The 141,459-nt window shown below is 37.6% G+C and overlaps 2 protein-coding genes across 23 annotated transcripts; both read right to left on the reverse strand.

The window, feature by feature from the left end:
* Nucleotides 1-3,422: 3,422 nt before the first annotated feature.
* EPB41L2 (erythrocyte membrane protein band 4.1 like 2) lies at nucleotides 3,423-113,946 on the reverse strand. 22 transcript variants are annotated; one of them, XM_083830681.1, is made up of 25 exons: nucleotides 113,828-113,946; nucleotides 110,750-110,831; nucleotides 95,461-95,534; nucleotides 66,379-66,854; nucleotides 65,165-65,359; nucleotides 54,867-54,971; nucleotides 48,009-48,051; nucleotides 41,975-42,050; nucleotides 40,239-40,457; nucleotides 39,689-39,776; nucleotides 37,967-38,119; nucleotides 36,224-36,321; nucleotides 31,841-32,013; nucleotides 27,894-28,075; nucleotides 23,475-23,537; nucleotides 21,145-21,291; nucleotides 19,909-20,013; nucleotides 16,993-17,178; nucleotides 15,802-15,855; nucleotides 15,041-15,598; nucleotides 13,351-13,473; nucleotides 12,750-12,848; nucleotides 10,574-10,654; nucleotides 8,504-8,650; nucleotides 3,423-4,699 (listed from the first exon to the last, which is right to left on the reverse strand). In XM_083830681.1, exons 4-24 carry the CDS (start codon nucleotides 66,838-66,840, stop codon nucleotides 8,543-8,545), a joined length of 3,318 nt encoding a protein of 1,105 aa, XP_083686807.1. In that variant the 5' UTR covers nucleotides 66,841-66,854; nucleotides 95,461-95,534; nucleotides 110,750-110,831; nucleotides 113,828-113,946; the 3' UTR covers nucleotides 3,423-4,699; nucleotides 8,504-8,542. The 22 variants fall into 22 exon arrangements, with proteins under 22 accessions (XP_083686807.1, XP_083686796.1, XP_083686817.1 ...); XM_083830670.1 differs by lacking the exon at nucleotides 95,461-95,534; XM_083830691.1 differs by lacking the exon at nucleotides 16,993-17,178.
* On the reverse strand, nucleotides 23,544-26,419 carry LOC310897263 (uncharacterized protein; the record flags this gene model as incomplete). The annotated part of the gene is made up of 1 exon (XM_083830703.1): nucleotides 23,544-26,419. A coding segment is annotated over one exon (741 nt), but the record flags the coding sequence as incomplete, so codon positions are not given.
* Nucleotides 113,947-141,459: the final 27,513 nt, after the last annotated feature.

A 141,459-nucleotide genomic window follows, 5' to 3' on the forward strand; every position in this document is an offset into this window, starting at 1 on the left:
TCTGATTCTAATGATCTACCTCTACCTACAGTTTGCTCACACCAACAACTTCAAGCAGAGAGCAAGCCCTCCAGCTTTTGGGTATCAGTCCCTGCTGTAACCCTCACTCCATGTCTCTTTTGGCAGAGAATGGTGGTCAGTCAGGTAGAAGCAATTCATAGGCCTGACTGAGCACACAGACCACTTTGGAGATTTCACTCAGACTGTAAATTGTTTGGGTCAGGAACAGTCCTCATTTTGTTCAGCATCTGGATGAATACTGAGTAAGAACCATATTCTGGTTGGTGTCCTTGTTCAATGCCTCTGCCCAAAAGTTTGATTAAGAACTCCTGAAATATTTAGGAGACATTTATCTTTGGCAGAGCAAGATCATGTGTAAGACATAAAGGATATAAGGGACATTTAGAAATACAGATTGCTCACTGTCTTCTGCAGCAGGATACTCTTAGAGATCAAGTTCTTCATCAGTGTATTTCCATTCTAAACAGTACTGACTTTTTACATTTAAGAAACATGCTGCCAGTAGAAAAATCAGTGATTTTGGATATTGGTCATAAGTTACAATAATTGTTCCCCTTTCCACTCCATTCTCACCCCCCTCAATTTCAAACACCCATTCCTCCACAATCTATGGAAAGACAGACTCGCCTGGACCACATGTAAAGATACAGAAGTTTAGCAAGCCTTACTACAACCTAGCATTAACGTTGCTGATTTCACAAAATGTCTGAGAATAGTAAATTCCAGATGTAAAAAGTGTTATTTTTTTAATCACTCCTAAAGACTACTGTAAAATAGTATTACAGCTACTGAGTAGAATACAATGTAGTTATTACATAAGAATTATAACAGAAAAACACTGGGTGCCTTTGCCATAACTGCTTATTGAGCAGTAATTGCTAAAATGCAGGACGATCTGACATTCAGGACTCTGTATCATGTCATGAAAATCCTCAGACCTTGCTGTTTTCAGTTTCATTACTGAATAGTGCCAAGAAACATCTGTTTTCATGCTACTGGCATTAAAAACATATCTTACATTGTTCCTTGGACAAGGAAAAAATATATATTTAAATAACAGTACAGAACAAAAGCTTTTGAAAAAGCAAATAGCAAATGTGTAAGAATAAATCTACCGAGGCAGATGAACATAGAAGACTGATAGACCAATAAATCTTTGAAAATTGCTGAAAGCTGTAAGAATATTTGAGGAAGTGCTACTTTCTAGTACAGTACTTATTCTGTTTTATACACAGCCCCAGGCAACAATCAGTAGCCTAGGTCAGAAGCAGGATTCTGGGAGTGGTAGTCCTTTAGTATGGCCCAGTGTAGCCATTCATATGTACTTACCTCCAAAATCTCATTGGAGTTCCTTCATGCTAAACAGAATAAATTAAATAAATTAACACTATAGTCATTAGTAGTACTGCTAACAATTGTAACTTGTACTAATATTACTAATCCAAGTATGTTTTCAAAGTGCAGCATAAGAAAAAAAAAGCAAAACTAAACAAAACCACAGTAAAGCAGCCTGATAATCAAAACAGTTTCAAACCTCCTAGAGGTGTAGTCAGGTCAACAACGTGGGATACCAGCTGCTCCAAGTAGCCCACTTCCATTGTGAACATGCCTAAAAGCTAAGAAGCTGCCAGTGCTTCCTGGTCAAGGGTACAGTTAATTGCTACTCTGGCCTCCATCAAATCATACAAACTCTGACTTCTGTCATAATATTTCATTTATCTTATTTTATCTAGCTGATTTCTGTGGACAAACTAAAAGTTGCCATTCCGTCTGAGTTGTCCAGCAGAAGAATATTTCAAGAAACACTTTGTACTGCAGTTGCTTATAGATCTGAGCAATACATTTTTTTCTTAAAACCCACCATGTCCAGAGTTGCTTGCTTGTCCTTTATGAAGTCTTAATCAAGGAAACAATCTGAACAATTCTAACATTTAGTATGAACCCTCAGGTGATCATGATAAAAAAGATGTATTAAGTATTTTTATATAGATCCACATGACTCACTGTTCTCAAACAGTATTTGAGCAGAATTACTCAAATACCTTCTCCAGATTTTCATTAAATGGGTTTGTAATTGTGTTTGAAATGAATTGCCTAAGTATTGTAAAGTCAGCTTGTGAAATGTCTTGAGAACAATTTCTTTTGTTGCATTGTGCAGTTTTTGCCATAGGTATATAAAAAAGTAACAATGAAAACTCATCAGAATTGCACAATATTCTAGAGTTTGTGAATAATTTCAACCAGAATCTCTAAAACTTGACTACTTTTAGGTTTAATCACACTTGGGGGCTATGTTTTTCTGCATGACAAAGGCTGTTTAATTAGCACATGTTTAATCCATTAAAGCGATAGCTATGCATAAGCTATGCTGAGCTGAAAGAAGTATAAATTTTCCCTCGATATAAGGTTCTGATTAGTATTTGAAGAAATACATCTCTCAGTGAAAGTTGTATTGTTTTCAAAAATATTATATTTGCAGTTTTAAGGATTAAATACAATTGCAATAAAAACCAGAATCGATCTAGTGCCTAACAAACCAAAGATCCAACTCAATAAGGAATTGACTTTCTTCACACCAAACAAGTTCTGTAACTAATACCACACAACATCAAAAATGCCTCTAAGACTTTGTAAAGCTGTTTCTTACACACTTTTTATGTAAATCCATAAAATCATCCCCTTAAATGAATACATCTCCATTATGACCTTCTCTATGTATCCAACATTTACTACTTTCTTGACCACCTACTTGCTCGTGCACAGAGTTGTAGTAGTATTTTTAGGTTACTAGGTTGGGTGGGGTTCTTTTTTTAAAAAATCTGGTATTTTTCAGGCTAATGTGGGATGTAATTAAGAACACCTGTATGCATATAAATGAACATCTTGGTTACTGTTGTATTACAGTGTCCAAATTATACAAAGCCAAAACTAAAAGGAATTTCTGTTAACCAAGCATGCTGACAGACGGCAGCAATCTAAACTGAGAACAGCACCAAAAATACATCACTGATAAAATGAGTGAGAAAAGAATTGTACTGAAAGGTAGTATGATTTGTTACTTTAAAATCATAGTACCTCTAATTCAATGAACTCAGTAGAATGACTTGTCAACTGGGGCATTTTAACTTGCATAGTCCTGTCCAAATCTTCTTTTTTTGGAGTCTAAGTTTTCTGTGGTTCAGAGAAGAAGAAATCAGGAAGCTTATTGCAAGACACCTAAAAACCACGCTAATATATTAGAAGACAATCGATAATTGTGACACCCTTCAGGTAACCCTGGAGACTATCTGTACTATTCCCTACTCCCTTCTCAGGGTTCTGTGGCTTCTACAATTGCATTTCTCAAAACTGATTTGCTCATTTTAAATATTACCAAATTTATGTCTGAGTGCCAATAGTCATACAGAGAATAAACAACTTTATTTTATAACAGAATTACAGAAAGCAAAAATAACACTTAATACAACTTCAAGCTGCTATAAATCTAATTTGGCATTTTAACTATACACAGAGTCAACAGCAAAACAAAAACAAAACAAACCAAAACAAACCCCCAAACAAACAACCCCCCCAAGAACAACAAAAAAAGTAAAATCCAAAATAATTAACAGGTTTTCTCATTCTCAAACGGCAGTTTCAAATGATGGTACTGTCTCATTACTTTATGAATGGAATCCATCACGCACTTTTTACTCAGTATCCTAGAAACCTGCATTAGCCATTAGACAAAGCATCTGAAACATATACCTTCTCAATAGCAGAAATGTCAGTTCTAACATGTAGGCAGTGAGGTTTAATAGGAAGCAAGCATTCTACAGGCGTGTTCAAATAATGGAAGTGTTGAAGTTTGGACACAGTAACAAAAAAAAGCACTAAGGTTTTAAGCTGCCTAGATCATCTCTTGTTGGAAGAAGAGAAAGATATTTTGTTATTCCTTCTTTCCTTATCTGGAATGTTGCAGACAGCAAAATGTCTACAAAAAGATGAGCATTGGCACCAAAGTGCAAAAAGAACACAGTGCTCAGTCAGAAAAATTTTCTTTGTAACTCCTCCTCCTCTACAGACTACCACACCATCTCTGCCCCACAGAGAGGAGAACCTTAGAACAGAAAGAGTTACAGGAGATATCAGTATAAAATTTATCCAAAGAAAAATATTTTTTTCAAATTTTAGGAAATGTTGTATTTTTATAAAAATCTTTGTTATGTGATACTATATATTTACCTGAATAATCTGAAAAAAATGTAAATTATTCCAGAAAGATTTCGTTTGAAATATTTGGAAAAAAACACTATATCTAAATTAGTTAAGATCCCCTTTTTTGCACAATTACTACCTGCTCCAGTGAACAATGCTTTCCAGACTTCTTTTGTGTTCACTTTCATATAATCAAGAATCAGCTTCAAAAATGCAAATATTTGTGAAAAAGAAGATCACACCCTCTAAAACTTCATTTAAAAAAAGTCTAAGTTTGTTAAGAAGTGGTTATAAAAAAAATAAACAAGAAAGATTGTAAGGGAATATAGACCAAAGATGTTAACATGGAGTTCGGTATTGGCATTTCAGTCTTAAACATCTGGTCATCATTGCTAGGCTTGGTGAATTCGGTTGAGTAGTGATGACTTGGAATGATCACAGTTCTTCATGGTTATGAACATGGTCAGTATCATTTTCATTTCTGGAAGAAAACGGAGGGGGAAGATTACATAAGCATTCATAGCAGATGCTGTGTGAATGTCACATCATCAGATTCAAGAAAACTTTTTTTTTTTAAACGGTATCAGTTATTTTGAGGGAGGGTTATTTCACAAAAAGTGTTGTATGAACTAAAGTCTTCAGTTCTGAGGTAAACAGCAATTCAGTGCTTTTCCTGCTTTAGTATATTTTTCCCTCCCCAAAATTCTCATGGTGTTTTAATAGTCACCTCCTGCACAGTTTACTGAACATTTTAATCCATAGTCTAGTACATAAAAAGAAATGAAGATAATTGCTCAGTTAATAATCCCTGAGAATCAGAGTACAGCATCTTTCCCTTTCATTAGGGAAAGCAAAGATACATAAAAAACATTGCCATAGTTGTGGTCAGGGCAGAGCTTTCATCACCTCAGAAAAAAATAATCCAGATTCATTGTGCGTTTCTATTGCCTAAACACAACTGTCTAGAGACATTTCTACAGGCACACATGGCTTTCGGTTGGTGCTACAGGAGGGCACAGGTCTCCAGATGGTCCATGCTGCAGACAGATATTCAAGACATTTCACGTGGCCTGTATCTGGGCAACTGAATTTGTTCCTGAACATTTAAATAAAAGGCATTGCCCAGTCATCACATCTCAAATACAAGAGTAACATGGTGAAATGTCTTCATATTAGTCCTCTTTCACTTTCTCATAAGCATTTCAGTTGAAGAACTGTAAAGCAATTAGCAAACCCAAACAAAAATGACGCTTTCCAATATATTGCAAACACCATTCTACAATGTATATATTTCTAAAAAAAGCAAAACACCCTCGGATAGAATTATTTTCCTTTTTTTTTAAACCAAGTAATAGAATATTTGATGAAAGAACAGAATCAATTTTGCAGTTAGTCACTAACGTAGGAACATGGTGCAAACCTGCCAAGATTTTCTTCCCCCCATGTCAGAGTCCCTTCAAAAGAGATGTTACAGTTACTTACATGGGACAGATTATGCTGAACACTGATTCAAAACATACTTTTCTGGCCTGAGATAGCATGAAGAAACTGTTATATTCTGCACAAATATAACAAAAGAAGCAACCTCTGCTCCCAAGACCTTTAAATTCATGCTTAATAATAGTAAATAATAGTAAATGAGTGTTTCAATGATAGCATACACTATAATAGCAAATCCTTACAAATCAGAACGATTTGTTCTGCTTTCTAAGTGCGGCTTTCTACCTCAGATCTGTATGTGTAAATCCTGTAAATACAAGAAGGATGGTAGGAGTGTGCATGCTTAGTGTTGCTGTGTACCACTGGGCTAGTGAAGTTACCTAAAACAAGGGCATTCTCCTCTGCTACAAACTAACAGCTGTCTCAAAAGTGGTGTGGATTTTTCCAAGCTCTTCTGGAGCGCAAGTAACATTCCTATCTCACAGTTAGTGCAGGTCCACATCCTCTCCTGTGTTTTCAAAATAAATCTGGAGCATACATGCTATACCTGTTTTCAGTGTCACTAAGCAACAAAGCTACAAGACAAATCCAGTTGAACATCGGAAAAAAGTTAACATAGAGCTTCCTGCACAGTTATTCATTTTTGCTGACTTGTTCCCATCCCTCCTCCCCCACAAGCAAACATCTCCCTGACCGCCAACAAAGCAAACAAAAAACCTCAACAAAACAAACACATGGTCCTATACCCCCACCCCCAAACAAATTCCACTACACACATGCACCAGTTCTGTAGTCCTTCAGCCCACTGCTTTATAAAATAAATCTTTCCTGTCTAAATCACTTTTATGTATACATATGTATACATATGTATACAGCACATGCAAACAAAGGGTTGGAGGTACAGCACTGTGTTTTAAGTTACTGGCAGCTGAAGTTGTCTGAGAGTGCCTGCAACTTTTGAAAATATATTTTTAAAATGTCAGAACTCTGCTACCTCCACCAGAAGACAGCCCTTTGTTATTTCCAGTTTATAACATTAACATCCAGGAGAAGGAGTGTTGACCTAGCACTTCTAAATCTGATCCATATTGGTTTTGGTTTGTATAAGTTACGAGCAAAACTTATTCCTTCCTTTTTCAAACACAACCTGACTAACACTGAAGAACTATTCAGAGGGCAGCTCAAACTCAGCTCCATTCTGACTTAAAGACTCCAGTTCCTCAGCAAGCTCTCAAAGGAGAGCCAACCAAAAGGTAATTTATGAATTATCAAAGTAAACACTCCTCATTCTAGCACAATCTGTGTGAGGCCAGGAAAGGCAACTGGAACCCTCTCATTCAATACTTGGGGTACGCCTGCACACGAAGGACCTGGAGGGACTGCAACCATTCTACACGTTACTGAGGAAATAAGAATCGAGAAAACTAACTGCTGTAAAAAAATACAAGATAGTTTTCTTCTACTTCATGATAAAGATGATTTTCATTTCTTCAGATATTTTCTTTTACTTCAAACCCTACACTGACAGAGTTTGCCCACTTGATAGCAGCCAATAATACCTCTGGTAGCCAAACACTGAGATTCATCAGTAGAAAGAGAGGTCTCCAAAAAGAAGGTTTAAAACATCACTGTTTAAAACTTTACTTATTTTTAAATCTCTCCTATTGTTGTTTAACGTTTCCAATCAATATTTTTTCCTTGAAGCTGAATCTACAGTCAACAAACCAATCACGTTTGAAAATACTGAAGCTTCAGTTTCAGGATGTCAGCTAGTATGACAAGCTGAAGAAACCTGAAGCTTTAAACACCAAAGCTGATGCCGGGCTTCACATTAGCCTATATCCAGTACGACAGCACTTTATTCAGTGTTCTTTGTGATCTTTCTGGTGAATACTTCAAGAACAGCAGTACTTTAAAAATTATTATTCCTAGAAATTTTACTAGTAGCAACAAAAATATTGTTTCCTTCTGAATATCTAAATTCTGAGCTGTTTTGTGGCACTGTGGATTCTGTCAATCAACATAGCAAACTTTTTTTTAATAAAAATATATACTTTTTTTAAAGAATTCTGACCTGGGCCACTACAGTTTATACTGACTGTCACAGATTTTTGGTAATAGTTTGAGGTTACTAGATGGTCAAGGCCTGGATTATACTACTCAAGTAGAAATAAATTTCAGGTAGTACTTCGTATTTAATTTTTGTTTCCTAAAGTAAATTCTTTAATATAATAAAACTCATAAAACATCCAATAAAAGTACAATTATTGGTAATGACAAGTATTACATTCATCAGTAAAGAAACTTTCTATACTGATTTCATTCATGCTTAGACACAGCCCAAACCACCTGTTTTGAGTTTTTTTAATTTTTTTTTTAATGACTCTAAAGATATGTTAAATTATCCTTACCACCGATTTCCTAGCATTGTTTTTTCATGTAAGTCAAACAACAATAAGGAAAAACACATTTTCCCTGTTTAAGCTTAGCTTTTAGTTTTACGCCACTGGATGGCTGCATATGGAACAGACTTGTTTTTCAGTAAGAATGGGATTTTTTTTTGGACCTTTATCAACAAAGGAAGTGTTCAGATAGAAACCCAATTGTTCTAAAACTGAAGAACGTACAATAATTTTCCATCTGAAACAAGAACCTAAAAGTCTTCTATTACCAATTCTGTTACTACTCAACACTAATGATCTTCTATTAGTGCTTATTTCAATTCATTATTTTGTGATAATATATACCAAAGATCCCCCCATATTTTTCTAAGCCTTTTATTACAGAATGTAACAGAAAATATTGATAGAAAAAGTAGCATAAGTTTATCATTACATAAGTTTACCTGAAATATTTGCTTGAGGATGTTTTTGAGTTTTTGATTTTAGTCTTCATCTTCCTCAGCAAGTTCGGTTTCTTTGTGCACCACTACTCTTGTGACAGACATGTCAGGGTGTTGTTCTTTGGCTTCTTTGATTGCCTGTGCCAGGGCCTGCAACCATATTTAAATTATGTAAATCAACAACAGAAAAAGGGCATTAATAAAGGGCCAGGGAATAGGTGTGTAGCATTGGCAATTCTGATAAGAAATATTCAGAAGTCTAAGTTCCTGAGCTTGAGAGGGCTTAGAAAAAAACCACAAGAAACAGAAAACCAAAAACCATGACACTTTAAGAAAGGCTTCAAAAAGGTACCCAAATTTCCAAAGTAGCAAATAACCTTAAAGTCACCCTGTAACTTTTGTAGCTTACCTCAGAAGACAAAAACTACTTTATACTGGAAGAATTAGAATTTCTGCAACAGGTTTGACAAAGACAAAACAAGGATGTCATACTAAGGAAACACGTACAGGGGAACACATCGTATGCATTGGTACAATACTGGTGTTTACTCATGTACTAATTCTAATATTTTTTATTGGTTTGAATTCTATAACGGGCCAAATGTAAGCTATTTAGTGTAAGTGAGGATTTAAAAGAGAGTGGCTATTGAGATTTATTAACCAGTGTTGATCATCAGATGATTAACAATGAAAAAACAGAGGTTTCTAATCTCTAAATTACACATGTTAAAAGCACTCGAATTCTGAAATTCAAAATTAAAATATTTTTCTCCTATTGAAAACTCTTTTAGCGATGTAGGGAGCAAAAAGACAAGAGTGAACACACATCATATCGTTTGTGCTTCTGTAGAGCTCCATATCAAATGAAGAAGTTGTGGTAGAATTTTCTTAAATCTGTTAAGAGCTACTCACTGCTTTGAGTTTCAGTGATTTATTTTTTTAAAATAATAATTTTCTACTTCACTAACCATTTATCTCAAAACAAAGAAGGACTTGGAGAATGGTTTTTACTAAAGCATCGTCTTATACGCTAAAGGTATTATGTGACCTTTTCTGATGTCCCAAGTGCATTGAACATATGTAAAGGCAGACAAGGGCCATGCCTAATGCTGAACAACCTTGTCATTTAATTATAAGTTTCAAGAAGAGATTGAACTTGTCAAGAACCACTTTCTAGCAGTAGATCAAAATCTGAAATTAAATTCCCTGAAAGCTCTCACTATATTACACTAAGAAGCTAAATTAAACCTTGTTGAGTTGTGTAGCTTCCATAAAGTTAGAATCAGATTCACTGCATCTTTATGTGTAAGGTAGGCTTTTCCACTTATATTATGCAGTGACTGTTGATTGACTTTACCACTATAGTTTCTTAGATTAAAAAAAGTGTGATCATCACTACAAAGAATAGGTAATAGCACTTTCTCAATGTTTTTTCTGTGTACTTATTGAATTCACCTTTCTTAATTGGGCAGGTAGAAGTAATTTTAACCTTTGTTGCGAAGGTATCAAAATATAACTGCCTTGGTGCTGATAGAGATTAAATGTATGATTACAGCAGATCAACAATTATTTTTGTTGTATAGAATTCCGTAAATACAAGTCAAAAACTATTTTTCACATTCAATCAGTTTTTGTCTTTACATATTTCAAAGTTTTCAGTCAAGACGAACTCTGCATTTAGATGTTGCTGACACAAAGCAGTAGAGACTCCCATCTGCCTAGATTAACGTATCAGAATTGATTTAGTAATGCTTTTCCTCCCAAATGGCAAAAGTGGCACTAAACTAGGTGAGTCTCTTCCAAAATAAGCAGTCCCTGTAAAAAATAGTAAGAAATCTATTCACATGATTTATAATGCAAAGTTAAAAATGCGTATAACTCTCAGTTTTACTCTAAAGGCTCTCTATTTGCTAAATACCATACTTCAACAGATTTGCTGAAATCAACAGTCTCAGGATCTTTCTACATCCTTCTGTTCTCCACCTTTGTCCTACTTCAGGTTTTTGAAAAATCTTCTATAACTCATTGGACTATTGATAACACATTGTAAGTATTAGCAGCTTACATACTCACCTCATCATGGTCAATGTCTCCATCTCCAGTAATGACAATTCGCTTCTCAATTCTTGTTTCTGATACCCCACCTTTTACCATCTACAGATGGCACAAAAAAACACATGAAAACAACTTTGTGTAATTATTTTATATGGCCGTAAGCTTTCCGGTACGGCACTGAAGAAAGTAAATTTCTCTGTCACTGGACTACAGTTAGTAGTAAGTAATCTTGGTGCCAAGTCATCCTTTTTCAGTTATGCAATTAGTCACACTCTAGCAATTGTTAAAAAAAAAGCTTGATTAAAAAACAAGTAATGGAGAGTTTTTTCTGTTATTGGAGCCCAAGTTTGAACAGATCTTGATATGCAGACCAACAGGAATTCCAGGCTCTTCCACGATATAAATCTGGCAACAAGGAAAATTCTTGTCTTTGATTTCAATCTATCCAGCATGGGCTTCTAATGAATAATACTCACTAAATAATCCCATATGATATAATACAAGCACAATCCTTTTTTTTTCTCCTCAACTCACATACCATAGTGTCAAGTTTTCAACATATTTCACATTGTTGATGGAAATAATTTAATGCTTTCTTTCTTAATTTCTCACTCTAATTTTAGCACACAAAAATTTTCACAGACAAAATTGTATGGTGGCTTTTTTTTTGTTTTATTTTAAATGAACCTGCATAATAGAAAAAAATAAAGTACTTCTCAAGATCCACTGGCCTTTATTAGAAAAGATGCAATATAAGCCTGTCAAGAACACCATCTGAAAATTAGAACTATTTTGACAGGCACCTTTATCAAAAACAAACAGTTTGGGATGTAAAATATGAAGTTCATTTAGAAAGCTCACAGAGCCTGTTGATCGACAATAAGCAGTCTACAAAAATATAAGGATCTACTGTGTTACGGTCATCGCCATCATATTTGAGAAGACAAGAATGAAGCTATTTTCTTTAATGTTTCCCTCCAAAAAGAAGCATCCACATGTGGACTTGACATGGAAATATCTATTTTAAAAAAATTATATCCATGATATCACAATTTTTTGAATAAAGATTTTTCTTAAAACAGTGACGACTTAATGAATGCAAAAGGGATCAAGAGACTGAGAAGGACCTGGTTGCTATTCCATCTAAAGAAATGTAGTCATTGTAAATTCAGAGCTGATTTTATTTTATGCAGCTTTCATCTGATAGATTTCCAACATTATCCATCCAGTGTCATTCCATGAATACAACTTTCAATATTAAGTACATCTGGTTGCTTAATTTATACAGTCAGCAACAGGTTATTGTTCCATTCTCTGATGACGTGAAACATCTTGTCTTGGAAAGAAAAAAATCCCAAACTAACACTTTACATTTCCTTCTTCCCTTTTGCTTCACTGTAAACAGTGCTTTCTGTAACCTTGAAAAAAGTATTTGAACAGTTTAAAGACAAGAGCTGGAAACTTTGTTGTGGGGGCACTCCAAAAATTTGATATTTACATAAACGATGAATAAAAACAACACTTTAGTAGTTCTAACATACTCTGGCATTAAACATCACATGAGACCGAAATAGATGTGATGCCCTGATAAGACTGAGTTTTCCTTTTCTTTTCAAGCATGGAATGCAGAGCACATACTTCAGCACTAAAATATGCTTGGAAAGTAATGTAGTGGTATGATCTGTTTTTAAACACATTCTAAACCTAAGGGCACAAAGGGAGGTCAACACAGTCTGAGAAAACATTGTTTCAGTACATCCTTATAAGAGATGCCATAAGCAGGGCTCCTGTGGACCTCAGGCACATCAGCAATGTTAACAAAGATTCTCTAAGATACCAGCAAGCGATGACAGAACCGAAACAAAAAATATAGGTATGTTCTCCTTGCCAAGCACCAACATGAGAGACGAGAGACATAAGACCAACATGAAAGACGAAAAAAACTAATCACATTTTCTACCTTTTCCCGTCCTGTTCCCAGATATTCCTGTTTATTCATTAAGGGTTTTCTGCTCAAAAACTGTATGCAGAAAAATCAACTTTCACATGTACCTAGAATTAATCCAATTCACTTGAATTCAGCTTTCTTCAATAATTTAGCAGATATATAGGTATCAGAGATTTCATGTAAGACTTGGAATTTTTTGCCTTTTTTTTAATTAAAAAAACTTCAGAGAGAGATTATCCATTTTACCTTGGTGATGTGTGTAGTTGTGGTAGTAGAAATTGACTCTGATGTAATTGTCTGTGCACTCAGCAACACACCAGCACTGCCATCAGCACTGCCATCAAACTGTAAGATGAAAAATAGCATTTTTGTATTTTGGTATTTAAAAGCTGTGTTTTCATAGGAGTCAAAGCAAGTTTTCTTATTACTAAACACATACTTATTACTTAGTTCAAATGGAAAAGTTAGAACTGAAATTTAAGTAGAAGTCATCCAAGTTCACAATGTCACAGACTCAGTAAACCGTTACAGTTCATTCTTGTGGAAAATTTATTATCAAAGTTAAGTGCTTTAATGAGATATTTTAACCAAGTTTCCAAACCTAAATACAACTTATATATTTGCAGTAACTAAGTTATTTTTATCAAAAAAGAATTTCAGAACTTTAGGAGTAATATTGCTTTGTCTATACACATTTCACTTAACTAATTCATAGCCAAAGTATAATCTTAGCTGCTAGGAGAAGTATAGGTTTTTGAAAAGCATTTCTTGGACGTTATACATTTGGGGCTACAAATTATTGGAATAAAGCCCAACTTTAATATAACAAATCACTCTGCCACTGTACCTGTGGAGATTCATATGTGATGGTTTTAGTTTCTGTTTGAACAATCGGAACTTCTTTTGTGGAGATTTCAGTTCTCTGTGTGGCATCTGAAATGGTTACCATCTCCGTTTTCACTACTGGAGGCTATGGTGCAAGAAACAGACAATCAACTCAAAAGACATAAGAGGAAAGTTTGTAAAGTGGAACTAGAAAGTAAAATCAAAGCCACATGAAAAGCATAAGAATAAGGTAAGCATTGGACTGTTTTCTCCAGTTGAAAAGCATGTAATAAGCACCATGAAATGACGACTAATAAACCAGCCCCCTACCCACACACATCCACAATAGGAAAAAAAATGTCTCCTAACAAGCTTTGCTAAAGTTCTGTTTCACCAACAGAAAATATCACAGAAGGTAATCGCTAAAACCAAGTTTCAACATAGGTATTTAAAATGTATAAAAGAGCATCAGTAGGAAGAATCTTAGTTTGTGTAAAGTTCCATCAAATAAGAAACTGATAGATAGTTCAGATAGATATTTCCAAAATTAATGATATTTATAGCAGAATTACTTAGTCAGATTGCAAATAAGTCCAAGAAATTCCAAGAATAATGCAAAACTAACTTTTGAACGTGCACTACTTGTGGAACAGAAAAACAAATTTTACAATTGGATTTTCAGCAGGGGAAATCCTAGTGGAAAAAAAATCCTTTCCCTCCCTCAAATACTCTTGCACACACAGAGGCCCTTTTGCTCTCCCTCCAAACAGGCTATGCTTTAGGAAACGTGGGTGCCTGCTTCTAAAGGTCTTGTAAACTGATTTTTTCATATCATTAATCAGAACACCTGGAACTCTGCAAGCAGAATACAACAAAAGAAAGTTGTTTGGGTTTAATTGAACAAAAAGTCACTACTGTAAGACAAGTAGGAAAAAAAATATCCAGCTGTTCAAAAAATTCAGCAGAAGATCATGTCCACTTTACAAAGACATGCATTCCTGCACTTCATTTTTTCTCTTCTGATTCTTTATGAAGTTTACGCAATAATGAACCATTCAACCTTTGTTGGCTTAAAACAGCTGATTGTGACTGTAACCAACCCATGCTTCCCTAAAAATCTATTGCACTATAAGACTCCACAGTAAGATCGTGAGATATATATGAATACACATATACACATACACAAACGCACGTATATATATATATACACACACTAAGTCTAGTCCATAAATTTGTAACGTTTCTTCAAAAGGAAGCAAAGATAAGAAAAGCAGCAAATAATGAGTTAAAAAAAGAATAAAAACTGCAATGGATGTTTTCTAACTCCAATTGCCGATAATTTTCCAATTACAATTACACGTCATCAAAGTGTCGAAAACAATTGACAAATAGACAAGACAGGACTTAAAACATTAGAAACATAAATAATATGTTATGTATATGTATATAAAATAAGGGGGAGATAAAAAGGAGATGGCAGTCTTCAGAAGGTTTGCTTTACTGGTGATTCTCACCCAGTTATAGCAAAAAGCCAGAAACCATAACTGAACGAGACAGTTTCACTGCTCATCAGTGGTTTCCCCTTCCAAATGATCTGAATCTTGTTGGATGCCAGAAGAGCTGGAAGAATAGGAGAAGAAGAAAGGCAGGTACATTTTCATCCAAAGAAATATCTCTGCTTAATCTAGTCGTCAAACTGTTCTACCATTTACCTCAGAACAACAAATTATTTGTGGTGCAACATCAATGTCAACATGAGACACGTCTCCATTGAGTTTGAGCTGTTCTTCCTCCTTTTCTTCACCTAAGTCTTCCTTAATTTCCTCTGACAAATTCTTTTCTTCTGTAGGTATGATAATTGCGTTTTCCTGGAACGAATCTTCAGCTGTAACTTGTGTGCTCTCAACTGGTACAGTTAGCTTACTGCCTTGTGGTGCGGCTTCCACATGCTGTATTTTTTCTTCAAGTTCTCTCCTTTTCACATCATCTTCTTCTTCCTGTTCTTCCCTGATGACTTCCTCAATTGCCCTATGGTGTGGTTGGTATTCTCCCACCTCTTCATCCTCACTCTCACTACTACTGCTGCTGCTACTATATGATGGCAATGAAGAAGAGTCCTTTTTTGATAGGTGCTCCACCTTACATGTTTCCTCAGCATCAGCTGCAACTTGCATTTTCCCTTTGTCGGTTTCGTCTACGACTACTGTTTCTTCTATCCCAACCTCTGCCTGCTTCTTCTCCTCCACTATGTCCAGAGTCTCATGTGAACTCTGCACAAAAAACATGGATGAGGAAAAACAAAAGTAGAACATATGAATAAATGAAAATGACGGAAACAAAATAAGCTGATGGCTGGTTCATGTCATATAGAAGACAAAAGATGGTTGTGATGGTTAGCTGAAAAAGGAAGCAAAGAATGAAGATGGATTTTAAGAGTTAGAGCTAAATTTAACTATGGAAAAATCAGTAGAACCTTATCAGCATCGCTGACTCCAGTGCAAGGCCCTTCTGTTCTGGAAGCATGTCTCTGTGAAACAAAAAGCAATGAGAGGACAAAAATCAATGCATAACCCCTTTCAATAGCGTAACATTCTCCAAGCAAGCTTTAGGAACATATATATGACACTAGACAGGTACTGTGTACTCACTGTAAGACTCACACAGAACTATGCCCCTTTCCTTCTACTTCATTGAAATATATCGCCCAAAAGTAGGTAAGAATTATGGATGTTATTAATTGGGATAAGAATTTAATTATGAAAGACTGAAAAATAAAAGTATGAATACACAGGTCAGTGATGCTAGTGAGGTAATTACTTATCTCAGTTGAATTTGGAATTAGAATCATAGAACGGCTCAGGTTGGACGGGACCTTAAAGACCACCCAGTTCCAGTTCCAACCCCCTGCCATAGGCAGGGACACCTTCCCCTAGAGCAAGTTGCCAAAACCTGATCCAACCTGGCCTTGAACACCTCCAGGGATGGGGCATCCACAGCTTCTCTGGGCAACCTGTGCCAGGGCCTCCCCACCCTCTGAGTAAAGAATTTCCTCTTAAATTAGAAATAAGTAATATTACAATATTATGGGTAAGTCAAAAAAAAAAAAAGCTGCATTCCACTATCAGTTTATCATCAACACAAAAAAACCTTTACTTAAGATTTTATTAGTTGTTCATCTTTGGGAGGGAGACTGTTGAGGCTTGTAAGTTGTCAAAATAGCAGCATGTGACTACCAAGATGATCCCAATAGGATTCAAATGATGAGATTAAGGCAACTGTATTAGTATTTATTCCACAGCAAAATGATTTATGATGGATATACCTGAAAGCCCACTGTTATGCAGTTTTTTGATCTCATGTATTTTTAGAAATGTAAATTCGAGTTCAGGCAGCGGGAACACCAAATCAACACACCATCTGTGACTTAATCCTAGCTTGTACGGCTGTTCACCGAGCACAGCACCTACGCCGCAGGCCGGCAGGCCTGGCAATGCTGGAACACCAGCCCACCGCTGCTTCGGAAGCGCAGCGAGGGGAGCACGAAGCTCCTCAGCTGGATCTCCTCCGCAAGCCCCGGGGAGCGAGCAGCTTGCCGCCCCGGGTGCGAGGGCAGCGGGGTGCAGCCCCCGGGCATGTTTAAGTTTATTTAGGACGGGGAAGGCACCTGGGGCGTCGGCGGGGCGGGCTGGGCCGGGCCCGGTGCCGAGGCGGCGGTGTCGGAGCCGGTCTCGGTCTCTTCCCCCGCAGCGCCCTCTGCTGGCCCCGCGCGGGCTGCGGCGAAGGGCCGGGCCGGGCCGGAGCGAAAGCCTTCTTGGCTAAATAAAATGGACGTTATCTCTTCTTCTAGGCTCTAGACAGTTAGAGAAGGGAAAGGAAAGAATTAGCCAGCGGCGGACAGAGCGGCAGAACCTACAGAGGACAGGGCGGGCATGCGAGAGGACACGACAGAGACACGGATTTGCGTCGGAGAATCCTGCACAAGCACAGGAGACACCGGAGGTGCTCCAGGTGAGGGCAGAACATGGCAGCACACAGCTATGACCACAAGTCACAGGCACGCTCTCCTACTGTGCGCCCACCACAGATACTTTTGCTCTTTATTTCACACTATAAACATTAAAAACATTTATTTCCACAGATTTCCTAACCGGAACAGTTTACCTGAACAGTCCTGTATTTACCGTTCTCAGCACACACTAATTCCCATTTCTGGAGCTTCAGGTACTCAGGTATATTGGCTTTGAACAACACACACACAATGCTCAGAGGAATTTACACATTAGAGCTTTTAAAGGCTGCTTTCAAAAGCTTAAAAGAAACAAACTGAGCAAATGTGCACTGATTAAACAATGCTTTCAAAAGCCTTTTCCATTCTAGTGGGAAAACTGTTATTCACAAATACATACAAGGGTACATCGCTTTAAAGCATAAATTATGTTTATAGCCAGATCTAGTTTCTGTAGTACTAGGAATCCATATATTAAAACAAGCTTTTAAGATTCATATGGGTACAAGGCTCTGAAAAAGCTAAGTTTTTATTTATTTCAGTTTTCCCTCCACAAGCTCTTACAAGTAGAAAGTTAACATAAAAAGCCAATAATGCAACAAATACCTAACATGGACGCAACATACATTTTGCCAACATTAAATAACATACATTTCTCTCTTAGAAAATGGGAACACAGACAATCAAGGTAGAGAAGCATGTCAGAGAAAAGCCAAAATGCCATGCAGGTAACTGCTATAGGGTAGACTTATGTGCTAGCAATATAGAAACTAAACACTTATATAAGTTACACCATGCTACTCTGCATACAGTACTACACATATGGCACACAGAAGATCAGAAAAGGAAAAGAAAAATAGCTTCAATTTTTATTTCTTTTTCCCTATGGTAAAATTTAAAGCGTATTCCAAAGGTGGCTAAGAAAATTTTATGGGAATGAAGTTGATTAAATCTTCCCTTATGCACCAGGGCAACGTATTACTCCTCATCCCCACTTTCTTTCCCTAGTTCACTGCACCCAGTAATGTTAATCTATTAATAGCTTGCATCAAAAAAACAAACTATGATCATGATGCTCCTTCTACCGTACACTCTGGCACCACGTGTTTTCTAACCACTCAAAGCAGTAAAGAAAAAAATATTTTATTTTGTATGTGGTCAGACTGTATGCATCTCTCCACATATGTATAATAATTAAAGACAGGCACATGCCCTCATCTTGTGTTTTACCACCATCAAATTTTTAGGTCTTCTAATCTTTTAAAAGGAAGACATCAATCGCAATTTGCTTCATAATGTAGCCCCTGTTCCCTGGTGAGACATTTAGTACTAATTACTAAATGTATGGATAGAATTGGCACTCTTGAATCAATTACTGTATTTACAACAATGCATCAGCCTCTGAAGATGCTTAACTTCCTGGCAAAATGTCTTCTAACACACAGGCACATACTCTGACATGAAATACTGTTTATAAGCAGAGGAGGCTGGGCATGGGGATTAAAAAGTGATGATTCTAGATAACCGTAACTTTATACGGTAGCCCATGTTTTGTGACATACATATCAATGCATCGCAATTAAGTCACAGATGCTGTGCATTTGTGGGAGTACGGTGATACAGGAGTACAGTGGTACAAATGAGATATATCCAAAGTAGCATTTCTTATACACAGAAAATGACTTATTTGCAATTATTTTCACTGGAGCAAAAGCAGGAAGAAAAGAAAGAATATTAGCAGTGGTTTTCTTGCTTTATTCTTATCTACTGTCCAGCTATCATTAAAGATAGGCAGGAAAACATACCTTCCAGGAATAGGACTGAGAAACGTCTAATACCACCAGGAAATTTAAAATTGGGGGTAACAAAGAACTCCACCCCAAACTTCTTATCAACAAATAATTTGAGATCAAAATACGCTGTATCCCAAACCTGCTTTTACAGATGTTACTGAAATAGGACTTACAGCCTTACAATCGGTTTTACCTAGGTGGTAGAAAATAGTCCAAAAGAAATGTAAAAAAGCAACATCACAATTGCTACACGTCATCACTATCCTACTGCTAGAAGTCCCACTAATTATATTGTGCTTTTTCACTGCATAGATGTTAAGCAGCTTAGGAGGGAGGAAAAATCCGCCCTTTTCCAGGATAAAAGAAGAGGTACAGAAGCATGGAGGTACTTGGAACCTGGTTGCATTTTACAGCATCATTGATTTGAGTAATGATTACATAGTAAATATGTGAAAGAAAAATTCTTGTATGAAGTGTTAAATAATCACAAACAATTATTTCCATCTCAAATGGAAATACATGTTTTGCTCTCATCCAAATCACATAAAATACAGTAATTTTCCACCCCAAAAGTGTTCTTTTTCAAACAGGAGCCATTCAGAACTTCACAGCCAGTTTAGTGTTTAAGCAGAACATTGCTGGCATTCTTATATACAAATCTTGCTTTACAACTTCTCCTTTCAGTACTGACATCAGGAAGAAAAAAATAGAAAAAGAAAGAAGTGCCCCAGCTAGCCCACAGCAGATGCAGCAAGAAGGCAGTAGATTTCAGGGCAGCCACCTTATCAATTTCCTCTGGTTTTGTTCCAGCAATCCGTGGCATTGCAGTCCATTGCTTCTCCTTCCCAGGCAATGTTTTCACTTGGAAAATGTGGTCTCCTTTTTTCTATTTGGTTTTCATTTTGTAAAACCAGTGTAAATCAACAAGCAATGAGACAGATACACAATACACATCAACATAAAACCAAACCATCTGAAAACAACACAACATACTACATGAGGGGAAAAAATACAAGGATAAAAAATGCTATTTCGAAGGGCCTCAACTTCAACACAAAAAAAATCAATGTAGAAAATGCACACAAAAATTAAGTTACGTTTTTATCTAAATGCCTGTTTTAACTGAAAAGATATTTGTGATTACGAAGTGAGACAATGTATCTCAGACATTTGAAAATTTGTACCTATGCATATATCACTACAGATAGGGATATATAATGTAATACTGAAAGATGAGAGGAATAATTTTGTTGCAGTGGGGAGGGGTAGGTATAAGAGTGAAAAAGGATAATGATAGAAGATAAACTAATTGCTTTTGAGGATTGATTTGCTGTTCTACTCTATAAAAGAAGCATATGAAGTAACAAAATTAAAAGTTTAAGAACAGCCAGAGCAATTTGAGTGTTTTTTTTCCCCCCACAAATATGTAGGATGATATTTTTTGGAAAACAGTTTTCCAAACTGCTGTTTCAAGGTTCAGTCACAAAAGAATTATAGAGAAAAAACAGGTAAATTCATTTTTACAGACTTTTTAGATACTAAGGTGAATAAATTTTAACGAATACACTAAATACATCCTGAGGAAGTCAACACTGTAAATTAAATGATTGCGTAAAGTCCTTCACGAATGACACAGGTCAGATAGCTGTTTGTGTAGAGGCTGCTAAGAAGAGTTAAGGAGAAACAATGAGTGAAATGTTCTACTGTTGCTGAAAAATTAACTCCATACACCTGTGTAAATCAGTGAAATTTAAGCTGTCCTTAAAACAGAGCAAAATATTGCCATTGCTTCCAACTTTTTCTAGTGATTCTATTCCAGCTGTTGTAGAAGAACAAAATCCCACACATTATTTAAAGCCAGGTCCAATGGTAAGTGTTAAGAAGTTAACGTATACCTAGTATAAACAAATATTACATTAGCCAAACAAAGATTTGATGTAAAGGACAACATGCATTTACTCTATTGTCTACAGGGTTGTATGAAAATGCATGCGGACAAGCGTCTGCAGTGACATACCCCTTGTGTCTGTAGGGACAGAGGTGTGATACGCCGCTTTTCCCACTCATTTGGGCGTGGTTCAGGTGTGGATTCCATGAAATTGCGCTTGAGCTCACTAATGCTAGCCTGGTGTTTCAGTAAGTCATCCTGGGTCTTATCCAGGTCCTAGCAACCCGCAACGTAAAACAAAGTAGGACAAAACACGACAACAAAAGCAAACTTAACAGTTTAAAAGAAAAAAAAGAAAGAACCACCAAATCAAGGAAAGTGCCTTGTGTCTGACAGAGAGCTTAGAGAGCTAGCCTTCTTTGGAGCACCTTAAAATCCAAAAGTTTAAGGCCATAAGGTTTTGTTTGTGGCCACTAATACACTAGTACTACCACCACCAAATTTTAACACAAAGGAAAGGTAATGCTGTGTACGGTTATTTAACAGAAATAATTTCATCCAAAATATGAAATTATTGCTGTTTCAAAGGGCTAGTCATTTCCAATGATTGCTTGCTTTATTGCAAAAGTAACATTACTGAAGGCAGCTGTAAGAAAGATAACATAAGGAGCATTATAAAAATGCATCTCTCTTAATACCACAAGCTCCATGAAAAATACTTATTTCTGTGAGGACAATACCACAGGGCCAAATATGCAAGCAACTAACACCTGCTTCACTTCAGAGGGCCTCATTGTGCCTATCACGTAGGCCTAGACATATTGGTAAAATCAGATTTAAAGACTTAAAGACTTTTCCACATTTGACAATCCGATTGCAGATGCAGCTGTCAAGTATGGGTGGGTTTTGTGAATCTCATTACCAAAGAGGTGTTTTCTCTAAATTGTACCTTCCAAGGCAAGCACCAAAGGGGACACCAGAGCATCAATGTCAAGTTATATTTTATTATGACCCATTGAGGCTAAGACAGAGCAATCTGGATCAAAAAAATTGTCAAGTCATGAAAAATCCCAAACCGACACAAACTTACTAATTTCTGATGTCTTTTCATTTGTATATTCAACACCAAGCTGTTATTGGTGCTGCAAATCTATTTCTTAATTCTGTGAATCTTCAGAGATGCACTTAGTACATTAAGAACCTTCCCACCTTCTGGCAATTCACTAAGTTAGTATTTTTACAGGACCAATGTTTCACTTTTAAATTAGGATTAATAAGCAAGGGATACTAAATATGTTCCCCTAAAATATGTTTTTAGGGCAAACTAAAGCATTATACAAAGAATATTCCATTATACAACTGAAGCTAGTGACGATTCTCATATCACAATTTTAAAAACTACTTTGGCTTGACACAAGGCATGTTTCCTGGACTTGATCATAGCAAAGTTATGCAATGTACATGTACAGTGCTTTAGTAAATTATACACAAGCAAAGTTTGAATAGCGATCAAAAGCTGCGAAAAGCCAAAAAAATTAGTTTTGATTACTGTGATCCACATACCTCCTTATTACCAAACAAAAATAATTTTTTTTTTAAAGAAGACAGTTTGTGACAAAAGGAATTATTTATAGCCCCATTTGGATGAATTAAGTTAAAGACATCAGTAGGACTCTGCATTTTCTTCAGTTACTAGCTTGTGTTATTAATAACAAGTTATATGATACTGATTATAACTATAGATTACTCCAGATTTACATGGAAATTCTTAAAATAAAAATCTCTACTTCAGTGACAAATAATAGTACTACACATTAAAATACTGTTCAAAGCTCTTTGCTTTTGCTCATTGTCAATAAGAACCAACTTTTAGGGAGCAAGAAATGCTTCCATTTAAAAAATGAAAAAAAAAGGCAAACATATCAAAAACATTTCTAAGTACTCACTTGAAAAATCTGATCCTTACATACATTTCTCAAAGCTCCTAAAAAATCCCTGAGTGTCAGAGCCACTATTAGTTTTTCCGTACTTCTACCACTGGTTGTGCCTTATGTTCATTCAGGTAACACATTTGATAAAGGTTGATTAAACTGGTGAAAACCAGAAACCCTGCTCAACAGAAGATGCACACTTGAAATAGCAATGTATAAAAAAAATCCTGTTTAGGATGGTGAATGGGCCTAATGTGTTTGATGTATCTAAATAGGGCTATTATTCCCAGTTGCCACATTGAAAACATCTAGCAAAAATACACATTCAATATTCAAGCTGAGGGTTTTGTTTTGTTTTCTAAAACTTTTAAAAACTCAGAAACCAGAATCATAACATGCAACATTTCCAAGCTGGTTTTCCCCATGCATGTCATGCACTGTGTTCATCACAGCCTGCAGGTGACCTCCCATCCCATGCAGCTTGGCAGCCCATGAAAAGGGAAAGTGTTTCTTATATTATATACAAACCTCCAACATTAAATTGCTATGTCTGACATAAATATTTTCCCCGTCTACTCTCAAGGAATTGCTCTGCGAAATTAAGTCACATAAAAAAATAAATTCAAATCAAAATGAACATGAAATGTACCAGCAAGAAAATGTAAAATAAATCAAAAAATCAGACAAATACAGGAAATAAAACAGTACAGTGAAAAGGCACTATTTAGACAAAAACCCATAGAAATGAAACGTAGTTAGGGTGCTAACTAGGCAGCCAGCTACAGCCAGATTTGATTGTAAACTAAAACAAAAAACCCAACATGCACCTTCTACTGTGCTTTCTACTCTTCGGGTTCCTCCAATGTAAGAACATTGTAAATTATCAATAAACATAAGCTTACAGAATAACAGAAGCTTCATCTCTTTGTAAATGCTGCAAAGCGTGCTATATTTACAGACCTTTCCTGTTTCGGCCCCGGAAGTTGAAATTATTAAGCGACTTGGGTCTTCCTTCACCTATGATGTCGCAGAATGGCTGAAGTAATATTTGGCATGTGGCATGAAAAATGGAAGTTTCACACTATGTCCCTCTATTGCTGTATTTTTCAGTGTTATCTCAGATGGATATTTAAGAATGCATAATGGAAAAAGATGATGTGTATAATTTCTATGGTAAAAGCCTTAACCCCTGCAACGAGTTGATGGGAAAATGGAATTTAATGCATGATTTATTTTGGTTAAACAGTCTAGGATTCAACTCACACACCTAAAAAATGTACTTACAAACTGTCTTAATTGTTACTTTTTGATTATTTGAGCCTCTCCACTCCCCTCTTATAGGTTAATATATACTTCCTCGAACTGGAATGAACTCTGTTGGAAATGATAGCTGACCTTCATTGCCTACAAGTATTCTGAACACCTTAAGGAAAGGCATTCTTTAAAAAGCAAACCACCTCCCAGCCTTCCCAAAGGTACAAATACCAACTGCTCATCTTAGGAAGAGTCAACACTGTGCAAGTACATACATCTGAGGAGTGGTTTACTTATTGCATGTACAGTTGCATTTTATATTGTGTGAATGCATAAATACTGTGGTATAATACCATATTTATTCATTTCTCGCTTTTCTGTGATTCTATTTTCTGCAAGTTTATTTTATGAATGGATTGATTTATGTCACAGAAAATTAAAAAAATCTTTAGATTCTTGTTTTTCATTATAAAACTTAGATTAGTGTTTTTAATGATGTCATATTTAGCGTGTTTTTAATATATACATTGTATTGATTTAATCAGTTTAAACAACTTCATTAAGTGTGACATTGGACAAGCCCTCTCCTTTTTTGGTTCTATATTTTTATATTTCCTTTGAAGATCAAAATAAACCACCTTTTTTCTAGCATGGTGTTGTTCTAACATGCACAGCAAATATAGGGAAAGGATGCATTGTCACTCCAGATGATCGGAGCAACGTATTAGTGTGAAAGAGGCTTCCGTACAGCAATTTTGAAAGTGTATTTCGAAGAAAGTTCAGACTTTGGTGATTAAGTCTGACAAAACCTGCAATCCCAGCTAATGAATCAAATCAGTCTCCACCTTAACTACTGCTACAGATTACTGAAAGCACTTTAAAATGTTTTAGAAAGACTCAACTTTAAGCGAACCCTTGTAGAGCAGAAACATCTGAAATCCAGAACAAGAAGGTGATTTTTAAGCACTAACTTTTTTAAACTCAGCTTTAAGGAACTTCACTTTTCAGATCTTAACAGAACTTCTGAGACATGCATTACAAAGTCAATGCACTCAAGAGACATGCATTTTAACACACAAACTGACAGTGCAAATAGCACAAATTTTTACTGTTACTATCTAATAATAATTGCAGATACACTATTTCACAGCAACTCCAGTATTCAGATTTATGTGCTCCGAAACATTTTGAACTACAAGCTACGCTATATTCTAATGATACTGAGCTACGTATAATGAAATTATGCATGCCGTGTGAATTCAGGAAAAGAAACGAACAAGAAAAGCCCAGCTACCTATTGCCTAAAAATCCCGGAATGGCAGTTTTTCACAAATAAGAAAAGTTAGAAAGAGATAGATGTTTGTGTGTGTGCCTACTTACATTTATACAGGTATGTACATACACATATCCCCGTCAGTGTGTAAAACTGAGGAAGCCTCTGGGAGAGCTAGCATAATAGCTATGCACAGTGTCAACAATTAAGCAACAGAATTACACACCTCCTCTTCCTCTGCTTTGTCATTCAGGTCATTGTCATAAGAGGCACTAAATGAAGTCGCCTTAGGCTCCAGGTAGCAGAGGGACAGAGCGAGAGGAAGGGAAAATGTGAGTGAAAGAGGAATAGACTGGAAAGCAGAAAGAAGCAGCACAAAGATAAGGAGAAAAGAGGGGATGAAGGAAGGAGAGGTTATAGGAACATAGTGCTGAAGGCCAGGTGGGAGGAAAGAGATGCAAATATCAGGAAGGCTAGGAAAACTAATATAACCATCCTCATCAAGCAGCGAGCGGAAACTAAAAGAAAAGCATTTGATATAGCTGAGTGAGACACACAACTCAGTGTCTTTGTAGTCATTTTTAAGGATTTTTCCCTCCACAGCAGGGAGGCCTTGACTAGCAGGAATTCTCATAGATTCAAAGTTATTATTTGGTAAACCTATTTTATTTTTATTATGATCTGGTGTTTCTCTCATGGAATTACACTCCAAGATGTCTGGAATGGTAAGAACAGGCTCCCCAAGGGGATCTTCCTCTGAAATATCTGAAAGCATGTCCATCTCAGGGATAGGTGACAGGTTTGTGAGATGGGATGACACAGAATGGATGGGTAGTGATGGTGGGTGTATGTGAGTGAGCCAAAGAAACAAATTCTGTGCACAGTGGAAAATGAAAGTACAACAAAATGCAAGTTTGTAGGCACAAAAAGAAGGAGAAAAAAGAAATTATTCGTTAGTGATTTTTTTTTTTTTTTTTACTTTGGGATACCGCTACTAATGCAATAGAAATGCCAAATAAAAATAGAAATCCCTTTGTGTTTTACAAACAGTCAACTTGTTTATTTTATGGATTATGAAACTGAACCCATTATGAACATCTTGTTCTCCGGCTGTAAAGAACTGTGCACTTTGGAACTGCAATAGTCACTTACAGCAGATGGAAGCAGACAGACATTCAAAGCTTTGGCAGAAAGGTCAGGGCACAGTGCAGTACATGAAAGACAAGCTGGCACTGATTCTCAGGTTTGTAACCATTTCCTTTAAGACTTAAAGAGAGCTTTAGGGGGAAAAGAAAGCTGTACAGAGAGTTGGCATGTGTAACAAAACCTTACTGATCAGCTTCATGGAACAACTTCCCAAAATACTGTGGTTTTTTTCCTCCTTTTTCTTGATTAAAAGATTGAAAGATACTGCCACTTTGGAAACAAGGGAGAAACATCATTTTACCAAGCCCAAAGTCAAAACACGGTAATTTATTTAACCATTTTTCTCCCATCAGAAAGATCTGTGTGTGCCTTTTCCTAGATTAATTCCAAATCATTTCAGCTAGCTAGCAAACAACAACAAAAATGCAACCACTGATATTTGTTCCCTTCCTACACTTCAATGTAGTAGGAACATGTAAGATGTATGGATAAACTCAGCAGTCCAAACTTCACCCTAGGAATCAAAAGGATAGCTAACTTCCAAAAATGTGTGAAAAAATTATTTTAAATATGGAAGAAATTTCTGAAGAACTGCCAGAAAAAACAGAAGTGATATCCCAGAGAGAAGAGCAGCAGATTATATCACATAACTCCAAGGTTTTAGGTGACACTCTGGAAGGAAATTTTTACATGAAATCCTACAAGATCTAAGTTCAATTTTTTGACCTACTTCCACAGTAACTCCAACACACAAGACAAGTAAATGGTTGTTTGCAACAAACAGACCAAAATACTCAACTTTCCATATAAATCTATACCTCAGTTCAACATAGGAGTGTTTAAAGGATGAAATAATTCTGCAGTAACTACTAAAACAAGAAGATTGTCACTTATAATTACTTAAAAGCAGTCATAATATACCCAGATTCATATAGCACATACAACTGTGGATATGCTAACAATCTTTAGGTCTAAACAAACCAAGGAATTGAATAAAGTACCATTTACGCTTTGAAACAGTTTTCCAGAACTCAGTCAAGCTTCCTGAAAATTCAAGTTATATTTATAGCACTAAAAGAAACCCAGAAACTCAGAAGGTTGCCTTCACTTTTCCTTATATATACTCCAGTTAAACCTACACAAAATAATTGACAGTTTTGTTCAAATATTTAATACGGTGTTCTGTGTGATGCTTAGAAGTGATAGGCACTAAATAACCACACATGCACACACACCACATGAACAAATAATCTTGGTGCGAAAGAAAGCCATACCTTTCCATCCTGAGTCAACTCTAACTGTGGAGTTTTGAGCGGGCTCACATCATCTTCTCTGCCACCTTCTTTCAACTTGCCCTGCCCAGCAGCTTCAAGGTCAATGATTTTATCTCCTGCAGACTGCCTTCCTGTAGTAGGGAAGTCTTTTAGCAGACTTTGGTCTGAGATACCCATAGGAGCTATTAGAGAATCAAATAATTTTGGTTAATTGGAAATAAGTTAGAATGTTTTGTTTTCAAGACTTAAAATGATTTTATGGTGATGTCAGCAATGAGGAATACAGACTAGTTACTGAGTGACACAATAATTTTCAGCTTCTTGACTTTACACAAAGTCTATGGTTGTTACTGCACTGATGTGAACAGCAATGCCCCCTTGTCATATAATGTGTGCTTACTATGCAAGGGGAAAAAAAAAATCAAAATCAAGTAGGTATTTAATTATCAAATTTCTGATTACTTACAGATGGCAATTTAAAGATATTGTTCTTGGGACTGTATAACACTATAACAAAACATAGAAATAGGTGACTGTTTCTGTGGAGATTCACCATACTGAAAGGACCATTTTAATGCAATATAGGAATATGTATGCATATAACTGTCACAGTATTTTTTTTGTGGAAGCTTAGCATTTTTCACAGTTTTTGGCATTGCAGAAACAACAGCTTAATGAAAGTAAGACTTTTCCTCCCTACATGCCTGCAAAAAAATGGAAGGGGGAAATTCACGTATATATATTCAATATATTCATGTTATTCATGTAACATAATCAAACAACAAGAGTGAAAGGCCTTCGCTTTTTTCCCCTGTTGTGGTTTAACCCAGCAGGCAGCAAATCACCACACAGCCATTCGCTCACCCTACCCCATACCCCTCTAGGATGGGGAAGGGAATCAGGAGAAAAAAAAAAGCTTGTGGATTGAGATAAAGGCAGTTTAATATGACAGAAAATAAAAATTAATAATATGTAAAAAGCAAGCGATGCACAATGCAACTGCTCATCACCCGCTGACCAATACCCAGCCTGTCCCTGAGCAGCCGGTACCCCCCACCCCAGCCAGCCACCCCATATATTTGCTGAGCACGATGCCATATGGTACAGAAAATCCCTTTGGCCAGTTTGGGCCAGCTGTCCTGGGTTTGTCCCCTCCCTCCCAGCTCCTGCTGCACCCCCAGCTGACCCACTGACAGGACAGTGTGGGAAGCTGAAAAGTCCTTGGCTTAGTGTAAGCACTGCTCTGCAATAATTAGAACATTGGTGTGTTGTCAACATTGTCTTCCTAAATCCAAAACACAGCACCATACCAGCTACTAGGAGGAAAATTAATTCTATCCTAGCCAAAACCACAATATCCCCTCTTATCTGATTCAGCTCATTAGAGCAGGACGGCTTTTTTCTTCTTTTCCAAATAAGGATGGCTGGCTTGGTCAAAATAGTAGGAATGGAGTACAGGAGAGTTCATTAAGTTAAGCAGCCTTAAGAAGTATAACTTTGATATAAACTTAATTCATTTAGTAATCTTCTGTAGAACGTTCATATGCCCCCAAAGTCTTGACTTTACAAAGCCAAAGCACTGAAAGTTCAAAAAGGCTTTTCTTTGAGAATCTCTGAGGGATATAGTTTTTGATAACAGTCTCAGCCAGATCCACATCAGAGGCTCTCACTTAAACTGCTGAGAAGCCAAGGCCTCCTAATGGGAAATGTTCAATTTTGAATGTTAGACTTTCAGGGACTCTCTAATTAGCAAGTCTGCAACTTAAGCTTCCGATCCCTTCTTGGATGGCAAATAGAACACTTCTTGGGTATATGTCTCTCAAGGTCCACAAGGGCAAGAGTAACTTAAATCACAGAATAATTTAGGTTGGAAAAAACATCAGCTAGTTCAGCTAGTCTAATTAGACCAGGTTGCTCAGAGACTTGTGTAGTTGAGTTGTGAGCATTACCAAAGTATTTGAAAATAAATAATTCAATAAATAAATCTTTATTTCTAACTGAAATTTCTTGTCTCAAACTTGCATCTACTCCCCCTTGTCTTATTGCTGGGCACCTCTGAGAAGAGTCTGGTTTCATCTTCTCTATACCTTCCCTGTATGTAGACAGGGATATCCCCCCACACCCTTTTCTTAAAGCTGAAGGACTGTACGTCTCTCAGCTTCTCTACATACACCACGTGCCCCCAGCTCTCTGACCAGCTTGGTGGCCCTTCACTGGGCTCACTGCAGTACGTCAATGCCCATCCTGTACTGGGGAGCCCAATGGTGGACACAGTACTACACATTTGGTCTCAGAAACTACTGAATAGAGATAAGTAATTGTTACTTTTAATGGGCTGGTCATGCTCTTGCTAATAGTCCAACAGAAGCTGGCCTTCTTTGTTATAAGCACACACTGCTGACTCACGTTCAACTTGTGCACTGGGAGCTCCCAGATCCTTTTCTGCAAAGCTGCTTTCAAAGCAGTCGTTCCTGCAGCATGTAGTGGTGTATGGTATTATTCCACCTCAGATGCAGGAGTCTGCATTTATGTTTATTGAATTTCATTAGTTTCTTTCAGCCCATTTCTCCAGCATGCTGAGGCCCCTCAAGCAGGGGTGCAGTGAGGGTATTAAGACTAACTCAGAGAGATGAAGTACTCAACTGCAGATACTTGGGAGGAACAGTGGTACTGGACATGCTGTTGTCCAGAAAGAAGAGGCATGGATTCAGTGTACACTTTCTGGGATTTCTCCAGTTTCAAATGTACACTCACAGAATGACCTACATCTGGACTACTGCCTGAAGGAAGGACAGGATTTGATTTTGCATGATAGTTTAAAAAACTATTACAGCACAAGAGATCCCCTGAAAGACTTGCTGAAGCAATCCCTGAGATTTGGGCTGAACTCAAATTGTTTCTAGCCAAAATAAACTGAATCAGACAGTTTATACTGATGTAGTGACAAGTCTTTTGGTTTCTACAAGGACTCATCAAAAGCTAGCAACTCATCACAAGCTAATAGATCACACGCTTTTGCCTCTTATTTTTGCTTAGGCCTTCAGAAGGTAACAATCTGTAGGTTTCCCAAGTAAGAGTCCCTTGCTTATTTGCCCCAGTACAGAAGAATGAAGATTTGGAAAAGTAAAAATATTCTATGTAAAACATTTCTGGAGAAAATAAGGTAAAATTAACAGCTTAATTGTAGCAACACTCACATCATTGTTACAGTTCACTTTTATTCTAGTAAAGTTGTGTATGCCTGAATCTAAGTCAAACTGTCATTTTTATGAAGATTTTTGTAATGTTGTATCTTTCAGAAGCAATTTAGAGTAAAGCTCATGTGCTTCTATGTCTCTTGCACATACTACTGATATACTTGCCTTTGCAAAGTCCGTCTGTTTCCAGTAAAGGAAAACAGAAGGTATTTCTGTTTAGTCAGAGACCAAATATCAGTATCCACACATTTTAGATATTCGTACAACCTGAACAGAAAGCTTGTGGGCTGAACACAGAAGTAACTAAGAAGCACACCAGAATAGCAATACACTGAACAAAGTTATACAAAACCAAAAGAAACTACTTGCTCTACCTTTTCTACTTTGGCGCAGAGAGACACACCCAGGCCAATAATGCCACTGACCATACAATTCTAATCAACAGCATATAGTGCATGCTTATCTAGTAAAACAGATAGGAGTATTAAAGTACGTCTAATTTAGAATCCTCCATATTTTCACAGCAGTGCCATACAACTTAGACAGTGACTGAACTTACTGCTTAACCTAAAACTGATATATAAGTAACAGAAGTAGCTATTCTTCACTCCACCCATCAGAAACAGAAATTCACAAACCTGTCAATTGATATTTTAGATATCCACAATGTCAACAATTTTAAATGTCACTCAGAGCAGAGTGACAACACAATATAATCATTATACTGAATACATATGTCAAATTGCATACCTCCATCAAGACTTCTGGAAACACGTTTGCTTGAAGTGCGTTCAAAGTATGGAGCTGGTCTGTCTATGAGGTTGCTAGCCTGTCGTGTCTGTGCTTGTGTACGTCCACTGTAGCGAAACTTAGAACCCAAGGTTAGAAACTTTGCTTTTGGAGGCTGTTCTGGTGATAGAAGTCTAAAAAGCAAATATGGGTAAAGTCAATTGTAAAGGCTTTATTTTATCTATGTAATGAGGCACTTTAACAGTACTTATTATATTGCAACTCTAGTTCACTAGGCATGATTTGTGCATTCTAAAAAGTGATTTTATCATAAAATCTGAGAACTTCTAAAACAAAGCGTATTATTTAGCATTTGCATTTAGAGTTGAAGTGCTGATGATAATTACCACGTTTTCCACAGTATAACTAAGCAAAATATTTATCTTTTGATGCTATCTAGATTAAATGTCATTTTTTCTGGATAGCTGAGGCAATTTCAGGTTTATGTGGAATACCTTTCAGATTTTTCTCCTTAGAACATTACTTGTAGGGGAAACCATACACACTACTTCCACCGTCTTTCCTATATTCCGAGGTACCAATATGGCAGCTGCTACTCCTCAAAGTTAGGGAGGGAATGGTGTCCCAAAGCTGCATTGCAGGCTGAATCAAGTGGAAAAAAAAGGCTCACATGGATATAGAACTGTCACCCATCAGTAAGAAGTTTAATAAGCTAGATTCAAACCCTGTTTTATTTACATTGTGGTTTATAGATTTGGATAAGTTGATGCTCTATATAAGGAGAGTGGGGAAAAAGGCATATCATGAGAAGGGTGAAAAAAGATTCAGTTATGAGTAGTATTAATGCTGGATATGTATGTTTGTACCTTTGTACTTAAGCGTTGGAGTCAGTGTCAGAGAAATTCCTAGTAACAGTCCAGCAGAATTTGCTACTAGATATTCTGCAATTTTCTTCCAGTTTTTGACATTACGTGAATTTAAGTGACAGGTCCTCTAAACCTCCCTGCATTTCATTATTAAGACCTCAAGCTCTTACTCTATACCCTCACTGCTTATACTTTCTGCTTTTGAAGTCTGAGCCATCAACTTCAACACAGAGGGTACTGTTTCCTCCAATATCATCCTTGTTGATGGACCAACAGTCATCACTGTAAGAACTCTTCTCAGTCTCAGCTTCTCTAGAAAGGTCTTTGATGTTTCCCCTGAATCAACATAGTGCTGCAAATACACGCTTATCCAGCATGGGAGTCTCCGTGTCCTATTCTCCCTCTGAACATCAGCTTCTTTCAAGCAGAACCAACAACTACCATGCCTATCGTACTTATGATGGCATATATGTGCCAGAGAGACATAGGATGCTGACTTCGTTCTACTCTTTTGAACCATTTGCACAGGGAATATCTGTGACAGTGGAATCAGATCCAGAATACATTTAGACAGTTTCCAATAGTGGTTTCTAAAAACTGACAGTCATTTTAAAGATATTTCAGCAAAACTGGAGGATTTTCAGATTCTTTGCAAAAAAAATGGTGAGAGAGGTAGAAGGCTACCATTTTCTCTAAGAGAGAAAGTTTATATCTTTACAAGGGTGCTAGCCAGAGGGATCCAATCTCGCATGCCTACAATGCATACGCATCCACCTGATTCCTAATGGGTTCCAACATGTTTTAAAAGAAAACAGTTCTCAGGACAGACTAGTCGACCCCTCTGCACTAAGGCCACATATAACAAAGTCACAAGTATCGGAAGCTTCACTTTTCTTGCTTCTATAAAACAGCCTTATGCAATCTTTGTCACAAATATATTTCTCCACATTATTTCCAAAAGAGAGTATATTATGCATTATAAGGAAAAAAGCTAAGAGTGTTTTTCCAAGGTTCCTTCTGTTCTTTATTTCCCAGTCTTGGCAAAGCTACAGCATTAACTGCCATTTTTGTCTTCCACCCTGCTGAGAAAAACTTTTAATATTTGAATGTGGAAAACACAAGATAAACAGTTACTTCCTGATTAAGGGCATTTGATTTTTTTTTTTTTGTATTAGAAGTTTAATTACATAAAAATAACTGAAGACTATGTTTGCATCATTTTAAGCATACTGGGGACACGTTAAAACTATCTTGAAAAGTTCAAATAAAACACCATAAAGTAGAATTATAAGCATGTTTTGCATAAGATCTAGAGTTGCAGACTCAGCTTACCTCAAAAGATTAATGTAGGTATATATTCTGACAGTATTTCTTAAAGCAAGCTATTGCTCTTTGAAAACGTTACTGGAATCCTATAAGGCTGAGCTGATACAAGCAAATCCAGTGCCTTTTAGTTGTCATTTTCAGTATAGTTCATTGCAAATTTCTATAAATGAGTTCACATGCTCAATGAATTTCCCGTACTTTATAAGAAAGTGGATCTTAATGTAATTATTATTTGAGAAAAACTGAAACATTGGAAAGACAAATAATACAAGGAATCTTAAAATGTTATATAGGGCATGCCGGAAGGTCTGGAACCTAAAAATGTACATCTAGATTTAATACAATTTACTGTGGTATACACAAGCAACACATGAAATGAAAAAAACTATAGCTTGCACTGTAGCAATTGCTTCTGCTGTTTATCTTTGGAGACAGCTGGATTTATTTTACTGTTTTTAAATCAGGATGAGAGGTTTTGAGGATTTTCTGTTTGATGACATCAGTGGAGTATATGGATTTTACAGAATGGTTGAAGTACGTGTTACATAATTCTTGTCATCATGTCATGCCTGATTAGGAAAAGCCACTTCTGATTGGACTGAAATCCAATTAATTTTATTACGTCAGAATTTCTGTAGTAAGATTATCTGATGCATATTAATACTCCTGAGAACTTTTATATTTGCAAATGGTAGTTCTCAGTTTGGGATTTTTGACTTCCATGAGATTTTTTTCTCCATTTAGGTCTATTTTATTACTGTAAAAATAGGAAATATAGTTCATCCAGGCCACTGCATGAATTATTTGAAGAGCATTAATGTTCTTGCCATTGCAGAAAAGAACTGTATGCCATTTGTGTTAACAGACATCACCAGCCAAAGCAGACTTCAAATTTTGAAGAAATATAGAATGATGGGCTATTCAGGTTAATAAACTTAGCTAAGGGGTTCTAGTAAGCATGAAAAAAAATAATCATTTCAAATTAAGTTTTTAAATTAAGTACTTTGATTGTCAGTCAACATAAACACTAATATTGCATTCAACTATATGCTACATTCAGTGAAAATCTGAATCCAGAAACTGTCCAATGAGACAGTTCTACTAATGAATTGCCTAAGCATCGTTCCTCAAGTTCTCTGAATATCTTTGCCTAGCATGTATGTACAATTTATACCTAGAGTGTTGCAACAGGATTGGATCCATCTTAAAACACTTTATTTTTTATTATTTTTTATTTAAGAAGTTACTGAAGGAGAAAACGTAACCCTTTACATGCCCTTTTTACAGTGAGAAACCTAGATTCGATGCCTATTCAATGCATAAGAAATTCAACCTAAATCTATTACTCCTGAGCTGCATGGGTACATGCACTCCTTCATGGAGATTGTGCTATTATAAAAAAATGAATGAAGATTTTTCAAATTACTTCTCAATGCTGGAAGTAGAAAGAGAAACAACTCTGTTGTTAAAGTAGTCGTTGACAAATAGACTGTAGTTTCAATAATTGATTCAGAATTGTGCATTTGGCAGTTACTGAGAAAAAATGCAGAGAAAATTCTAAGCACTTCTATTAAAGTGTTTAAGGACAATACTCTCAGACACATGGTCCAATTTTTTGGGTGGTCCTTTGGGGACTCAAGTGTTGGACTCAATGATCCTTGTGGGTCCCTTCTAGCTTGGGATATTCTATGATTCCAAGTTACGGTTTATTACATAAACAAATAGCACTCTGTTCATTCAAGTGATTCTCTGTTCTTTAAAGAATGACTGTGAACTCAGTCCAGTTTATAAACAAGCAAAAATTCAGCTTAAGCATTTAAACAGCAGAACATACTGAAAAAACTGCAGTGAATGAAGATTAACTGTCAAACCCACAGCTTCTTTTGAAGGAGTCTATTGGCTCTCTAGATTGTTGTTCTGAAAAGTAGATTTCTCAGTAAATACTATGTATGATTACTAGTTTAGTTCCATACTAGTAGCATGCTGAAAGTTTAAATGACACTTATTTGTACTTTAGACCTTCAGAACTGGTAATTCCGTGTCAGTGACTCATAGGATGTCTTCTATGAGATGTTAATAGAGGGAGGATGTAGGGGAAAAGAGGGGATAAACCTTCTCAACTTTCCTCATATCCTTTCAAAGAAAGATATGAGCATACCTGGCAAAATGGGGGAAGCAGAGAATTATTTACCTGAAGAAAGTATGGTGCTCCACACAAACCTTCCATAACCTTTTAGCAGCCCGGTGGTTTGGCAGTTTGAACCCAATAGTGCTCTCAAACTGTTCCAGCTGGAAAGAATCCACAAATAAATTAACCCATTTCCTTAAGCTGGCTATTAACTAGAAGGCAGAGTTCAGATAATTCCATTACTATAACAAGCAGTAATTCTCCTGTCATAAGAGTTTGTAAGACTTCAAAAATACCAGTTTCCAGCCTTTTAATATAATTATACTGGTTGGGCTAGTCATGACAGGTAATAAACACATTATCACTTCCTATCTGTACTAATGACTCTTCTGAGAAATCCAATACTACTTTAGTGTTCCTTGCTAATTTTTTGACTAGCAGCCCAATACACTTTTAAACTGCATGAAATAACTGTACTGCAGTTTGTGCTGCACATTTTCCTTGGATTCAATACCAGTCTGAAATCCATATTGCAGTGTCACTCTTACTGATCCGTTTCATTACATATCTTTTTTTTTAGCAAAAATATTATCTGTTTATACATGTGTTCCAGAAGTTACAAAAGTACAATGTAAGTATTGCACTACTGTCATTTAGACTTCAAACTAAATACAGCTCCTGTCACTTCATGTAAAGTCTATTTACACCAAAATACTTCAGTGATTTCAAACTGATAGTGTTCTGTACTTTAATAAATCCTTTTTCAACAAAACAAGGTCTGGGAATTGCTCTGTGAACTTTAAGTGTGTGCAAACATAAAATAAATGCTTTGAGAAATGATAAGTTAGCTTTATTAGATTGTGTAGAGCCTAATATTTTTCGGGGGGGGGGGGGGGGGCACTTAAGAGATCTGGGAACTAAAATTAAGATAGATTTAAAAATATATCTTTAAAACTTGCCTAATTGTTTATAAGCACTACAGCTGATTTTGTATCAGCATAAAGTAGCAATACTGCTTTTATACAAGGCTGTGGGAAAAAAGGTGACTTGCCATTTAAAGTTTTCATGAATTTAAATTTGAGATTAGCAGACAGTACATAACTTGCCCAGAATAATTCAGGAATAAATTCAAACCTTTTCCTCCATTTAGCTCTGCAATGTCATTAACATCTTTTGTTTTATTTATTCACACAGCAAAAGCTATCCTAAACATTTTAGGGTATACTTTAAGGAGTTCATTATTTTGTTTTCTACAAAGAATTTCCAGTTAAAATGTGCTCAAAATGTAAACCTCCCTCCTTCATTGACTCCCATAACCTTATAACGGTAAGTGGAAAAAAAAGTTGAATTCAATATTTCCACAGCTGCTAACAGGAAGTTAGAGCTCCCTACAGGACAACTCAGGTCTTTGGTTACGTCCATAAAACTAGCGGCATTGACATTTAGTGAACAATTATATCCACAGAGGAAGAGAGGCTGACTCTCCCTAGGGGCTGCAATTTTGTAAAAATGTGGCCAACGTAACTAGCTTTACTTGCAGTAAAAATAAGTTACAGGATTGCATTTATTACCTTCCCCCTCCGAAAAAAAAGTGCTGGAGTCATTCATTAATCATCAGAAGCATTTAATCAATCAGAAGTGTTTAATACAAGCAGTAGAATCTGATAAGAAAAATAAAACCCTCTTAAATTCTGCTCGAATCCAACATAAGCCTTCCAGGATGCCTAGTAAAAACTGAGGCTGTTATTCTGTTGCTGGATAGAAATGATTAGACAAAAAAAGGCAATACAGAAAGGTATTACTTACTTCAGCTGGCCTGATTTTGATGTAGAAATTACTTCGCTTATAGGAAATCTTGAGAATTTTTGGCCAAGCGAAGCGGTTGATCCGGAGTCTATCTTTGTAAATGAGCAGTCCGTTAGCGCATACACCCAGCATGATATCCACACCTTCAGAATCCTATCGTGTATGAGACAATTTCATAAAAATCAGTTTATTAACATTCCAAACAAGTAATTATCTCAGGCAAACCTTGAGGGAAGAAGGCAAATGGGACTTGGTCTTCCAGGTTTGAATATGAAATGTGACATTGAGATTGTTAAATAAGAAATGACCAAGCATAACAATTTTATAAGAAAGGATTTGGACTCCAGTAATGACTGGCACTCCTCTATCTGCACTTACCACAGTTCTGGGAAACAGAGATTCTGCCAATAAGGACGAACTCAACTATGAGAAGTACGGTGGGTGTACCAATGATTTGATTTCTAATACTAAAAGAAGTGAAAGTAAGAACAGATCTTTCCAACAATCAATTAAAGTCAGAGCAAGTTGGTGACAGTGATCCTTTACATTCACCTACTATTCCAAAGATGATACAGGAAGCAATGAATAGCTGGCTGAAAATATCAGCATAATAATTTCAATCAAAGCGCTGTTATGCAGGGTTTCTTAACATTCTGTGCCACTGACAGCATTTGATGCCAGTTTAGCAGGCTACAGAACCAAGCACTTACTGATAAGGCTTGGATATGTTGTACCACTGCAGAGTAATATGGCATAATCTTATATCCTCACAAGCAACAAACCAACTGCATCAAATGCTAACACTGTCATTAAATGTTGCTTTACCAGCATAACAATTAACTGCAAGTGGACTCTGGCAAACAGCAGTTCTAATGCTTTCAGATACTTAACTATGACAAAGGAAGGCTCAATAAAACTCTTAAGTATGCAGGTTGCTTAAAGTGCTTCAAACAAGTGAACTGCCATGCTGCACTTGTATTAGAAAATGCATAAATATTCCAGACATATTTAATGTACATGAATAAGAATGTAAGCATATTTCTATCAAGTGTTTCTAAGAGAACACAGGAAGTAGTCTATGGAAAATTGCAAATATAAGTGCACAAAATTTCTGTAGGAGTCCAATGTTTCTCCAGTATTTTAAAGTCTTGGTTTTCTTCTTCTTATATATAGGAGTGATATGCTTACAATGCATTAATTTTCCTCATGATTTGAGACTCTGGATTTGTGGGAGGAACTGAAAGGGGAGCGAGAGTTAGTTGGCTTGTTGGATTTTTACATTAAAAAATCCTAATAGTAATGCAATTTCGATTCGACTCATCCAAAGGGGTGAAAAAGAAAAGCCTCTGAAAAGCACCCTCCCTCAAGACCTCTTCCCACCCATACTCCTCACTTCTAACTCTTGTGGAATTTCAGAAATAATTACATATTCTTTTAGGCTTTATTTTATAGCCCCAACTCTCTTTGGATCAAAGCCCAGGCACTTAAAAGTTACTTAGAATATTCTTTCTAGGATGCATGCATGTCTGTGCATTAAATAAAACTAAGTTTAAAATAAATTTTAAGGATGTCAAAACTGTTAACAGAGTAATTATCATGACCAAGAGACAAAAGGCTTATATGAAAGTATTGAAGATCCAAACACTTTCAAATCAAGTAATCTATATACAGTATGCTCTTTAATACCAAGCACTATTCTAAAAACAAATCAAACCCCAATACCTTGGCATGATGTAAATCCACTCCATACATGGAAAGTCTCTTAGCATTTTCTAGGAACTGGGAATCCGCCTGTGCTGGCGTCAAGCCCCTAAAACCATTGAACAAACCTTGAGTTTATTGTCAAAAGAACAAAATCAAAACTGAAAGGAATTCTGCAATTCAGACACAGAAAAATGTCAGTTTGTAAGGTATCAATAGCATTTTTGATATAACAGCTAAACTGTTCTTTCAGAGCATATTATATTCCTTTAATCTAGGTTTCCACATTCACTCTATCAAAATATTTTTAGGTCTACACCGCCATGAATTAGACAACTACTTCACATGCTTGGATCAAATATTTTCTCCAAATGTTCTCTTCTGATATCTTAATGAAGCTACTATTTTCAAATTGAGATTTTGAAACACATGGAATTAAGAGACTCCAGTTATGTAGCAAGAGACTTCCAGAGCAACGGCAGGCTTCAGTTTAGGAGTTTAAAAGCTCTTAAGAGAAACGGTAACAAATATGACAGCATGATTTAATTTCATCCCACTGTATCTGACAGACCTGTGTGTTTTGTGTAGCTCAGCTACTTTCTCCTCCATTTCTTGAGTTTGATTGGGTGCAAATTGGAATTCACTGATGTAGTCACCGTGGTGCTCCTCTGGGTCATGATCACCCATTTCAGCCTGCAGGGTATATGAACCAAGGAGGGCGTGAGTCACAAAAGAACATGGCAGTCGACCAGAAGCAATATCCTGGCGAAGCTGTAGGCACAAGAAATATCTGCAAGACAAAGAAAAGGAGGGGGGATGGGGTGAAAAACGGGAGCAGATGAATAGTTACCAATTAAAATATATACAAGATATGGCAGAATTTCTCCAGATACATGTGAACATAAGCATTTTTTAAAGTAAGCCAATACAGTAATAATTCGTTACACCTTACTATGTAATGACATACAAAATAAATTGATTTCACTTCCATTTTTAAGAGACAGTATTACTTTTCATAAATAATCTGAAGAGCAAGAAAAATTCTTATTTCAAATATATGAATGAAAAAATATTTAATTTGTAACAAAAGTAGACTTAAGAACTCCTTCATTTTTCATTTTAGACTGCAAGTGTCTATGTAAAAACTATGCATTTCCTTTGAAATTTCCATTTGGCTTGAAAATTCTAACTTTTATATACCTTACAGTCACTAGCTCATCAAGTAATGTAATAGAAGAAATCTGTATTATTACTGAAACCGTAATTGCCTTCCTCGAACCACGTATATATTAGAATTTACTATTTCAAGTACTGCACATAGTCTTCTACCAAATATAGCAAGTTAACAATCAGGAAACATCATGCTCTAGCACAGATATTTAATTAAAAAAAGTTTTAAAAGTGAAGTTCAAATTTTAAGGAATTTAGCTTTAAGCTATAATCATAAAAACGCTTTATCAGTTCAACATGCAATCCAAACGCCACTGAAAACTTTCACAGACACAGTTGAAATACACTGCATACTAAGTGTCTTAGGTTATTTGTAGTAATATATCAACTACAGACTCATGAAGCTATCTTATTTTGTGTAGAGAACTGATTAAATGCAGTATGTAATGACATATCCCACCTCACCAGAATTAACTAACTCCAAGTTAGAACAAAGTGCTTAGGTTTGCCATAACTCCTGAAAAAGTAAGCCTATTGCCTACACTGCTTATGTTAGTCTTACAATGCTATTTTAGGTGCTTAGAAAGTACTTCGTTCTTAGATCTCATTAGATCTTATCCCATTGCCTTCTAAGCAAGGTAATTATTTCCATGTTTTATGGTTTTATTTAAACTACAAATACTACATTTTCAACAACATAAGCTAGATGATAACTAAAATACCTTGGGCCCCTTAAGCTTTGCTCTCCAAAACAACACCCCCATACCATCATTTGCTTTATAATAAAGCAGCAGTCCAAAAATAAACCACTGTCTTCCTTCATACATGATGTCATCTCATCCCCCCCTCCTGCATTCCCCTCAAATCATATCCCAACTTATCATTAAATTCTTCTTTCTGAAGAAACAAAGGCCTCTCATTCTTTTTGAGAAATACCCTGCCAGGTACTCCTGCTTCCTCAAGATGCCTTCCATGCGAAGGGACTCCTTTGGGCCCACACTCCAGAAAGTAGTTGATATGAGAACATCTATAGCATTCTACGGTAACAGAACTTGTTATGGCATCCAGAAAGTGAAGAAGCCTAATTTGATAAAATAGCAGTAACTTTTAAGTTTAAAAATTATGAACCGTACATACCTAGTGATGTCTTCAGTCAATTGTGAAGGATCAGGAGGATAAAATTTCACATTAAAGGTGAACAGCCAAGGTAAACCTAAATATAGGAAACATCTGATTGTTAATCTCAAAATTGTTGAAGCAAACAGACTTTTACAGAAAAAAATAAGGCAGTTGTGCAAACTTTAGATCACTGAAACCTTGAAAATATTTGAAAGTTATTTCTCCTCTTTTGAGAGTATATTAGCAAGAACCATTCATTATATTCATTATCAGACATACATACAGTGAAAGCTAAAACATAACATGTTAAAAATTAAACATGTTAACAATAAGTTATGTAAACAACAGAAGTTTTTAATTTGAAAACTACCATAATATATAACCATAAAACACTTCAGATATTCTGTATTCAAATATAAATAGCTGTTTGCACTAAATCTGCATTTATTTCCAACTCTTCCAAGGCTAATTATCTCCCTGTTTAAACTGATTGTAGTTTGAAAGACTGTACAGTAACTATGAACTTGAGATGTCAATATGAAGTCTGTGTTGCATACAACGGAAAGACAAAACTATTCATTTTCATACTGAATGCATGGAAGACAAATATTAGCCATTTCTCCTTTAAAATAATTTCAATTTTCTTAAACAATACCTTTAACTATAATAGTAATTATGTTTTTTTAATTCACTTATGAAAATTGTAATTGCCTATCTTAAATACAAAAGCACTTAAAACTAGAGTAATAGTTTGACAAAGCATAAAATTCTGCTTTTAATCATAGCTGTAGTTCTAAAACAGCTTTCAAATCTGGAACATTTAAGTCACTCAAATAATGAAAATCCATTCCAAGAATGTTGCTGTTATAATACTATGTGCAAGAGAAGTATGTTCATTGGAAAGTAATAATTTGACAAAATGTAGAAGTTTTCCAAATTCAAACATTTTAAATAAGATTTTAAATATTAAATATTTTAAATTTTAAATATTATCTTATTCTTAAGAAGATTTTAACAAGTTGCCATACTCTGATAAATCATGCTTCAAAAAATGTCTTAAAAAAAGAAATGACCAAAATGCCACTTCCAACATTATGCTACAGGTGCTGACATTTTTGCTTAAGGTTGTTTTCCTAAAAATAAAGAAATAATAAATTCACAGCTGTTAAGTGAAAAGATGCTTTGTGTCAAGATATGTACTTCAACGTTTCAAAAATTACTTCATATTTTCAGACGTGACTATTCACTGTAGCATTTTAACTTCTGCATAAGTCTGCTTAACTGTGAACCTCATCCTCCCTGGCTGCTAAGTCACTATTTCCTTTTGGGAGTGTAGGGATATAATGTATCTTCATGCTCCCAGTTATCAATTATTTGTTAGGACGATGATAGCTTGGCTTACAAAATAAGGTACATCACCTTGAACAAGAAAGCCTAATTTATCTGATATGCACACATAGTACTGATTTGGGTACTATACACTTCATTCCATTATCTATCGCTGTCTAGTGCAAGATAGAATGAAGAAAAAATATCTTAAGTTTCTAACAATAATTTATACATATACTATGAACAAACAGAATTAAATCTGGAATAAATGATGGAAGTGGACTAATGTATTTCCCAGGAGACTAGCATCATCATTTAATGCTAATATTAAGTAAACCGAACTGATGACAAGAAGCAATTGAGCCAAAAATATCTATGCAAACAGTGTTTAGGGAGAGTTGTTATGTTAACAGGTACTGTGGAGGAGGTTGGAGCAGAAAAGATGGAAGTAAGATGTGTCCTTCCACACAGGTAGCAACCAGACAATGTTTTCCTGGAATGGAACAGTTTCCCGATGTGAAGCAATTTTTCCTGGTCTAAGACTACAGTTCAGCTAATCACAGATGAATTTGGCCTTAACCTATTTCTCTTTTTTGTCAGCATTTTTACTGTTAGCTTTCAGAAAGCTCTGTAACTAGGAGACCTAGACACTGCTGGAAAAGAAAAAAAAGCTTCTAAAAGCTAAAAAGAGCACAAATCCTCTGAATCTACAGACTACATAAAAAGAATCATGTCTGCTCATACTAACTCCCACAACTAATCCATAGAAAAAATGTTGTAGTTGATTTTCTACTAAATAATTTCTGGACAGTTGATGACCTGCTATTTTACCTGAAAACACATTTATCCTCAGAACATAGACCATCGAGTGTATTACAATATGCACAGGCTATTTTTATACTTCAATACAACATACTGTTTACAGCCACATAACAGAGGCACACAAACAATTGTCTTCACACAACAACGCATGCTATTACTGGCACTTTGGATTGACAGCAAAAACAAAAATATCTGATATTAAAGTGATATTTAGCATTCTGTTCCTGATAAGGCTCTTTGTCTTAATGTTTAATGGTATGTGCTACAGAAATGTCATATTTTTTTTCTAGACAGCTCGTTACCTCAAAAATGCTTCTGTGGCAGCTTTAGGCACATTCTTCGAGAAAAAGAACGCAATAACTAACCAGCTAACAACATACAATTAACATGATTCATGCCATTCACACTGGAAATCAGTGAGTTTTTATTCCAGAGATGGCATTTATAGCTTTTACTCGTGATCCCTGTCTCTCAGCTAACATTTTTAGGGTACTGTGTGACTGGGACAGATGAACTGCTCACAGACAGATGTCAAATGCCCCATAAAGATAAGAAAATTATGTCTATAATATACCTTAAATTACCTTCCAGGGAGTCAAAGCAATATAGTAGCTGTACAACTAGCCCACATTTTCAAAGTTGCATTAACAAAACCAGAGTGCAGCCAGACCTTTTTGGACCAACACGATTCAGCTCACAAACTCAGACATCTCTAAACTGCAAAACAATTTTTATGACTAGCAGACGTACAGGAACAACTCTTCCCTTAGCACAGTGCTTATTGCTCTTCACTACTACATTCCAGTGTGATGTGCTTAGAAGTTAGGTACAAATTTTACACATGTATAGTTATTTACGTTATTATATCTATTTCTTTAACGTGACCTTGCATACATGTATGTATCATCAATAATTGCAATTAATACTACAGTAAAACCAGCTTTATGTGGCTTATTCATTCAGTTCTTCTACACTGAGAATGACTTCAGAAAAACTCAGAAAACTGAATTGAATGTGCTATATACAAACTGCATGTACCACATCTTGCATAGTTAAAAACCTCGTATTAAATTTTGTATAAAGGTAAAACCCCATACCCTCCATGAAATCTGCGATGTGGCTTTTCCAAAGTCAGTGGCTACTGTTTGTCCCTTCACTATATGCAAGAGCTGAAGTTCTACGTTTCATGAAAGCCTGAATCCACTTTGGATGTATCAATTTCCAAGCTAGTAACAGAAATGTCATACCTGTCCATAACTGAATTAATTAGAGGTTTTATGATATGCCAGTGGATATCCAATTACATGAGTTTAAAAAAGGTCATGAATTAATTTTCCTGAAGAGATCAGGCTGAGTGAAGCCAAACAAGTTTTTTGCCACCTTCATAGCCTTGAGAAATGAGACAGTAATTTGTGGACCAAGTTCATTAGCTACAGCAACATTGGTGTATGGGTAATTGCTGAGGTCCAATATAATTGCCCAGCCAAAGGCCAATGTGAATAAATGACAGATCACAAAACCTGGGGACCCTGAATCTCAGCAACAGACAACCTGATGCAGACCATGACTTGCTGGAAACTACAGGATTCTAATTTCATCTTCCCCAGGGTGGTACACAAGTGCCCCATATGTGGAGTATTGATATTGCTCACATGTAAGAGAGACGGATTATTATAAATATTAAGCTGAAAACTGACATGCTGAACTCCACTTCCAAATTCAACACCTTTGAGTGTTCAGATCAATATATTTGTCCAGATACGCTCAACTAGCATGTTAGTGCTTCAGTCTATGCTACACGTAAGAAAAAGAAATGAGTTTCCTCATTTCGAATGGGCTAGTAGGTTTTACAGGTATCTTATGTACAAAAAAATATTGTTAAAATATATTTAAGATATCCATTCTTGACTAGAACTAAGCCTGAAACAAAGAAAAACCTCATTACTCAGTACCCACATAGTTGGGAGAGAAAATTTGCTTTCACAGTACATTCCAGTATCTTGAAATTTTAATACAGTGATTACAAAGAACACAACTAACAGTATGTTCATTACTTGCAAATTAGTGTAAGCAAGTTTCATTGTAGAAACCTTTGAAATGGCGTTCTCACTTGGTTGTTTACTTCATGCAGTACGCCTATGAACTCAGAAATACTACAGACCAGAGAAAAAAATTCAATTGTGATGCCTAATTCAAGAAACTGGACTTGATCTCCAATATAGAAACACAGGTCTTCATGTTGTATGAAAAATCAGATTCCCTTAAAACATTTTTGGACTATGTACTACACAGTATTAAAAAAACATTATGTAGTGCATCCAAAAAAAATATCAGGCCAGTTCTTACATTTCAGATTCATGATACCTGTAGATGATGCTCTATAGCATGCAGATCACTACTCAAGACAGTAACATGGAAAGTATCAGTGTCTTTTGTCAAATATTAAAACCTAATGAAACAGCCATTAACCCACATATTTTGACTACTAATATATATATTAACCGAAGACCTCACATTTCTATGGAATAAGAAGTATTGCAACTTTTCCATTATTAAAAGGGCAATTGCAGATGGCTTCTGCAATTGCATAAGCATGCAAGTACATTCACCATTTTAATTGGACTAGTTTGTTTACACAACAGCATATTAGACCAAAAAATAGTCGTCAATGAAACTTCTGTAACTTTAATTTCTTCACTGAAAATGGAAAATACACCTTCCTCAACACAGTAGAGGATTTCACCAATTGGGAAAGGTCTAAAGGAAACAATTAACATCACTACCATTTTTGGAAAATGCGAGCGTTGCCTTACAAAGAAGTTAGAAATAGTAAAGAAACCGCTTGTTAACCATTGTAATTTGCACAATGGTGTTCTTAATTACAAGTACTCCCACTGGATCATATGCCCCAGAAAAGATCAAAGTCAGTTTAAGTAATATTCTTGTTGCGTTGGAAATGTAGACATGCAAGTCTTATTATCATCACCTCTTCAAAAAATTTGCTTTCTCTCCCCACTTACATTTCCTGTCAGCCACTTAGAAATAATGTTTCCGCCAAAAAAAACCAAAAAAACATTAAAAGGAAATCATATTGGCCACAAACATATAAAACAATGAGAAGAGTGTCAATTAAGAGTTGTCTAGCCTTTCATAGTGGCTACTTATTTTGAGACATTTAAACTCAGAAAGAGTATTTCCTGAACATACTCACCATTTGCTCCTGTCTACTACAACAGCTGCATGCCGAGTGAAATACTTGACAGACTTTTATGGAAACAGAGTAAAATAAGTTACTCTGTGTATACTTCATAAGGGAAGCAGAAAGATCTAAACAGATTCAGTCAAACATTCCAGGGAGTAGTCTGAGGTTCCAAGCTCTCTCTCTCTCTAATCCATTTCCATTGTGGAAATGGTGCTGGACTGATCAGGTTTAAAAAATATACACCTTCTGTAAGACATACTGATTCTTATTTTGTAGTTTCATGTTCTTCTGGTGAGTCTTTGAAGTTTGAAAGCCTTACAGCATCAACCATGACCATTTCTGCAAGTTAACTTTTTCCATTTCATAACCCAAATATCAGCACCAAAATTTGAATAACATCTACTGTTTTGGGATGCAAAAGATATCTACTGATTAGTCAAATGCAATACAGAAAAATTTGGGTCAGCAGCCACTATAGTCATTAACTTCTACAGCAGAAGTCTGAGTGATCCTTTCTCTCCTTATTGGACAGTGGACAGAAATAGAAGCTTTGCTTTTTGTTTTAAGGCTGAATGTCATCAGATATAAATTCTTTTAATGCTGTTTCAATTAAATCAACATCCAGACTACTGAGTTTAGAAAGAAATTTTCTGTGAGCAAAAAGAAGGGGACATAACATCCAAATACATAAGTACTTACTTCGAATTTGTCTCTTAATTTCCTTTGAAGAATCTAACCAGTTCTGAAAAAAATAACAAACATTTAAAATAATTTCACAGAGAAAATGAAGTAATTTCATACACTACAAAGTTCGTATTGTTTAGACTTCTGTTCTACTTTAAAATTTCCCAGAAAATTCTAAAATTCAACCTGTGATTTGCTAGCAAGTCTCCCCATCTATGCACATAAGTGATACTGTATGATGCCACTGCCTTCATGGCTTATTTTATTGCTTTAGACTATTTATGCCCTGTAATTTTGGAAATTGGATAGTCTTTGCTAGCACATTACATTTGACATATACAATTGTCTCTCTCCTTTTATTGGCATAAGCAGACTTCATGAACAACTACATAATCTCTACATGTCAGCGCTTACATACTCAGAGAGTCATTTAATATGAGATTTCTCTTAATCTCTAGAGATCTACTATTCCTGTTGTCTTAAATTATATACATTTTAGCTCTGATAACATTCAAAGGTGCTTGGAAAAAAATAATCAAGTTTCATGTTTTTTTTTTCTAAGCTTCCCCACAGCAAAGTTCTCTATTAACTTGTATGATATTAATGCTGATACACAAGGTTCAAAACTATAAGCTTTGCTCTATTTTAGGCAATGCAAATTAAGAAAATTTTCCATATAGCATATAGTATTTTGTACTACCTATTAAGGTGGTTATAACATTTCAATTACTATTGTTACTTATGCAGACCTTTTTTTGTGATTGATCCAAAAACATAACTTTGAAATTTGAGAATGAGAAATCAGTAACATGCATTTATCTGTAATTCAAACAATCCTGTTCACAAATTTTACCCATAGACATTACAAAATAGATCAAGTAAGAGACTAGAAATATAAGCCTTTTAACTGCAGTTACTGAACATTTATTTTACACAGCATTTGAATGTTTATTTCCCATAGACAGACACAAACATACATGAACAAATACATGCACACATATGCACACACAGCCAGTCTGTCAGCCAAACTGAGTATGCTTCATTAGCAGAAGTGTGCAAAGTAGTGAGGAGCTAGCAACTAACTTGCAAGGTCAAGGTCAACATTTGCATTTCAACAGTCCACTGCAGGTAACAGCGGCCTCAAGGTCAGCAGGGACCTCAGTGCCAGCACAAACGTTGCTAAGGATGCATCTCTGTCAATGTTTCTTGCCTAACCTAGCCAAGTACCAGGTATTGAGTACACTGTGACTCACCTTTCAGTCTGTGATGCCAAACTGTAGACACCAATAATTGTTTTCCACAACCATATAAAAATCAGTCTACTGCACACTTTCCAACTCAAAATAAGTCCATTTCAGGAACACAGTGTGCTATACCACACTTTTATAGGTCTATATGCATTAGGAGAATGTGATACACATGATATTCTTACACTGCAGCAAATCCTTACTTACTGTTTATCTCAGCTGGTAAAGGACATGGCTTCTGTGAACATGACCCAAAATACTAAGATTGTTGTTGTAAATAACCTTAATCTAGTTTTGTCATTAATGCAGAACGTCTGCATTAGACAAATACTCTTTAAAAAATAAATGCAAAAACCAAAACACTATCATTTGTTATAGGTGTAATTAATTAAAACACATGGATAATTCCACATTTCTTGCTTTAAAAAGCCTGCAACCTCTACATCTCATAACTGTTATAACGATTCCAGAGATACACAGTCCATAATATTGTTATAAAGGAAGAGACAACATTCCTTCAAAAATATCTGGACAAAATTCATTTTGCTTAAATCAGAAAAAATACTACCTGCTGGAAGAACCTTGACAAGGACAGGCCTCGAAAGACATGAAGTCTTCAAAGATTTTAGCGGAGACCCATTTCAGCTACAGTTATCATCCTGGTTTTCAGTTTTGGTATTAACTCCATTCCCAACGATACAAAGCCATATTCTTCTGATTACCGTATTCTTCTGATTACAAAGGTAACTAAAACTACCTTAAACTCTTAAATTTTAGACTAAGGGTAGTATAAAGTAACAAATAGTTATGTAGTGTGACAATTACAGCAGAAAACTAGGAAGCATGAGTATGTTATTTTCAGTGCTTTATCTTTTACCTCTACTTTTACAAAGTGGAAGAAAACATACAAAACAGAATATGCTGCAAAATGAGAATAAACTTTTTTTAAAAAAGAAATTCATTTCTTTAAATGAAACTATTTTCAATACAGTTCATTTTCTGATTTTCCAAACCTGCAGTAGGCTTATTGGAAGCAGATTTCATCATCAACTTTCATTACTGTTCTATCAAATAAAATCAGATGTTTGTATTCCATGTTATATGTGTAATTACTTTTTTTTTTTTGGGGGGGGGGAGGGGTGTTGTTTTGCATCTGTGCCTTTTGTTACAAGTAAAACAAACACTATTGAAGAATCTACCCTGAAATAGACCTCAGCACAGAATAGGCAGGTCTGTCTTTCAACACAAAAGGCAAAGTGTATGCACACTACGTTGCTCCAGTAGGCAAAAATCTATTTGTTTAATTTATGAATGGTAAGGTTATAGATAAGACAAAGTAATGAATTGTCAAAGAACAACAAAACGTTCTCTACCAGCACAAAAGTATTTTGTACAAATCCAGAAAAGCAGCATTTCCAGCTGGTGCCCAGAACATAAGAGCACAAGCTTTCTAACACTTTTGCAGACCAATTACAGCATGAATGGAGCATTCATGAACTTTTGAGGGTGTAATGCAATAAAATCACTAAACTTTAAGCAAATAAATATAACTAAAGCCACAAAAAAAAAAATCATTAACTTTACCTAAATAGCTTTAAAACGTCTATGAAAGCTAACAAAAATTGGTCTGATATGAAAACATAACATCTCTCCCAGCTGCACAGAACACCCATAGAGAAAACTTAATGGGACTCCTCCTCCAATGGTACCCCAATGGTGCATTAGGGAGCAGCTCTAATTCAAAAGAGTGCCTGGCATTGAGTTTCCACACCCCACAGCTGCTCTCTAGCTCAACAGCTGGCTCCTAAATGAGTGGCTGTGATGACTGCATAAGAATGAGAAAACACAGATCATTCAGCATTTAGTACTGACTGGGATGGAGGTCAGATTTGTTGCATTTTAATCTCAAGGGGCAATAGTTATAACTGGAAAAAAAGTATCAGAAATAACTGGTACCAAGACAAAAAAAGAATTCAGACTTGATCTTTATACAGAGAGGTGAACAAAAGAGAAGGCCAGCCCCTAAAACTAGCAAAAGCTCTAAGTCTCTAGGCGTTCTGTGGCAGATACCACTGAACACAACTGATCAGCATCCTCATCCGTTAATTAAATCAATACGTGAGATGTTATATGTTTTTTTCTTTCTTAGAAAAGAATGAAAGGAAGTTGAGATGTATGTGAAAGTGCTAAGACAGAGGCACAGGATCTATTAAAAAGACATCACAAATGTTTAACATTCTACAAACAATATAAAAGGTCTTCATCCATGTATTAAAAAGGTCCCTTTACTAACAAAAATACATGCATCTATCTTACTGATCCCATTCTGTGTAGCTATACAATTTCATATTTACAAGCATGAAAGAAATGGCAGTTGGTTGTTGGGGGGCATAACTCTCTCATGCTGAAGCCCAGGCTTTCAAAGTCTTTTTTGGAAACCTGGGTATTCCCGCTCATCTGGCAACTACAACTTAGAGCTGCAGCAGAGCCTCACATCCACACCAGTTACACATCAGGAGATGAAATAGGCCACCTAAGCCATACTTTGACTTCTGGGAGTCTCAATTGCCTAAAGGCACTACAACAAATGACATTCCTAAATGTGGTACTTCAGCCTGGGATCTTCAAGAGTGTCTTGCTGAATATATTGCTGTAGATTTTATTATGTAAGAAAGAGTTATAACTATGCAGTCTCTAACAGCGAGATCATCATCTGCCTCTACTTTATACTTTTTCTACCTTTTTTTGGTCAATTTGTGATTTTAGTATTCCTCTAACACTGTAACTCAGTAGAGTTTAATGTACTCACAGTCAGAAACAAAGCAAACTTCCACAGCTTTAGCAAAGCCGTATAAAATATGATTTGATAACCTATTCAATTTTAAATTTATCAGAAAATTTGTACTTACATTCTATTTAATCAGAGGAAAACAAAACTGGTTACAGATGGTACCCATTTAAATACCGAGATTAAAAAACAATGCAAAATTGATCCGTATCTCAAATATGAACTCCAAGAATTGCCTACCTATTAAAGAGTTCCAGAAAACTCAAACTAGGACCACTAGGACTTTTTTCTTTTAATTTTTTTTTTGGCTTTAAGTCATTACACAACCTTGTGTCTTCCTTAGCCTTTTGCACATCACAAATTCCCCTATCTCTAATCTAGTGATCACAAAACGCTAACTGTTGAGGAAAGAAAGCAAAACCAAACAATCAGTACTTTTAGAAGTGTCAGTTAAAACAACAGTAAAGAATACAACAGTCATCATCTTGCACACGTACCTAAGTTTGTAAAATATAGGCCAATTGTACAAGACAAGCACTGCTCTAATAACTTTGAAAATCAAATTAAAATGAAAAGCTTACAAATGAACAGCAACAGGTAAAACAGACAATCCCTGTTGAACAAGCATCAAATGCTGTAGATTCAAAGAACAATTAGAAAACAAACTCAAATTGGGAAATTTAGGTAAAGTACCTCCTTTTGCCGGTCCAAAACTGAATGTTCTTTCCTTTTCCCTCTCAGACTTTGAAAGACATCTGAGTGAGTAATCCAGGGAATACAGTAGTTCGACTCTGCTCAATATCTGTTTGCAAACTAAGTGCCTAAAGATCACCTAGAGTTCTTTCACCAACTGAAGATCTTTCTAAGAAATCCACTGGTTGACCAGAGTTTTTAAGGAAGCCAGAACGAGCTTAAATATTTCAGTAACTGTCCCTACCAAATTTCTGTGGTTCACTGAAAGGTTAGCTAATTTGGACAACTAACTTCACATCATTCTTGGTGTGCCTTAAACTTCATATGGTAGCTACGATATAGGCAGGTATCACTGATAAATGGAAATATATACACAAACCCTCATATATATAGAAAAAATGGCTCTTTTAAAGGTATGACACTGGGTTCCTCCATTCACATGACTGAGGAATACCAAGAAGTCTGTTAGTCAAACTAGAGGTGCATTAGAAAAAAAAATTGACATACTCTGCACCAATCCAAACTTTCCTGCTCTATTTGAAAAAGCCGAAGGCTCCCCAATTCCACGACTTAAGATCTATTCAAATGTGCTGTTTCCTGGTATAATTCAAGGATCCCGCATCTGTTATTAGATATCTCCTTTCTTGTCAGTGAGGAGACTGTCCTGTGTTTTACTGCGTGTGTACACCCATGTATTGCCAAGAATACTAAGTAGCACAAATACAGGGACTGTAAATGACAACAAAAAATAATAGATTATGGTATTACTCAGAGGATCAACTTGGATGCTCTTCCTTGTTACAATGAAGATGGTCCAATTTCTATAAATGCTTTATAAATCACAAACAAAAATACAATATTCAAGTAAAAACACATCAAGCCCTTTTTACGCATGGAAATCTTTAACCCAGAGGAATCAAGTATTTTGCTCTTTGCTTCACAAAAGGTCTCCAGCAAAGCAAAAGTCTAGAAAACAACTGTATTTGAATAGAAGTTGTCAAAAAGTCAAATTTATTCCGATTACTAAATTAGACTTCATTTCAAATGCAAAAGTGGAATAAGAAAACATGAAAAAAAGCAAGAATGTCTCCACTAAGTATAATGCATATATACAGTGAGTATATAGTATATATACTCATGTAATGATGCTTTCTGCCACAAAAAAAGATTGAGATTAAAATCAAAAGAATTACATTTTTTCCATTTCAATTTGCAGTTATTAGTTTGTTCTTTATGATAGAAAAGATCATAAAGGTTTATCTTTAGTTATCAGACAGTGAAAACTAGTCCATAACTAGCCACAAACATTCAGATGCTGGGAGAAGCTAATTGGCTCTTAGTAATTAGTAGAATGAATACCAACAGCTGATTTAAATTTTTTTCCTCAACTCAACAATCTAAATGTGCTCACCACATACAAACAAACGTAAAAGATGACAGAAAATATGCTACCAAAAGGTATTGAAGAGATCTTATTTGAATGTAGTTATACCAAAACACCTCTTCATTACTAAAGCTAGCATCCAATGCTGGCGAGAGGCTAGCCCCAGTCTCATCTTTTCAAATGACTTTTTTTTAAACTTAAAATTAACAGGAAAAGAAACAATTAAGGCCTAATAGTTACAGACTTAGGGACAAGATGTCCTTCTTGCTCCTTGTCAAAGCATTATTAAGCACATGTGAGAAAAGACTGAAATTTTTAGAAAGCCAGATTCAAGATAGATTTGTTTGTATTATTTATTATCAGTTTTGTTTGTCTTTGTATTTTTAAAAGGGTTACAAATTAAACTTTGGGGAGTTTGGCAGGTTGTTAAGGGAATGATATTAAAGTTTCCTATCTTCACTGGCAGGTATGGCATACTATTTTACCATTCCAAAATAAAGCCTAGGAACTATTCAATTTTTTTTTTCCAGAAATGTGTATATTTTAAATATTACACGCTGTGAAGTAATAAATGGAATCTTTGTTAGGTATCTTAACATACACATCAGTATATTGCACATGGTACAAGTTTACAGCAAACTAGAATTGAAGTTTTGTAATGGTTTACTTAAATGTTTGTAAATTTAATAAAATATCCCGCTCTAAACTATTCAAGTCAGTAGCAATGTAGGGGAAAAACAAAAGGTCTAATACAGGCTTACCTTCTGATCTGAATTCTCATAGAACAGCAGCCCGAAGTAGTCCTTTTCCAGTAAATTGAGATGCTCACACACTTTGTCAAACAGTATTTGGCCTTTTGCTCTTTTCTGAAAAAAAGAAAAGTACTATCAGTAAACATTTGATTTTATGAACATATTCCACTGATGAAACAGGCTGCACAACAGGTACTATAATTAGATGGGACTAGTCAGGAAATTTTAAAGTACCAATAAAAAAGATTATAAAGCTGTCAGCTTTCTTATGATACTCTGTTTATCATATTTTCAAGCTATACATATCACAGTTAAAAATAAAGACATTTAAATTATTTTCCAATTCAAAGAAGCTGACTTGCTTGTACAAGAAAAATTCAGTACCATTTTTAACTTAAGTATTGCACACCTTTAATTCCAGCTAAATAGTTCTTAAATTGTTTTTTTATAGGTCTTCAGTTTTACCTAAAGGCCAGGCAGGATGGGGCTTTGAGCAACCTGGTCTACTGGGAAGAGTCCCTGCCTATGGCAGGGGGGTGGGAACTAGCTGGTTTCTAAATGTCCTTTCCAACCCAAACCATTCTATGGCTCTATGAAAACCAAAGCATGTTCTTCAAGAAAAAAAAAAATGAAGCAGACCACTAAAAGCAGGTATCAGGCCAGTAGGAACACCATACAAGCAACAAGCAGAGCACAAATAGGTCTGTCAACATTGCAGAGATTTTGAGGGGCAAGTCAAAGAAACCAAAGTCTTAAATCAAAACCAACTCTTAAAGAAGTTAATTCCTTCAAACAAAAATCTGTTGTAGTCACAAAAAAATTTTTATTTGAGGTTAGTTTTAATATTGTAGTCTACTATTTTATAATAGCAATGAAAGACAAAAGTTTTAGCACACTCCTAAAAAGGCTGCTTTTTGCAGCTCTGAATAATATAGCTTAAGTTGCAATTAGCCCTGAAGTTCTATCTTTTCTTCCCACACCAGTGACTGAGAATGTAAACATGGTTATCCTGTGTCTTCCTATCGCTGGTAATGAAAAACAGGCCTATGTCTTGTTTCTGTGTGCCAGATTTTAGGGAAAAATTGTACTGGAGATGGCTGCTGACAAGAGGCAAAACGTTTTAGAGCAATTGGCTTGCAATACATAACCAGGGGTGGGGAACATCAGAATTTCTTTCCACAGTTAAAATACAGCCTGTTGGTGGAACATTTGAACATGAACAGCATGCAGTCTCGCCTTTTGAACCAAGCCCTACATGACTGTTCTGCTATTTGTGGCATTTACCAGCGAGGCCACAACATGGCATTTTCCGAGGCCTGGCAGCTCAGAGGAATTTCTGCATTTGCTTATCCCACAGATTTCAGTAGATGCCATACACTACTGCAATTCCAAAGAAACGCCATCGACTGCCTCTGAGTAGGCCCTGGCAACACTGCAGTTATTGTGTCCCGCAGACAGAGCTCTCACAAGTGCCTCAAGTGTGCCTCTCACTGCAGCCCCATTGCACTGTACAAAATGTTAAAGCTGGGAGGGGAGGGAAGGGGGAGAAAAGGTATGCACAGAGCAAATAGTGCAGGCATTGTTTTTTTATTCTCCAACAGTCCAAACTTGATCCTTCAAGACTGCATTGTTCAGCAGACGTTACAGTCTTGAGGATCAGAAAACTTTCAAACGACACATTTATAAGATGAGCACAATGAGTTGCCAAAGCATCACAGAGAGTCAATGGAGCTTAGAAGTCCCAGTCACTTGAAAAAGGGAGCTGGGAATCTTAAGTCGGTACTCTCACAGGTTTTACTCTTCAGAAATACAGGTAACTCCTTCCCCTAGCAGTTTGAAGTAACCATTTTTCTCAACAGCCGCCCCTTCAGCTTAGTAGAAGTCAGTGTGGTGGGTTGAGCTCCCAGCAGGCCGGGTGCCCCCAGGCCACTCTCACACTCCCCCTCCTCAGCAAGATGGGAGGATCAGTGCCGAGGCAGCCAGCCCTGAAAGGCCGTACTAATTAATGTCCGACCTCCACACAAGGCTCGTCTCTCCTTTGGCTTTGAGACGACTTCACCTGTAAACATTACTTTTAGTAGCGTCTCTTGAATCTGGACCAAAGTTTTCAAAATGTGTGAAATTTTATGTCACCCCTGTATTTCTTTTTCTAAGTAAAAAAAGTTCATACTTCAAGTGGATCACTTAAGTTTATCCAAACACTAGTCTGCACATCTGAACAGTCAAAAAATAAAGATTTGCAAATAAAAGCCCAACTATAATTAAACATCTGATCCATATCAACTTCAATCATATTTTTCTTAATTCAGGGTTAAAAAATGATCTTAACTGTACATTAAACAAACACAATTTTATTTTGTATAAGCAAACTAAGTAACCATAGGACCCTTCCGTCATCTCCAATATATTTCAGTTGCTCATACGTGCATAAAATGTGGTCAGTGCTGGCATCCTTTAAATGCCTTTTGTTATAAATATTTAATTAGACCACTGACTGAATGCAGTAAACAAACCCAACGTGATCTACATTTGCTTCTAACTAGCAGTTATTATACAGTTAGCATTTTTTTTTTTAAGTGGAAATGTTATCCTCTACTAAAACCAAGATCACATTTACAGAAGAAAATCTGAACAAGCCTTTATCACAGATCCCAAATATAACAGAGAAGTTTCCTTACAACTATCTAAGAAACCACAGAAAAAGAAAAGCTTCAAAAATAGCTTCCTCCTCAAAGCAAGAGGAACACATAGACCACTCTAAGAGAATGGGAACTTGCACCTGCTCTCATAGATGTCAGTTATCAGGAAAGGAGTTCATCAGAATTACGTAATCTGCACTATGCTAAAAATAAAAAAATAATAAAAATAAATAATTTGCATCTTAGAAATTCATTTTGAGCATTTCACTCAAGCTATTAAACTGACGTTACTTCCCACAAATATTACACTATTGAATCATGAACCTGTGATGGTGAATGTTTGTCATTTCAAGTACAATGATTCAGTGATTTAGAACTTTTGACAAAGACAAAAGACATCTTTAGACTAGACATCTTTCATCCCCACATGCTTTCACAAGTCTGTCCCACTTACATGTTGCCATTCCTGTGAGTGAACTTAATTCACTTGAAAGAAAGCCATAAAAAGTAACTGAAAGTTACTAGGAGTTCACAACCTGTGAAAGTTGTTTTAATTCATGTTCCTCCAAAACTACTCAAACAACAGTTTTTCCCTTTCTTCCTCTCTAGTCATTTACAGATTTCTGTGAAGAATCTGAGAACGCATGGAAACCATCCTTAAAAGCTACGATAGTTTTAAGGTTAAAATAAATTGAATAAATTGTTAATGTTCTCTACACATGCACGTACCGTGTAGACAACTCGTTTTTAGTTAAATACTTCCACAGAATATTATTCCCTTATTTATCACATTCCCTTATTTATCTCTAAGAAATTTATGTGATAAGTAGCTTTGGACATTTTTACTTTCAAGTTATGGGACACAGAAAACCAACCTATTTTGTTATCATGGAACCCAACAAGCAATTTCATGTGCTTTAGACTAAAAGTTAAAGGACTTAAATATAACGTTTCAACGGAGGTTATTTTGCTTCCTTATGGAACTTTCCTAGTTCCCCAAAATTAAGCAAGTTTGAAGAGTGGCTGGTATCAATGTTTGTAACACTAGAACACTAGTCCCACTTACAGTTTTTAACTTCTCAGAACAAATACCAGAGACACTGGCATTAGAATTAACTACTGTTCAGTTTTGGCAAAATCAAAGACCACAAAGCACCACAAGAGTAAGAATATCGAGTTTAAAAGAACTGAGGAATAGATTTCACTTGCTACAAAGCTTAGCTTCACTACACCAACTTTTCTGGTGGACAGCAACCTTAAAGGTTGCCAGAACTGGTGTTCAGACAAGAAAATTTCTAGAAGCTATACTAAAGAAACAGGCTATAAACCAGGTATTTCCAATTTGCATCTACAAAAGCAGAATAATAAAAGAATATAGAAAAAAATTGAAGGAAAGTGTCACCAAAGAAGCTGAAATATCTGCTTAAGAAGTTCTTTATAAAAAGAATTATTGACTTAACTAAGTTCAGACTGGCAAGTTGACACCAGTCAGAAGATCTACTAAGGCAAAATAAAGAGTTCTAAGGGCAAAAGAACAAAGATAATTCTCAAAGGTGATAAATTAATTTACAAAGTAAGCCTCAATAAAAGAAATATCTGAGATGTGCTTTATGTTAGAAGCCAAACATCTACCATGTCAGGTATGCCCTGGGCAATGGGAAAGACATGCAAAAACAAGCCAAAAGAGAGAACTCCCTAGTCAAACACTAGGCAGCTGCAAAAAAAAAAAAACAAACTTACAGCAATTATCAATACCCAAAGCATACAAAGTGGCAAAGAAACATGAAGGGTACAAATGTATGTGTATTCCAAGAGCAACATTTTGTGATTAATTCTGAACTATGATATAACAGAATCAAATTATACAGTCATTTGCAAAGATGTCTCTATCATAGTAAAAATGTGCTGATTTGCTGTAAGTGAACAATTCCCTCCATCCCTCTCCATAAGCAATTTCAAATATAAGTTAGCTTTAACACCACTGAGGCAGCTAACATTTTCTAACAGAGCACCTCCTATCAGTTTCTGTTCTGTGGTACTCACCAGCAAATGACAACACGTTTGAAAGATGACATACAGAAATTAGCTTTCGGAAGCATTTAAACGCAGAAAGAGAAGTCATTAGGATTTTGTTTACTCAGAAATCTCTCTCAATGCATTCTGCATGTCACATAAATACACATTATACAGAAATAACATTTCTGCAGCATATAATTAAATCTTCCACGCATAAAACAATTTAAGAAGCATTTGGAGAAAGTGACAGATGTGTCAGTCTCAACCACTCAGTGTTAAATACTTCAATACTGGACATAATCTTTGAAGGAAGATCTCTGCAATTTGCCATTACTTATGGGTTATAATCGAGCAAGTTGAAATAAGTAACACCAGCCACTATAAGAACTGTAAGTTAATAGAGGAAATAAAGGCATCTCATATAGCATGTTATGCAGCTAATCATGACAGATAACTATGCAACAGGCTGAAAACAAAACTTCTTAAGAGTTCCTGGGCTTCTTCCCTATTCTCTCCAAATGATGGCATCACAAAACTCTAAGAAAACTCTTAAGGGATGCAGATTCCAGAGACAGAACTTCCAAGTCTCTAGCACCACAAAAAGAGGATTTGAGTTCTTTTATCCATAACCCAGACCTGGAGTAGATGAATTTATTTCCCACTCATCCCCACATATCACATCTAATACGTGCACTCTTTGGAGTCCCCTTGTTTTCACTTCTGAATTTACCAAGTTCATAGAGAAGGATGGAACCCAAGTACATGTATAGAATAACAGAAGTAAGAAGGCTACATGGAAATCAAAGCCATAGATCTGGCAAAATGCATAGACTTTGAATTGGAAAGCATATTTCTTCAAACAGTGTGAGTAATAGCTATTGTCTATGTGGAAAAAAAAGAGAAGGTCTGGACTTTTTTCTTGCAAAGAGAACAAACTGAAAATTCAACCTTGCTTTTTCTCCCATAGGAGGTCACAGAACAAGCAATAGTATTCATTTAGCTGAGAACACAGCTTTTCCTTAGACAATATTTACACATAAATGATCCCTTTCACTTTTCTCATCCTTCCAGAAGGAATTATCACTTGTATATGTATACAAGTAATCACTTGTATACATATATTTTTTATATGTATATAAAAGCTATGTTGTTTTTCCATTCAAATACACCGGAAAAAAACTATAAAGGGACAAACTATTCAATGGGAGATGACAGAGCTTTTAAAAAGAATTGTTAACTCGACATACTGTGATACAAACCCGTACGGTTCCTGAGTCTTTTCCCACCAAGGGCCCTAATGTTTTTGGCTTTTGCCATAGCACAATTAGAGAACTTGGGCGGAGGAGAAGGACCACCTCTTTTGAGCCAAATTCTTCCTGCTGCAGTCCAGGAACCTGTCAGTGCCCCTTCCCCTTCCCTTGTCCACTAGGACCCCATGGCTCTCTCTCTCTCTGCAGAGCTGCTTTCCAGCCAGTCAGCCCATAGGGTTATTCCTCCCAGGTGTAGGACTCTGCATTTCCTGTACTGAGATCCTTCTTTGCCCAGTCCTAGAGACTGTCCAGGTCCCTCTGAGCAGCAGCACAGCCCCTCTGATACATCAGCCTCTCCTCCCAGTTATATCACCAACTACAAGCTAGCTTAAGCCCGATTGTTAATTGTCATACTATCAATGCACTTATAAAGAGATGTCAATTATAAAAAGACAGGTTTCTGACTGTGAAACAAAAGTAGTGAAAGCAAAGTACTTTTCCAGTTTTATTTCCTTTTTAGCAAGTAAAAATATTTGTAGAAGCATCTCTAACAATAAAATATAATTAAGTTTGTGTACAGTACAGAGCAAGAACTAGAAGAAGCATAAGGAATGTCCTAACCCTGAAAATCACCCTGAAATTTGATTTAATAAAGAAACAATAAACAGAAACTGAGCTTTGCAATTTGTATTTAGAGCAGAGGGTTTTTTAGTTGCTTTTTTAGTCTTGTACGATTATACACTGTTACTTTGTAAAGCAGAAATGAACCATCATCATTCACTCAAACACAAAACATTAAAGGAAGACTAAAGAAAAGATCCGTACCAGAAACTCATCTAATAAGATCTACTGCAGAGAGTGGAAATTGAAGTTTCAGTTATCAGTTGAAACAGTTTTCTGAGAATTTTAATATTTTGTACAGTAGTCAAGTATAAAAGCTACTTGTATTTAAGAAAAATATTTTGTAAAATTGCAGTCAGCAGCCCTCATGTCCTAGAAACATGATTCAAATGAATATATAAACCAGGTTGTTCCGATTCCACTTCATCACTCCCCCCACCCTCCTTGATTTTTACTTTTGTTCTTATAGCAAAGGTTTATTACAATAATTAGGAAACAAGATTAAGATTAATCTGCAGATTAATATTTTTCAGTTGTGAAAGTGAATTAGAAAGTGATTAGAAATCTTGTTTACCATTTAAAATGTATCGTGATGGACGTCATCGCATTATGCATTGTCTCATTTTTGGCTGGTGAAAAAGCCCAGGCCGATGCAATTCATAGTCTTCAATTAATACAGAGATACCATTCAGATTTAAACAGACTTAAACATCCTGGCTTCAGTGGAAGCAAAAGAAGTACTCTGCAGTTATTACACCATCTGTGTCAATTTCCTATATTTACTTTTAGAAATCTGTTGAAAAAATATAATATATATACACACACACTCACACCCCATCTGCCTCTAAATACAAACATATGTATAAACATTTTTCAAGAGCTTTTAGAGACAGAATTCCTTCAACTTCAGAACATTGGTATGCAAAACCCTACACAATTTGTTCTGGAGAACAATTATTCTGTAGAGTATTTTTCATGTTCGTGTTTTGTTTATTGTGATAAAACCTTTTCTTCTGCTGACACAGCTCAAAAAGCATGTAGACAACTAACATCAAGGATGCCTTCACTATTGCTTTTCCACAGCTGGACTTAGCTTATGGTGAAGTGGTGTACATTTGAGACCATCAGGTAGAGATCCCTGGACAGCTGAAATATTGTACTTGAAGAAAATACGCTGAAACTGTTTGGTTTTAACATCAGGAATAGGACTTATTTGACAAATGAAGGCTCCAGTAAGTTTGCACCGCTACCAACTATAAAATACACTCTTTAAAAATCCCAGCAAACTACAGCCAAGTATTCCCAGGGAGTATTTCATATTGTCAAACAATGAATAAGCAATTCTGTGCTACCTGAATATACATTTGAAGAAATAAAGATATACTAAGAAATGAAATAAAACTTAAGTCATCATGACATTTCTGAAAGTCTTAAAAATAGATTTATTCATATTTGATTTCTAACAGGGTTTTAAAAATTGTTTCCTTGTCCTATCAAAATAAAGAACAGGCAATAAGACATGCTTCTCCATGTTCTCAACATTCAGCTTTAGAAATAATATCCAGAAACTTTATGCAGTATCTGCTCAAACTACATTTCTATGCTATTCTGAAAATCAGTTTTGATAACAGTATAATCTCATGAATTTCCATAAACAATCTCACTATTAATTCTTCAGAGATCCCACCGATCCTAGCCTTCTGCACCCTGCAGAGATCTTGCAAATTCAGTATATAAGGTAATGTTTTTAATAGCACATTTATAAAAGTCAGAATAAACTGGGCTTCTCTCAGAAGCCTTAAAATTAGAGGTCAGGTGAAGGAGAAGATTGCAGTACCCTCCTAACATTTACTTTTAATTGATCTTTAAGTACCCCTGGATATCATGTTCATCAGTTTAAAGATTATGACAGGAAACTAGAAAAAAGCTTCAATGGGTAAATGAAAGCTAATTTTACAAGCTACTTAATGTTATGTCCTGGAGTAAATACCTCGTTCTTTTACCTTTACTGAGAAGTTGCACAAAGGCATCCTTCAATTTTTGATGATAAAGCTTCCAACAAAGAAGGAATTTCCCCTGCGTCATCCTAACCAGCAGATTTTTGTTTTCCAATTGCACTCGTATAACACATTCATAATTTGCTTTTTTTGTTGTTGTCTGTGTACATAAGACCTTTCATACATAATACTAAACCACTGCAACAGAGCTTTAGGTTGTATTATTATCAATACAAGTGACACTTTCTCATCTAATTTAAGCTACTGGGAGTTGTTTTGGATAACTCAATAGCATGCTGATTTACCAATGCCAACAGGCAGTGAACACCTAGCAAACAGAAGCTGTGGCGTTCTCTTTCCTGTACGGGAAGCAGCCACAAGTCTGCTGAGCAACTCCTACGTAGCGAGGATAGTGCAACACAGCTCAGGCCCACAGTACTACTATAGCAGTACTGCAAGGGAGACACACACTGACACAAAGCAAAAAGCAAGGTAGAGAAATTAGATATAGGCATCTGGACAGGCTGGAGACACCACAGTAAGCAGAATGCAAATTTAAAAACCTCCTTTGAAAGAAGTACGCTAAGTTGACTAAGCATCATCTTGCCTAATACTAGTCCTACTAGAACAAGGACTTGCTCAGACACACAACAGCAGTCAAACACATTAAATTTACTTAGTTTCTTTATATGTTAATTATGGTGGTTTTAATTCATTGGTCCAGGGATAAGCCTGTGACCTATTCGCACAACGCAGGGGTGCACAATACTTTACACCCCAGAGTCAACAAGAGAAACATTTCAGGAGCTACTCATAGAATTACCTGAATAAACCTGCTGATCAGATCTACTTACTACTTCACACAAAAATTCTCAAAATAAAAAACTCAGACCAAAAGGATTCTAGACAAGTACACTGTATCTAACAGAAGACCATGGGAAACTTGAAAATAAAAACACGACACAAGAAATCCCTATATTGTTCCTACATCTCTAGAATCCTCAGCTTTAGGGTTTCCTGAGCCCAAGTGCCTTTCTGTTTAACACCTCCCTACATTTTTTTCCTACAAAACATTTATCTAATCACTTTTTGAAGCCATGGAAGCTTTTAGTCTCAAAAAAGCATTTTCCAGAATCCACATTAAATTTAAAACAAGAATTTTAGTTTGAATTTGCCACCTAACAAATTAATTCATCAACAGTACCTATAATTCATTCGCTACTCTGTAAGTAAGAAGCTAAGGAACAAGCTGGAAAAGACAGAACTTCGTTCAGACTTAGTCATGAGCATCAGCACACCAAAACTGAATGGTAGATTTGTTGATGAACATTTTTGAGGAATAATATTAATCATATTTTTGTAACTTGGATTTTGCAACTATAACAATTTTGTTTTGAAGCAAACCTTTAAAAGTATGCATCTCCAGATGAGATTATTATTTTTAAATGAAGTTAAATAACTCAAGACAACTTGTATTAATACACGTGACACTACCTTCATCTTTTGTAGGAAAAAACATTTGAGCTGCAAGAGAGAGCACCTTTGAACAGTTTTCTTTATTGCGTTTTATCTTTGTTTACCTCATACTGCATTTTTAAGGTTATATACTTAAAGATGGAATTTTAAAATGAAAAGTTAACTGAGCCTTAATGACAGTAATGGGAATGTAACTTTGTAATGAGCTCATTAGATATACAAAAACATACTTGTTAAGCTCTCAATGCAATGAAAGTTTTTCTTCTTCTCTATAAAAAAGTGTTTTATATAAAGAATTGATGCCTTACCTCTAGATCGCAGTTGTATTCCGTGCCGTCCAAGAGAACCACTTTACACTGCACAGTTTTAATTTTCTTGGGAGATTTCTGGGAAATAATTTCAGCTGTCTGCACTTCTTTTGTCTCCTTTTTTTCTTTTTCTTGTTTTTCTTCCTTTTCCTCTGCAACCTTTTCTACTTCTTCTTTACCATCTTCTTTGGCAGGCTATATAAAATACAGTCAAACAATTCTGTTAAATGACTCAAAGTCCTGAATTTAGATATTTTTACCCTGTTCATTTATTTTATAAGCCACTAAAAAAGACATTAAGCTTTAATGTAATTTATGCATGTAATGGAAGTACAATAACCCCTGTAAGCATTAAGGTCTTCCACTGGGGACCAGATATTGGAGAAAAAAGATGCATGTGCTGAGTTGGAGTTTTTTATTTTTATTTGTCCCCACTGCCTCTTCTCATTTCACTGCATGCCAATGAGAAGAGTCTGGCTCCTTTTTCATTCCCTCCATTCAGGTATTTATGCGCATTGATAAGATTCCCCCAACTCTCCCCTTCTCCAGGCTAGAGTGTGTCAGCATCTCCTCCTATGAGAGGATTCTCCATGCCCTTAATCATCATTGTGGCCCTAGAATATGAGGCTTGAGTTTTAAGACCTGATGTGCAACTTTTCACATCAAAAAAAAGCAAGACTTGAGAACATTGCAGAATGCGGTGTTTGCTTTGGAACTCAGCATCAATCTCCAGAGCAAATCAGTAAGAGCAGTGGCTACAATTATGGTTTCAAAGTAAAGTATAACACAGAAATTAACATCTAAGGACTCTGAGTTAACTACAACAGATAACAAACAGATTAAGTCACTAAGGCGGTATTTGTGGAATACAATGGCTTCAGAGGCAAAGCTGGTTAAGAAGCTTCTCCTCTTATCCCTGCTCATTTCTACCTCAATAGTACAGTTCACTACCCCTGTTGACTACACCAAACGATAAGGTTACACTCAAGTCACAGCTGAAACAACTGCAGTCAAAAAAATAAATAGTGCCACCGAGAAGGAACCATTTAAGTCAGCTACATTACTCATAACTGTATCAATCCAATTGCACAAAATGCCAGATAATAACTGCTATCTTTTCATGATGATACCAATAAGGCCATACATGAATTACATAAATCAATCAAGTCCCCTTGGAATCTTTCCAAAGCGTTCAGTAGCCTTCTCACACATACCTGTGTTTCAGCACTACTAACAGAGTGTTTTTCTTCTTTGTCATCTGCTTTAGCATTATTCTCAGCCACCACTTCTAAAATCCTTTTTGGCTGAGCCATCCCCTCTGGTGGATGGCATTCACTTTCTTCAACTACTTGTTCTTCCCCTGCTGCTCTTTTCTTGGCCTCATCTTTGGGCTCTGCCAGTGTGTAGGATTTTTGCTTCTTAAGCCAGGGAGGAAGGAAGCGAGAAATACCCTTGCTTTCAGATGAATCTTTTTCCTTCTTCTGGCTACTTGGGCTACTATGGCTTGCTGGTGCTGGGACAGAGGAAGAATCTTGAGCTTCTTCAGAGGATGTTTTCCCGGACTTTTCATTTTCTACAGTCTCTGATGCTTCTTCAGACTTGTCCTTGGCTTTGTCTGGTCCCACCTGCTCGGAATCTTTCTTTACTTCAGTTTCTGAGCCAACTTCAGTTGTCATTGTCACAGCTTATACTAAAAAAAAGCAACAAGAAAAATAGTTATGTAGCATCACACTTTTTATTGATTCTTCCATTATTTGCAGTAATTTTTAGTAATACTCAAGAAGAGATCAAATTAAAGACAATTAATGCTATAACTGGATATGAACTAATAATCTTTAGTAGCAACATTGTTATTTGTTGATTGTTAATTCTAGCTGATTTTTCAGAACCCCCCCCAACTACCCTAATGTGTAGCACTAGATGTTGCTGCTTTGTTACTTAGAAAAAGTAATCACATTACACTTCCAAATTTATTGAAGTGGACCAGCAACAATAAGCCCCAAGGGTCCAACAATAAAAGTACTAAAAGTTTAAAGTGGTTGGATTCTATCAGAAGTCACTGATTATTTACAACCTTCTTCAAACAATTCTTTTTAAATTAATGGTACACTTGTTTGGCCTTGAGATCAGCAGATTAGTTACAATCAACTTTGTAACTTGGAATCTCTGCATGAAAATCAACTGCTATCAATCCCTGCCATTACAGTCAGGAGGTGACAGCTTAAACTGCACTTGAAGTCTATTAGAAACCAGTAGAGATCACAAGAAGGTATGAAACACACCACCTCCAAACTTCCAAAGCACATTCATAAGTAGTCAGAAATAACTCCAGTTAATCTAGACCATTCCCAGATACGGGGAAAAAGATACAGAAGCTAATAGATGCCCGAAATAGATGCCCAAACACACAAGATAAGCCCTTCTGGCAAAAGGGGACGGACAACATTCAGCTACAGGAAGCAAACTTGATAATTATCTTAGTCAGAAGACACAGGAGCCTTGATATATCCACAGGCAAATTCATACTAAGCAAGCATCTCAAGACCAGAAGTCTAACTACATGTGGTAGGTGTTTCCTCGTTTGTTACTTTAACAGCCTTCACTATCTAAAGCAAAAGCATTCACTAATATTCACTAATAAGGAAGTTAAAAGGTAGTATATCTACTGCTGCATTAGCAATTTCTGAATATAATTAGAGCTTAAACATTACAGTTATGTAGCCATTTCCTTTGCTTATAAAGTCCGTGTTTTATCTAACATACTTTGCAAATAGCATTAAAGTTTTAACATTTATGTATTATATTATTTCTGAGGTAATAAGCCTCTGAAAGGGAGGCTTCCATTTGACTAGCTGTTGAGATCAAAGAATTTGCTATTTAAAACCACGTATTAGTATGCCAGTTTGGAAATTGCTACTAGTCATGTTACATTTTGCTTATATCCTCAGATCTTACAGAGAAATGAACTGTTGTGCTGTTCTTTCCTAGTGGCAGGTATCAATTTCAATAAAACAATGTACAAGCTTATTTTCCAAATCAAAATGACTAATATAAACAGATTAATTTTCCTGAGAGAAAAATCCAAACATCTGCTGATCAAAGAATAATCACAGAATGATCCACTCTGCTTAGTAAAGTCAGATTGGAGGTTTCATTGTTAGAGATGATTTTTTTCCCCCATGTATCTCTAAGAAAGTAGCTAAAAAGGGTTTCTAAAGGTCTCATCCAGCCCTGCAATTTAACAGCTAATAATGTATCAGGAAAACAAAACAAAAAACAGAAGTAAGCAGATAACATCTCTCAGAAGATATGGACAAAACCAAACCCATTTAGGCTAAAAAATTGACAGGTCTGAAGCTTTAATTGTATCTTTTCTTCCCCTCCTGTCTCCAAGGCGGCATCATAAACTCAAGTTTGCTCCTACTAAACAGCACAATCAAGTATTTTCTCCATTTCTTAATTTAAGCCCTCTAAACATCTACAGCAGGACAAATTTCTCCTCATCTCACCTCCTTCTATTGCAAGATGGCATTAAACTTATACTTCATTTTGAAATGACAAATGTGAATGAGCATAAGAAATCCGCACCGAGAGTAAAAAACAGAAGGAACCCTAGGCAGACACTCAAGTGGCAGAATTACTGAGGTCTGAAAAAAAAAGTCTCAGCAGATTTTGCATTTGTTGGTCATTGTGTTAATCCACGTACATAATCTAAGACTGAAGCAGCTCTTTGGACTTGAAGTGAATTCTTCCTTTTTTTTTTTTTAAACTTCAAACTTTTTAAACTTAAGCAACAGTCAGGTCAGAGTCAAGCAGTTTCCCATGTTATGACAAGACCACCAGAGCTGGAGCCTAAACTGATCTTATGCTGTCAAATCTCTCCTCTGCAAGCTCAGAAGATAAAGTACTGAAGTGCAGAGTAACAAGAACAATCCTCTACTACATGTAGACAAAAAAAACAATTTGATTTCTTTTAAAGCTTCATAGCTGATACAGAAAAGCCTTCTGCGATAGTCCAGGTGACTGGACAACTAAAGCTGTGTTATGATCCACCCTTTGCAACAGTGTCTCCTGATAAAAGTATTTATCCCAAACACAAGCCAGCTAAAAATTGCCCTTTCTTCTTATGATTCTGTGCAAACTGCCTCAATTCCTCACTAGCAGCTGATTTTCAGTGTAGCACCCAGGTGAGCAAACTGTCATTGCCAGTCTTGACATTGGTCAGCAGATGGTGCCATAATAGTTCTAAAAATCCCCAGCACAATTCAAAGACCAAACTGAAAACAGCAAACAGTATTTCAGTGTGAACCATAGTTCAAGTTACGGCAAGTAATTGTATGTTTTCTCACAAGTGTTAACATGATTTTTTTTAAAAAAATATACAGGACTTCAGAACCAGACGCTGAATTACTACTCTGTGATACTAAAAAATTATTATTATCTATCTAAGTACACATGAGCATGTGTCTAATTACATACACATATGCATATAGCCTTCACACATCTTCAAGATCTGAAGAGGCACAAAACAGCACCTTCTCAAAGGTTACTAGGTCTATAAAAGCCATTTTCCAAAGAAGTCTGTCCTGGCACGTGCACGGTGGCTAGCAGCCCCAGAGTTAACGGGAACGATCATCATAAACTTTTGTAGCAAAGTCACTACTCAAAAGACCAGATATTTTTCTTAGCCTTCACAGTCACATCTACGCCACCATACAGCTGAGTATCTGCAAACATACAATGCTTCTAAATATAGTAGCCTATGTGTATTGCCAGGAAAACATTTTTTGTCCCAACATAAACATTAAGCCTGTAGAACTAAGATTTGTAGCATGAGAAAAATATTCCAAGCGTGTTATCATTTCTTGCAACACAGAATACCAAGACATCAGAAAAAATTGATTACTCCTTACAGAAGATGTGAGCTTAAGAAATGCTTCTGTATCTGATATAAATATGGTAAGTATTAGAGTAAGACAAAGACATCAAGGATATAGACAGCAAATGAAATGAGACAGAGAAAGCTATTTCTGCCAAAAACTGAACAATGAGTACCTGCAGTCTAGATAGACTTTCACAATAAAACTTACGTTAACAAATTTCTAGAAAACAACTTAAAGTTACGTCAAATCCTCTTTATAAAGTCAAGATAGAATCAGTGAATATGACTGAGGAAATTCTTCACTCAGGTGGTGAAGCACTGGCACAGGCTGCCCAGAGAAGCTGTGGATGCCCCATCCCTGGAGGTGTTCAAGGCCAGGCTGGATGGGGCTTTGGGCAACCTGATCTGGTGGGAGGTGTCCCTGCCCATGGCAGGGGGGTGGGAACTGGGTGGTCTTTAAGGTCCCTTCCAACCTAAGGTTTCTATAACTTTCTCAGTATCTTTTTCCAATTAAAGCAGCTCATCAGTCCACATCTATCATTTAAGTGCTCCCAGCTTATCATAAAGCACCTTTTGCAGAAGATTGCTTTTTCTAGTGAATAAGTCATTTACTGCAATACACATACAACTTAATACCATTAGTTTTAAAGGACAATTCAGTTTAAGGGGTATAACGCCTCAGAAAGGAAAGATACTACTATGAAACACGCAAATAAATGAAAAGTCTTTAAACACTATTTTGATAAAATTTGTCTACTGATACCGGGTAGTGGTCTAAAAGCATATAATAAAACATATTTAGAAAGTGTTGCTTCCCAAATTGTATAGAAATCACTGAAGACTGCATTATTTGTCACAGCATCCATACAATATGCAAAGCTTGTTATAACAGTAAAGTTTTCAACAAAATCAGAACACAACTACATTCCAAGTGCTACACGAAGCCAAACTCTGAAGCCAACATCAGAACATCTTTGGGATTACATTTAAGCAAATATACAACCTTTCACCTATGCCGATGTTATCCATTCCACATCCAGAGACAACAGGAGTCTATCAATTCTGCATTTACAATCTACAATATCTTTGATATATCAAGGCTAAGAAGTCTCAGAGAGCATCTTAATTCAAATCAAGCAATCTCTCTGCCAGAGTACATACACGCATATATATAATCTATTTATCAAGTTAGCATTGTGCTGTTCCCCTGCACTGAAAAAAAAGTTGCAAGCTGATGAGAATCCAACACTTCTGAAAAGCTTTATTGAACAAGAGTGACCCCACCCAAGCCCTGACACTGCTAGAGAAGGGCATGTTCAGTGGAAAACCGGGATTTAGTTCCAAATCTTTTCATTCCAGCAGCCAGAAAACGCACATGGGTCAAGAGACAGCTCTGTTTTCCTGTTGTCTATCCAACAAACTAAAAGCAACAGTTTGAGAAAAAATCTCTCACTATCTTAGAAATAAAAGCTGTAAGTTTACAGTCGTTTTTGACCGTTCGCATTAACCCCTCATGGGAACCACAATTTTAAAGATTAAAGACTGCAGTAAGCGATCATTTGTTCTGAGCAATGCTTTCTCTCCTGGCTCCATACCCTTCCTTCAACCCCATCCCGTACCACCAAATGGCTTTGTTTCTGTGACAGTGCCACAATTCCACCGAAGCACAGGCAAGCGTTTCACTTTTTCCAATTCTGATTAAAGAAATTTGAAAAAAAATCCATTTAGGTTCTGTGAATTACTCAAGCTTGTTCTGATTTGGAGGTGATTTCTCTCTAGATGCCATGATAAATTTTTAGTTTCCAACTTTTATTCTTTGCATTTGCAATGCATCAGCAAGATTAAAAACTTTTTTTTAATATGTGTAACGTTAAGTCTACTCTTGCACAAAGTATCCTTTCAGGGCACTCACAATAACATAGTTGATCAAAGCACTTGCCAACTCAGGTTGAAAGATGATGTACTAGGACCCAAGACTTTCCCCACCACCGCCCACTAAACTGAGAGGCCCCAATGTAATAAAGCTTCTGGATGCTGGAATCCCAGACATGCACAATTGTTTTGACAAGCATCTATTTCCTCTTTAGTGGAAGTCATATAGAGAATTATTACTATCTCACATGTTTCGGAAACACATAAGAGCATGGAAAACAGGGAAATAGCCACAATACCAGAATTCAAGCTCAGGAAAAAGAAGTGACAAGTGACTAATCTGTGCTTTTGGTAGAATGCTAGTGACAGACCTTACAAGCAGAACATCTGGGCGCAACTTTCATAAGCAGATATAGCCATTGTCTTTATTTCACCAGTATGTCAAGGTTGAGTGTCAAAGATGCGGACATTACTGAGATCACACATGCCTGTTAGCTTTTTATTTTGGGTTATTCAGCTTATAAGCAATGGCAGAAACCAACTGAGAACGCATTAAGGCAGTCTGCTCTGCCACGTACAAGAACCAAGTTCAATGAACAAACAACATTTACAAAGCTTCAGGGTGTAAGCATCACCACAGAAGTGTCTTTCCTGTGGTGGCAGCATCGGTTCTATATTTCAGCTTTAATGTACCCTTCAAAATTTTTTGCTACTGCCAAATATGTGCACTATGGAAATAACAGCTCTCTTTGGCAAGCCAGAAACGTGTAAACATCAATCAGTATTGTTAAACTGAGGGAAATAAGAACTCGGAAAAAGTGACATTAAGATTATAAATTATTTTAAATAGCTGACAGGTGTAAAATTCTCTCCGTTTTTCCCCCTGAATCAGGATGCAAATTGAAATACAAAACTGACACTGCCACCACTTCCTACCAATAGGAAAGAAGTAGCCAGTTTTAAATACTTGTTTTATACTTGGCATCCCTGGCAATTAACCTTAAGCAATCTTAATCCAAACTCCAAACAGGTACAAAACTTCAAACTATACAGTGAAATAATTCTAGATCTCCGCAGGTAAGCTGCAGCTCTCTGCTGGCGATGCTGTTGCCAATATGTGAATTAACTCTTGACAGACCTTCAGAGATATTGACACACATTCAAGGAAATAAACCTAGCCTATTAATAGTATAGCAAATCAAAAATAAAGAAAAAGAGGATAGCTTAAAACATGATTCACAACTGCTGCTGCACTGAGTAAATGCTATTCCCATATCCCCTCCCAGCCATCCTATATTCCTCAAACCTCAAAGTTAAGCCATCCAAGATGTCTTGTGCTAGCTGCAAAATAAAAATTAAAATGTCAGCACAAGCTAGCTGCTCCTGGAACAGAGTTATTCTCTTGAAAGATCAGAGCTAATCTGCTCAGTGTTTTTTCCCTGAATAGCTACAATGCACCTAAAATGATATATTTAAAGCAGGACACTGCAAACTTCCTCTTAGATACTTGTATTGACTGCAGTATATAACAAAGTATTGAAAATACAGATAATACTGCTCTTCAGGAAAGCATGTATCTACTGCTCCTGGGGGAACATAATGTTTCCAACCCCAAGCAACAAAAACCAGTGAAGGAAAGAAAGAGAAATACCTCCTAGCTGAGCAAATAAAATTGGCAGCCAAAACTTCATCGTTCCCATAGGCTCTTCTGAATGCTGGTATTTAATTAGCAGAGTGAAAATATCAGCAGTTTTGTAAAAGGTTCCCACTTCTTGTGGGAACTGCTTCACCATTAACAATATTTTGACTACTGCAATGTCTCTGGGCTACATAAAGTAAAATGATGCTCTAAAATTCAGAAATAACACTAATAACGCTAACAAAAACTGGAAGAGAACTTTATGCTAATAAGGGTGGTTTTGAGCCTGGACTTCAGCACTTAAGACATTCGTTAGTCATCTAAGTGCTTTAGCTGTTTTGTGCTTTTTGGAAGGACATTCCCAGCATGAAAGATTATAATATAAAACAGATAACAGGATATGCAGGAAAGCCTCAAGGGAGCAACTATTTAAACAAAGTGTGTTTTTTTTTTTTTTTTGAAGAGTTAGCAGAAGAAGACAAAGATTTAAAAGAATAATTCATTTGTGAACACCAAGGAAATGGTAGGGAGGAGTATTCAGAACTGTCCTGCAGACAAGGAAAAAAACTGGTGACTTGCAATGACGTTCCCATATAAATACACATCACAAAGTACAGTTTACCAAAGCAGACTCACCCACTGCAGAAAAGCTTTTTAATGAACATGTACAGATACAGATGGCGTGCTATTACAATAAGCTTTCAGATCAAATTAAGTAGAGGCTTTATTCAGCTTTCTTGGGCCACATTTTCAGGCCACATTCTATATAGCAAGAAAACTTTGAAAGCTGGAAAACAATTGTAGGCATACACAAACCTGAGCTGACAGCGACTTATTAGATAATAGTTTTATTACAAAAACACATAGCAAGACATTCTGAGCTACATGCCAAAAAGACATACTTGTTTGAATGAAACTCCCAGTCGGCACAGGTTTCTTTTCCTCCTTTTAGGCTCAACAGTTTAGGTGTTGACAGGACAAGTGTTTGAAAGCACATTTAAGTGTACTGCTATTCTCTATGGGTATGCTTATCCTGCATCCAAGACCATATTTAAGCTTACAGTTGTAGCTATCCTATATCTTATCTAGCCTTTCCTTAACTATGGATTCACCTCTAAAATACCCTGAGAAGTATAAAGTAATGAGAAATGGAAAATTGGTATATATTAACAAAACAGAGAGACTCAGACTCTTGCATAAAATTCTGAGAACATCAGGTTCTCTCAAATCGAGATCACTAGAGCAATAAATCCCAAAGTGGGATGTCTAAAACCAAGAACTGGAGCTCAGGTGCAGATGAGTCTGGGACATACTAGGCTAAGAAGTCTGAGGCGTACGATTGTCAATAAATAAAAGAAACATATCACTTAGAAAGCATGTACATCTATACTTATGTAAAGATAAGAGAAACACATTATTGTTTAAAGCTTTGGAACTACATTATTATAGATCTGACTTTTGGGAAACAGTAGGAATGACACAAACTAACGCTCAACACGCATTCAGCAGCAACTGTGGATACAGAAACACAGCAAAAGGAAGGAGTGATGTTACCAGCTCTCAATTCTTTTATTATAAACAAAAAATAATTGGGAAAAAATAGTAAATGGTAAAAAAAAGCTAAGACAACACTGGAGATAGAGCCAGAAGTAAAACATGGGGTGGGGGAGGGAAAGAAAACAGGAAACAGGCACTGAAGACAAAACAGGAAAAAAGGTCATGATTTGTGTAATAGCCAAAAAACTTCAGTGAGGCCAGAAAGGGGGGCAGGGGAGGAAGACACCAAATAAGGGTGAAGTTACACTGTAGAGACTACTGGCCAGAACACATCTCCAAATGCAGGTCCTGCAACTTCTGGAGTGAACAGCCACAGTGGATATAGCAACTGTGATTTCACCCTCACATATAAAAAATTGCCTAGTAAAAGCTGCGTTAGCACACAAAAAAGTTCAGGCCACTGAACAGCTAGAAGACTAGGAAAAGAAAATTTGTAAGATTTTATGCCCTCATTTCAGTTTCCACAGAACAATCTGTTTTCAGGAGCCTAAAAATCTCTTTCCTATGCAACCAAATGCCTCATAAGAGGCAACACATTCATACAAAAAAAAAATCATGAACTTTCCCCCCCAACCCCAGCATCTTAACTTCATGACAAGTCTCAAGACCTGTTCCACTGGTGTAAAGTTTAAATAGAGTGCTCCTGAAACTGCACCTGTAATGACATTTGTTTTTAAACAGTGAATGCTTGCTTTGGATTGTCTAATGGATTAATTGAAAAGCAGCACTTTCTGGAGGAAAATAGGGCTACTACACCCTCAAACCTTTGAGGTGACAGAATTTTGATTACTTTTTCTTTTCAAGGCATATAGATATGGACGTAAGTGCTTAAATTCCATTCAATAACAAGATTTGATGCGTAACATTTCAACAATTTAACTACATCTTCAGCTCTCCAGTTCCTAAAGAACAACCTTCTTCCTGTTTTTAAAAGATGATATATGGTCGTGAATCATATCCCATTTACTTTTTGTTAAAAAGCTCAAAGATTGAAAACTGATCTAAAATAGGTATCTAAAGACCCCAGCTAAGTATTTTGTGATAATTATAAAATTTGCTGATCTATAAAAAGATTTCAGCAAAAATTAATTTTATAGATAGAGAAACATGGGCACACTGAGGAGAAAGTGATACACGAGAGACATTCGCTAGGCCAGCAGTAGAACCAAAATAAAATGTCTCGAGGTCTCCTCCCTTACATCCTATCAAGTACTGCCAGATGTTCCATGTGAAGTCGCTTCAATCCAAAAATTTAAGGGTGACAGTCTACAGGAGAAGTTTAAGTTTTCCTTGCACAATAGCAATACTTCCCAATTCAGTATAGAAAAGAAAAAGGGGAGAGAAGTATTTTGAATGTTTACATTATTAGATCATCTAGGCATACAGAAATATTGTATTAGATATACAAAATGTCAGTACCAGGTTACATAGAAGTTAGGAAAACTACGAGTAGTTACGAAACAAACCTTTTTGCTAGACAGGGAATACCTCTTGGAACTTAGACAAAGAAAATAAGCAAGGTCTGGCTTTACCGGGAGAACACAGAGCTGCAGTCTGCATTTGTAGGCAGAAAAGAAAACCCAAAGCTCACCTTGAGTTGACAGAGGTGGTGTCAAACAACAAAGAAGGCTTTAAGTACGTTAACAGCCAGAAGAGGTCTAAGGAAAACATTGGACTGATATTTAATGATGGTCACCTAGCAAGTAAGGATGCAGAAAAGGCATTTAATGCCATTTTTACCTTTCTTTTTTAACCATTATGACAGATCTTGGGTTGCCCAGTCCTTTGTGTTGGAGGACCAAAACTGGGGCAGTGGTGACTTTCCATTTGTGGTCACCAAAATTGTAAGCAATCAGCTGAATGTTCATAAATCCATGGGGCCAGATGGGATTCACCCCAAAGTACTGGGGAAGTTAGATGACATTATAGCTGGACCCCTCTCAACAATTTATCAGAGGTCATGGGAATCTGCGGAGGTGCCTGCTGGACTCGAAGCTTAGAAGCTAGCCAACGTTATACTCATCTACAAAACAGGTAGGGAGAAGACCTAGGGAACTACAGACTTGTTAGTCTTAACCTCAGTCTTCTCCATAATTTTTCCAAGGGACTAAGATTACCCTGACGGATATTGAAAGGCATTATTTATTGAAAAATAATGGCTATTATTTGGCATAGTCAACATGGGCTCACAAAGGGAAGTCCTGCCTTGGTAAAAGTCTCCTTCTATGATAAGGTCACCCACCTGTTGGTGGAAGGAAAGGCAGGGGACGTAATCTTTTTGGGTTTTAGTAAGGCCTTTGATACCATCCCTCACTGCCCCTTCTAGATCAGTTGTCCAACCATGATATAAAGCAGAACACATTACACCGGGTGATGAACTGGCTGACAGCAGAGCTCATAGGGTTGTAGTGAATGGGGCTACATCCGGCTGGCAGACAGTCACTAACAGTGTTCCACAGGGCCCAGTTTTAGGGCCAGATCCATTCTACATTTTTGTCGATGATCTGGATGCAGGAGTGGAATGCATCTTTAGGAAGTTTTCTGATGACACTAAACTGGAAGGTGCTGTTGACTCTTTGAAGGGAAAAGAAGCATTGCAGAGGAATCAAAAGGCATTGGAGCATTGGGCAACCAACAGTGGCATGAAACTCAAAGGAAAATGCTGGGTGTTGCACCTGGGACAGAGTAACGACAGACACATATACGGACTGGGAGACGAGTGGCTGGTGAACATCTCAGCAGAAAGGGACCGGAGTGTGCTGGTTGACAGCAGACTCAACATGAGCCAGCAGTGTGCCCTGGCAGCCAAGAGGGCAAACTGTTTTAGGGTGCATTAAGCACAGCACAGACAGGTCAAAAGAGGCAATTCTGTCACTGTATTTAGCAGTTGATGCCACCCCACCTTAAATACTGGTCTCCACAACACAACAACATTAAGATACCACAAAGCTTGTTACAGGGTTGGAAGACATGTCCTTTGAGGAGAGGCTAAGGATATTTGAGTTGTCTAGTTCGGAGAAAAGGAGGCTTAGAGGCAACCTCATTGCTCTCTGGCACATGGATAATGCCTTCAATAACATCCTTTAACTTGTGCTTAGCCCTGAAGTGGTCAGGCAGTTGGACTCCAGGTCCAACTTGTAGGTCCCTTCCAACTGAACTACTCTGTTCTGAAGTTCTAACCTGGAACAGAAGGATTCCCAGCTCAGTTTCCACTGAAATAACTATTATATAACTTAAAAGCTTGTTCTCATGAGGGGCATGACATAACATTTTCCTGTTGAACAAGCCAAGCTAATTCATGCTTGTATGACATCACTAGAAATTGGAGGTCAAATTCACATCTAGAAGACAGGCACCATTATTTAACTATATATTAGAATACAACAGAATTGAAATTCACTTGAGTTATACACAAATGAACCAGATTCTCAGCCACATCAGGTGAAAAAAAGTTTGTGTTGGCAAATTCCTTTCATGAGGTACTTACCATCATCAAGAGATTCCCTGCAATTTCATTGATCATCACGACTACATTTACACAATTCGGTACTTGAAGCAAGATGAATATGCAGTTTTTCTGCATTTCTTAGTCAATTAAAACAATGTTGCATTGTCTTTTCGAACAGAGGATAATGGATTTTAGACTGCATACATCTACAAAATATACTGCAACTCTTGAGCTAACAATTGTGAAGGTTAGTGTAAGTTTATTGGAAAAGAGAAGCAGAGGAAAGAGGTCTTCCTTTTAATATATACTAATATAAAATATAGCATGCTTGGGTCCAACTTCTAAATCAGAGCTGACTTGCTGAAGAGGCAAAATATTTTTTCATTCCCTGTAGGTTACAGGAACCAAAATATAGTACCAAAGTTGACATAAAGTATAAAGTATGCCAATGTATTCAAAAAGATTTCCAACTGTTGGATATTTGAGAATTTATTTATATAACTTATTCTGAATAAGTATTATTACTAGCTTGTGTTACTCTATGCTAAGATGTATAGATGAGCCTCCTAAAAAGATAAATATATATGTATATACCCATATGATAGAGACACTTAGAGGGAAATTAAAATAATTGTGTTGGAGCACAGCATTCCACAGTCAACTAATGGGAAACAGATTCCCTAAAATTCCCAATACACAGCAACAAGGCTGTTTTAAGCTGTGAGGTCTGGGCTTCACCATTTCCAACACAGATCCTTCTTGCTCCATTTTAGTTTTGTGTATAAACACCTCTCATCTTTTCTTCTCCCTCCTCTCTTGTACCTTCACTTAATCTTATTTACTTTTTTTAGAATCTTCCTAATTATCAGTTAAGCATTATGCCTTCTACTCTCAATTCCATGAACATTGCTAAAAAGCCATGGTGCCAAACCATATCAAAAGCCTGGATTACATCCAAACAGTTTAGGTCATCTCACCTGAACAGTAAGTAAATAACTGATTCAATATGCAATCTGCATTTTTCTTTTGGATTATATTCATAAGAAAACAAGGAAAATGTGCTGTTTGTGAAATTATGTGAATGCTTTTATTTGCTAAGTCACAGTGATGAAGAAAATCCATATACAGTACTTGAAAGTTGTACAACTAATCACAACTTGTATCACAGCCAAATATTTAATATGAATCAGAGCTTCAGAAATACAAAAAGCATTTCCACAGCTAATTTTTTAAACAGACTTATCCTACTGTCTAGTATAGGGATTTTGTTTCTGCCCAAAGCAACTGGAAACCAGTATAGCTAATCTATTACAGAGATTTCCAGAGAGGGTGAAGCAAAGGGAATTCAGTTCTTTCTTTTCTGTGCATCATGACATATGTTCCAGTTAGTGTTCTCAATGTGCCCAATAATTGGAAGAAAATGACAGAAATTCTCTTAAAACAGAGAGTCAAATCTGAGAATGGTATAAATCAGCAGATTTTTCTGCTCTGAACTCCCAACCATGTCTCCTGTTCTGAAAAACATGGATTGATTATATTCTTTTCTACAAAGACCTCCACATTCCAGAACTGAAGAGATCACAGGCAAAAACCAGAGCTACTTTCATAGGAAATCTCCTCCAGAACAATCCCTGATGAGCAGAGAAGAAAGTGGAAGGACTTAATGCTTCTGAAAGAATCTGCCTGCCAAAAAAAACAAAGGCAACAACAAAGCTTATCTAGAAGAAAAGGATTCCACGCTCTGCTGACGTTGTCAGTGACCTCCTTTTAACTGTCATAGATGGGATGACCAGCGTAAGTCACCAATCCATTTTACGACTGCTCAATCTGAGCCAGGTTTTAAGCAGCATGCTGTGCTGCACAGGCTATGTTAATCTGTCTACAAGCTAAGACACACGGAGAGCTGCAATCTGCTCATGCCCAGCAGACAAAGAATATCCCTCATCTTCATGCTAATTGAGGACTACCTTTATTTGAGGAAAAACATTTCCAGTTCAAAAGAATGACTTTAGAAGTTTCAGGAAAAATATATATTCTGCATTACTCAACTCAGAGCTGACTTTGTTTGCAGACCTCATGCAGAGGTGGTAGATACGTCACATTCTTTCTCTCTCAGTTTTGACCACGACACTATCTTATGAATTGGCTCTGTCTAATCCTTAGCATATCCTTCAGTAAAAGGAAAATAAGCCCAGCAGGAACAAAAATCAATTATCAAAAGAAAAACTGCAAAAGGAGAGATACCATTTGTCTTTTCACTAATTCCTAGTATCATGGGCCTGTGAAAAAAAGAAAGAATACTGAAGTCTCTTGGAAGCTGTAGTATTTCCACATCTTAGTGTTTAATCCCTCCAGGAAACTCAGCAAGAATAAGAGGAATGCAAACAAATTTTAAGAAGCTGCGCTGGAACAAGTTTTTCTTCCTCTAGTTTTGAGTGCTTTGTTGACAGTGATCCAAGAAAAGCTTCTTAATGTTTAAAAACTAAGTTGATGGGAAAAAAGCTAGTATTTACACGTGCTGTTTAGGAAAAAACTAATTTTGTAAAGAAATAACTATCACTGTTTTTTAAATTCTTTTAGGCTGCTTTAGTGGTAGACCCTCAAAAGATCTGACAGCTAGCTTTAAGTTATAATCTCCAAGCTTATTAATGAAATGACCATAAAATTCCATAAAGCCACTTGCCACTTTCTAAAAATGTTCAAGGTTGTCATTTAAGAAATCTGGGACCCTTCCAAAGTATTCCATCTAATCTTTCATAAATAGTTTTCTCCCTGCCATCCCTCCCATGCCTTGATAAGGATAACCACCCAAACCCAGAGTTCAATGCATAGCAAAGCAACAAGAGCCTCAGGGTTAGATGCCAACTTTATGTTCTAAATAGAACTAGAACTGACTACTTTATTGACTGAAACAGAATTTATTGTGGTGTTTCTTAACTTAAAGAACTACAAGAGGTATTATACATCTTTCTTCTAAGCTGATTGCCCTGCAGCCTGTATTCATTGACCACATTCATCAATAAGGGAGACGAAAGACTTGATATCTTTATGGCCAGTGCATTCTGTGGAAGGGCATTATTCCTCAGGATTGACTAAGCACACAGGCTGGTTTAAAGGTAAGACTATTAAAAATATATAAATATCTGTCTCCTGATTTCAGTCAGTTGACAGTAGAGTTCCATCAAACGTGTATATATGCCTGCATATAAATGTTTCACGAATTTTCTTAAGAGGCATCAATTTCCTTTTGTTCAGTAGATAAAACAGATTAGTTTCAGTATAATGCAACATTAATATTGCATTTGCTATTTCTTTTGTGATAATCAAAAAGTTTTTCACACATACTGAGATTATCGTATACCTTAGTTTTGGATGCTTTATTTCACTTAATGAAAAATGACTTATCATTGAACATTTGTGATTATACATCATGCTATTTAGATTGAAGTTGAAATTTGTTTTTCAAAGCACGACATAGAATACCACATCACTGAGATAAAAATTTTTGAAAGATACCTGTTTTGATTACAGACATGTTGTGGTGAGAATGTATCACTATCCTCAAATCTGATTTCAGAAGTAACAGTCCTCACCAAATTAAAAATTTGGTCGTTGTTTCTTATTTGTGTCAGACCCAGCTTCTTACCAGACTGAGGTAAATGTTCCTTTTCAGGAATTAGGCAGTCCATAGGTCCACAGTATTTTTTTTCCCCTGTTTAGGTATTTTTAATATTAAATCATCTCACCTCAATCTCTTGTTGATAAACTAGTTTTGATAAACTCAACAGGTCAAAATCCTTAAAAACTATTACATAACAGCTTTAAAATTAGTTTTCTCTCTGCTTTTCAGTATGCTTTTAAGCTGTCAACACAATTGACAATGCATTTTAATATACCGTCATTTACAGTGTACAGGGCAGCACGTTCTTTTCCCTCCTACTGCCTAGTCTCTTGCACATCCATCAGACAATTCCATTGGTCCTCTACTGCTTTGGCACTGCCCCAACAGAAGGTCACAGTATTTTGAAGGGTAAGAAGATGTAGCATTATAGATTCTACCAGGATTAGTGAAAGCTTGACACGGGATTTGTTTTACTAGTACAGATGTACCAACAGAACTTTGAGCTATCACTCTTCTGAATTTAAGTTTTGTGCCCATATATCTGATATTTATGTCAGTACTTCACAAGTATTTAGTTCCCAAACCCAACTCTGAACAGCTTAAGGCAGAAGATTCTGTATCATAATTCAGTGCTACTTGGAACACACGTCAACAACTTAACTCATACGTGGATTAGTACCCTAATGAACAGTAGCAATTCTTGACATACTTTGTTGCTCTAAGCACATCTCAAAGTAATGCTATTGCTGAAAATAACTTAAAACCAAGTATTTCTTATCAAAAGATTTAAAATCATGTTTCTTTAAAAAAAGAACTATGTTCTCATAGCTGCCCTTCTCCAACATCTCAAAGCAGCAAATACTCCTCTGTACATATCCAAACTACTTCAGAAGATAACAGATAAGAGGAAAAACTTTAAGAATGATAGCAAAGTTATGTTTTGAAGTGGGTAGCTTAAGTTGCAGTATTTTGGGTATTTCAGCCAATTTACCTAGCTACATCAATAGCAGCTGCAGTTTTGGACTGTGGAAAAGCACATTCAAAAAACATCCCAAAATAGTGTAGACATGGCCACTGGAAAGAAGCTCTGTCAAATATTTTTCCCCTTACACAACTGTGTTCCTTAACCTTGTGAAATTACAAACATGTAATCTGCAAACAGGCAGTAAGACTAACTCTAGGAAGAAAGAAGAATATTTTTACTCAAGATTTAAGTGGAAGATGCCATTAGTGAGCCAACAGATTTGCTTCCAGCACAAACAAGCATAGCCACTATATATATATAACACACCCTCCCCAGCTTTAACCTAGATATCACCAATAGCAAGTTACGTACACCGAAACCCATACAGTAAATTCTGATCCCTATAGTACATGTTATCAGATCTCGTTCTAACACAAGCTTTTAACAGAACAAGGCTCTAGTATATATTACACCATTCATATTACGCTATTCGTATCTTGGATAAATTTAATACATTTAGCAGCAACAGATTTTTTTTTCCTTAAATATAGGGATTTCTTTTCATACTTAAATCATGTACATACTCTTGATGGGAAAAGTATATAAGGAAAAATTATGACCATGCAATTACTAAACCACATTCTCAATTCTGAAACTGTCTCAGTGAGCAAGGCAGAGTTTCAACAACTTTTTTTCGTATTTCCTAGTTCATGCCCTGCACGTAAAAACTCATTGGATTTTGCTATTTCAGGACACTATGCTCTCTAAAGAAACTCTTCATAGGAAGTCTGTAGCTGAATATCACGTAAGTAAAACAGCAATAGTTTTGTCCACGAGCATTTCAAAGAGCGTAAGGTAGTTCCACCTTGCCAGTGGACTTCATTAACAAGCAACTCCCTTTGTATAGGATGAACTCACTTTGAATACTACCAAACAACCCTTTATTATGAGCTGGTGTTTTCTCTACTTGCAATACCCATCAAGATTTCTCTCCCCTGCCCCCCTTTTTTTCCAACTCACTAGTTACAGCGAAAAGAACCAACCTAGCTGTTCTAGTGTTCTGCACAGTGCAGGCCACCACACGTTCCCTATTTACTAGCAATGCACAATACAATATAAATCTTCCCAACAGCTGTATCCAAATGTATTTCAAGACCATCAGATCGGTAACATTAAACACTTTAGACAAAGAGGTATTAGTCAAGGTGAATCTTCCTTTCTCCTTACTACACCCTTCCTGTGTTTATGTTACCTATTTCAGTATCTTGAGATACTGACTCCAGCCCAGCCCTTCACAAGGCTAGCAGACCCTCCACACATAGAGCTCTGCTCCAGCACTTTGCTGGAGAATGGGGTAAAAAAAAAAAAAACACAAAAACACCACTCATACTACTTTTAAGGAACTTGACAAATGGGATGGGCAGGGATGTACACACAGCCCACCTCTTGCTCCTGTTTTGCTACAGGAACTGAAAGGCCGACTCTCACCAGGGGACAGAGGCTGGCACTCAGAAGAAGCCAGCACACGGCATGCTGTGCCAGACCAAGTAGGCTGACCCCAGTAGCAACCAGCAGTGTTGTTTTGTATTGCATACTTTCATGAGCTACTTAATTTAGACAAGTCTGAATTTAGTATAGAGCTATACATTAGAAAAAATAATTTTACAGGAGACATCCCATGTCAGTCTGCACAAGTTACCTCTCTCCATTTCCTAGGTTAAAAAAGCAGACGTGGTAGTAGAAGAAAAAGACATGCAAAAGAAAGACAGACATTTATAATGCTTATTGAGAAGACAACCTAAGCCATATCTGTACCAGCAATGATACTCTACGTGTACCGTATCAACCAACTCAACATCTACTCCCTAGCTCATATGATACTCAGTAATTCAGTAATAACAGTACAATATTTTTCCACTTTGTGCAGAACTCCTTTTGCCATGAAACTTATGAAAACAGGACAAACAAGAATAAAAATCTAGAAATAAAGAATGAAAGGTAACTGTCATACATCTGCTATAGGAAACCACAAAGATGATTACATATTGTAATACTGAATATTATGCCGAGAGATACTTACTAGGTAGACCAGGCTAATCTTTGGCTAGTAGCATTCACAGAAGGAGTCTATGCAGACATTTTGCAAGAGTTTGCATTTTGCTGCTTACATAACAAAATTATGGTGCAGTCAGGTTCTTTAGAACCATTCATTGTTTGACTTCATCAGCCAAGATCTGAAGAGAAGTTTTAGTGACAAGTCCAAGTTAATCACTTTATTTATTGACAAAGCACTAGTTATTAAAGAACAGTATATGTTATTGTAAAAACCTTGGTCATTAAATAAAGAACTGGCATATTCTGTAGTTAAAAAAGACTGTAGTAGCCTATCAGTCAGGAAGAGTTATTTTTCTACTAGCTACCACCACAAAAAGTCAGTATTAACTAGCAGATCATATGTTGTAACCAAACTACAAATTCTATTGCACAAAATAACTGAACACCTTAGCTCAGAGTTCCCATAGCATTGGATGAGTAATCCTCGTTCCCCCAAACCATACAATAACACTGCATAACACCAACAGTGGAAAGAAGTTGTAAACAACTGAGAAATTCTGAAACAAAAACAAATGGGTATAAATTTGTGTGTAATATACTCAGTCCAGAAATAGAATGTTTTTCCATGCAAAAAGTGATTGAGATTTTGGGCCACTTTCCAAGAAGAAAAAGATGAAAAAAACTCACCTTACAATGGCACTTGCAAAGATCTTGAAACAGGTGATGTGCTTACTTAAATACTTGATGACCCAGGAACTTATTCAAACTCCAATAGGTAACAATTTAAACATCCTTACTCTCACCAAAACTGAAACTAGCCCTCTGTCAACTTCCACTGCTGTCACTACTGCTCAGCATCTCCTGCATGCATCGTTTTACTCTTTCAGAATGGGAACACAAAAACACAATGTACTTTCTCTGCTGCTTTGAACAGACAACTTTATTTGTAGCCACTCAAAGAATGTGTTCTGCAATCTTTCATAATTTAATCACTGTCAGTCATAATAGGCTATTGTGAAAAGATAATCCACTCATTTATTTTATCATCAGTGCATTCAGGCATGGTCAATTTACAAGCAACAGTCACATGCATCAGCCACGAGAGATCCATTACAGAGCTGCTGGAAAGTTTGTTCACAAGCAAGTTGCTTTACTCCCATTATCCACAGGCTGAATCTAGAAGTCTCTCACTCTTTCATGTCGTTCTCACAGCAGAATGAAAGGAAGGCCTTTAAGCCACAGTCCTACTCTTTAACACATGCTTACACAGACAGTAGGCTAATTACAACTTCAAATTTTACCATTAAGTTACAGTTACAATTATTGTTACTGTGTCCTTCAAATCATGTGCTCATGGAAGAAAACTTGGTATCGCCATAGTAATTCACGGGACACAGGTTATCCGATACAAGCAGCACAACTATTCATTCTGAGACACCAAAAGCATAGCTGTCATTGGAAATGTAGGAGTTGTTTGGAAAAGCAGAAGCTACAGTAAGGCTTGAAGCTGTAAGGCTACGCAGTTGTCAGAAGGTGACAAAGCGCAAGCCAGACAGATACACATGCATGCATTTAACAAGCCCTACCTGCACAATCACGTTAATGAAATCATGCGAGCAGTATCAATAGTAGCTATGACATAGTACTAAGCGAACCAGACTTCGCTAATCCAAAAATCAACTTCATGTATGAGCAGACTGAAGATTTCTGTAAGATATACAGACAACAGAAACATGCACACACTTTTTAATTAAAAAGTGTTTGCACACACACACACTATAGCGCTGTTTCATCCAGCCCATGGTTACACAGGAAGCACCCTCCTACACAAGATTTCATAAAAATTCCTGTCTATTTTAGCAAAGATTAGACAGGAAATCGTTCAGATTATCATAAATCCTTGAACTCCATAGGAATTTTCATCTGATAATTGTTGAAAGTGAATTGTTGAAGAAAAGTAATATTTCACATACAGTAAATCATTGAATCCTGCCTCTTTTTGTGCTACATGCAAAACACCTGTACAATACCCTACTCCCCTTGCAGTTAAAAAAAGGATTAAAAAAGCTCTAATATCCAGTGTTAACATTTTCAGTCAGGACATGCAGCTAAATCTAGAAGTGGTCTGCCACTAAGTTCAAAAAGAAATCTAAGTGAAGAGCACTCAGGCACCGAGGATCCTTGGCGAGCTACAGAACAAACCACCCATCCATCCTTCTGGCAGCAGTTTGATGCTATGGGGTACAGCACAAGGGAGACACGGCAAATTTCACTGCACATTCTGCCAAAGCCCCACATATTTCTATGGAGAAAAATTGCAGATGTTAACAATTTGGAATGCTCTCTGGTTTGTATTAAACTTTATTCTACAACTTACTGGACAAAAACAGCAATGCAATTCTCACAATGTACAGGATGTGGCCAGAAAATATTCCCAGACAAATCTTGTTTAGTCCAATAAGGTGAGAATATGAGTTAGAGTATACTTAATACTCCAAGAGGAGGCTTAATACAGTTAATAGGCCCAGCATACAGGGCAGCTGCTTAGGTATTTCTTGCCTTGAAGTAGAGTTGTGGCTACTTGAAGAAAACCTGCTTTGAATGTAACAACTTTCACAATGAAAGTTAATTAGTGGCTTCCACAATAAATTCACAGTGTACCTGAGATGTCTAACAAAGCATATATGCATAAACACTGGTATCAATAGCATCATGCCAATTCTCCCATTTTACAATATTTAATTTATCCTCTAGAAGTGTTCCGTATCATGAAATACGACTTTTTCCCATTAACTGAAAGTTATATACTTTCTTTCCAAGTGAAAAAGACTGATAAAGCAAAAAGATGGGTATAGCTACAAATCACCATACTATTCAATCTTCAGGTGTCAAAACTTTAATGCAATAGAGCAGTAACACCACTACATGAAGTCACTTGAATTCAAGCCGATACTTTACAGGAAACCTTTTCAGGCTTCAAAGGTTACTACCGACTCCTTTGGAAAATTTGACAATGAGAAGTAATTTTTCAAGCAGTATTCAATTTTAAAGTCTGCTGAGAACTCAGAAAAGGCTGAGAACAAAAGCTGGAATTTACTATCCAATTAGGTCAGACACACTAGTGCCTCAATAACCAAACACTAGAAAATACACTAAGCCTTTGCCATGGCTAGAGTCTCTAATTCAGAAACATTTGAGACTCATGAACTGAAAAAGCAGTTCTGCCACTTGTAGACTAATAGATGTAAGTTCTGAACAAGACAAAGCAATGCAAAAAAAAAGCCAGGCAAATAAAATCAAGCAGCAATCATCCACAAAACTAAGCTATCAGATTTATCTACAAAAACAGAGCCTCTAATAAAAATAGAAAAATCCTTGGTTTTGCACCCCTGCAAAAGATCCCTGATCTAGAAGTGATTTTATGTTGGAAAGAAATACCGACAGTGAGTCTCTATACCTCGCTCTATACCCCTTATACAGCTATTATATATATGTATTATCTATAAACTACCAGAAACTGCCAGTTTTGACTTCTACAGAAGTCTCGAGTTACAGAATTAAATCATAATTTTAATGTTGTTCTTCAGAAATGTGTCTTGCACTCAAGCCTACAGAGAAACATTCTTATAAGAAGAACAGAAGTCTAACTCCACTGTACTGCTTGAGCAGCAACACGGTCACAGCCATGTATCTTCCGGGAGCCAACGAGTAGCTCCCTTTCTGAATTTATCATTTATCATGCTAACAGAGGGTCAAACAGAGCCATCTGAATCCCCACTAGTCACGGGGCATCACAGCATCACCCTGAGACTCAACAATAGACTGGGTCCATGAGGATCCAATGCACTCACTCTCCCACCCATTTGGTGCTGCTGAAGCCTCCCTCTCCCTCTGAAAAGGGATGTGCAACTCCTAGATCTTCAGCCATACAGAGGTTTTGGTGTGAACTCAAAGGGCACAGAAGTTTATTGCTGCTTCAACAGCAGTGCTACTTTAAGATGGTCCTAGACAACTATAAACAATTCTGTTTTTACCTGTTAGACACTGAAATAGGTCTGTTCTATTTAATATAACTGGTATTTCTGAAATTTTCAAAATAACTAAAGGAATACTGTTAGTAAGGGAAAGAAAAGAATTTGATGAGAATTTTTCTTTGCAAATCAGAGTCTCCTAATCTACTTTCCAAAATTCTAATTGACCGGTGCAATGCAAATGTTTGTATTGGACTCCACAAGGCAGTGAAAGTTATTCCACTGAATTAAAATACTCAAGGAAATAGTATTCTACCTTGGATCACACAGCACCTTACTTCACAGAGACTGAGTTTGCAATATCCCTAACCTGATTCTGCCTTTTTAACATACTGTCAGTATGTAATTAAAGTTTGAGGTATACAGTATTGCTAAAAATGAGAAATATCTTTTTATGGCACCATGTGCATTAAAGTTACACTGGATGCATTTGATCATTTCAGAGCACATTGTTAGGGCCACCTCAAGACTTACATCCTAGTAATACATCATGCACAATAAATACTAGAAAGTTCTCTTCAAATGTTTGAAATATAGAACAAGTAGAAAACTTTTTTAAAGATGAACATTTAGGGCCTCAAGCAATACTAGGAAAGGGCAAATTTGATGGGTGGAATTTTTAGTAGTAAAAAGTTTTCCTGTTGTCAAGATGCATCCATCTTCATTCTGGTATTAAACAAGTTATTTTGCTTCATTAAACAAGTTATTTTGCTTCCACAGTTTTTTCAAAGAGTTCCATGCTAGTTAACATATTTGATTTATATAGTGTTTGTTGAAGGAGGATTTTCCAGAATACTGTTTTCTGCACAGTGGATTTACTGGTTTGGTTAGTTCATCCGATCCCGACAGCAAGCTAGAGCAGTATCATAGATCAAGCACCACATTTCTCAAATTACCGTAGCGGTAAGTTTTGTACACACTATTGAAACAAAGCTTTGCAATATTCCTTCAACTTTTTCTCTTATTTCTAGGATCTTGATATACCAAAGAATTAAAAGGAGGCTTATTTAAAGAAAAGTGAGCTTATCTGAAGAGATGCATGATATCATTCACTATAAATACATTTTTCAAAAGCAAACCACAAAGACACTTTCAAATGCAGCTGATACTTAGATTTTCACGATTTGTCCATTAAGAGGCACCAGTCACGTGACTTAGTAAGACCATTAGTGATTCAATTCATTTTCAAGTTCAGGGACAGAACAGGACACAGAGATACACAGCAGAGGACAGAGAGCAATTTAGGGACTCGGCAGGACTGACTAGATGTAACTTTTTCCAGTCTGATTCATCCGCACCACAGCAACAGCTCTCACTTCCGTCCTTCCTCCCTTAGTTCAGAAGCCCCAGTGACCTCAACAGCCTCATTGCAGTGACTCTCGTCCTGCTGCCTTCATAGTGTGCTCCCGATTCCTCTGTGCTCCATTTTCCAACCTGTATCAGCCTACCATGAAGCCCAGTCTCAACCAGAAGAAAAGAAACAGGTGAGGATACTGCAAGAGCCAAGCTTTTCTAGCTTGCCTCTGACTCTCACAAAACAGAGCTGTTGCAAAGATACGCCACTGCTTCACCCACTGCTACCATAATAAATACAAGTACAGTACGGGGCAAGATGCACAGGCAGAGTGGGGTACAAGCCTCGCTCAGTCTCAGCACCCTGGGCCACTTAAGCAGCCGTCGTGCCAAAGCACACCAGGGCCAGAACCTCCACCCAGAGAATCTCCTCCTGTTCTAGGCTGTGACTTCGCTGACCTTACCAGCCCTCCAACCTACAAATCAACTCCAAGACAAAAAATGCTCAAGAAAAGCATATAACAATAGCAACCTTGGTCTATGCCTTCTCCTTCCAAAAAAAATAAAGTTATATTACTTTGCCTACAATATTAACATAAGGTAAAAAAGAACGAGCAGCTGTCTGACAAACTTCTGTATAGTCATTCCTATCAGCTCTCACAGGAATTTACTTTAGGCATTTAAGGTGAACTTCACTTTTCACAGAGAGAGGGGAGAAGAGGGAAAAGAAAAAGAAGTCAGCATACTACTACCAGTGAAAAAAAAGGTTGTTTCCAGTTACAGCTAAATTCACTGTGAATTATCTCACTGGAACCTCCTGAATTGCCTCAGGAGGCATTCCTCTCTGTTTGGCTTGGGATTACTATACAAACCTACCCTGTAAATTCCTCATCCCTTTACAGCTGTCCATCTGTTTAGAGCTGTGCTTCACTTGACTGAACGGCTGCCATCAGCTACCTGCATTCTACACAGACTCAGGCCACATATTTTAAAAGCTATTGTATAACATCTGCACTTCTGACATCTTCAATATTGCTCTTGGTATCTACAGTACTGTAAGTTGACAGCACTCCTCAGCCAGAGGCTCATTCTTAAGAGTTTAAAAGCTATTCTCCACAATCTGTCAGTCATCAATACCTTCACAATTCACACAAAACATTATCTTCATGAACATACTGTTTAAAGCACCTGAGTTATTGATAATCATAAGGAAGACAGAAAAATAAACTCTCCTTACTAACATTCACAGTATTCACAAGCACTAGTTTCTCCCAGCCAAAGATGCTACACAGGATTTATAAACTGTCTTAACAGCAGCCTGTTGTAGAAATCTACACTCTTATGAACAACTGACTATTAAAGAAATAAAAGAACAGCTTTCAAGTGTGCTACAGATCTGTTCCTAACAGGCTACCAGCTTCTTTAGATTGTCACCTGTGTTTCCTCAGGTAAACAACAGGTGCACTAGATATTCTGGGCTAAAGACAAATATTTGCATGCTATCTAGATGACTAGCATAATTTTCTAGTAATAAAGCCTATCTTGGTTGTGGATTAACATGAAGATTGTATATGTATAAGAAGTATATGACAGCTTACGTGATGGTAGGGTAAACTAAACTGATCATAACTGAACTCCAAACTAAGGACAGAGGTGACTTAACACCTGTAGAAAGACAAGACTTCATATGTCGACTAAAATTCAAAGGCTATTCATTTGACTTTCTATTCATGGTGGTTTTAAGGTGTTGATGGCATTTTATATTCTAACATTTCACTCTCAATTAGCATATTCATGTTCCAGGAAGATTTAAGGGGTAACACTAATATCTTCTTCTTTCAACAGAAACGACCCTACTTAATGCTAGGGTCAGCAATCATGCCACAAAATCCAGAGGTCAGTATGCAATATTGCCATTTTTTTTTTGTCTGAGATCAGTGAAAGGAATGTAGAAGACAACTGTATGCCACTTTGGAAAGTGATGTTTTTACAGCCAGCAAGACCACTGTACGAATGAAAATGAATGCGAATCTGGATTTTCCCTTCAAGTAGAAGATCGTAACATTTTGTTACCACAAAAGGGAGGGAAACAAGAACAGGAGTACTCTCAGTTAAGCACTCTGTAATCTAGAAACCCAGATAATTCAGAAGATATGAATAGCAGGTTTGAGGACAAAGCAAGATTGTTTTCCCACTTTCCTAATTAAGAGCACAGGTACTTCAGCTAACAACACTGTACACCACTAAAGTTTAAATACTAAAATTCTACAAAGCCAGTGGCTGTCACATTTAGATGTCTGGTTTATTTCCAGCCTTGCTGGAACTCTACTCAAGCTCATTGAAAAGACATATCCAGATATTCAACTGAAACTAAGGAGAATGGTTTATGGCCATGAGTTGAAAAAAAACTATTTATGCTGATGTTTTGTTTTTGCTGTTGGTGTAAAGATAATGAAAAAAATCCTCAGTTACACAAAGGAGTAGGAGAAAACACAAACCCTGAAATACTATCATCCCTTCATGAATAGCCATGCGATTTTTTTCTTAAGCTTTAATATAACGAGTGTTTAGTTTTCAAAGATCACTATCACTTTTAGTTTGTGGAAATGAAAGACTTCCTTCTCCAAAGTTAAGGAAACACATATTCAAAGGTATAACTTGAAAATAATTATTGGACACAGAGGCTACCTAACTTTATCATGTGCTTGTATCTTACAAAAGAAACTGAGCTGCACGACAACAAAAGCTTATTACCATTCATTTAAACAGCCCTAACAGTATGATTTCTTTACCATATAAGAGGAAAAAAATACATCTGCATATACTTCATAAATTCAACATTACAGAATCATAGAATATCCCGAGTTGGAAGGGCCCCATAAGGATCATCGAGTCCAACTCCTGGCACCGCACAGGTCTGCCCAAAAGTTTAGACCACGTGACTAAGTGCACAGTCCAATCGCTTCTTAAATTCAGACAGGCTTGGTGCAGTGACTACTTCACTGGGGAGCCTCTTCCAGTGTGCAACCACCCTCTCGGTGAAGAACCTCTTCCTGATGTCCAGCCTAAACTTCCTCTGCCTCAGCTTGACACCATTCCCACGGGTCCTATCACTGGTGATTACAGAGAATAGGTCCCCTGCCCCTCCACTCCACCTCGCGAGGAAGTTGTAGACTGCGATGAGGTCTCCCCTCAGCCTCCTCTTCTCCAGGCTGAACAGGCCAAGTGACCTCAGCCGCTCCTCATGTCTTACCCTCTAGGCCCTTCACCATCTTCGTTGCCCTACTCTGGACACTCTCCAACAGTTCAATGTCCTTTTTGTACTGTGGTGCCCAGAACTGCACACAGTACTCGAGGTGAGGCCGCACCAGTGCGGAGCAGAGCGGGACAATCACTTCCCTCGGCCGACCAGCAATGCCGTGCGTGATGCACCCCAGGATATGGTTGGCCCTCCTGGCTGCCAGGGCACACTGCTGGCTCATATTCAGCTTGCTGTCAACCACAATCCCCACATCCCTCGCTGCGGGGCTGCTCTCCAGCATCTCATTGCCCAGTCTGTACGTATAGCCAGGGTTGCCCCGTCCCAGGTGCAGGACCCGGCACTTGCTTTTGTTAAACTTCATGTGGCTGGTGATCACCCAGCTCTCCAATCTGTCCAGATCTCTCTGCAAGGCCTTTCCACCCTCAACAGAGTCCACAGCTCTTCCAAGATGGGTGTCGTCAGCAAATTTGCTCAAAACACCTTCTAGTCCTACATCCAAATCATTTATAAAAACATTGAAGAGGACTGGCCCTAAAATGGAGCCTTGAGGGACCCCACTAGTGACCATCCACCAGCCGGATGTGGCCCCATTTACCACAACCCTTTGAGCCCTGCCCGTCAGCCAATTGCTCACCCATCGTATGATGGTTTTGTTTAGTTGTATGCTGGACATTTTGTCCAGTAGGATCCTATGGGAAACTGTGTCAAAAGCTGAAGTCCAAAAAGATCACATAAGCTGGTTTCCCTTGATCGACTAGATAGGTGATCTTATCATAAAAGGAAATCAAATTTGTTAGGCAGGACCTACCCCTCATGAACCCATGTTGGCTGGGACCAATGACATCAATGACATTAAAAGCAAAATAACTGTTTCAATAGTCTTCAAATGCATAAAGACAAAAAGCAAGGTTAAGTATGAGAATTACGTAATAGGCAAAGTATTTCAATTGTAATTGCAGAAAGTTATTTTTGTGCCTTGTTAAAGCAACACATATTGTTACTTTAATTCAGTACTACCAAACAGGTGTAAATAGCACTAGTCGATAGGATAGGACTACCTTTTAAACTATGATATCCAACCAATTCAGCATTAGTACCACCTGATACCCTTAGGGGAAAAAATAGAAGAAATTACTTTCATTCATCTTTTCATTGCAGTGCACATTACTGCACCCATTCTTAACTAAGTTAAAATTTAATAAATAACTTTTGAACGAAATGAGGAATTATGATGTTAAGGTGCTATCTAGTAAGGCTGCAAACATTCATTACTATTTTATATTAAAAAGGGTCTCCCCAGCTGATGCCTAAAATATATTATTTCACATGCCAGGTTTAGGGAGAAGTCACCTAAACAACTAACTAAAACAGAGAAGGGGCAACATCTGTCTTAGTAGGACATGTGGAGAACAATTATGCAGCAGTCTCTTTTGTAGTAGAGGGGAAGGGAAAGACAGGGAAGGCATGTATAGCTACAGAAGCTTAAGTGAAAACTGATGCCAAAAGAATTATAACAAGCAACCAAGCCTTTTAGTTGTTTTTGCAGATTTAGTCTCTATTGCCTTTACAGCATTAAGAAAAAGCCCTTTTCTGCTAGTTAATATCAATTTATCAGAACGAACTATATTACTTGCCTTAACCATATCATAGTAGTGTATTTTTTTGTCTTACCTACAGCTACAATCTCTTGTGAAATACCAAGTCCTCAGGAATAAGATGCAGGATTCTTGACTCAAGGGAGATACCTAGAGGTAAAGATCAAGTTTTACAAGCTGTGGTACTGATTTTGGTAATCCTCTTCTTGTCTCTCTATACAAAGAAAATCTAGGCTTATGAATATCTTCAGAAAGCAGCAAAAACATAGCAATGTTACAAAGTCAATTTTCAGACTTCACAACAGATGAAAAGAAAAAAGACTTCATCTTCACGATGAACTATTCAATACCTCAGCTCTTACAAGATATGAAGCACTTTGCCTATAGTAGATATAATTGAGTCTAGGGAAGACTACGCAGTTATTTCAAGAGTCCTATTGGCAGCACTTCAGTGCTCCCTCCAAAGAAAAACAAATACATTGTTCTGTTAATCCAATTCTTTTGAATGATGGAAAGTAGCTTCTAAGTGCACAGTAATCAGTTTCCCCATCCATGCAGCTACAGCTTTCTTTACTGCAAACTTAAAGCTACGTTTTAGATCAAACTGCAGACTGACAGGTGTGATAAAATTGAGCTAAGAGCACCAACAATTTGTTATTGTCAGGCACTTCACACAGATACGAAAATAGGAATTTACATGCCAGAAAAAGAGATATAGCACAATATATACCTGACATAAAATTAAGAAGGATGTCAGCAGACAAATTTTCATTCCACTTCAAGATACAGTTCATCCTAAATACCCCCTCACTATTTGAAGAAAATTACTGTCTTTAAATAAAAATCTGCCTTAAAAACACACCACATTTTAATCGAAAACAGAATACATGCAACTGCTCCATAAAATCCAGTCAAAGGAGTTATTCAAAGTGTTCCTTACACATTTGTCTCCAGTACCCCAAAACAATCAGCCTAAAATATATGTTCCCTTTAATGTTAAAGCTGTAATTAGACATTTTAAAGCAAGTTCAAAAAACATGCTTAAAACCAGAAGTCGGAAAGATATATGCAATTCTATGATCTCATACACTTCATTCCACAGAATGATAAAAAATGTGTAAATAGAATACTGTTGTAAAATTTCAGATGAATTTTATCATAAAATATAGTTCTGTAAATGGAATATTCTTGTAAAATTTTTCTTGTAAAATTTCAGTATTCTAGTCCAATGATTTAGAAGAACAAGCTTATTTTTACAGTTTGAGTGTTTTATATAACACTTTAGCTACCTGAATACATGCGTTTATATAAAATAAGCTGTATTTATACCAATTATCCACATAGCTAAAGCCTTATTAAATGTATTTATATTTTGGAGTTTCTAAAAAACTGTGCATAAAAAGAGGAATTAAGCTCCCCAAAGACCGAAGGATATTGGTCATCCAGTCTTTCCCTCAAAAGCTTTCCTAAACAGGTGTATCTACTCTCTTCATCTGCTTTTCTTCACACTTCAGAAGTTTTACTTCCTTTAAAATACCTAAGCTATTTTAATAGCATGCTCATCACTATCACACAGTCATAACAGAAAACATATCTATGCTTGACTGCATTTTCATCTTTGTTCTTGTCAAATGTGACGTCAAGTGACAGTTATCACTAGGCACCTGATCACTGAGGACTAAAATTCATGACACTACATTTGGCCCCACCAAAACCTTAGAAAAAGATTAACCATATGCTTAAAAATTAGAGAATACGGATCCAGCTTGCATTTGATAAGCAAGAAAAGACTGCGTACAAAGCTTCTGGAATGCTTGTGTGGGCAATGTCACTTGAATTTCTGGGGGCCAGTGCACTCAAACAATGGCTTGTAGAGTATTTTTCAGCTACAGTTTGATTGCAGACCATTGGTTCCATTCACAACTAGCTTGGAATGTCCTCACGTTTAGGTAAATATTCACAGGATATTCAACTAGGATGCAGAGCAGATTATTGCCACTGTAATCATCTTTTTGCCTTCTCCAGCTATTTCTAACCCTCTTTCCCACTGCACTAGAGAGGGAAAAGAAGCCAAGGAGACCAAGTAGTACCCATCCCCATGGAGCTTTCTCCCCTGCTGCAGGCACTGGGATTTATAATCAAAACTGTCTGGGACAGACCACTGCTAGTGTTGCCTGCAATGTTGGCAGGCTGTTAAAGTTACAAAGAGAGAAGTATGTGCCAAAATATGTACTCTAGCTTGCCAAGCATATAATCCTGATGCAAACTTCCTGATAGGAAAAGGATTTAATAAATATGAGACAATTTCCTTTTCCCTTTGCTTAGAAACTATCTTCTTTCCCACATGCTTAAAGTCAGAGAAAAAGAAACAGCACAGCTTCCACACTTAAGAGCAGCTCAGTTCTCTGCATGGAGTACTCAGCTTCACTTGATCGATCATATTTCATATTTTCTTACCAATTTGGATGATGACCACCAGGATAGGCTTTGAAACGTAAAGAGTCTGTCTCCCAGTATTCATGAAACACTTGGAAACATGCTTGACTGTTAAGTTTGTTTGGTGAATATGGCCTCAGTTGCTGCCTGGTCCCCTCTACTTTGTGGCCTACTACTAGGCTCTCTCCTGGTCTGAAACAGTAAAGGAATACCAGTGAAGGACTATGGGTTTTGTACCGGAGTCGTGGTACTCACTTGATTAAAGAGTTGTCCACATACTGAAATATGCTCAGCTTAAGTGTTACTAAGGTAATGATCATGACTGTGCTTTCCCTAACATCCTTCTGCTAGTTAACATCTTTTCCTATTTGAAAAAAAAGAAAGGAGGAAATAAGACCTTTTAGTCATTACAAGCTGTCACAGGTTTCAGTTGCTAAGTAAGATATATTCAGCTGAGTGAACTTAAAAGCTTACAAAAGGATATAGTAAAACAGTTGACGTGCTTTTTGGAACAAAAGTCAACAACGCAGAGTTTGCACAGCAGTGAGATTTGCCTGACAGCAAAACACAGTTCACAAGTAGTCAGTATTAGCAAAAGCATTAACTATTCTTGAAGCAAAAAATAAAAATTGGATAAAAGATTTCATCAAAAGTAAAAAAAACTGCTAAAATACTTCAGAAATCCCAGCTGAAACTGGAAACATTAACTTCTGTCTTCCAGTCCATAACTGCTTAAGTCTAGCAACTGCGTTTCACATACAGAGCTTAAGCTCCACCTGACATCTCCTCAGGACATATCTGTACAAATAGTGATCAAAGTGAAACAAAATAGAAAATCTCTTACCTTCGTTTTAGAAGCTAAATCATATAACTTTTTACTTTTAACCACTGACTTATAAATCACAAGCTAGGTAAGTTTTACACGTATGTACAAACATACACATACATACACACAGAGCAAAACCCATTTTCCTTATTGACTCTTTTGACTAATCCTCCCCTACCCTATTGCTACCATCTGAAATACCTTATACAAGCCTGGAAGCTGGACTTTAGAACCAAATATGTACTCTATATTCTTAGAAGGAGTGCCAAAGTAATCATTGGCAAAACATACACAGGCCACACATGGCAGAGCATTAAACAAAGTTGTAGGACCCTCTCCCATTCTAACATATGCCGAGGGATTCACTGTATATTGATTTCTGGCCTAATGTCTCTGCTGAATTTTACTGTTCACAGGTTCATCCAGTTTTAGGGTCCTCTGTACAGAAGAGACATGGACGTACTGAAGCATGTCCAGCAAAGATACTTAAAGGCCTGCAGCATCTGGCATACGAGGAGAGGTCGAGAAAGGTGCAATTGTTTAGCCTGGGAATGAGAAGGCTCAAAGGCAGGGAACCATACCACAGTGTATTAATACCTGATGGGGTTAGCAAAGGAAACACAGTCAGGATCAGTGGTACCTAGTGAAATAGTGACAGTGGGCACAAATCAAAATTCAAGATTTTAAGATTCTACTTAAATGGAATCCCCCTCCCCTTTTTTTTGTTTTTAATTCTAAAAGTCAAACACTGGGAATAGGTTGTCCAGGGAAGTTGTGCAGTCTCTATCCTCAGAAACATTTGAAATCTGACTGGACAAGTTTCCATGACCCTACTTTGACACCTTGAACAGGTAGGGGGATTGGACTGGATGATCCCCATAGGTCTCTTTCAGCTTCAGTGAATTCTATAATTCCTGGCACAAATAAAATAACTGATCTGTTCTCCAAAGGAAGCAGAAAGAATATGTAAAGTTTGGAAACAAAAAAAATTAGAATCCTTACCTCAAACCAGTTAATCTAATCAAACTGAGACCATGATACCAACCATCATCAGATTGTTTTTAATCACACTACTAAATTTATTAGAAAGTTGCTGAAAAGAAGTTAGCAGAAACAAATCTAGGAACATAAGCCAACTTCAACTGATATTAGATAGATAGGATCTCTAACCCAGTTTATTCACCTTGAATGACTCAAGTTTTGCCTTCTGGTTTTCTTGTCTTCCCGCCACTGTTACACTCAAGATACAAACTGATTCATGCCTTTAACCCAGAATCTTCTGAACTCAGAAATATGCAGACAGCTGACCATAGAAGCAAGAATGAAGGGCTGTGAAGCTCTGACCACTGCAGGCATTTGAACTGATAATACAGGAAGATATATAAAAAAAACAACAACTGTTCCCCGAGTTGACAGTTCGATCATTTTGGTCAAGTATTTGTGATGTTTTTGCAAGTACTCCGAGTTAGTTCACACTGATTATCAATGTACCTCAACCGTTGCAGCTGACAAACCTGAGAAGACAACTTCAGACAGCCCTCCTAGTATTTTAGCAGCAGCAATTCCTCAAATTACAAATAACCCATGGCATCATTTTCATCCTAACCCTATCACAAGGGCAACAGAATTTGTTGCAGTTTACTTCATTGGGCATGGTGACATGTTAGACAGGAAGCAGAGACCATAACCACTGTGTATGGAAACAAGAAAGCATCATGTCCTGAATCAAAAGGTGACCTTTACTCACAGCTGGGTACCCCATCTACATCTAATCTGAGAACAAATGAGCCATTTTAAAGCTGCAGTGATAGTTTTGCCTACATGTGAATATACACCTCTGCCTGTGTCCAAAGCACTTTGGTTTCACTTAGGGGAATGACTATACCAACTTTCACCTATCTTTCTCTTGAACATACAAAGTTCAGTAGGCTATGTTAGAGCTGTTTCTATCATAAAACATTTCAGAGAAGTTCATTTGCAGCCTGTATAGGACTTACGCTACTGAATTTATTTTCTTGATTTAGAGGGAGAAGAAACAAAAGAGTAAGTCAAGTTACAATTCTCTTGACTTTCTAAGGGGAAGAGGAAAAAAAGGAAAGGGTCTTTGGCATCTTATTACAAGAACTCAACAGATCTGATTTAGGACTCTCATAATGGCATCTCAACCTTTTCTGAAAGGTCAGGAGATACCTCATATTTAATGACACCCTACTCTCCTAATGCTTATGTAAGCTACAGAAAAAAATACAGATATAGTCATAAGACCACAGCAAAATGTATCATCAAAACACCTTCAGAAATCTCTTAACGCATTCATCTTAGCATCTGGAGGGAAAAGAACGAATCATAATCTTCACTACAAGAAAACCCTCCCAAAAAGGCTATTTTCTACCTGCCTGTCAACTACTATATTTCAACATCCTCTCATGCAAATTGCTGGTAGGGATTTCAGTAAGTCACTAAACCATTTGATGAAAGAACTTTCTTGAACTGAGAAGTCAAACAGCTGAAACGTGATAAGAGGAAGAAATTAGTTCTAGTTAATACTCCTGTATTTCTTACACATACTTTAAGTCAGCAGCAACAGTCAAAGACATTAGGAAATGTTTTAGCTTTATAGACAGAGTTAAATGTTTAACAGTCAAAATACCCTACATAATAAGAGGAAATAAAACTATCTACAGGAAAAAAAGCATCATCAGATCATACATTGCTTGCTGACTCAAATGTCTTGTGAGCAGAAAACCACAATAATGCAGTCATTGCAGTACAGACTGTAATTCCCTTTGACTTCCAACTTCTGAGTTATGCTATTCAAAAACTAGCTGCTAGTCATACTTTTGAATATCACTATTTGCACTATGATGCTAAGCGAACAGCCACAAAGCCTACTATCTGAAGACAGACTTCCAGGTTTTATGCATGAAGTGGAAAAAGTACAATTAAGTAAAGACTTCAGAACAGAAGACATAAATGACTGGAGAACAGGGGAGGGAGGAATCATGCAACTTCAGATTCCTCCTATTCTCTTACTTCTACCCCAAAAGTTATGCCCTCTTTAATTTGCAAATCAGAAATGGAAAGCTAGTGGAAGTCAAAGCTCAGGAGCTTGTATTTGAGTGTGCTCTACACACGCACTAATTACTTCTCTTACTATCAACTCTCCCTATGCAGCAGGGAGCTGAGAATTTGAAGAGAAGGTCTGAGAAACCAAGCAGAAAGATCAATCTTGCACACTAGGATCTGTAAGAGGATTTTGAAGAATAATACAAAACAAAGCATACAAGTGATTGAAACAAGTAACTACAACCAAATCAGCAGACCAAACTAGAGAACTGAATACAGTACACATGCTCCCTTGGTTGAAAAACACCAAATATCTGAGAAACCTCTTTCAGAATATTTTAGCCCTTTGCAGAATTACCAGCCCTTCAGGGTATCAGCATCAAAGACAGTTTTGTCATCAAAGACAGTTTTGTCATGTGAATGACTGCTTACTCTTGAGAAAGAAGCGAAACCTACAGCAGTGCTTTTCAAACACAGAGATAGGTCAGTAAATTGAAAGGAGGACATACCTCGAATGATAACAACGCATCTCCCTTTCCTCTAGCAGGATAAAAGGAACAACTCTTTTCAAAACAAAAGGTGAGAAGCACTGGGTTGGAGCACATTCAGCTTAATTTGATATTGCAAAAGAAGAGCCTTTAAATTGTAATCCTGCTGATATAAGGCCTATTTTAGATCATCTCATTTGCAGCAATAGTTATGTTGTCCATTCTTAAACAATGGATTCGGAGCTGGCTGTTACAATTCCAGCTAGAGACCTGAATGTATTCACCTTCAAATAAAGAAACAAGAAGCCTTTCATACTTAGTGTAGTGTACTTAGTAGTGTAGCTCTTAAAAATCCCAGCTGTGGGTCAGGTAACTTTTTACTGCTCTCAGCAGAGACAAAGTTATGCCCACCTTTACATCAGACCATTCTCAATTCATTACAAATGTTTCTTTAGCTAGGACTAGCAGAGCAAAAGCTGTCTTCAATTCTCCAGTAGCTCAGGCCTTTGCAAACAACAGTAGTGTTACTTCAGAGCTAATTCAAGGGGAGACCACAAAAGACAGTGAAGTGGGGAGAAGAATGCCATGAGGGGCTTGCATTGAAAGGATGAAGGGGAGCAAAAACAAGGAAATACACCTTTGGAGGATAAATTGAAATGGAGGGGGTGGGAAAAGAAATCCAACTCAAAAGAGTACATCTACCGCTGTAAATAAAAAAATAAAAAATTCAGGTGCTTAAAGACCTTCTGGCTTAGCCTCCATACAGACTACAGATACTCATCTTCCTACTTTAAAGGCCTATCCTTATTTTCAAGGGCCCATGATAGGATGAACAGTTCAAAACTACCATACCTATCTATGGACACATATCACTACTTTTAAAAGCTGAAATTTAGTATTGAGGAAAAAATTACAACTCTGTTAGTAGACAAACTTGCTGTTCAAATATTTGCACATGCAAGACCAAAGTTTCACAAGAGACATGCTATTCTTTAAGCTTAACACAGCAGACAAAGGAATAACAAATCAGTCAGGAATGTCTCAAGTGTCTCCATCTCCAATTCACCCCTACATAGGAGCACATTTTCCCCTCTGTGCCATCACAGTTCATGTATCATTTCAGACTGATAATGCACAACAAAAATATGCTTAAAGAAAAAAAATCACAATTCTACTTTACGCTACGGAAAAGTAGAAACAATTATATCTTTAAGCCTTAAAAAATTCCATGGCAAAACATGATTGGTTTTATATAAAATATAAAACTGCTAATACTCTAACATTAGTAAACAAGCAACTAGGAAGATGACAGGTGAGATTTCCATTAGAGCAGCATCTTGTTTTTTTAATAAGAATGTTTAGTACTCATGAAGCTTTGCTTTGACAGGCAAAATTATTTCATAATTCTGTTTCTCCTACGTTTCACAAAAGAAACACACTGCAAAACTTTCCAACTTTGTAGAGAAACCAAACAAACACCGTGTGGGAAAGTTACTCATATCTTTACAACACCAAGAAACTTGGTAAGAGAATTTCCACACAATTACTCAAGTACCAGCAACATTCTTGAATTACCAGAGAATCACCTTGTAACTGAATACATTTGGCAAGAAAACATAAATACAGAAAATCGGACTTTCCATATCTGTAACACTATTAGACAATGAGTCATATCTATCACGGAACATCCTAACAATGCTTCAGTATATAGAAGCCCTCTTCCTCAAATCAAGATAGGATACTTTCAAGAATTAAAGTGCCATCTGACAGCAGGCTAATGCCATCACAACACAGTGCTGCCCCTCTGATTCCAACAGATGCTTAGCAAATATAGACTGTGCGGTAACTGGATCAAACATATTTTTGAGGATGAACCTGAAGCTAGTTAACAGAAGCTATTCTTCTCTAAAAAAATAAAGAACTCCACATCCATGAAAAAGAAAAACTTTGTTTCCCCAACTAAAAGGGATATTCTTTATCGCATTTTATACTGGAAATGAGGGTGAGGTAAGAACAAACAAGATTTAACAAGTTGCAGAAAACATGGGCAAAGTACTACCTAATGCAAAGTTTAGTTCAAAAGGTGGATAAAGCAGTATGTTCCTCTAAAAAAATATCTAGGTGCGTACTGCTCTAAGTTACAGCTCAACTAATTGTCTATTAAAATAATCCAAGGACACTACATTTTAAAGGAAAATAAAGTTTTCTACTAGTAAGTTCTCTGAAAGAGGCAAACTAATTCAAAATGGATTCACATTGAAATAAAGAACAACTTCCAACAACAAACATGGGGAAGGCCATTAAAAAACACAAAATGCACACTCAAGAACACAATGAATCCTTCATGTAAATATAAATATTTATGTATTTAGTAAAGTTAGAAACAATCAAAAAACCCATGAGGACATCAATATGTTTTGCAGTACTGCCTTACACCATCTTGTGATAGTTAAAACAAAGCATTTTGCCTATTATAAAAATTGGAATAACTTCTTCATATACTATGCAGTAACACAAGAGTACTTGAGCCCTGCTCCAACTTTTATCATTGCTCAAAATACTGCAACTCCAGCTTCGAAGTGATAGCTCATCAAAATAGCACAGACTAATATTGAAAGAATACAGTCAGAGCAAGGAATTGACCTCCAACATGAACATGCCAAGTATTAAAAAAACCGTATAAAGCCTCCTATTTATCTTCTATAAAATAGTTTTTAAAACAACACTAACTTCACACCAACCAGGCTACTTTTAAGTTTTTAAATATCGCTTCTAATGATAAACCATGAAATGTGCAATAAAAAAATTTACAATCCCTTAACCAACTTATTTTTGTTAGGTGCCTGTTCACTCTGAAATGCAGTGAATTTGTCTGCCCTACATCTAGATGACAATTCTCTCCACTACAGTTTTTCCTTGAATCAACAACAACTTCTTGAAACCCGGAGCCCTGATATTTCTTGCAAAGTTTAAAAAAATGAACTTCAAGAACTGTATCTGCTAGAAGCCAGTAGCCAAGAACCGCTCTAGCCATCACTTAACTCTACAGTGCTGACTGCTCCAGATGAAGCTGGGTTTTTTTTGGTCAGTTGGTATTTGTTTTTTATAAAAAAAAGTTGCATTGAATAAGATCTCCAAGAACATGTACATTAGGTTCTTTTAATTTGACTTGCTATCATAACTATGCGCTCATTTTACCAACACACACCTATGGACATGCTGCCTGAGTTATCTGAAACAAAGCTTCAGTCAGGGAAAAAAATAAAAATAAAGATCAGCTGATCAGAGGAAAAAAAATTCTTCCCCCCAAAAAATGCCTCTGCTTTTACCTTCTTTACATAACCAAAGGTCAGAATATATTCACAGAATATACCCATTTGTTCTGTCTTGTGCAATTAAATTAACTGCTTATTTACTGATTCTTCTGGCCAGCATCATATACTGTTGTTAACCTTGGAAACAGAATTTAAAGACTAACACCTGTAGAAGAGTATCTTTAAGGTAACTACATAAACAGTCATAAACCATTTAACAAAAGAAAGGAAAAATGGACTTGTTTTTAAAGGGAGTTTAAAAAAACAACTCTTGTAAGCTTTTGAACAGAAAGAATCCAGGTACTTCAGTGATTATCCTTTCCAAGCAAAGATCACTCAGAAAAAACGAAAGTATGTGAACCTTAATGTCAATAAACTTGACATCTAAAACTGTAACATACCTGTATTTTTTCGTTTAAAAAAAACATATAGCTTTGCCAGGCAAATTACCCTTCTCACATAATTCAACAGTTTATTGATATGGATATTTCAGGTCAAAAAATTAGGACTCACGACAGTGAATAAGAAGTTCAGCCAGTATCAGCTGTTTTCACCTGGTCCCACTCCAAAGTTTTGACATTATGTTTTTGACACTATGTACGGGGTATGTCATGCCCTTTGTCTAAGGCATACTCTAAATACCACCAACAGTTGGGGAATTCTACGGTAAACCAACCATCTTCATACTAGCTTGAGTTCCAAGGCAATATCTAGGATAATGAAAAAAATATTAAAAATTTTGGAAAACTGATCAAAAGGTCTGAAAGATATAGAGGTGAGTTTTAATAAAAGCAAATACCTTAAGTGAACCCGCTGCCAACGTATTAGGAGCGTATTTTGTATTTTTCACCATAGCCTTTCAAAAATCCATTCATAAGCAGTAAGTGAAAACACTTCCATTTTTAGCCCAATACTCCAAGTCTGATGATGCCTTAAGAACTAAATCACTTAGATTTCCAACAAGTCAGCACACTAAGAAATACTTCAGCTAATGCATGTTTATTTTTTAATAGTGCTTCAATAGGCATTCTAAAATACATGAAACAGAACTCCACGATACATATGGAGACCAGAAGTAACGCAACCTCTGGCATCATCCTTTCGTACCAGAACTAAAATTGCACAAACTTTTCCTTCAGAAAGATTTGTCCCACATTTAATACTTAGTCTCTATTTGAGACTGAAATTTTCTGTCAGGATAACTGAGCTTTCATGGTCTAAGGATGAAAGTAAAATGTGGGGTTATGTACCTTTTGCTAAAAGAAGTGCACATGCATGTGAATACAGGGGTGCAGTGGTAAATATATTTCTGTCTTCAGCCCCAACAGATCATCCAATTCAAGAAGCTGGAATACCAAGTTGTATCTGTTATATATGGCTGCTTAAAACTTGCTTAATTCAACAGGTTATATGCATACTCTCCCCAAGTCAGAACATTGTGGTTTACTAACATGTTTCATTTTAAGATTTCATTTTGTATTTGGATGAAGTTTTTGAACATAGATCTGTAACACTAAGTCATTTTACAGAGCATTTTTATGGAGAACACACCTTTTTTCCAAGCATTTTCCAATCTACAACACAAGATTGAAGTACTCCCAGATTCACTTCTGTAGAGTTTCATTTCTGCTACAGTGCAAGAACGAAGTGCTGGTAATATTGTAAACTCTCCCCCCACCCCCAATATTTTCTCTCAAGTATTCAGTCTATATTTTAAGTCATTATTCTATTCTGAAGTTATCCCATGGAAGTTAAATCATAGAATGGTCTGGGTTGGAAGAGACCTTAAAGATTATCGAACTTCAAACCCCCTGCTATAAGCAGGGATGCCACACACTAACTCAAGTTAGCCAAAGGTCAACATGAATAAATACCATAAATAACATCTGAGTTTCTGGGATGGTACTAAACTATGATCAAATGTAACAAAAAAATGTTTTAATATGACTGGTTTTTATTTCACCTTTTCTCCTGAATTGAATTACGCGATAAAGACTGAGTATGGATTTCAGTCTCAGAAATGTGCATCTTCCTCTTTGAACTAAAAAAAATGCCTGTGTTTGAACAAATTTGGGGAAAAAGTTACAGAGTACAGCATACCCATCAAAAAAGTACATCATACTCAGGGATAGGGAAAAAAATAACAGAAAATCATCAGTGTACAGTTCTTAACCACCTCCACAAATGTTAACTGCTTTCTGTAAAACATCCTTAAGCACACACAATAGTGTGAAAGTAAGCCCAACATCTTTAGTTAATTAGCATGAGATCCACAACAGGTTTAATACTACTTTTAATGTTAAACACTTGCAACTTGTCTTTGTTGCCTCAGCCTCCACAAAGATTATTCAAGGGCTGGAGCACCTCTCCTGTGAGGAAAGGCTGAGGGAGCTTGGGTTGTTCAGCCAGAAGAGAAGGCTCTGGGGTGACCTTTCAGTACCTAAAGGGGGCCTACAAGAAAGATGGGAAGGAACTTTGTCAGGGAGTATGGATAGGGATAGTGGCTATGAAGTAGAAGAGAGTAGGTTTAGATTGGATGTTAGGAGGAAATTCTTCACTGTGAGGGTGGTGAGGCCCTGGCACAGGCTGCCCAGAGAAGCTGTGGATGCCCCATCCCTGGAGGTGTTCAAGGCCAGGCTGGATGGGGCTTTGGGCAACCTGGCCTAGTGGGAGGTGTCCCTGCCCATGGCAGGGGGTGGAACTAGATAATCCTTAAGGGTTACTTCAACGGAAACCATTCTGTGATTGTGCTTTTTTGAAAAAAAAAGGGGTTAGTAACATTGATACGTAGCAACCTCAGGCTTGACCTGAGCAGCTGCCTCTGACTATTATGTAGATAACCTCTTGTCAAAAATTACTGCAAAACAGAGGCATTGACTAGAGAGGGGACAAAGCAGCCTTAACACCAAACACTGCCTGAAATAAAAAGTTTGTACTGAGACATTCTTTGTGGTTCCAACCCTACCCCCTCCAAACACGGGATTTGCTTCAGATTCATGGTCTGATAATGCAACATCCTACCAAGAAGAGTACCCAAAAAGCCATACAAGAAAAAAATCCAGTCCTCTAAGCAAGGATGAATGATATACAGGCTTACTATTTGGCCACACTTTTAATTGACTGATGGGAGAACAGCAGCAGTTACAGTATTATCTTAGTACAGCTTCAAAAGGAAGTAACAGAACAGGGAATAAAAGGACAAAAACCAGCTTCTTTCAACAAAGGAAACAAATAGTTCATTTCCAAATAGGGTCTACAAAGTACAAAATGCTGTATTCGGAAATTGAAAAAGAACTTTCGGATCCTAAACTGAAATGTCCAAACTGAAGTAAGCTTGTATTGTGTTTTTAATTTTTGCAGGATAAATTCCATGCATTCTAAAATATTTTATTAAATCTTTCTTGTGAGTAAGAGAAAGCAATAAAAGAGTCTGAATAAATGTGAACCCCAAAAGTGCATATTAATAATCATTTTTGAATTTTGTTTTGACTTTCAGAAGTAGTATACGTGCTGATTCAACAATCAGAATTTAAAGCTCCGCCTATGATCCAATTCAAAAGCTTGCAATAAGAATGTATACTTTAAATCACATATACGGGATAACGGAGCATTTCAAATTAGAAAAAGCTGTTCTAATCTTCCATTTTTCCATTGTGGTAAGAGATCACATCATGCATTTTAAATATGCACTGAAGAATGTTATTAAAAATACAAAAACTATGTTCTTAAGATGTTGTAGTCAAATTCTTATCCAGGCCACGAAAAAGAATACCGCATTTATACTCTATACTTCTCAAGCCACAGAAATGGGATAGCAGTAATTTACAGTAAAATCTGGTGTTACATTTAGCTGTACAACACTACTAATTACAGGATAATTTCAACAATAAATATTTGGTTAAACTCTGCTTTGTCATCAGTGCAAGTAATTTAAGCTGAAACTGATCTTTCAGAGAGTCCAAACTTCTCTTTTGGAGACTATTTTTATTTTCTGGTAACTGAACATCATTTCCTACTGAACATTTCTCTAGAAATAGTGCTTTGCAAACAGAAAACCACACAGACAATGTTAGAAGTAAAAGAGAAGATTCAAACCTAGAGCAGCAAGGCAATTCATAGCTCCTTTTAAACTGTCCTTAACTAACCCTATTTTACTATTCAATGCCAAAGTCTAACAATGAATGACTTTACAGAGCACATAGGCTGCATCACTTAATAACAGTTAGGCAAATTAAAGACAAGCTATATCACACCCTTCTTCAGAAAGCATCCAGGGAGGAAACAAAGACACAGAAGGGTATCAGCACCACGGTAGATATTAGATCAAGCAAAACACTTGTGGTTAGGCTCCTGGACACTGTCAGAAGTCTCCAGTTTTACAAAGATCCTCCTGCAATGCACAAGGTCTCCAAAGAGCCAAGCTACTGTTAATGAAGGCATTACACAGATGAACAGCAGTGCTATCTTACCTCCACAGGAAAAAAATACAAAACAAACCAACAAAGAAACCAACAATAAAAAATACTACCTGCTTCTGAGAATATTCAGAGACAGACAATCAGTATTGTATGGAAGAGGCCAACTTAACAGAGGTCAGGCCTTCAGAGAATCTCATATACTCCAGCCCAGTCAGCAACTCTCATGCCGCCACCACCAAAGGAACTCATGAAGTGCAGATCTGAATGTAGGGATCTGAAAGTAGCCTTTATAAGACCTCAAAGATTACCTACAATCCAGTCATCTACTCTGGTAAGAATGAGAAGAGATCCAGACCCCGCTTTCCTCCAGAACTAGGAAAAAGCTGCTACACACAGAACATGCTTTTTGTCTCTCACTAGCCAAACAGAATTTTTAGATTACTCTATAGTAATTAATCAATACCTTGTTGATACAGCTTTCACTTAGCCTGTAAATCTTTACAAAGTACTCAAGACAAGGTGAACTCTAAGGCAGAAATCAGTCACGAGTAAAATTATCTTCACACAGCAGTTTAGACAACGTTTGTGATAATTAAGAAATTAAGGTTTGCTAAAGGTCAAAATACTGTATCATTAATATGTTCTTGTCTGTGAAATATTACAAAGTTACCACATTTAACCATGTAAATTTATCACATTAACAGCAAAAACTTTCATAAGAACTTGAAACAGAACACAGAACTTCTGCTATTTAGAAAACTCCTATAGTGAATTTTCTGATATTAAAAGCAAAAACAACAAAAAAGTCACAAGTTACCTTTAACTCCAATAAAAGCCTTGAAGACTGGCAAAATACGATCAACTATGACAACTGGATAACAGCCCAATATCTTCTTTATCTATAAGAGAATCTGGAATTAAATTAGTCAAATTACACCAAACATCACCCCACTAACTTTAGGATTTAGAAAACCAGAAAAGTGAAGTTGTGCTTAAATGAGAAATAATTAAGACGTTAACACCCCTACAAATACTAAGAGGGTTAAAAACAGTAACTCAACTTGAACTGTCATTTTATCTGTTTTCAAACATGTAGAAGTGTGGCAGTTAATAATAAAGTCTAACTCTTAAAGTCAAGAAGAGACATTTCCTTCTATTTAGGAAGATGGAAATAACCCCTTACTATGCAGTTTGACTTCTTGTATAATCCAGGCTATAACACAATCACACATTCCCACATCCCCTTCTCTTATGTCAGGCAATTGTGCAAGCATACAATGAGCAGTTTTCCAGTACAGCTTTTTCTGGGTTCATTCTGCCTGTAGTGAGGACAAAAAACCACCCTCCCCCTCCTCATCTACCCTCAACAACATAAGATCACTTCCACAATGAAACCACCATTTGAATTAGTACATCTTTCTCAGGAAGTATTAAATCTTACTTCAAAAATACCTAACAGTAGTGAATCCACTATACACAACCTTTGATAGCAGTTTTGCCCTATTGAAATCTAAAGCAATAAACTGAAATGTAGAAAACTTGTCCTCTCTCAATAGAGTAATACTGTATACTATAGACATAACTATAAGGAGCATAAGCTGTTTAGATTCTCTTTCTAGATAGTGAATCCTTTCATAGCCACTACTAGCTGTGTCTATCAGTCTTATTTTGTTCCCTCCCCTTTTAACACTTGAATAAATCAATCTTCTGTACTGCGACATGCTTCCCAGTTCTTGCAACACTTTAAAAATCTTTCCAATTTTTCTTACAATATTATCACCTTTCAGAAGTTCTCAATGCCACAAGTGAATGCAGAATTCAAGAAGTAATCCCATAAGCACCAAATACAGAGTGGAAAGATTACATTACTTTGTCATGTATTTAAATGCTGTTTGGAAACCTAGTTTGATTTTTTTTTTTAAACAATGACTTACAGAGAGCTTATGATTAAATGACTATTAGCAACAACCCACAAAACCACCTTTGAAAGCCTTTAAATGTTCCCAGAACGCTTTCCTGTTCTCCCCCATGACCTGTGCTTGTCATCTTTAAAGGTATGACTCAGGAACAGGCCACATGAAAAACGCATGTTTTGTCTATCTACTACAATCACTAAATGATTTACACCATATTGAATACAGTAAGTAATACAATCATTCTCCAGGTTAACCCCCTGAATAAGAACGATTTAACTCCACAGTATTCATTGAGTATCTGAGTTGGAAAGGACCCAGAAGGATCGAGTCCAGCTCCTGGATCCCAAAAGGACCACCCAAAAAATCCAATCATGTGTCCAAGACCGTTGTAGCATTGTCCAAATGCTTCTTGAACTCCGGCAGACTCAGTGCCGTGACCACTGCCATGGGGAGCCTTTGCCAGTGCCTGACCACCCTCACTGTAGCTTGTCCCCAGGAAGACATCAACAGGTCAGACTGGCTTCAACGAGCCACACTTATTTGCACCTACTTTTAAAGTCGTATCAAAAAGAAGTGGTAATAAAATAGAAATTTCTTATGGATTAACTGCAGTCACTGGAGACTTATGAAATCAGAGGTGGAACAAGTATATTTCCAAAGAAATGAAGCCTCTAAGTCTACTCCATATCTTAAGTTTGAACTCTTCTTCACTTTCAGCATGCACACACACAGAACATATACTATTGAAAGTCTTGTCTAGACCTTCCTAAGTGAAGTTACTACAGCACAAACTCCTCTACCACAGGTACCAGCTGTTGATATAAACAGAGATCCACAGCCTCTGAGAACCAGGAAGGGAAGGTCTATTCTAGGCTCAAAGGGAATCGAACTCAGCAGAAAGCTGCAATTCAAGCAAGAGAAAGCAGCTCAACTCCTCACCATGGAGGTTAACACCAGACAGAAAACAGCACGGTAAGCAGAAACTTGTTGGAGAGAAGGAGAGCAGCGACTGAAACAGAGCCCTTCAGCTGAACACCCTTCTGGGGCCATTCTCGAGTGACACGGGATGGCACCAAACGGCGCCCGCTCTGTGACAGGTCGGCTCCGCAGTTTAAGGGCCGAGTTCATCTCCCATTCGAAACTTTAAAATATCACGCCAAAGGATGCAATTTTAATAGGAAATAGCCAAGAAGTACAGAAGCACTTTATCATTTCAAACCCTCCAGGTCTGGAAGTTTTATTATAAGAGTTTGCTGAAGGCTGAGTTTTGCAGGACTACGTGCTTGTAGTATGTTACTCACACTCTGGTTGGTACCACACATGCTAGCAGACAGGAAAACAAGGCAATAAAGCACTACATGTCAATGAAAAAGCTATAAATTACATGTTTTTAATTAAAAATGGGCCTCGGACAGCTTTACAAGAAAAAAAAAGCATCCTAATTGACCTGTTTGCTAGCCGTTACTAATATCAAAGCACCTCGACCTGAATTCACTCCCTTGCTGGCTGCTAATTGCTCCCTGCCAGCGTTCCCATTTCAGAAGCCGTTTCTGGAAATTGCAACCACCAGGCTGACAACGCCGCAAGCCAACTCCTTCTGCGCCTCCCGGGGATCACTCACAAAGCACCCCCCAGCCGCCCCCAGCCACGCACCCCGACCCTCCCTGTCTCGGGGCAGGAGACCAGGACCCTGCAGCCCCCCCAGCTTCACCCCCCCACACCTAACGAACCCCTCCAGCGCGGCCCCCCGGCCCCCACCCGCCGGCAGGCGGAGCCGCGGCCCCCGGGCGCAGAGGGGCGAGCCCCGGGGGCACCCCCCCGCCGCTCCGGACGCGCTTCCCCGGGGCCGCTGCCGCCCCCTGCCGTCCCCGCTCCTCCCCCGGCTCTGACAGCGCCGGGCCGGGCCGGAGGCACGGCGAGGGGCAGGGAGCGGGCAGCGCCCCCCTCCCGCCGCCGCGAGGCTCCCCGCCCGCCGTTACCCCGTCAGCCGCCGGCCCAGCGGCCGCCCCACGCTCGCGCTGCCGCACACACTCCCCCAGCCGCGGACGGCGGCGCAGCCCTGGAGAAAACCCCGCGCGCCCCGCCCCCCGGCCAATCCGCGCCCGCGCCCCGCCTCCCGCCTCGCCTCGGCCGCGCCTACTCGCCGGAGGGCCCGCCCCGCGCCCTGCGCCCCGTCTCTATTGGCTGTGGGAAACGTCAATCATGGGAGATGCCCCGCCCAGCGCGCCCGCCCCGTTCCAACGGCTGCCGCCTCCAGCGGCTGCCGCCCGCCGGGCGGGGCTGGGCGCTGAGGGACGGGGCTGGGGCTGGGGCTGCCTATGTAACGCACAGAGGGGGTTTCCTGGTTTGGGGAAGAGCTGGGCAGAAATATGAGCTGTTTTCCATGGAATCCCTATGTCATTTCTGGGAAAGCTAGAATTAGATGGAAGGGGAAAGCAGGATCACGACTAAGGCTGCTGAGTGTTGTTTGAGGGCTTCTAAAAACTCTAGAAACTTTACTGAAAATTTCTGCGTGGTGCTGCGTGCCACATCGCTTGAACCATATTTTGTAAAGAGATTTGTCTTCACAATGACAGTCTTAAAATGCCAGGATGTCATTTAGAGTACCTTACTGAAAATTAAGTCAACGGGCAACGTACCATAAAATTTCTGGGTGTTTCATAATGCTTAGGATGGAGAACTCAATTAGACACCTAGGACTGATGAGCATCGTTTCTTCAACCTTGGTGCTTCAGAAGTAAAAGCAACCCCACAGCTCACGGGAGTGCTATTAAAGGAAATTGATGTAAGCACACAGAGGGGCAATGAGCCACTGATGATCAGAGAGGAAGTATTTATTAGGTATCTGTGCTTAATTCAGCGTTGTTCTGCACGCAGTGGAAGAGGTTAGGGACCAATAATTAAGGAGTGAATTATAATGCATGTGCACAAGCAATTTGAATTCTGGCGTTTACTAGGTGTACTGCTTGATGTTGTAATACTCATATTTCATTATAGTGTACAATTGAAATAAAGCTAAATTAAGATTTTTCAATATATCTGGGTCCACACTCAGAAACAGAATTTGAAAAAGCCTTTGACTCTTTCAAAGAGGGGTTGAAGTACAACTTTTCGAGAGAATCAGCCACTGTGGTTCTTTCTTTGATATAGCAGGTGCTGCAATTACCACAGCACCAGCTGGGTTAGGTTTGCACTCCTAAGTGCTTTTTATATTCAGAATGGTCTCCAAAACTGTATATGTGATCTTCTCTGAGCTATTCCTGACGTGCCTTAATGTCTCTGAGCATGAAGGAACGACAGCAGAATATGTTCCAGTTCCTCAAGAAAATAATACAGCAGCTTCAGGTGCCTTCATGAACCTTCATAAAAACAGTAACTACTACCTTTGGAGGCTTAATTTAGAGACTCAATGGGAGACGCTTGGTCTGTGCAGCCTTCTAAGGCTACCTGAGTTTCCACGATCCAGTTTGCTTTTTCTTGTTATTGCTAGCAATTGTTTGGCTGCCAGTGTTTAATACCATTGGCCTGAGCAAGTTTAATTGGCACAGGACTAAAAACAGCTGTGCCTGCAACGATCTTGTCTTCAGTAAGGTTCCCACTGCTGCTAAAACCAATGGAAATGCCTGTAGTGAAATTCACCCAGATTAGAAAATTCAGGAAGACTGTAAAAGAAACAGCTTCTGACTTGCCTCTTTTTGCTGTTTTCCTCAGACAGCCTCAGACACTGCTCTTGAGAAGCCCAGTTAGGAACACCCCCCAGAGAGGTTTATTTACTCTGATGTTTATTCTCACGCTGGTTTTAGGCCGTTTGTTTCTGGAAAAATCTGCTGCCGTATAACAAACTCCCCTTCTTCTCTGGTGCATAACTTTAGGAAAGTAAATAGCCTGGCAGTTTCATTGGTTTTAAAAGCTGTGTTGATTTTCTTTAAAGCATAGCAAAAATGGAATACAATTTTCAATGTATGCTCTTTTATTATGGGACGTATATGGCCTAAGGACTAGAGGATGTAGGCAATTTCATAAGCACAGTAATGAAACATCTGGGTAGTCAAATGTCATTCCATCTACGTGACAGGTGGTCATTTTCCTAGGCTGCTAACATTTAGACGTATTGCTGTGGTTCTAGCACCAGAGAAATGTCGGTAATACCATCTTAAATATTCTCCACTACCCTCTCTCCACTCTTCTGAGTTTTTATCTAAATTTTGTGTAGGTGCTGCAGTGAAAAGAGCGCTCTGTTGTTGCATTCAATATGCAAAATTTCTTGAAAGTGCTGATACAGCCAAAGCACCGTTTAACAGAAATAAAGACGGCAGCAATACAGCTGAATGCAAACAGCAAATTCTGAACCTCGCATTGGAGCTGCTGTTTGTACAGATGAGAGCTCTGTAGTAAAAAGGCTGTTTGCTCAACTCTTGCCAGTAGGCTTCTCAGCTTTACCTCGATGATATTAATTTAACTTCCACTATATAATGTTTGTCCTGTGAAGACTTCACATTAGCCTGGCAGCACAGCCATCAGCAGCATCTGTTACAAAGGAAAATAAATGAGGAAAAATATTCATTTCCTGTTATAAACTTATGATGTCAAAAGAAAACAACACATAAGGAAAAATATTCATGTTGCCTTTGTTTTATGTAAGGATTTCTCCATTTTAGAGATTTTGAAGAAACAAATGAAAAAATATTCCAAGTAATGGCTGAAGCAAGTAAACATACTAGCAGTAAAACTGTGTAATCTATTTCTAGGACAATAATGTAACTACTGTTGATTTTTAATTACTTTAAATTTAATTATTCAGCACCACCATTGTGGTTTTTAATGAATAAAACTGAGTTGTTACTGGTCCTGAAAAAGTGTATCGGTCCTTGTTCCACAAAGTTTTCTTACAAATGGGAAAAAGTTTCTAGCAGGCTGCTCTTTGGAAGGGAAGTCTCTCTCTCTCCTTTTTTTAATTCAGAGGTCAGTTTGGTGGCATGTTTGCTGGCATTCAGCAAGGTCCCAAGGAACTGGAAAAGAGGGTGAAAATATCTTCCATGATTACTAGAAAACGTGCTACCACATACAAAATGTGCTCCAGGAAAAGAAGTTCATTGTACTTGAAACTTTACTGTGATAAACCTGCATTATTGATGAAGCCCCTCTTCATGGACAGACTTTTAGATCTATTGGCACATGAGGTTTTGTGTGCGCAGCAACGCGAGGTGTGTGCAGTGTCTCAGGGTTACCCAATCTATGCACGCTCACAAAGTGATGTGAAAGGCACGCGTCAGCATCACAGGAGTGGATGTTGCCACTGCATTTGATTGCTGGTCAAGGAATGTCACTTCCAAACGTGATTCTTGCTTCGCATTTCTGGCAGTAGAACAGTGCAGTGGATTAACTCTGGCCTCAGATTTTGACACATCAGATAGAGCCCAAAACAAGAGACTGATTATATTGCTCTACTGTGAAGGCATGACTTTTCTCACTCCCCAGCCGTGGTGCTGACAGGAGGGACAAATGCAATAATCCCCCTCTGACAGTTCTTACATGATGATTGGAAACTGATAAATATAATTGAAGGGTTCTGAAGTGATTAAGATTCCAATCTTGCAGACGCTGCTGGTTAAAGGACTCACTGCTGTCGGTGCACCTTTTGAATTGCTAGGATTCTTTTTGGTTACTGCTACCCTGCCTTGAGGACTGTCCTCAAGTTAGGACATGTTGCCTCTGTCAAGGGAGATGTTGAATGTCAGACCCTACCATTAAAGAAAAAAAGCTTGTTTTTATCTCTGGCACAACTTAAGGGACCCTGTGTCTTTTACTGCAATAGAAATTGATAGAGTTACAAGTGTTAAACGAAAAAAATAAAATAAAGTAAAATAAAATAAAATAAGATAAAATAAATAAAATAAAATAAAATAATAAAATAAAGAATCCAGAAGGTGAGCAATGTGTGATGCAAGCTAAACACAATTAATTTAAACCCTTTGCTCAACTGAAAGTATTGGGCTGGGGGAATCACATGTGAACTATATACCATGTTGGCAGTGAAATTGGTACCCGTAGGTGATATTTGTCTTTTATCTCTAGACTTCCCATTTGTTTGATTCGGCAGTGTTGTTAAGTGTCAAAATCAACCCCACGACATGAATTCCCCCGAATGGTAAAAAAGCCAAGTAATAGTTCAAAGTGACTGCTGATGTGAAAAGCTTGTGTTCTCTTGATGTTGCTGCTTGGCATTGCTATAGACTGGGTAGTGAAGCGGATAACAAATATTGGCATGGGTAAGTGGCAAGTGTCGCTGAAGACCTAGATTTTGTTCTACAAACAAACATCCACAACACACAGAAAGATCCAACCTGGCAGGCAAACTGGGCCTCGGAATCAGTTATGCCAAAAGAAATGTAGTTGAAACATTTTTGTGTGGTAATGAAGTAGAGGAGAAAAACCATTAAGAAATAAAAGAATTACTTCATAGCTGAACCATTGCAAACAATGGGAACTCCAGAAAAAAAAATAATAATAAAAGCAAGGGATGTGTGCCTTTTGTAGCTCAGTAAAAACTTCATTGCTGCATATCTGGAGTTGCTATGGCAAAGCTGATAATTCTCATTTCAAATACAATCTCAACATCTCACAGTTCTAAAATGTTTCTAATTGTACCTAATTTATTTAAGTACTTATGAAAACTTCTGGACTCTGGCTGGAGAGAGCCTGTCTTCAGAACATCAAAAGCTGTGATAGATCCATTTGGCACATACACACTAGCTGCAGCTATTAGGTGTAAAGCCATAAAGTGAAAGGCATTTGGCATGAGTGAATGACCACTGCACAAAGAGGGCAAAGCAGCCAGCTCGATCCTATGCCAGAGAAGAAAGAAGCTGAACATAAAAGAGAGGGTTGGAAGAAAATGCTGCCTGCCTGAGACATCAATGTTCATGTGGAAAGGATTAGATGAAATGGATGCATCAACAATAATAATATTCTGAGTTCCTATACATCCTATAGCTATCTCATTAAGGTAACAGAAGGAAACAGCCTCTGTGTTCTTTGTGCAGGGATGTGCATAGCTGCTATTGCCTCATCAGGAGATCTCTGGGCGCCTGTACGGGGTCCGATCTCCACTCCTGCTTTAAGAGTACTTTGCTATAAAAGCATGCAGACCATGCTAATCTGTTCTCCTCCTGAGGGTAAAGATTTTCTTGGTTTGACTTCTACTTTGCAATTTCAGAGTGAGCAGATGGGGTTGCATAAGAGAGCTCTCACATAGCTGACAAAAGCTATGGATAATTATTACAACTGAAAGAAAATTTAATGCGGCTGATAAATGGTGTCTTGGAAAAAAATGTATGCTGGAAAGGCCATTTTTTTATTTATATTGGAGCCCCATGACAGCTGTACTTAAAAGGCTCAGGTCCCACCCTAATTGTAAAATGGAAATTTATGCCACCAGCATAGTACCTATCATACCTATTCCTAGAATCAACCAGCTAAAGAATATGTGACCAAGCTGTGGGCAACCTTACCACTCAACTAAATTTGAAAAAAAACGAGGCTGATTATAACTCAATGTAAATCACCTAACACCTCGTTGGAACAGACTCCCCAGGAGTCTTTAAAGAAGTTCTTGTGATCCGTATCCTATGTAGGAAGACAAAGAATGCTTTCAAAAGAGCGTATTGCAATATGACATCACGCAAGGGCAGAAAGTGATGTTAATTAGATGAGTTGCATGTTAAACCCACAACTCTTCACAGGAGTCTTGGCGTCATCATTCCAACAAAGAAACAAATCAGAGTACGTATATCAATATTTGTTCAGGAATAAATAAAGCCAAATTCCTGCAAGAGCTTTGAACAGAATGTTTCTTTACATTTCCTATTGCTTTCTAAAATGTTTTAAGTTTCTATAACTCATTGACTTTATCTTCCTGCAAAGTTTATGAAACTTTCCAATGGCAAGAAGTTAAAAACAGAAATTCACGAGACAGGCTCAAAATCAAACTCACCCTCTCCTTTAAAAAGCAAACCAAACCAATCAATCAATCAAACAAACAAACAAAACACCATAAAAAAAAAAAAAAAAGCAGAAATGGTACCTATCCATTTCTTCTCCTCACAATTATCGTAAAGAGGGAGAAACACAAATTTGATACCTTATCCAACCACTTATCTATTTCCTGACAGCTAAAGCTTTTTAAAAATAATAATTAAAACAAAACAAAACAAAACTTTTTGCTTTCGCTCTGCTACTCTTCTTCAGGATGTGTGCTGAGGATCTTCTGCAGCAAGATTTCCCAAGCCACAGAGTATTTTGGTGTGGGTCACCTCCCACTTCATTTGTGGAACAGGCAGGGACAACCACATAACTGCTCCAATGGAAAAGTAACCGTAAGAACTGTACTGAGTCACTCCTAACTCTTCCAGCTGTGGTTCTGGCCTTCGCTTGCCCCGGGAGAACAGTGCATACAAGAGGCAGTTAAGATACGTATTTCTGTCCTGTTCCAACTGCTTAGACAATATTCCCGACTTTTCTTTTCCTGGCTAATCTTCATAATATCTGGAAGCAAGGAGGCAGCATTATGCATCCTATCAATTATCTACAGACCATTAGAAAATTGCCTGCAGATCCCATCTCGGAGATTGCTGCTATGGAAAACAGTGTGAGGCTGTGTCTCTGTAGCTGTGGTAAGTCCACTTCACTTGGTCATGACATAGCACTTCTCCAATAGTTCAAGCTTATCGATCTCACCCCACTGTGATGAAGAACCAGATATTTCTGGAAATATCTTTTTTTTTTTTTTTTTTTCTTTTCACCAATATTAGTGTGGGTACCTGGCTCCTCCTGCATCGTAGTCCTCACGATGTGACGGTTGTCCCACATTTGTGTAAGCCTTTCACAGGGCTAATTAATAGGGAATGCATTTGTAGCAGATGATGAAGAAAGTTCAGGTTGGAGTTTGTATGTGAAAATAATTTAAAGTTTCTTGATTAGCAAGATTTTTTGTTGTTTTTTTTTTTTTTTGTTGTTGTTTTTGTTTTGTTTTGTTTTCCATAAGAACATGCCACTGGATTCCTAGCATGTTCTGTGTATTTAGTGACACTTCATCACAACTAAGAGATATTTTTCTCTTCCAAATTACTGCCTTTTTCTTGGTGCAGTCTCGGTGCTCCTCCCGTAGTTTATCCACATATTTTTCTACAGTTCCGTGTGTTTCTGTAAGCACACACTTCCAGCATCTCTGAACGTTCTTCCCAGGATGTGTCCCAAGCATTAAGGGTGAAGCAGTCAAGTGATTTAACACACACGGGTTCAGGTAGGGTGTGCCCAGAGGAGGGAATGCAGCCCACCCAAGTCTGAGCCTGTGAACGCCAAGTTAAGTCCATTTACTAGCAGGCTTTTTCCCTTTAACCCCCCCAACAAAACATATAATCAAAAGGTGAAGAGTTCAGTTATGAAACAAACAGGACTCCTTTAAAAATATGTAGCTGGCTGTGGCCAAAGACAGGCCATGATGTCATTGGGTGGGAACTTCCCCTCGCTGCACGCAGGCAGCGCAGGAGGGATGCGGGGCTAGTCGGGAATAAATCCTGGGGGCAGTTTGCACATATTCTGGCTTTTCATTGTTACAGCTAATTCGCGATATCACCGACTTACTGTTTTATATCTTCAACTCTTGTTCTTCTGCGATAAATCGGGGCCGGCAAAATTTTCCATTCCTAGCCATGCTGCTCTTACACACAGACTGAAAGCTAATCTGATTTGCAAAGTTGTCAATCACAGCATCGATTAGGTGGTAAATAATGGTGCTAATGCAATCGTGAAATGGCAAGCAGCTTTTGCAATGTTTTCTTTGAATAGCTTGTAGGGTCCCATCTGTATTACAACCACAGCGGATTCGGGGAACCCCGTTGTTGACAAGTTACCCTATAACTGGGTTTTAACATTTGTATTGATTGGCCCAGGGCTGCTAAGACCTCACAGTCCTGCAGACCTTTAGGTACATAGTTCATATTTTTTTGTCTGTTTGCAGAGCTTGAAGCTAGTTTTGCCCACAAGAGATTTCCTGTGCAGCCAGTTAGCCCTAGACACCTCGATAGGAAACTCCCTGAGAAAAGGTCATGTGTGCTATTGTCAGCAAAGGTGTCAGAAAAATATATTTTAAAGAAAAAAACTGTTACATCAATGTCTCTAATTCTTGTTATTCCACATAAGACACTAATGGTTGTAAAAGAAACAAATGTCAAATCCTGGCTCCACTTCATCACTAAAAAACAACCTCTCTTGACAGCAGTGGGGCCTGAATTTTATATTTCTTATTGAAAAACGGCCAAGCAGGACAAAGCATCCCTTTACTTGTGAGAGCTTAGATCAAAATAAGCTGAACGAGCAAATTAGCTTTTTTGTTGTTGTTGTTGTTGTTGTTGTCTTTTCCTACTACTATATGGACATTTGTCTGTATCATTAAACTTTCACAGTGTTTCCTTCTTTTACCCAAAGAACAGGATTAATGATTAGAAGTTTTATTGACCTGTGCAGAATTATATTAACATATACATCTGAGAGAGATCCAGTTATAACATCCAACTCCTTTACATTTTGCTGTTCCCAGAAATAATGGAAAATATATTCCATTTTTAAACAGTTTGATTTTTCAATTTCACGTATATGATTTTTTTTTAATTGTACTCAAGAATAAAGAGTGAATAACAAAGCTTCACAATTGGCATTGATTTTCAAAGAAATCTGTTACCATTTTTCAAGTACTGTATTCACAAAGGTCAATATACTCAACATGCACAGACTCATTGTTTGAACCTACAGAGTGCTGAGGGGAAAATGTGCATCACGGAGAGCTAATCTCCTCAACATCATCTATCTCAAGTGTTTGCCTCAGGTCATTCTTTGATTTAAAAAAACCCTACCATGTATAGTCATGACCTTGCCGCAACATCTGTTGTCTTGTATCAAAAATAATGAATATCCAAATTTTCAGCAAAATTCAAATTTGCTTGACCTAAAGTCAAAAGCTTAACACTCTTCTTTTTTCAGTATAGACTATTCATTTTGTTTCTTGAAAGGAAGAAATGACAACTAGTATTGATACTGGACCCAGTTATTCAGTTCCAAGTTCTTTAATGTTACACGCATTCATAGTGTTTAATTAGAATGGTTACTGTACCGATATTTTATCACACTACTACCTTTGATTGTTATTGATAAGACTTTTAGCATTACTAAAGTTTTCTACAAGTGAAAGCATCCTTTGCTGTTAAATACGTACGTGTCTAATTGAGTCAGTAGTGGAAGGTGTGGTTACCCTTTCTGCAGTTTTAGGTGCACGTGAATTAGGCAGTGTTGTTAATCATCGTGTGAGTTTAAACAGACTTTCCACATAAAATCAAAGGCCAATAGTCACAAAACATGCTTTTTAACCTCTCTACTGTTGTCCCCAGAGTGTCAGGAACTACCTCTTGCACTGAAGGTCTGCCTCGCACATGCAGCCCCGTACATCCACTCAGGCTGTGCTCGTAGCAGGGCAGAGCTCCTTGCCCTTTCCACAAGCACCGATTCACCTCGCTTTAAACTGATTTAATGCATCTGTACAGCAGGTATGTACTAGGTACCGATTCCAGGGAGACCATGAGCGCAATTCTCTGCTCAGAGAAGGCCTACTGCACCTTTTGAAAGAGAAGTGATAGCAATGTCAGTGTGGCTGGTAATGTCCTTTGGAGGCAGGCAGAGCAGCAGAGCCGCTCCTTGCACAGATTCTCCCTGCTACCGAGGGAGTAGGTGAGCCCACAGAGAGATACGGCTCTGCGGTGAGTGACTTCCCCTCAAATGCCCTCCTGGTCCCTAATCCACCAACCCCGCTAATCTGTGCTGGGGCTGCCCTGCATTATTGTGGATTAGCGAAGTTCTGCAATATCATATAGCATATTTATGCACTGTTTGCACAGCCTATGGAATTTAATCCATCAGTTTGTAATCTCACGTATTGGCAGCCTTCTTTAGTGCAGGTATAAAAAAGATAAGTATAAAAAATAATTATAAATAATTTTTGTCTACTTTAGAGTTCTAGACAGCATACTGCGTGCATACCTTATTGCCAAGGTTTTTCACAAGCTTGCAGAGAAAGGCTAAATGTCTCATGGCACATTCATCTGTTGCTTTGTACCCTGGCAGTCCCTCACAGGGAGTTTGCCTGGATTCGCCTTTACCCCACATTCCTTTTTCATTTTCCTGGCACCAGCCTAGCAAGGTTAGGTATTCTCCCTCTCCGAACAAAACCTGTAAGGCTCTCTCCTACAGGAGACTTGCCAGTCTTTGTGTCCCCACTCCTGCAGACTTCAGTCTCCCTGTTTTTGTAAAGTCTACTAGTAATCTTCTGGCAAGCGTGGCTCTGTTAACAAGTGGTCCTAATTAGTTGAAAAGGAGCAGCAATTTACAGGACCCACTGAGTTCCTGTAATCTCATGGTTTGTTGGCTCTCCTCCCTACCTACTGCCATGATACTGCCTGTTCTCCCCTTCTCCATCGGTATGCAGTCTCATGGGCATAGCCACCATGGGAAAGCACCATTGCAAATGCAAACTCAGAGCTGCAGCCAGACCCAGGTGAGGCCAGCAGCACTGAACGATGTTCTCCAGCTCTTTATGAAGGGTTTGAGCCATGGAAGTGCAAGACCTGGGGAGGAGCGATCCACTCCTCCAGGGCCCAGCAAAACACTGCTCCTATTAATGCTTGTACCTCACTCAGGATCACCTCTCCCACCTGCAGCCTCTGCTTGCTCGCCCTTTCACTGTCTGATTTGCCAACACTGTATTCAGTCCCCGCTCTCTGTCATAAATGTCTAAAACATGTGGCAGGTAGCGGGGACAAAGGGTAGGGAGGGCTCCGAAGCCAGGGAGAAGGTGCAAGCCTGAGTCATACGGAAGAGGAGTTTATGTGACAGTGAACTGCCAATCCCTGCAGTACAGTCTTCGGCAATAACACTGATTTCAATACCAACAAATTGCTGTTATTCCTATACAACATGTTCTTCACTTCTCTGGGTACTCAAGCGGCTTGCTATACTCTATGTACCATACTTCACATTCAGACTTAAAACAGAACTAAAACCGAGTCCTGTCTTTTCTGATATGGATGAACTTGTAATTTTCCTCTTTTTTAAAAAATAATTTATTTATTACTAGCATCATAAGTGCTGTGAATGAAGGCAGAATGCTAGGTCACGCAGATGTGTTGTGTGTTCTGTGAATATCTGGATTACTGCCATCAGGGTGCCTGGAGATTTTACCTACCCCTTTCTCCTCCCCTTCCCACTCCATCAGTTGGTTGTTTTGTGGTTCACGACTGCCATGGGAAACTGACTTTACAGATACAAAATAGATCCAGGACCACCACAAGTTTTAATACTGGAATAATGCATCCGTGGAAGCAAACCCAGAAACACCTATTGAAGTTACATTGGTTGTTGAAGCATTTTTTCTGTTGACTTCAAGCAATCTTGGAGAGGCTTCTGTAACTTGTGACTCTAAATAAGTAGCCTCTTGAATTTTGTACTAGATGCAGCATTTACTGGTATTTCTAAGCAAATATTCATGTTCTAAGAAATCACATACTTCTTTAAGAGGTGTAGCAGGAACTCTCTTCACATAACACACAGAATCTCTTGTGATATAAATGTGAACAGACTACGTATGTATCCTTGACATGTCAGCTCAATAATCCAAACTTCCCTGAGGCAAGTTGCCTGTGTGTCTAAACAGGACACATCTGTTCTTTTCCACAACTTGTTTACATGTTCTTCTTTGCCATGTGCATGCACCATTCTCATTTTTAAGAAAATCCTTAATGGTTTGTTTATTTCTCATATCTAGTTCACAAATGCAAGCTGTAACAGTAGTATGTGCTGAGTGCCGGCTTTGTACAATTTGCAACCCAGTGTTGTTTTTCAGTATGCTAGTGTATATTAGGAATAACTCCATGAAGTCATTCAAGGTTAAAATCAAGCCTTCTGGCTTCAGGCTGACTGGGCAGCATCATGAAATACCACATTGCATGGTAATGTAACTAATGAATCTACAAGGATACATGCTATAATGCAGAGTAAGTGATTTAGGGTAGGAGAAAAACCTTATTAAAATTAGTAATTTAATAGTGGCATCCAAAAGATTAACCTGTTTCTACTAAGCATAGTAAGAAGAATACACATTGAATTAAAAAGATTATTATTATTTTTAAAACAATGACTATAGGTGCAGTTTTCTGTTCTCAAATGTTAAACGGCCCAATTTTCAGAAATGCTGAGAAAACATTGGTTCAGTAGTGCCGGAAAAATAATCCTAAATAGGTAAAGTCTATGAGGTCGACCATCTTTTCAATGTTAGTACAATGCTGTACAAATATTAGGACAATGAAGATGCTCATTTGACCCTAAGGTTGAAGTAAAACATTGCTGCTCTTTGAAATTTGTTGCTAGAATATCCCAGTTCTAAGAAGGAGGTTACGAACCTTTCTACTTACTGCGATTTGGTGTTGTCATTGCTATTTGAAGTGTTCTACAATTAATAAGCCAGATAGGCTGAAGAGGGTTGTTTGTTCCTCTATTGAAATGACAATCGGTGCTATCAAAACAAAACACTCACCATAGCACTTGTTTACATGTTTAGTCTGCTTGCTTATCATATTTGAGTGGTGATTAGTGCTGCCTCAGTCTCTTTTAACAGTCTTGATTGCCAGCCTGGAGTGGAGCCTGCGTTGTGGCTTCTCAGTAAAGGCTTAAAAATAAAAGTAAAATTCACAGAGAAACATTTTCCTTTTTTTTTTTTTTTATCTATGTAGAAATTACAGCAATAAAACACATGAAAAAATCCATGACGTTAGGAATGGGCACCTCTGACGTCATTTCTGTGAAACGTGTTGAACAGATTAGCGGTGCGTTGTTCAGAAAGGAAACCAAGTATTTTTAAGTTATAGTAACACCTCACAAAATATTCCAGTACACAAATGGACATTGCTATGGGAAAAAAGCTTCTGCTGATACATCTCTTGGAATAAGAAAATCTTAAACTTGGCAGAAAATCGATATGGAATTAAAAATCAAACACTAAGAATCTCATTGAAATAATTAGTCTGCTTCCTAGGCTCCCTTTTTCTTTCTTGAGTAACTCAGCTGTGCACATCTCTCTCCTTTTTGTGATGATTACAAAGAAACAAAAATATTTATTTAGATGTGTATATATATTATTGCATAAGCTTATGTTGATCTCTGATAACTGTAAAAAATGTATTATTTCCTTTGGACAAAACCCTCTCTTCATTAGCACTGAATGGTATTTATCAGTCCTTTTCCTGTTTAGATAATTTGTTCAGTGTTGATATATTTTTAAACCCTCAATTGGTTGGAATAGTATCTGCCGCTTCCCATCAAAAGAGTGATGGCAGTAGCTGTGGGTCTAAATCTCAAAGCACCACTCTGTAGACTTCCTAAGTGATTAGTACAGCGTATTATCACTCTCCACCATCTGGCTATCTAACATGGAAATGATATTAAAGGAATCAGAAGACTTATACATGCTTTATCACTTTGGACATAATGTTTCACAGAAAAAAAAAAAAGAAAAAGCAAACGTGGAAGCTGTGTTTGAAACAAGAGAGATGCTTAAACATAAAATAATTATTTTTATTTGCAGAGAAACTACACGCCTGTCCTTCAGCTTAATTACTTGCAAGTATATACAGCCATACGTATGCATACCAAGATAATACAGCTTAGCACATACACGCAGGCAGCATGTTTAACATGCTAGGAGTGAAATCTGTTTAAATTAAGAGTCTCGTTCTGCTTCTGATGTCACTACAATTAGTTGATGTGTTGGATGGATTTTGAGGCTTTGATTCATCTATACTTTTAAGGTTTTGAAGTTAAATGCTTTGGATAAGGCTAAATTAAAGAATCACTACAAATTTCTGTGTTGAAGCCTCACAATCCAATACATAAAAACTCTTGTAATTCAGTGTACTGTATATCTTTGTGTATAAAAATATCCCTTTATAAGGAAGAACAAAAGATACGCTTCTCCACTCCAGGAACATTACATGGAATAAAGAGCCTCTGAAAACCTCCGAAGCACAGAATGCAAGCCTGTGCTGCCAGACAAAAGTGAAAGCCTATCCTGTTTTCTCTCTCCCCGATGTAGTTGCTGTGTCAGATGAGGGCATCAGGGCAGATTCAAAAGTCAGAAAGAAAAAAAAAGGGAACCAGCACAGAGAGAGGATGGAGCGTGGGGAATTCAGTCCTAAGAACACCTAGGTTTTCCCTGCGCAAGCCCAGCTTTAGGCTTCTGAATCTGTTTGTTTTGCAGAAGTGCAAAATAAAGGAGGCAATTAAAAATGGGATATCGCCTTCCATCCATTCATAGGTGGTGTGCTCCAGGGGATCGGGAGCCCGATATCCGCTGAGCAGGGAAACAGAAAGAAGGGAAGTCTTTTCTCCTGTTTCCTTCAAGCTATTTAGGAAGCAATTTCTTTATTTCAAGTGTTTTATTTTTACCTTATAATGAAAACCGAACGGTTTCTTGGCATTGCCAGAGAATTCTGAGCTAGTGAGCTTTCATCTGCGGGTATGTCGCACGAGCTCAGCAGCTGTTAACGGCGATGCAGCAAACACTTTGCTGAGCAGCACAGGTAACGGAGTCTGGTTTGGTGAAGGTCTGTGTCCTGTGTCGTGCTCCTTAAACCTGCCTCCCTGCTGTGGTGGCTTCAGCCCTGCCCCCTGGGACACCGACCTCCGCGGAGGGGCACGGGCTGTGGCTAACCTGGGGCACAGGGCGGGGCTGACTTCTGCCTACCCTTCCCTCTGCTAAAGTTATTTTCCTTTCTTCTCTAGCCAACTGCTTTTTTTTTCTTTCTTTTCTTTTTTTTTTTTTTTTTCCCAAAGCCTGTAAGACGTTAATTGTCTTTAAGATCACTGTCCTCTTGCACATATGGCTGAAGTTGGTCACTGACTTCAAAAGCTAAAGGGCAATGGCTGACAGAACAGTCATGGGAGCCTTAGGAAACTAGGCTATCAAACTGCTTCCAGTGTGGTTTTTTATACTTTGTATTCTCAGCTCTTTTGACCTCAGAACATCCACAGTTCTCTGATGGTTGTCCAGGATAGAAAAGGAATGTCATATGTGAAAAACTAACAAGCACCATCTCTTTATCCGAAATGTCCACCTCTCTTTCCTCTCCATGTACCATGAGAAGAACATGGCGTTTTTCACATTGTGTATAAGCTACTTTACACGTGAAGGCTGTGGATTTTTGGCAGCAAAGCCAGCTCCAGTCAAGTCGATTTGATCTGCTCTGTTTGACAGGCCTGCTCCTGATCTGATCAGATCTGCACTGTGCGTTGCATCTCCATCAGTTGTGTCAACAGGGCTGTCTGGGGCATAAAGTGAGTGGCCTGCTAAAATGAGCAGGACTAAAAAAAAGTAATAATATCAATTAAAAAAAAATCAAGCTATGTAAGCTATTGTTAATCCAAATTATTCCAATGTTCTCATTCTCATCTCTTCTACTTCAGTGGTGCAGGGACAAATGTGCACAGCTGCAGTGGGAAAGGAGCTAGGACAGGAGTCTTACCCGGGGTCTGCTAGCAAAGAGAAAGTAATTTTGAGTTACCCCTGAAGTGTGAAATTCTGTCCTGACTGAAGATACTAGAAAGTTTGTCTTCTGCTGCCGAGAGGATAGAATTTCATCTTGTGCAGCCACAGGGCAAGGGCAAGAATCCAGGCCCTACCGACATCAGGAGTAAAATATCCCATGAATTCAGCATCTTGGCACTGACTGAACTCCAAAAGCTGTGACTCTGTGCTAGGGTAGCAGCAAAACCTGTGAAAAATTATCTGTGGGTAATATCTTCCCTGCCATTACAAATTCCAATCATAACTATGGAAAAAGGATTTTTAAAGGACCAAAAGACAAAATTAAAATTGCTCTGGACTTAATTGTCGTGATCTTTTTAGAAAGGAGTTAGGGTACAAACTACTGTTAATTTTACAATGTCTACATTTACATTCATGGTTTAGGCAACTATTTTATGCAAGTATTTAAACTTCCATGGTGAGATTTTTTTTTAATCAGTGTCAGTTAATACAGATTGTGACCTGTTCCCCCAAAAATTTTATCAACGGTGCAGACAGATATGAAAACTAGAAATGTAAATGGTATGGCAGTATTAAAAATATGAAATTCAGATATCCTATAAAACAATCGGGTGCTGGTAGGATATACAAGGAGAGAGAAAAACAGTCGTCAGCCTCTGTGCTCAGTGTTCATCCAGTTCCTAATGACCTTCCACGTGCTGGTTCATAATGTACAAGACCTGCTCATGAAGTCCTTATTCTGGGAAAAAATTCCTTTTCCCTGAGAAAAGAGGGTAGAGCAACCCCCACAGTGAAAACTCGGTAACAAGTCATGCAAAGACTAGCACAATATAGAAAAATACATTTTCCAAACAACTTATTTAGTCATTTTGTCTTCTGGCTTATAACCGCGTATTTCAACACAGTCAAGAAACTGTTGCTAACTTAGTTAAATGTATTTGTGCTAAACATTTACTTATTGTCAGACAAGTACAGTATATGCCTGAGAGCAGGAACACAGCAGCAACAGTGTTTTTTTCTGATCCTAAGGGGACAGTATTTTTGGCAGCAATTGCCCTGCTATTCCAAAAGCTACCGTCCGCGTTCAGTGTGCTAGTTCAGAGTAGCTGCTAAGCAAGAAGCGGGGGGATTCAGCTGCCCTTTGCCAGCAAGAAGAGAACCAAACAAAAAAATCTGTGTCCAGCAAAATCACTGTAAGCATATACCCCTTTGGTATGCAAAGGACTAATTAAGTATTCCAGTGTCATCACAGTAGAGAGGCAATATACACATTTTCTTTTTTTTTTTATGGTAGAAGTCAGGGAAAACATATAAAAATGTCACTTTCAAAAAAAGCAAATTTAAATAAAATATAAAGGACTTTATCATTCCCTAGGTAATTCCTTCTGGTACATATTTTATTATAGTTTTAGATCCTGGATTTCCACCAGCATAGATGTCATCTCATGTAGTTAAACTGCATAGTTTTTAACAGTACGGGATGCAAGAATTTACTCAGAAATTAACATTAGGAAATACACCTACAGGAAAGTAAACTTTTCTGGTAATAATATTTTAAAACATTCAGGAACGGGTATTTGCAGAAAGATGGGTATTTTATGACAAGTGATTTACTGGAATACTTACAGGTTCTTTTTGAAGTTGTGCACTAGTAATTAAAACAAGATTTTAAAATAAAGATTTACAAAGGAATATTACCTCTTCTGTCAAGGCTCGAACTGATAGTACCTATCACACGAGAAGTTTTCTTGTCTAGCTCTTTAATGTGACAAAGTTTTGGTGTTTTTATTTTATTTTTAAACCACACAACCTCCATCTGAGATAGACTGGGATATATACAAGAGCTGTAAGACAAGCGTTAAAGAGCTTAGAAGATTGTCTTAGTATTACTAGCTCAGCAGTTGTAAGGATTATTGTTGTTGTTGTTTGGGATTTTTTTTTTTTCTGGCAACATCGATAGCAAATAACAGTTTAAAGGAGAACAGTAAAGCAGTGCTAACAGTGAAGTTTTTCCAAATATAAGAGGGAGCATAGAAAGGAACATGGATTATATGTCTGCACAGTACTATGTAGTGATGTTCACAGTTATTTGAGCTGCTTCTCAATGAGTTAACATGGCACTGGAAGCAGAACAAATTCATTAGTGCAGTACTCTCTTTGGAATATTTACCCAGCTAGGAAGCACAATATACTCATCCAGATGTACAGCTACAGAAACCCAGCCATGCAGCTTCCAATACCCAAGGCCAGTTGTTAAGATCTGGACTGCGTTTCTCTCGAGCTATGCAGTCATTACTGATAGCTCCTGTTCAGAAATTAAGCTGCAATCCTTTCAGAAAAAGAAATCAACCTTCTCAGTATTAAATAAAAGATAATTAAGGCAGGCATCAACCATAAAGAGTGAAAGTCATGACACCTAAGTCTTATTTGCCAAAATACAGACAAGTAAGTTGTGGAGGAATGTAAAGATAGGTGACATTGTCAAACGTGAAATTCTAGAAAAAATACCTTTCCAAAGACTTTCTAAATGACTACATAGGGAAATTAAATTGTGTTCGTCAAGGCTACAGAAAAGATGTTTCACTACTGAGACATAAGGTGACAATCTGGACAAGAATTTCAACAGTTAGCATTGTAAGGTACGTTGACAAGATCCTATCTTAGATAAAAGCCTAACTTCTGTATAACACATCTTAAAACACAGATTGACATGAAAGCTTTGAGAGGGAGGTTTGAGACAAACATAATGCCTGCTTGATAGGAACTGTCAGACAGGAAACTGTGGTCCCTGGTGACAGAGAAAAATAGAGCACGGAGAGGGAGGAAGAACTCTGTTTAATGACGTTGCACATGGGCTGAAAGCCAGACATCCACAGGCTGATGTCAAAGACAGGCTGAGATCTTAATTTGAATGGAAGAAAACACACATGAAGGAGCAAAAGACTTGGGGGGGGGGAGAGTGTGTGTGTGTAGGGGGGCGGTGTAATAATGACAAAGATAGTAGCTTGAGCTTTAGATAAAAGAAGGTTAAGTGTGAAGGGTATACAGAAAGGTATGGAGGAGTAAGACAAATCCTCCAGAGGTAATGCTGAAAAAGGGGAGAATTGCGAGTCAATGTTGTCAAAAAAAAAAAAAAATAAAAAGCAAGACAGGCAAGATTTCATATGGCCAGAGAAGTAGGGACTTCGGTCACTTGAGACTTGGGTGAAAACAGTTTCAGCTGTAAAGCAGAACTGGACTGCAGAACGTGCAATTTTAGAAGAATTCAGATGGCAAATGTAAACAGCATATTAACTGAGCCTAGAGCTGAATGGTAAAACACATAGCATCTAGGAAAGCAAGTACATATTGACTTATTATCAAAGGGACAAAGACCCCTGAGGTTGCCAATTCTCATAGGAAGCCAGTGGGATGTATCTAGTTGCTCTCTCTTGCTCTGAAAACTCCCAAATTATCATTCTGATGAGATGGATATGGCAAGTCAACTGTCATTAGTGGTGCTTCCCATGAGTCTCTGGAGTCCTCCAAGTAGAGCACATAATTGGTAACATCTGCTCTAGACCAACACATAGATTCAACAAAAGTGCAACTCAACTTTTCCTTTGGCAAAACAGTGGTTTTATGTTTTTTTTTTCCTTCTTCTCCCCCCCCCCCCCCCGTTTTTCTCTGGTCCTGCTCCTCTTCAAATGCAGGAACAGGTCCTAGTGATATTACACTGCAGGAAAACGTGACTTCTTTTACTGAATGCCCCTCAAGTGAGGAATCCCACCATTGCCTTCTGAAATGTCCCAAACGAATGAAGCAACATTTTTCCATCTCAGATTTCACCCTTTTTGAAAGTCTCCATGCAGCTGACCTGCCTCAGCCAGCTACACTGTGAGGAATGCTATCCTTAGGATTGTAGGTACCGTTTGTAGTGGTTTTGGCTGGGATAGAGTTAATTTTTTTCGTAGTAGCTCATATGGTGCTATGTATTGGATTTGTGATGACAAACAGTGTTGATAACACATGGATGTTTTATTTGTTGCTTACACAAACCCAAGGCCTCTGCTGCTTCTCACTGGTGCCCTACCAGCAAGGAGGCTGGGGGTGCACAGGAGGTGGGGAGGGGACACAGCCGGGACAGCCATCCCTGACTGACCAGAGAGAGGTTCCCCACCATGGGACGTCATGCCTAGCAAGAAAAGCTGGGGGAAAGAAGGAGCGGGGGGACTTTCAGAGTGATGGCTGTTGTCTTCCCAAGTAACTGTTAGGCCCGATGAGCCTTGCTGTCCTGGGAATGGCCTGCTGATGGGAAGTTGTGCCAAGACACAGCAGAAAGACAATTGCGCGTCCCATAGTATTACTTGTTTGCTATTTTCAATCTTCCTATTTCCAATTTTCCTATTTGCAATTTTGATGCTTGTCTGTTTTGCTGAAAATGATGACGAAGTTTTAAGGAACCAGTGCAAATTAGAAAGAGAGAGAGCAGTCACACTAATGCTGTGTTACACAAGATGTCATCATACCACTTGGTCAAAACCGAATGCAAGTGTATCTGATGAGGAAATCTGTTGAACTGCGCATGAATTACGTGTCAGATGTCATTGTTTCTCTGGCTCTCCACCAAAGGTAGAGTTCTTGAGAGGGTGCCTGATGTACGCCTGAACTCCTGCCTTTCCATATGCAAAACAGATGTATAAGCTACTTTTCGTGATTTTTAAGGTGTAGATTGATTTTTGTGTATAGAAGCGAGTCTGGCAAATTCCACTCTTAAAATGAAAACCATCCAGAAACTGGTTAAAATCAGACTATTTTTTCTGTCCTTCATGGGTACAAGTTCTTGTGATAAGACCAAATAGCTGTTGTGATCAGACTACATGAACTACAGTTCTTCTGGAGCCCCAGGGAGACGCTTTTCCTCAGCCTCTCCTCACTTCATGCTAACTGTATTAAACAGCTGTTAACCCCTTTTCACAGATACATGCTGAAGGGCACAGCACTGGCTTATGGGGTGAGACTGGATGCCTGACAAAATGACCTAAATCTGATCTTGGCCATGGGCATGCTGAAAACACTGCTCTAATCTGGACCAAACGTCAGATTTAACAGCAGAAATGTGATGGTTTCCTTCCTTTCACATCTCAAAGAATATTTAGTGCTACTGTATGGCAAATGGGATCTCAAAGTTGCTCAGCAAAGGTTGCAGGATTGAACAAGAACTGTAAGAGACATGAATGTGCAAGCCTGAAGAGTTAAAATCCATTTATTTTCCCATTAACCAGAATGCATTTGGGTGTTTTTGTTTAATTGCACTTGTTTTCTTAAATGCTTTTCAGACTTTTGCATAATGCTAGACAAGTGTCTCACGTAACATAAGTTACAATAATGACTGTAAACAAGGGAGCTTTAAATCGCTTCACCTTTGTGGCCTGATACATTAAAACCTTGAGCCTCCAGAAGAGGATCAGGAAACTCCACCGTCAGCAAAGAGATGGCGATCACCCTCGGAGCAATACACCCAGTAACTGCAAGGGAGGTCAGTGACAGAAACTGGATGCCAGATCACATCGCCCCAGGTGTGAGTGGCAGCTAAAACAACAAGAGAGCTGAGTCCTCCCATTTCTTCGTAGGTCAGGGACCCTCTTCTCCTTCCGACAGTAAGTTGCTGTTTCCCTGAATAGCTCACAGGAAAGGTATTTTGAACATTACTGTTTTTGTTTTGTTTTGCGTTGTTTTTGTTTTATACTTCTGGTTAAAAACAAACAGACATCTTAAGAGACTGCTGATGTGAAAGCAGTGGGTGACATTTCTTTTGTGCAGCTAGGCCCAGCCGCACCAGGGGTAAATCAATTTCAAAATTCACATGAAACATAAAACAACACTACTCAATTATTTCTTCCTAGGTAGGCTCTGACTTGGCTGAGCCCCAAAGCCTACACTGTGTGAAGTTTTCTGAGCACTTGGGCTTCACAACATCAGCAATAGTTCTCATCAGGTTCTTCCAGATGGATGAGGGTTAGTGTCACATCTAAGAAATGTTGTTTTGACATGAGTGTTTCCAGTTAGAGAGTTGATGTTGAATTTAATTGTCTGGGCTCCACGAGCTCTGGCTTTGCCAGAGGCTGAAATACTGGGCCAAAGCACAGAGCATTTTGCTTGTTCTAAAAGAGCCTATTACAAAATTGAGGCCTGGATTCATTTCACTTCTAACTGATGTGCCTCAGCAGGACGCAAGCCTAGTTGTCCCAGCCATCTCTGCTATCCACGGAGAGAGAAGAGCGTCTCTAGAACAACTCTCACTTGCTAAGTGAATTAAAATTTTCCCTTGGAGGAGCTTCTGTCCTAGCCACTGGAGAGTCCCAGGGCAAGTACGTTCATATCTTAGACTAAACGATGAACTGGCTGAAACGCTGGTAGTGCTCACGCATTAATGGCTCGGCTGCTCCTAGGAAGACAGACAGGCACGCACCAGAAATGCCTGTGGGGTAAGAGTGACGATCTTCACGTCAGGAAGGACTGCACTATGTTCTGGCAATAAGAAGCTTACATTTTTTTACTGGTCTGTGTGTTCTGTGAATATACATGAAATATACTGCCCCTATTCCACAGAGATCCTAACCTTACAAAAAGTCCATAGATAAAGAGAGGAAAAAAGATCCAACACCACACACAAAGCTTGCACAGTGGTGACAAACACATAGGATGTTTGTGTAATATCTGGAGCTTGGGAAGGCAAGGAAGACAGGGCTACAAGAAAAATTTGTGGCTGAAGGCAGAGACAGACAGAAAAGCAAGAGGGGAGAAGAGAGCAAGAAACACAACAAATAGGCAGCTGAGAATCAAGATTTTTTCAGTTTAGTCAGTAAATACGTATTTCCCCCACCCACATCTGGAATAATATGCATTTTGGATTCAGAACTGCATTCTTTACTTGCTTAAGGCTCCCAGTAAAGTGTCTTTTGCTCAAGGAATGCAGGATCCAGTGTCTCAGCTGCATGACTTTCGCATGTAGTTGGCAATATTCACTGCATTTAAAATCAAACTTTTTTTTTTTTAATTTCAGGCAGTGTCTTCTTTTTTAAATAAACCACTTTCCCCCCACATACTTTTTAAAGTTTCTATTTCAGTCAGAAAATAAGAGCAACTCCAGGAAGCTGGAGATTTCAGATCAAACTTAACTTGACCTCTGGAGCTAAATAGTCTAGTGGGTTTATTAAAGACCCTAAAAGAGAAATGTCTTTTTATTTCAATGTACAGTCTCTCATGTTGCATATCTCTGGAGGTTTCCTGTCCCATTGAATGGTGTCTTCATTTGCAGACTGTCTTTGTTAATGGTCTCCAGAACACAATTTTTTTTCTTAAATGTGAATGATACATGTCAAGAATAAGAGAAACAAGACAGTGTTTATCAAAATCATTTAAAGTTACTTTCTGTTTTATAGCTGTGTTTGTGCAAGTATAAATATTTTATAAAAAGCAAGCTATCTGCTCACAGCATAAAATATGAACTAACAGAAGTATTCCATAATATTATTTGTGTTCTGGCTACCCCATATCTTGGAAACTAAAGTTATGTATATCTAATTGTGTGATGGTGTTTGTGCTTTTGAGACAAAGGTAAAGAAATGAATAGCTTTTTTTAACCTGATGCTGGAGCAACACAGGGAAGATTTGTTTTGTTAGCACTAGAAGGATGATAGCTCTGCTACAGAATGCAATTTTAGCTCTGAGAATGACTTTTGGTGAATTTTTTGTGATGAGGACTGAAAGAATAATTAGATTAGGAAAGCATGTTCTGCTCCTGCTGCTTCAATATTTTAAGGAAACAGTAAAACTAGCCAACTAGATACAAATTACAGGGCAAATGGATAAAGGAAATAGTTTTAATAATTCCTTTTTTTTTTTCTTTTTTTTTTTTTTTCCAAGGAGCTCTAGAAATCATGAGGATGACCAGGATTTCTTTTCATCCTATCTCACCAACTGGTAGCCCCTTAATGGGTGCTGTTTGCTTTCCCTGCATCTCCACCTTTCTCCCCTATCCTTGAAAGAAAGCAATTTATAAGTGAATAAAGAACAATGTGGTAGAATCACACAGAAAGAGATCTGCAAGGTATCTATGTGCTTGTGAGATTAGGCATGTCCTGAGCCAGTCTCCCTGTGCTCAATATAACTTATATTGTAGTTAAGTCTTAGCTCTTTTGAAGGTACATCTCTTCCATTTGCCTTAAGGGGTATATGTTTCACTGCAAATACAGCCCTGCATCATTTCAGCCTGCTTCAATGAAGCAAAATTAAAAAAGTATTTTAGTCAGCTCCTAAAAGGGCACATCTTATACAAATTTATTTTTGCCACTTGGAGGTATTCTTCCTGCTGCTTTTGTTATTGCAAAGCCCTGAAGAATTTCAGAAGGATTTCCTCTCTTTTGGCTCTTCGGAACTGTGCTGGGAAGATGTGAAGGTGAGTCCAATCCCTTAACTTTTATTTTTATACTAAAAAAGAGTGTGGTGGGAGTTGTAAAGCAATTTTGTATAAAAGTAAAGCCATAAAGCATAGGTACTTTCAGAAATCTACTACAGCAAGGCAATCTGGCTGAAGGAGTTCAGGCTAGAGATTACACCCAAACAGTAACGCCCAGCGCAGGGTCAAAGTTAGCAGAAAATGTCACGGGCTGTAGGTTGGTGCAGAAGTGCATCCAGACGCTTTTGCCAAAATCATCTGTCCTAGATGCAGGATTTTATGTTTGTCCTTGTTTGCTTCAGGAAGCACCTGCTGTCCCACTTCTGCCGCCGGCTGAGGTCCCCCCAGGTGTCGGTCGGTCTGTGTGCCAGCACTCCAAGCACGCTGCTCTCTCGGGCAGGGGGGGACAGCCTCCGCCGCCGCCCTGTCCTGCATGAGCTCTCCCACCATCCACCGCTACCTCTCTGCCAGTGCATCTGGGACACTGTCTTCTAGCTGAGGTCTCCGTCCTTCAGTAAGCTAGTTTAAAGCCCTCCTTACGAGGCTGGCAAGCCTGTTGGCAAAGATTTCCATGCCCCAGTTTGTTAGGTGAATCCTCTCTCTGCCCAACAGTGATCCTCAACGAGAGTCCTGTCATCATAAAAGCCTAGAGGATCCTGGAAGGGTCTAAAATGCCACGTTGACATTAATAGCACATGAGTGTCTGGGCTGATCTTTAGCCAGTGTCTCTCCTAACTGGTCAAAATCCAGAGGGTAGCAAGTGAGGAATTGCTGCCCTCCACAATCAGTTAATTTTTCAGCTGATTCCCTGTTGTGTTCCCTCCTGCTGCAATGTACATGAACTACCATGTCAACAGATCATGCTAGTATCCCTATACATTAATACTCTCCACATTAATCTTCATATTCACATTAGACGCCAATCAAATGTAGTTTCTGTTCGTTAAGTAAAACTGATAGCATCTTTGTACTCTTCTTCCTTTTATACCACTTCTTGTAGCAACCCAAGCCTATTTGCTTTTTGAGCTTTGCATTAGATTACTTTAACCCTGGCACTTTTTGTCTACCTCCCATTTCTCAGTATCTGTAGTTTTGTAACACATGCTTTTCATTGTTCCTGTAGCAAGTCTCTTACTATTATCAGATCATGGTCTATTTTTCTTTACTTACGAGAAAACAAGTTGCTCTATCAGAAGTGGCTGTAATGAAGACTTGTTTCATATCAGTTATGTCCTCCCTTCTTATCACAATAACCCAAGCTTCCCCTATAGTCTCCATGCCCTCCCATTACAATACCTTCAGCTCCCTCCCACATCCTACACAATATCCCAATATCTCCTCTTTCAATATTTAGGCCTCCCTATAGTATGTCCCATTTCTGCTCCTCTATTTCCTAACCTCCCACAAGTGAGTCATGTCCCGAATTCTCATAGCTCCCCCATATCTCTTGCTTGACTAAGATAAGAGATAATATGTGTTGATAATACGTGCTGTGACCTATCATTTAATGAGCTGACCAGTATTCATGGCCAGCTGCCACCATTTCATGGAAAAGCATACGCACAGCACTGTTTCTTCGTTCCCTCCTTTGGGAGCTACGTGAATCTCTCTTTTCCCCAAAACCACTCATTTTCAGAAAAGGCGTGGGAATATCGTACCTCTGAATCCTCCTACTTTGAACTAAATTTGACTGAAATTAGGTGAAGGACTAAGAAGCAGTCAGGTGAGAGGCTAACAGGCGTGGGCAGTGTGGTTGTATAGGCAAATCCATTTGCAGAGCTGCCTGTTCTTCCTATTTCTGTTAATGTCACTCAGCTGTCATTACGTGAGAGCTCTGATTTTTTCTCCTCCAAGGGATAACTGTACCACTGAGAGGTTAATCAGAAACCCTGTGAAAGACAAGGCCACAGGAAATTGATAATGCTTTGGCTTTAGCCCAAACCTAAGCATTAGCAAAAAAAAAAAAACACAACACATTGGCTTGCTTCAGACAGGCACCAGGTCAGTGACCACTACATAACTTGCACAGTATTTGGGCAGGGAGGAAAATCAGAACTTCTCAGCCTTCTAGTCCTCAGCTGAACATTCTGCTTCCAACCGCTTTTAGGACTTAAAGGGACAATTTGTGATATCAGCTAATCTTATCAGATCCAGCTAATGCATTTTTAATTTCTCACTTCCCCTTATCCTGTATATTCAGGCACCTCATGAACCCAAAGAATATATCCATGTATCGGTACTAGGCTAGTGGCATTGGTTAGATACAATTTTAGGTCCACCAAAAAAGTGTTGCATTTTCAAATGTTATAGAGACCATTAAATGCTCACTTATCTAGTATTATATTAGACTCCCCTGTCAACTGTACAAACAGAAATATTCTTTCTAGAGTTTGGTTGCTGAAGATTTCAGCAAAACACCTCATGAACTGACTGGGAACAATTTCAGATTCAAAACTGTGTTTTACATTACGTTTTTACAGACACTGAATAGATTTTCTCCCAGTATTTCATTGGTAACTCCATGGAATCAAATTTTCAAGTTTTTTTTTTTTTTTTTTAACAATGCTAACCAGCTAGGAACAGGTGACCACTTACGTATTTAGCCTCCTAACGATAGCTGTTATTTAGCTGAAACACATACAGTAAGCAAAACAGCCAACAGCCTTATCATAAAGCTTCTCTGAGATTCTCCAAAACTTGGATTTTTGTGTCAAATCCAGGCTTTGGTTTCCATGGGTCTATACAGACCCCATGAAAACAGTGTGAAAGACATTGAGGGCAAACACAGCATGAAATGGGTCAAAAAGGTTGTAAAGTATTTCCAAACAAACTATCTCCCAGAAAGGGAAGGCACAGACAAGCCAAATACAGAAACTCCCTTAATTTTCACTAGTCTCTCAGCTTCTAACATCCAGAATGCATGCAGCTTTGCGGCTTCCTCCCTAATACAGCCATTTTTTATTTTTTTCCCCCTCCAATCCTACTCCCTTTAAAAGCGAAAGTAAGAATTTGTATATATGGATAAACAATCAGCTCCTTCAGATCTGGTCTATATGCACAGGCTGATCTGCAAAAACAGAAGGCGAGATTTGGCTTGGCTTCGCCCACAGAATGTAGTGACAGCGTTTGGCTTCCAAAGGGCACAAAGTCTTTATTTAAGCAGGAAAATAGTGTCTTGCATTCCTCGCCTCGGAGAAACAGCCTCTCGTGTACACCCAAGAGGTTGATTCCCAATAGGAGATTGTACAGCCACAGTAGAAGCATTATTGCCAACGGTAAGGGTGGGCCAGAGTGATGTCAGGAGACCGGGTGATTGCATAAAGAATGGATGTTTCAAGGAAGATGATGTTTTTCCCTGGACCGCAGCTAAACGGATAAAAATTAGTGCTTTGGGTGGTATAAAGTTCCTCTGGTGGTCCCAAAATACAAATGATTATTTTGAGGAGTCTGAGGAGTAGTCAGCTCAAAGCACTCCTGTGGAGTTAGAGGCGTTCTGTTTAGCTGCCAAATTTTGGTAAAATAAGAGTGAA

The sequence above is a fragment of the Anser anser genome (genome assembly GCF_964211835.1).
Source record: "Anser anser genome assembly, chromosome: 3".
Taxonomy (NCBI): Eukaryota; Metazoa; Chordata; class Aves; order Anseriformes; family Anatidae; genus Anser; species Anser anser.

Excerpts from the sequence above, each read along its gene's own strand:
- EPB41L2 (XM_083830670.1), bottom strand. The coding sequence starts at position 66,840 with ATGACAACTGAAGTTGGCTCAGAAACTGAAGTAAAGAAAGATTCCGAG. Across the intron at positions 38,120-39,688 it reads TGGATTTACATCATGCCAAG|GATTCTGAAGGTGTGGATAT; the intron begins GTATTGGGGTTT and ends CATACACGATAG. Across the intron at positions 8,651-10,573 it reads GAGACATTGACCATGATGAG|GCCCTGGCACAGGCAATCAA; the intron begins GTGAGTATGTAA and ends ATATGGTTGCAG.